We start from the raw sequence: 134,589 nt of genomic DNA on the forward strand, positions 1-134,589 counted from the left end.
CAAGAAGCGGCTGGGACTACTTGAACCTTCCTTGCTTCAGATACAATGCTTGTTCTTCTGTGCAGTTTTCGAGATGTACTCACTCCGTCCACTTCAGGGCTGGTTCTATTTCAACCAAGCCAGCGTACAATTCAAGAACTTATTCTGGCGGAGGGCCCAGAGGCGGAACTGGCAAAGGGTTTCTCAGAAGACGCGGCGCCTCGAGCAACGCCTTTACTGGTCGTGCATGAAGTCAGAATGGTAAGTCCACCAGGAATTTCTCTTTCTAGCTTGAAGGAAAACTCGGCTGACTCTCGAGACTCAGCGAGCTCAGATGTGAGATACCGTTGCCACCGAGTGGCATCACTGGTCTAGGATATCCAGACTTGTTCCCCTCACCTCCGTCTGAAGTTGCATCTCCTGCAGCGCAGCCAAGCGCGTTAGACATCTTAGAGGATGATATTCAGCCAGAGGAGGAGAAGAGTTGGTTCTACTACCTGGCTGAGATATCATCGAGGAGGATGATCAATCGTGCTATATCGATATTTGGTTATAATGGAGAGCAGGCATGGATCCGAGATATAGCCAAAGTGCTCGAGAAGAGCGAGGAATTTGACGAGCACATCAACCTCTGGTAAGAACCTCCTCATCTCCCAGCGCGGGTTCGTGTTTGGCCCGAAACGTTCGCTAATGCATGCTCAGGTGCTTGCACATACCCTCTCAGATCCATTGGCAAAACCGAGAGCCATCAAACAATGAGCTGGTACACTTTATCCAAAACCGAGCCACGAGTTGCCGCGAATGGATCCATCGGCCTTTCTTGTACTATGTCGTTCACCAACCGGCGGACGACCCTTGGATACCCCGCGTCATGCCATTAGCAGAGAAGTGCCTCGAGCTCTCACTCGAGCTACTGCTGGACGCTAATCCTCACCACCGCCATCACGGAACATGGTTCATGGCCAGAGCGGCAATGACCCGTGCTCTCTTACTTCTGGCCGCAGTCAAGAGCGGCAGGTTCTCTCGGCTACCCGAGCGATGGAAACAGGGAGTCGACGCGGCCACATGGGCTCTGCAGCGGTGGTATGGCGAAGCTCCGGATTTGCGTAAGGCTGCGTCTGTGCTTGAGGATCTTGTTGGTCAAGTTGTCGGGCCCGGAGTCTGAAAGAGTCCGTGGGGGGCTGCGAATGGAGCGGTCCGACGCCAGTACTTGTCAGGCGTCGTAATGGATTGTCAGTCAATTAAGCGTTCTTTGGGCCCTTATCAGCCCGAACTCGACTTAGCACTCGGACATGTGAAGAGAGGGTCCGCAGGTCCTTGTCGTTCTCGCCCTTGGTAGGACGAGAAGTAAAAAGCGAATAGGCGAGCAAAGAGCAGAGAAGGCCCTAAGCCCTTGTACTTACTTTTTGTTACTTCGGAGAAACACTTGAGCGCTTTGACTTTGGCATCAGTCCGTGGGGCTTCTGACTGAAGGGTAATGCGCCTTGAATCGCTTTGCTGGGCAGTCTTCCGTAGAGCTGTACCCGTAACTTAACAGCTCCTCTTGTTCGATCTGAATTACAATTGTAAGTGAAAAGCGAGGCCATGGAACGATCTTGGAGTTGTATCGATATGTTGTTGGCTCATGGCGACCACGGCTTTTGTCGGCTGATTGTTAGTGGTGTTGGAGGTCAAGGCGTCTCTCTTTGGGCCAAAGTCTGCAGAGAACACTAGACTCAAAGGCGAATGATCAAGGAACTGAACTTTCACCAAGCTGCAGCTAATGCTCAACTTCCTTTGGAGAAACGTACATCAAGTCCATGTATTGTCAAAGACCTCGGCGTGGGCTTTCTGTGGCTAATGAACACCCCAAAAGAAGTTTTCTCCTTTTATTGTTCTCTTCAGGACATTCGCCGGGACAAAAATGGCAGAATGCAGCGTTAGCTTGAGGCCCCTTGACGCCATCATCCAGTCACGTCCTGCATTTGCGCTTCCTCTTGTGTTCTCCTAGTAGTGTCTTAGTTTGCAGGGCGCATGCCACTCCCTCCCCCTTCCACCATGTGATTATCTGAGACCCTTGAGCGAGCTCTCGCCCTCCATCAGTTAGCCCCAGGGGGCCACGTGTGGCTGGTGCTTACCATCGTCATCCATGCAAGCCTTTTTCAATTTGGATCTTGGTCTCCAGGGCCTCCCTCGCACTGCTTCGGTTGCATCCCCGCTATCGCGCATCGTTTAAACTTCTTCGCTTGGCTCAGGCCGAACAGCTGTCAGCCTAGCTTCGTTTCGTCTGCGTCTTGTCCGGCGTCTGTTCCCTTGGCCAGCTCAGTGCCGTCTCTAGACTCTACCGAAGATGTGGATCTTACTAATTTACTGTCGGCCGTTGCATCGACTGTCGCATCCGTTGGTCTCCACCACTCTCAACTTCACCCCGAGCATTGAGGTGAGCGATAGCCTGGCTGGTCATTGTGGCGACAATATGGAAAGGCATAATGAGTTTCCCATAGCCGTCGGTTGAATCCGGGCTGCCTCGTCCAAAGTAGTGAATGTCGGAAGTTGCCTTACGCTGAGTCAACTTCACCTTTGCGCTGGTTTTTCCATTTACAAGTTCGGAATTTGGGGGCGGGCCAAAAACGCTATAGAGGCAGGCAACCAATAACAATACCATTCCATTCTTCAGATGACGCTTCCGCTGACGAGGATAGCAGTTTCCTATTGGCCTGTTGGTTTACTTGACTCTCACCTTCACCGAAAAGTTACAATTTCGATGAAGAGCCTGGAATTGGTAAAAAGCCGAAAAAGGTGAGAGAGCAAGGAGGGGTAGGACAACGATAAATGCAGGTCGCGTGGCCGAGCGTTTCTCTTTACCTGGGAATATCTGGATAAAGCTGAGCCACACCACCTCGCAGAAAGTTGGGATGAAGCGATTGTCACGCCTCACGGGGTCCTTGTTCCACTCGGCCTCCTTCACCCGGACATATTCTCTCACATTCACTCTGACCTCCTTTCAAACCGCCCTTTCTCTAAAAGACTTCGCGCAGCCTTCCCCCTGCAGCTCTTCCCTTTCCTCTTTCCTCTTCCACACTTTCGCTCGGTACCTGAAGCTAGAGTACCTACTTACAACTTACAACTTTCATCACCACCAGAACCAACACCAACACCAACAAAAACCCGAGGCTCGACATTTTGATCCAGATATCCGACTTAGCGACTGGTCGATCCAAAGTCGCATCAGCAGGACATCGAGTGCTTTTTGCCTCCCTAGAGTAGGACCGTGATGTCTTTCTCATCCTCGTCTTCGTCATCGAGGCACTCGTCAAGATCCTCAAGGTGCAGCTGCGACAGTTGCGCGGAGTACAGATACGAGAGAACATGCCACGTCGACGGCTGCTCCAGAAAACATGCTTTCATTCGCAACGATCCTCTGAGACCAGACATCAGAATCTACTCTGATTTCTGCGTTGATCGTACGTATAGAATCATCTTTGGCCGAGATCGCACAAGCTAATACTTTCTCCTTCAGATACATGCAAATTTTGCGTGCTTGGTTTAGAAATGTGCAATCGTCCTAAGGACCCTCAGCATCGTTTCTGTAGTGAACGTGAGCTTATTCATTTCCCTCGTGTTGCGATATTTCCTGACATTCAGAGCAGACCGGAGATGCGGAGTAGTGGGCTGCGTTCGGACCGGAGATTGCCCCTCGAACGTGCCACTCCCGTGGATGTGTCCGGACCGTGAGTTCGACCCACTAACACCACATCCGGAGCTATGACGCTGACGTGCATTCTGGATAGACAAATGCTTCGTCGAGGATTGCTACAAGACTAGGGACAAGCTGTATGGCTACTGCGCCGACCATCGATGCCGAGTTGGAAGCTGCTTCGAGAGGAGGATACTCAACTCCGAGTTCTGCGCCGACCACCACTCGCGAATTTGCCGAGAGCTGAACTGTCGAGAGGTGATATACGCAGACCATCGTTGCTTCAATCATCAACGTTGCATCGTCAAAAACTGCAAGTTCCACCGCTTCAGACGTCCAGATGGCGGTCTCTGGGACTTTTGCGAACATCGTGAGTCAACTATTGGCAGCCCCGGAAGTTCGGCAAACTGACAAACAAGCAGACTATGGCGAATTCCGCTGCACGTACAAAGACTGCGACAAGTTGACAATACCTGGCACTCGCTCCTGCGCCATCCACAAGTGCACGTTTGAGGGATGTATCAACTTCCGAGACAACGAGCTTGACAAGGAGAGAGTGTTCTGCAGAGACCACGGATGCGGTGCATCGAGATGTTATGCTGTGGCCGTCGCTATCGATGGGGGTGGCTTTCGTCCCTTTTGCCGGAGACACACTTGCACGATAGCTGGCTGCAACGAGGTGTCCGAGTTTGGTGTTCACTGTCACAAACATCGATGTCACTGGAAAAGCTGCGAAAAGCCATGCCTGGCGGGAGGAGAATACTGCGGTGATCACGAGTGCAAGAGACCTGGCTGTCGCAAGATTGCCAAATTGCAGTTTGGCTACTGTGCAGATCATTGCTGCAAGATTGATGGCTGTATCAATTACTGCGACGTTACGGCAGATAGGATATGCTACGAGCACTCGAGAGGCGACCTCTTCGATCGTATCAAACACCTCGAAAAGAGGTTGAGAGAACGACAACATGAGCACATCCACGAACATCACGATCACCACCATCCACACTTTGACGACATGCAGATTCGTTACGACAAGCTTATCAGAGACTATGACGAATGCCTCATCAGGTTGAACGAAAGCAGAGAGGAGATCCGCATTCTGCGGACCACCTTTATTTCACCAGACGACAACCGCATCTGGCGAAAGGAGCTCGAAGATCGCAACGCTCGTCTATTACTAGATTTAGACAGAGAAGTGAAGAGAAGCGAACATTGGGAGCGCAAAGCCATCGAGTTTGGCCGGAGAATCGACGATCTCGAGGTTCTGTTGGCAGAGGAACGACTGCGACATCCCAAGTCGGATGAATACGTTAGACAAATCGCAGATCTCGTACGCAAAGTCGAGATCCTTGAGGATGAGTTGCGCATCGAGCGCAATAATCATCACATTCACGAAGGGCGACAGCGCGAGATCGAGAAGCTCGTCCGCACCATTGAAGAGCTTGAACGAAAGCTCAAGGGCGATCATATCAAGGTGGATGAGCTCATCAAGAAGGTTGATCTTCTGCAGTCGATACTCGCTGGCGAGAGAGAGCAAAAGGACATTCTTCTGGCTGAGCTTGCTAAGCGGGATGAATATGAGAGATTGAGACGAGAAGAGCGCCGTCGACCTAGAAGAGGGAGCTGGGAGAGAAGATCCCGCGACTCGCGGCCTTGGGGCAGTGTCTTCTGAAACGGAGACCGAACAGTGTGTACAAGACAACGAGAAAAGAAAGGTTGTTTCATAGGATTGAGGAGTATTGGCTTACTTGCATTTGGCGTCGGTACTGGGGATCATTCGGGAAAAGGATATGCGATACCCAAAATTGCCGCCTCACAGGATCAGGCAATAAGTAGTCATAAAGGAGTAATAGAGACAACATTGAGTGGCTCATTGAAGAAGCATCGATAAGGTGAGAACATGAATTCCGCAAGGCTTGATTGTGACACGTTTTACCTTATGTTCTGTTACCTTAGGCCTTATACGAGTGCTCGCCGGCAACAAGTCCTTTGCAAATAGCTTGTAGTGTGTGTAAATCCCAATCTGGCAGTATGTATTTATGAATTTGTTTATATCGGCAGAACAACGCCTTGTTATTTCCCCTTGTTTAAGGATCCCCAGTCAAGACTCGACGGCCGGCAAATATAACTCTATCAAGCTCTGAAAGGAAACAGTGTGAGCTGACAAAGCAGCGAGTCCTCAATCAGGACATTCGAACTCGGACTATATATTGTCTTTGTCAGCATCAAGGTCACTTTAAGAGCAACGTCATACGGGCCTTTACAGCGAGGAAGAGGATGTAGAAATCACATCTATAAGACTATGATGGCAGCTCGGGATCTCTTGTGTTTATCTGAAGTTCAGAACCCCATCAAACATTTTGCAAACATCAGAAACATTAGCCTTCAGTTCCCGATATTGTTCCCCTTTTCCAGATTCCTCGAACCATATCTGGTGGTCCACAAGCCCGCAACCACCAGCCACATGTGTCAACGCCTCAAAATCATCTACTATTGCCCTTGTGGTAACACCGCTTGTATGCGTGCCAATGAGCATCCTATGACGAGAGAGTTCTTCGCCCCAGGCCAAGGAAACGTACTAAGCATCGATATCAGAGGCAACTGGTCCCGATGTTCCTTGTGGCTTCGGCATGAATCGCGCGAGACCGTGTTCAATCCTGCAGTGAGCTCAGAAGGCCGCTGCCCGCATGCCCGCTGGTTCCACCACTTTCATTGCGAGAAGGTTTGCGACGCCTGTTCGCAAGAGCCGGCCAACGTTGAAGCCGGAAATATCGGCTTTTCTTGTCAACAATGGAGTGACCATCGAGTTGCTGTTCCTCTGGAATACATGCCTGCTCATCTGAGAGGCTCACTCTCGCATGGTAGACTAGATGCTAACGGGGAGCCAGTGGGTCATCATGTCAGTGACACTTTCAGCACCGATGCTCAGGCTAGTAGCAGCAGTAGTGAGCTCAAACTGTCGGGTTTGGGAACTTCCAGCAATAGCCCAAACATGATATTGCGACTGCGTGAAAAGACTCAAGAAGTCAACAGAATGTATGAAAGCCTGAAATTCCTTCCCCCAAGCTCACCATACCCTCAAATTATTGGTCTTGAACGCAAAGACAATGACTTCACTAACCCTTTCGATGCCGTAGGATTCGGTGGCAGGATCCGGAATTCGAGCGATTTCTGGAGTCGAGTCAGCCCGTACGGCTCAGTTGGGGCTGAAATGGATATCTACCGCCAAGCCCAACTAACACTACCGCCTACACCAGAGATTCTTGGACAAATTTCGGGGAGCATTCAAGCCGCCATAAGGGCATCTGAAGCTCGCGGAGGAGGTGGTGAAATGAGAGCTCCTAGCCCCCTACCTCGTCCTTCGATGAGCCAGGAGGAACTCTATGCGAGAGGGTTGGCAGATAGCTGGGTACAGAAGCGAAATGAGGGAAATCAGTAGCGGGCATTACCGTGAAACTGTACACTGGTTTCAAGCGGAGGATTCGTTCGCAGGCTCAAATGTGAGAATCTTACCCTGAAAGTCTGAAAGTCCTGATCTCAGCAGCAGATTTTTTTTCTTCGAGAGGGTAGTACTCAATGTGGAAGAGTCTACGAGCTAGTTGTTTCTGGTAGCACTGGTGGGTCAAATTTTCTGCGGTAAGGAGTTGATTGACTTCTAAAAGCATTTGAGCTGTATTATTCTAAGTTTTACCTATCGTACAAGACACGTCCTAGTCTAACATTGACCTAAGCCCCCTGAGAGTAAGGGGAATCTTGCTCGTCTACAACTCTCTTAGCCATGCGTGATCGGTTGCGTTGGGTTGCATGCCAAGTTCACGTGAAAGAGAGTAACGCAGAAACACTCAGTAATCGTCGTCATGGAAAGCGTCATCCGACGATGCGTCCAAGGTACTGGTCAGACGTCTTGAGCCATCTTTCGAGTCCAAATCGAATGGGTTCTTTCCCAGCACCATCTCTAGAGTGATGGCAAATGTTAAAAAACCCAGGGCCATTGTCAAAAGTCCAAGCAGTTGAGTTACGAGCCAGCCGTAGTCCCCGTTAATGGCAACCCAGACCGGGAAGCAGATAAAGCCGTAGACACCACCGACCGACATCGGGGTCAGGAAGAGAACGGCGAGAACTTTCCAGCCAACGAGGTAAGACCGGTAGCGATAGGCGAGTGCCGTGGCAAGAAACACGCCAATCGAGTTGGGTGCCATCCACCACCAAGGGAACTTATTGATGACAACCAGTGGCTGGTTTCCGAAGTAGTGATAAACTCCCATCGGTAGAAGAATTTCCTCCACAATGAGGTCAGAGACCATCATCAGGCCCAGAAAGTACCACAAAGTTCTCGTCGAGGTCTTGTTGGTCAAAAGCTGGAGGTTGATCTGCATCAACGAGCCGTAGCCGAACCAAATCGGTATCCACGGCGGCATTTCACGTCCAAGAATGTGTAAGGTAGCATTCTGGTCGGTCCATGGGTAGTAGATGCATCCGAGAACATCGATAAATGTCTCTGGAAACGCAATCATTGCGCCGCTGAGTGGAAGAAATAAAGGCAAAAGAGTGCGAGAGCGAAGAGCATCTCTCGCGCCGAGAAGAACGGCCGAAAGTCCAATTGCTGTCATAGATATCATGCAGATGATATTGCTGGTCTTATTGTATGGAAGATCTGTTGGTGGTCGAGGAAGATCAAAGGCTGAGTCGATGTTGAAGTCCATGCTTCCACGCTTTGGGAGTTCATGGAAATATGAGCCGATGAGAGCTACGGCCGTGAGGCTGGCAATGACTGGTATGATCAAATTGCGCGACGACGACATTTTTGCTAGATGAGAGGATGTCATATTCGAAACGACTTGAGGAATGGTAATGTGATCTAGAATCTAGGTGATGTATAGTAGGAAGTGCAAATTAGTCTTGAGCGCAACCCGAGAATCGTGCGTCTTAAATAGTTCATCCTTGGTCACCTGGTCGTTCATTCTAACTACTTGAGACCGAACGTTTTTCTGGAATGAAGTGTGTTGCGGTGGAAGTTTTTGGTGAAATAATCTTGGGGCATAAGCTGTTGACAGTTACTCTTCAACGTCGAAACTCGTTCCCGAGCTTCCCCTTTCGGAAGTGTTCACTAACTAATCCAGCCCGTGCTAACTAATGACAGTGGATAGTAGAGTCGTCGAAATAAAGTGCACAGCCTTGATGAATTAAAGAAAGGAGAGTTCACATGTTTGAAAAACCTTGCTCGCGTCCAGACGTCAAACCTTTCACTTGGATGGGCAATTTAGTTTACTTGTACAGCTAATGCTATCCTGGGAATTAGCACCGTTCACCCTCAGAATCAGGGTCTTACCTGATGCTCGCTCGACCTGTTGCTTGAGCACACTAGGGGCGGCACGGATACCCTGACTTACCTCAGTATGTTATGGCAATGACCCTCACAAACATGATGAAGCATATTTGCATTTCAAACTTGAAGTTATTTACACCCACAGATTGAGCGCTTAGTTGGGGCCTACGTCTCAGAACCAACGATGGCAGCTTCACTTGCAAGATCCAATCCCGAATTACGGCGAAATGCATGGTCTGGCCATGCACAATGAGCCCACTAGGGACGGCTACATGCATTCGCTCCCTGTTGACCCATTCTCCACCTATGACAGTTGAAATCGGGGAAGCAATCTCCTGATGATGCCCCACTTAGCTCGGGCAGCTGATTAGAGCAGACATCGGGGTATTAGCCATGCTGGGGTCAACCAACGACTTTCAGCTTGGCAGAGGGGTCCATGAATCCTTCAAAATGAGACCTTTAAAGCTGATTGCAGCCCTCTCTCGTATGGCCTCTCTGTTTCTTCTCAGTGATCACCTATCACAGTCTCATAGAAAGCAACTTCCATCAATAATCACGTCCTGCTAGTTTTACAGTCTCTGCCGCCAGCGAGGAAGCACACACACTTACGAACTCTGTCTCACTCCGGATCTTGAGTCGAATTGTTGAAGTCCTACTACCAAGGAATGGCATCATTGCTTACTCTTCCGCTGGAGATCTTGCAACAAATCTTGGCCGAACTCGCCGACAACCCACCAGAACCACCCAGTTTGGAGTATTCTGTCCCTTCTTTCAATGCCAATCCAACGTCGGCAATACTCTGCCAGACATGTCGCAGTCTCCGTGAGATTGTCGAGCCGGTCCTTCACCGACACATTTACATGTCAAGTGCGAGTGTGAAGAAGTTTATATCGCTGTTCAAATGCTGGATAGCACGCCCTCACTGCGCTCAATACACCCGAAGACTCACAATCGAGGCAATATCACGACGCTATGAAGGGTTTTCTCGGCGTGCAACAACGCGTCTGATTGATCCTGAAGATGCCGATTTCGTTTCTGGCATCATTCGAGATATGGGTCTCAAGATACGACCCGATTGGTACGAGCATTACTGGAACATCAACGTCTTGGTGGAAGTAGCCATGCTACTGGCACAGAACGCCGAATGCGTGGAGCTGTTATTTCAACACAAACGCGGCGTCTATCGACAACCCTTTGATATGATTCCTGAGCCGAACAAGACAACTAAGCCCATCCTCTTCAACAATCTTCGACACCTTCACCTGATACAACCAGGTCTCAGTACTATGGACGAGTTTAAGTCTATTCTGGACTGCGCACCAAACCTTCAAGGACTTCGGCTTGATTTTTGTGGTAACCCCATGTCCGTGTTCACCCTCCCGCCCAATCTCACCAGTCTCATTCTACGGCGTACCAATCTCGGCGCACGACACTTCCAATCAATGACCTCAAATCTCACTATGCTACGCCATCTAGAGCTTGTTTTGAATGGCTTCTCACGAGAAGCATTCATCCTGGAGGCCATTGCAAAGCATCGCAACACTTTGACGAGTCTGGCATTGTTTTCTGACAAAAGTCTTCCCTTTGCAAAGCTGAAGAGTCTCCACAAACTCGAATCCCTTACCACAAGCTTTGAGACTGTCCAATCCGGGGACTTATTGGGCTCAATTCCATCTTCTTTGCGTGAGTTACGCATTTTGGAAGAAACGGATGGCGGGACTACGCATCAGCCTGAGGGGTGGTTCAAAGAATTCAACGCTGACTTGGATACGCGATCGGGAACTCTGCCTAAGAACATGGTCATCTATAAAAGTTTGTATTCCAGGAGGATCGGCCCCGTGCCTTCTCTCACTTGCTGCAACAGGGATTATGTACTTTGGCAGAAGATGAGCGAATGCAGACAGTGACAATACCACAATAGTCCTGGCAACTTCTGCTCGGAACAGTCCGCAGTGCTTCGCCATTGCTAAGAACATGATGTTTGACTTGGAGCCATCTCAGAGAAGAGATGTTGAGATGTGTGTAAAGTAAAGTTGTTACAAGGACCTTGAAGAAGCGTGGTAAAAATGCACAGCGGCGCGATACCAGCAAACGTGCTTAGTCATCATTCATGGGCGCGATTCCAGAAGTTGTTCCACTGAATTATCTTGGTTCCCTCATCAAACTAAATCGTCAACCACCGATATAGGGGGTCCAAGTAGACCATGCCTCCTACACCAGATCCTATGGATGCTAGCCATGTATACGAGAATCCCATCACTCTCAGGTCTTCTCGTAAACCGCGCAGGGCTGGCATTTGGGCTCTCCTCTCACTGGTGCTCCTGGTCAATCTAGCCGCCAGTCTCTACCAGCTTCCCCTCAGCAGAGTCATTGAGCGCCGCCTCTGCCGCGAGCACTATGCAGTCACAGATCCTTCAGTGATCGATAAAGATGGGAACATTGCGGAGGGTCTTTGCAAAGTGGACAATGTGCAGCAGGGTCTTGCTTGGATCCAAGGGACCATGGAAACGGCGTGGATCGTGGGTGGTAAGCGCGCAGGATCTCACTGACAAGGCATTCGCTCCTCGACTGACACCTGTCCAGACTTCATCATGACGATCCCGCTGGGTTTCCTCGCGGAGAGGTACGGTCGGCGGTCCATCCTGTGCCTCAATATTGTGCCCCGCATCATCTTGTTGACGTGGGCCGTTATCGTGGGGTACTTTGAGCAGACCTTGCCGACCAAAGCCATGATCGCATCCCCGTTCTTCTCGGTCCTAGGCGGTGATTGTGTCTTCAACTCAATCACATATGCCATCGCTTCCAATATGACAGACGACCATGTCCTGAGGTGAGTAGACCACCGACCTGACATCGCGCATTACCTCGCTGACTGAGGTGATTAGGGCCACGTATTTCGGATGGATGAGCTCTGTGTCGTATGTCGTCAACTTGCTTGGCCCAGCTCTCGCATCAGCATCTATGAGTCTCCTTCTTTGGCTTCCGTTCTGGATTGGTATTGCCCTCCTTCTTCTGGCCATTCCCGCTGTTTCCCTCCTTGAGGAATCACCCAACAGCCACCCTGACGCGGACGACCAAGCGAGACCTCTCCTCTCGTCTCCTGTCTTGAAAGCCCAAGACGCCGATTCATCGCTCCTGAGATCCATCCTCCAGCGCTTCGGCGTCTTGAAGTCTATCGTCGCAAGTCATCCTCGCAACATGACCCTGCTGCTCATCAGCTTCGTCCTCACCTCGCTCGCAAGCTCAGACACGAAGTTGCTTGTCCAATATATCTCGAAACGCTATCACTGGACGTTCGCGTCGACAGGCTATCTGCTCTCCGCCAAAGCTGTCGTCAACTTCACGCTCCTTACGGTCATCATCCCCGCCATTCTACGGTCGAGACAGAATAGGTCGCGGCATAGTCCGCCCGAGCTGGCCAGTCACCGGATGAACATCCACTTCGCCAACATCTGCTTGATTGTCTCCATCCTTGGTGCTCTAGCGATTGCCGTAGCAAGCCGGATCTGGATGATGGTGCCTTCACTGTTTCTCTATGCTCTCGGCTCGGCGCTGCCAGTGTTTACGCTATCACTGCTCAAGTCTCCCTTCATCTCATCAAAGAGACACGACCAGCCACCCAACTCCGCGGATCCAGAGTCGCACATCTTCTCGATCGTGATGATAGTCAAGACATCAGGATCGCTTTTAGGCGCACCACTGATGATGGTTCTATGGGTGAAGAGCATATCGATCGGCGGCGCAGCTCTAGGCATTCCGTACCTTGTCTCCGCCAGCTGTTATCTTGCTGCTTTGCTCGTCTTAGGTCGCATCACAACGGAGTAATGCAGTTTTCTTTCAGAAATTGGAGTCAACATAGACACGACAGCACAACTCATACAAAAATCCTGGTCATGGATACAATTGCGTGCTTACAAGAAGAATGATATCAGTAGACGACGGTGATTCCAGGAGGAGATGTAAGCCATGAGCACACCTGAAACCATCGGCCGAGAGAACACGCAAGCTCTCTACCCCCGGATGCAACCCACCATAAGTTGGCTCCTGATGATGGAATTCGGGGTTCAAGCCTCCAACCAGGAGCGGCCTCCATGAGCTCAAAGCATCTGGAGTAGCAGAGTATGCGGAAACCAGACACGTACGGCCAGGTAGCTGTCACCCAAGTATTCAATTCGCAATCGCTTCTAGTGGGTTCCGGTTCACGCCGGGCTTTGCCAAGAGCCCATCAAGTACCTCAGTATCTACAACTTCCATTGGTGGTAAGAAATTTGCTATGGTGAGCTTCTCTCTAAGCACAAGATGCTCATCCGACCGACCGGCCACCGTGGAGACCGCGGAAGCCGTGGACTCTCCGGCACATGACGGGTCTAGCTCCGGACCCTCGGCCGCAATACTGGGGTTCGTGACTCCGTCGCCCCGGAAGGTCGCGACTCTCATTTGGAAGTGCCATCACGACCTTTATTGCGCACCCGAGACATCCGAACTTGGAGGTCCAGATAGCTATATGAGCTGTGAGGTATTGTCTTGAACCAACACACACCCTGCAGGCCAAGAAAGGGAGTCCAAGCTATGTTGGTTCCACGACCCCTGTCACTAAGCGGGGGATCTCCGTTGTGCTCACTGAATGCTGCTTACCGTTCAGCTCAAATAGATCAAACAATGGCATCTGATACGTGGGTCTCGATCCTTCGCTTGCTTGCTTACTCCTCAGTTTCATCATCTCATGCTCCTCTCACTTCCACATGTTTATCCCATTGTTCTGTGATCGGGTCACCGAGATTCTCATCTTGCGAAATCCCAACATGTTGCGCTCCAATATAGTGAGAGGTAGAACTCTTACACGCCTCCGACCAAGCCCAAGACCATCATTCCACCACTGCCGCCAACCAGCCCTCCAACCAAAACGCCTCCTCTCAGAGAAAACACCCACCATAGCAGACGAACAGGTCGACATCCTCATAATCGGCTCCGGCGCAGGCGGTTTAACGGCTGCCCTCCGCGCCAGAACCCTCGGCCTTAATCCAGTCGTCATCGAAAAGGAAGCAGCACTCGGCGGCGCTTCGGTAATCTCAGGCGGAGGCCTTTGGATCCCAGCAAACCCAATATCCAAAGCCGCAGGCATATCTGACTCCAAAGAAGATGCCCTCGCGTACTTTGATCAAGCCGTAGGGGACGTTGGGCCCGTCTCGTCGTTGGCGAAGCGCAAGGCGTATCTAGAGAATGGGCCACGGATGATTAGCTTTCTGAGGGATCTTGGTTTCGAATGGAGGTTTAGTAGGGGGTATCCGGACTACTACCCCAAGATGAAGGGCGCCATGGGGAAAGGAGGCGGAAGGACTATCGAGTCCGTGGCGTTTGATACCAGGAAGCTGGGGAGATGGCAAGACGCACTGCCGCCCGCGAATATACCGGTGGCAATCCACGGCGAACAGGCACCGTGGATCACAATGATGACGGCTTCTCTGCAAGCCTTCATCAAGTCGACTCGCATCATGCTACCCATCATCAGCAAAACCATTCTCGGACAGAAACTCGTCAGCCTAGGCCGCGGGCTCGTCGCCCAGCTTTTGTATCTCAACATCAAACAATCAACCGACATCCGCCTACGCACCTCCCTCCTAGACCTCACACTCTCCCAAGCGGGAAAAGTGACCGGCGCAAAAGTCAAACTCCCCGACGGAACCACCAAAACCATCAAGGCTTCCCGGGCCGTCATCCTCGCAGCAGGCGGCTTCGCGCACAACAAACCCCTCCGCGAAAAGTACGGCCCAGCCCCAGCCAGCACGTCGTGGACCAACTCGCCCAAGAGCGACACAGGCGACGCAGTCATCGCGGGGCAGAAACTCGGCGCAGCGACGGCGTTGATGGATGATGCGTGGTGGGGGCCAACCATCTTCGACCCCGTGACGGGGAAACCTCACTTTGCGCTGATAGAGCGGTCTCGACCGCACTGTATCATTGTTGACAACGCGGGAAAGAGGTTCATGAATGAGGCGCAGTCATATACGGATGCTGGACACGACCAGTATGAAAGGAACAAGTCTATAAAGGCGATTCCAGCGTGGTTGATCATGGACACCAACCACCGGAACAGATACATGCTCGGCACCGAGCTCTTCGCGAGAATGAAGCCCAAGAAGCCGGTGGCGAATGGAACAATGTTCGCGGCAAGGACTCTCCGAGACTTGGCGAAACAGATTGGAGTCGACGCCGAAGGTCTGGAAGGTACCATCACGAGATACAACGACATGTGCAAGAGTGGCATTGACGCAGACTTTGGAAAGGGCGACAACGCATACGATAATTTCTTCGGTGATCCTGTCGCTGGCGGACCGAACCCAAACATAGGAGCATTGAGCAAAGCACCGTTCTATGCCATCGCCATCTGGCCAGGCGACTTGGGCACCAAGGGGGGACTCTTGACTGATGAGCATCAGAGGGTACTGAAGGAGGATGGCGAGGTGATTCCTGGGCTGTATGCTATTGGTAACACGGCGGCGAGCATCATGGGACGGACTTATCTGGGAGCCGGGTCGACTTTGGGTCCTGCAATGACGCATGGCTTCCTTGCCATCAATCACATCGCCGAAACCTGAACGTCTGGCTCTACTGAACTGTACTTGCTATCCGAGTGTCACTTATCATGACTGGCTTTCCATCATCCAGTGAAAATATAAGATAGCTTGGTTCGTGGTGACGAGTGTATCTCTACAGGCTTGAGGTCACGCGAGACTATGCGTAGCAGGACCATAATAGGTTGTATTTAACCATCAATATCATATATATACGTTGCTCTGTCTGAAATTTAGATCATGTAAATGAAAGCAGTCGCGTATGACTGCGTGATCTCGCTCGCAATGACAACGCCCTCCATGCTATCCATCGACCTTTGGGTCACTGGTGAATCCAAATAAACAGCACCATGAAAGCACAGCGAACCTTCAACATAAGCACATCTACTCTATGTCATCATCTCCTCTCGTGTACGTCGCCAGTCTACGCCGGTCTAACAGCCTCTAACACAACTCCTTGTGTGACTCTAATGGGGTCGCTTCTGGGGTAGCAACGACGTCTGGTGTCGAAGTTCCGGAGTGTAGCTTGTCGTAGTCGGTTGAGTCAACACTGTTTTTGTCCGATTTTTCCGACTTTGAATCTTCATTCGTCTCGTCCTTGTCGTCTTTGGGGCCCTCAGTTACTTCTTCTGTCTTCTCTTTCACGGATGAATCGACACCAGGCTTCGCAGCTTCGGCGCCGTCGGACTCAAGCTTTTCACGCTCTCCGCCCGCGTTCACCTGGGCGTTGTCGATGTCGGCCTCTCCCTTCTTGCCCATACCACCCTCGAGAAGCTCGCCACCTTCCATGACGACGCGCACTTCAAGGTCCTCATCCATGGAGTAGACACGCACTCCTACAATACAGATGGCGTTCCAGGGATCAGGCAAACCCTCCTCCTCAGATTCGTAACGCTCGTCGTGTCTTTTGGGCGGTCCGGCGGGAGTCAGGCGTGGCTTTCTGACCATGTCATCGTCACTATACAATGCTTCCCAGTCTTCGATGGGCGAGTCGGATGAATCGCCATCCGAGTCATAAGACTTCTGCGCTGGCGGTGCGGGAGCAGGGGTAGGAGCAGGAGCAGGTTTGTCTGCAGGCTTGTCGTCGGCGGCGTCCTTCTTGGCTTCGTCTTTGGACTCTTCCTTAGACTCTTGCTTGGACTCTGGCTTGCCTTCGTCCTTGGATTCTTCCTTAGACCCATCTGTGCCATCTGACTTGGAGTCAACAGCAGCTACGTCCTTGGATTCCTCTTTAGATTCCTCCTTGAACTCGCCTGCACTAACGTCCTTGGAGGCTTCCGTCTGGACGGCTTGGTCCTTGGGCTTCTCCACATCCTTCTTCTTCTTCTTTGCATCTTCCTCTTCCACAAGTTTCGCTTCTTCGGCCTTCTTGGCTTCCGCAGCAGCCTTCTGAGCGGTCTCGAGATTAGCCTTGACCTTGGCTGCTTCGGCCTTCTTGGCAATCTTGCGGTCGCGCTTCTCGTTGTTCTTCTTGGTCTGCTGCTTGGTGACTTCACGGTTGGTGTGACGTCTCTCCCAGAGCTTGCGGCGCTCCTTCTGGCGAGACTCGGAGGCCCTCTGCTGCTCCTTGATCTTTCGCAGCCTGGCGACCTCTTGAAGGTGAGCAGTGCCTTTGCTATGCGCCAAATCGTACGCGGCACCAATTTGCGCCAGCTTGTCGTTCTCGACGCGCTTCTTGCACTCACGCTTTACTACATCTTCGACAGAGGAGATATTAGTGTCCCTCTCACCAGTGACACTCATAAAGATGCTGTACTCTCCGGCTGGCATGTCGGGCAACTCGATAGAGACGGATCTGTCCATAAGATAATTGCCGTGGGAGCGTACGATGTAGTCCTCGGCGCCGGGGCGGTCTCGCTCATGTATACGGAAGTGGATGCGGAAAGAGTATTGTCCCTGGAGTCCCTTGAAGTATCTCGTGTCAAGTTGAGTCAGAACGAGGACTAGAGGCCCATCCTTGGACAACTTGACCTGGAACTTCTCGTTGAACTGGGATTTCCAAGGCACCTCGACGCCGATCCAATGTTGAGCGCATCTCCAAGCGGGGTCGCGGAACAGCCTGGTTCTATCGATGTGTTGGAATTTGCGCAGGAAGTCGTTGTAGTTGATCCAGAAGACAGAGTCATTGCCAAAGTGGTGGCCAAGCTCCTCCTGGACTTCCATGGTCCATTCTTTGGAGCCATCGGACCAAGCACCCTCCCACACGCCCTTGCGAATCTTTCCCCAAGGGTTTCGGAGCTTGATCAAACGCTCTCCAGATTTGAGAGTCCTAGCTTCCATTATAACGTATGCATGGCCTTCCGAGATGCCATTTCTCTCACCATAGCCTCCATCTAGGAGACCGGTAGAGCATCCGAAAAGGAACTCCTCGTTGACTTTAGCAAGTTCGTTTTCCCAGAAGCCCTCGAGGTCAAGAATATCCGAGGTGAGCAGCTCAGTGGTGACACCACCTGAGAGATCTTCCAATCCCTCGCCGATCCAACCACCAGCTAACGAAGCGAAGTCACCGTGGGCCTTGGCATATGCCTTTTCAATCAGCGGTACCCAAGTCTCGTTCTGGTCTTTGCACTGCGCAAAGAACAGTGCCTTGGACCCGGTCTGATAGGTCTTGCGGTAGACACGCTCAACATCCTCTCGGTCGATCTGCTGGAGGAGGTCCCGCTGCATACTAGGCGAATCCCAGCAAGGAGACTTCAAGTACAGCTTGTCGTCGATAATGGAGTAGATCCACTCGCCGTCGCGGTAGAAGACGAAGCCGTAGATGCCGATGCGGGTGTCATACTCAACGCAAATGCGCTGAATACCGCCCTCGACATTGGCGAGGGCGGTCAGCGTAGCCATCAGCCAGCAGTCCCCAAGGCTCCCCTGTTTCACATCTCCGCCATTGACGTTCTTTAAAAAGGTTGGCTTCTCGAAGATTTCGTGAACACGCTTTACTGCCTTCGGAACAGATGCGCTTGGGTTCGAGAGAGTCGTTCTGGAAAGCTGCCATTTGGTGTGGCCGAGAGTGTTGAGACAGTGGCCCTTCTCCCACTTCAAATCCCAGTCCTGTATGGCCCGTTAGCCCCTCAACGTCCAAGCAGTAAGAAATTGAGGTGGAAGTCACTCACCAAATCCCAACCAGGGTCACGATATCGCATGTTGACTCTACGACATTCTTGGATAATCTTCTTCACTTTACGGCGGCACTCCTCGACAGCTCGTTCGTATCCAGCACTCAGCAACTCGTTGGGCTTCTCTGAGCTCGCTGGGGGCAGAACCGGGTCGAATGGTAGTACAGCCAAAGCCTTGTTGAACTTTTTGTCCTGAAACTTCTTCCAAATATGGTTGATAGAAGGCTGCGGAGGCGTCTTCTTCTTCTTCGTCTTCTTCTTGTCGGTGTTGTTGGTCGATGCCGGCACAGGGCGCGGGCGACGAGGGTCGTCCGACTCCTCTGAAGAGCTGTAGCCGTGCATGGTGAGAGTGCGGTAGAACAGACACGGAAGCTCGAGAATTAAGTGGTGTTGCAAGTCTGAGGAATCACAACGGTCGAAGACGAGGCAGGTGGTAGGTGGGAGCTGAGCAGTAGTTTTCTAGAACTGCCAGCTTACAGAAAACGTCCCGAGCTTAGTGTTGTACACGGGTCAGTTACGGCAAGATTGGGCGAAAGGAGGGCGGTCTAATGCCTTGGCACAGACAGAGGACCGACTCGAGCAAGATGGAACGGCGAAGGAAGGTTATGGAGGGTATCTTTAGAGGCATAGACGAGCACGAGTCGTGGACGGAAGACGAGGCAGGTTATAAAGGAAACAAAAACGAGGAGGGAAAGGGTACAACGTAGACGAAGGAGGGCTCACCTGGCTCGTAATAGTCGCGGAACTGGGTACATCCAACAAAAGCGTGGCAGCCTCGCCGGAAGTATTGGACGATCTGACAAGCATGAGTCGAGGCCGGGGCCGTGACCGGGATGGCGGAGGTGGAGAGTGGCTCGCACCACATGGATGTAGACGATGGAAAGCCATAGCTATTTACTCCGTAGGCTATTGCGAGGCAGCCAAGGCATCGAGTCGGAAGCCGAGGAACCACATCCATTGTCGCCATCGGCACTTGGGAGGTTGGCGGCATCAAGGGCCCCGGTAAAGGGCAAGCAGGCCGGCGTGGCTGATGGTGATTGTCGTGATTGCTTCCCCCTGTTTCCCCGTATCACTCAATATGTCCACGGCGAATCCTTGGAGGTCGAGCGAGCACTGGGCTTTGAGTGGGGCCAGGGTGTCTCTTGGCGTCGAGCCGGTCGATTTCAGGGTTCCAGAAGGCAGTTCCTCGGATCGAAGGGTGTCAGGTTTCTTCCATTTTGTTGGTGCCACGGTGGAAGACGGAGAGGGAGTTGCGTGGATGTCTTGGACGGAGACAAAGAACGGCGCGCACGGCTGCGGTTGAGGAGGGAAGTTGGATGGGAGAATCGGAGAGAACGGGAATGGTGGAGAGTGGAGGTATCGATACAGCTTGTGTGGGGTGGAAAGTACATGAGCGAGGAACGTAAGGTACCTTACCTTGGACCCCCAATCGTGTCATGCACTACACTCCAGGGGACACTGCAGAGTCGTTAGCGCCGTGGGTGCGCGGTCGCACCCTGCGATAAGACTTTAGTTGGTGCCGCTTCAGGGTCTCGACGCCTATACAACAGATCTGATTGGTTGAAGTCTTCTGCTGATACCGATAAGGCCGCCCAGGCGAGGCGGATAAGGTTCCTAATCGGTTGGCGCCCTTTGATTTTCGGCATGCGCGAACCTCCTCAACCTAAGCTCCTTCGCCTTTTGTTTCCTTCCTCGCTCTTCTGTCCGATCTTTTTCCTCCGCGAGGCAATTCAGACATTCCATTGTCAGTCAATCACCAACCTAATCCATATGCCCTCCATCTTTCCCATCTGCTTGATTCCGGTTCCATCCATACGATACCTCGGTACAAGAGAACGACACAGCATCTACTGTCAATGAAAGGCTCACTTCCGATATTCGGTCACTAATCTTTTCTTCAACACCACCCGTGGACCGTGTTACACAGCTCCCCGGCAGGCAATGGTACAGAGACACAAAAGGCTCTACGGATAGACATCCCGCCATCAGCCGCGTCTGACAGACTTGGTCCCGTTTATCTTTCACGCTTTGGTGCCTGTGTTCGCGTAGCACGAGCTCGGCGAGGTTGCGGATACCAACCACCACCAACCGAGATCCACTCCCGTTGGTATCCCCCATCCGACATTGCCGTTAGAACTTGGGGCAACGTTGGAGGTACACTATTTACACGGCCGGCCTAGCATCCCTGAGCTCGGCCAGGGTGCAAGCTCGACGGTGGCAATCAGTTATTGATTCACGCTCGATCAACAATATTCGCACTTCGGCATGAAGGCATTCACAGTATCCATTTGGGGGCAAACGCCCAGGCTGACTGCCTTGCGACTGCCTGGCATTGCGTTCCATCGCCAACCCCAATTCACGGTTAACGAGATGTATTGGCCAGCGCGATATGAACCCTGATGCACGGCTTAGGCAACGACATCACTTAACCTGGTCAACAAGCAGGCCAATCTGTCAGCACAGCCAGACCATCGTTGACTTTCGTTTTTTTTTCTTTATCAGGCTGCCTCTTCATAACCCCGCGATGTACGATAATCGCTGAGGCTCAGCTTCAGCCGTACGCAAGCGACCCTACAAACCCGCGCCGAACGTCACACTCTCGTATACCACATCTGGACGACGTTGCAGCAATCGACGCCTGCCAGAACCTTAATCATCCTGCAATTGACCAAACTCATTTTGACATTTTTCCACTTCAACTCACACATAGAGATGCTCTACTCCATAGGGACCAACAAACATTTCCCTCTTATCAAGTTGCCTCGAAACATTCAAGAGCTAGACCCTGGCAATTTCTGCCCCGACTTTGGACGGATAAAGATAGATCATCGCAGCACGATAACCCAAGTGCCAAGTTACCTTGAGCCCGTCCCCGAACAACACGCCCGCCTACCACATCGGCTCTAGGCCCACATTGCCACTAGTGGGTGCTTTTACTGGGCTCCTCCACTGGCTTGCGGCGGTGCAGGGGAAGGCAACAAGTCACACATGCACGAAGCGCCAGGAGGATTGATAATGGAATCCGGGGATATCGAGGCGACGAGGAGATGTGATACCCATCTGTGCCATGGTTCGAGGCCATCTGGCCCTGCAACATTGCCAGCCTCCTGTACGAGACCCCAACAACGGCATGGCATGTTGCTGGCCTAAACACTCTGCCATTATTCAGATACAGATGCACCATGCAGGAGGTGGCAGGGGCCATGTTCCTCCACTAAATCTGCCCCGTAGCACCTCACATCACTTGTCACAAGTAGCATCCGACCAGATTCAAGCATGTCAGCAATCACAGTGTGCCGCATTACAGCACTGCGTGGTGCGTGGTGCGTGGTGCTCTCTCAACCAGGCTTCAACAAAATTCACGGCCTCAGAACCATGTCGTCCGCCTTGTTTGACATGGCTTCTTGCAATTCGTCTTGTGCGCGAACCGGGAGACACCGCATGCGTCCGAGCCGAAGTTAGCGGAAGCCCAATGCCGGCTCCGGATCCCATCTGTTCTGGCCCAAAGCAATACACTGCATGTCTACAGACGACAGATAGTATGCATTTCAGCAATATTGACAGCTCGTCTTCTATCACAGTCACCACTGGCATGGAATCGAGGGCGACCATACCCAAGACTCGACGTTGGTTAGCCAGCCAATGTTTCTCGCGACAGCATGCAACCTGACCTCTCTTGTCATGCCACTCTCCAGTAGCCTAAGGTATGGATGGGGGCCTCATTATTGCGTGAACAGCACACCGTGCCGCTGAGCCACTGGCAAGGCGATTGCCTATTTCATGTAGAGGTATTCCAGAGTCAAGACACATGAAGCGACAAAGCGGCCAACGACATCAGATGAGACTATCAAGGACCCAGACTGATTCGTGTCACTGTGGCCGGGCATGGACGGGAAAACGGAAGGCAGAAAATGCAACCAAAGACCGCAAGAGAAAAAGGGGACCAAGGAACTAATCACACCCACCCAGCCAGTGCCAGCCACTTTCGAGGACCCTGAGTCGGTGTGGATGGACCCTGATCGTCCAAAGCACCGGAAACACGCCAGTGGCGACAAGGCTCAGGCCGTGCTACGGAATAGCCGTTCCGAATACGTTGAGATACCGAGGGAAAAGGGTTGATTTAGTAATTAACGGCTTTCGCATACAGTGGCAGCGTCGTACCGAGCTTGACGCCAAAAAACAACGTCGCATTGCCTATCCGTCGAGAATTAGGGGCATGTACTTTGCACACCGACTCGCTGGCTTCGGATACTTGCCGCTTTGGGTCAAGGTCTGGACCAAATGCCCCCTTGTCGGACGACGTCCGTTGCCTCACCGACTTCACACCGTTTCCTCCGATCCCGCAGCTCCATCCTCTTCTGGCGTTCCCACGTTCCCGCCTATCATAATGCCATCCAAGCACAACTTCTGCACGATATGCTCCTGGACCTGCGTCCGCTTCTCCATCATTTACTTGATTAAGAGAGTTTGTGTAACCGTAGTTTGGTGCTTTGTCTCAAGCATGTTGGGTATTCGCATTTCACCCCCATTTACAATAATGGGGCTGAAGAGATATCGAACCGGAACGTCCAGCTTGTGCTCAGCTCCCTGGCCAAGTGGACTAAGTTATGCTAAGCGTACCCGTTCAATAAGAATTGCATGCAGTATGGAGGGACTATGATTACCAGCATTTATTGGTGCAGCTGTCTTTTTTTTTTTTCTCTTTTGGTAAGTAGATATTTGAATGAATTGAGAGTAACGTCAGTCAACGTAGCCACTGTTGCAAATAGTAAGTAACGAGATATCCAATACTTGAAGCCATCAGATCAGTTTGGTGAAGCTCTTTAGTGAAGCGTCACTCGATATAACTTTTTTGAGAAGACTTGCCATAGTCACTTTCTATCATACTGGAAGTACCTTACCGTTAGTAGACACATGGATGAGAATTACTACCAGACCTTCCCCGGACTCAATAGAGTCTCTAAAACCCCCCACAGCAGCAACTTTGTCCTCAGTCTTGTTCTAGATAGTCTTTCTCAGGTTCCCTGCCGTCTTCGATGTCAGGCTTTGTCGGCGTGGAGCCGCTCATCAAGGTATAAGGCTGAGCGTTCCGCTGAAGTATGTTCCATGTAAGTCCGACTTGGTGCGCCACAGCCGGTGTTGCTGGCAATGCTCTCCACAGTTTTGAACGATTATTTAGGATGTTTGCTCTGCTTTGATGTATATCCACCTGGACGGTCGTCTAGTAGTTGGTGGGAAATCCGTGTCGTGTTGAATCACAGCGTAGAGGGCTTCGAGGGAAGGATCTATGGTCTATAGACTCAATGCCGCTACGCTCTTGATTATTTTGTGACGTTAGCTTTGGTTGAAACTGTATATATACATATTCGGCAATCTGGTATCAAAGTTCAATTTCACGACGGCTGATTCTGATGCCTCATCTCATGGCACCCCAGAGTCTTATTGGGCCAGCGCCTGGCTCCCTGGAAATACCAAACTCCAACTTTCTGATCTCTCAAAAGCTCAATTTTGTCTATCCATGAACTAGCTCATCTCCTCCTATGGGCTGTATATAAAAAGAGTTCATGATAGTCTAGGGTGTAATTCTTCTAGCCATCGGAGACAGCTTTAAACCTACCTGGATGGCCACTGACTCCACGACAAGACGGCAGGATTGCAACGACACCATGAAGTTGAAGGTATTTCTCGTGGTTACCGGAGATGGGTTTGTTTAATAGTGATCGGAGATGCGTTTCTCACATTCTTATAACATCGCCCCTCTCACCGTCTCCAGGAACAGAAAGCACCACCCCTCTCTCAATCTTGCAACCCATTCTTCCTCGTTAAAGACTTATCAGTGTGTTGAGTACACAAACACTTCATCGCACTAGCTTTCCCGCAACCATACACCCGCACTCATATAACCATACCCTTCTCTCTATCAATTTCACGATGATGACCAACGTGGAAGCCGAAAGCAGAAGCAAGCCCAGTCGTCAAGTCTGGCGACAGGCGGTTATAGCACACATCAACCTTAGCACTGTCACCAGACAGAAGCACCATAAAGAGGAGCAAGAGAGACCTGCCACTCCTAATCAGGTGGCTTACAACGAGCAAGATGTCGTCGAGCCGGCCCCGGTCCACCTTGACGGCACTTTTGCAGCCATCTTCGTCGAAAATCTGGAGACCGTAGCTGAAGAGATGGGTATTCTGCATCCAAACGCCATGGATTCAAACGACCTCTCCACTAGCGAAGATATGTACGATTCAATTCCCATAACCCAGCCAGCGGTCCTTGGTCAGTCCAGTGTTTCTAGCGGAGCCTATCTTGTCTCGCCTTCGGCCAGCCTGTTGGTCGACCTAGACTACGGATACAACCAAGCGAACGAAATACAGCACCAGAATTCCGTGCCCCAGTTCGACGCACCCGGCAGCTCAAACGGAGAACGATCTGAGCAGACATCCGAGTCCTCTTCGCAATGGTTCGCTAGATTATTCCATACATATCAGAACCCTAGCGACCAAAACCAGTCGCCCTTCACTCGCCACACTTCAACTGCGCAACATAAGGAGTCTCATTCAAGCCGCCTTCTCGACGAGCGTTGTACATGGAACAACCTCGATGATCGATCAGAACAGGTTGAGAACTCAAGCAACGAGGGCTTGGTTCCTCCCCATAATACGCCAGTTGACTCTGGAGACGTCAGCTCCGTCAACACACCAGCTCCAGCCCCATCGTTGGATCGCGGTCCGAGTATCCGGCTTCAAAAAGCACTGGCAGAAGACCAAGAGGCCTGGGAACCCCTCAAGAAGCCGATCAACGAGCTCGTCGTGTCTAGCGAACCGCTCCCCCCATCTGGTACCCAGAACAGCCTTCTTCAAGCGGCTGAACGAGCGGGCGTCTGGCGTAACGACTTGGGTATTTTTTTTGCGGAAGAAGAGAGGAAAAAGTTGGTACAGAACAAGTATGATAGTGAGGTGAACCTGGTACGACGTCTTCGGGCAGGCCTTGAGACGAAGATCGAGAAGAGGCCCTGTTACCTGCTTTGGCTGGAAGAGAGGCACCAGCTCTCGACGGAGCGGATGTTGACGTCAGCTACGACACGTCTTGCGGATTACGCGGAGGGGTACAAGGCGATTAGTCTGAGAGAATTGTGTCGGAAGCGCGGACATCTTGGTGATTCCCATGGGCAGGTGCCCGTCTGAGAGACTCCCTCATACCTCTGATCTGCAATATTCAGCAGCAGCAACATCAGTAGTGGCAGTCACCACTCCTCGACTAGCATCCGCCTCGCGCGCAGGAAACTAGACGAAAGAGCTTCAGCGGCTTCTTGAGAAAAGCCTCGAGGTAGCTAAAGACGGGCGGCATGGGCGGCTTGAGCCAGGCGCAGCCGCAATACAGAGAGGCAACATGGATCTAATTGATAGCAGACATGAGCATCATGCACGTCTACGAGAGAGACGAGCAGGAACGAGGTAAATCCCATTCAAATGGGAATATTGGCGAGACCGGGTCGCCTGTATCAATTAGTGTGTATAGGTACCTTAGATTACAATGCCATGCAACGACCCATCCATGATACTTGGCCTTCGTAAGCTTTGACATGGTGAACCCATCTACAGTCTAAGAAGTTTTCCTCGCTATGCGGATAAACCTAGTGAAATCGGACTGTCTACGCTTGCACATCACTCTCAGTCGTCACAGCACCATTCTTCAAAACAGGCTCGCCAGGCTGAACAGCGCCATAACTTGGCCCTTCACCCGCTCCCAAACCCCTCTCCTCTTCAGGCACAAGCACAGCCCTCTCCTGATTCTTCTTGTCGATGCTCCTCCTCCAAGGCCGGTACACCACCACCGAACCGAGTCCAACAACGACAAAGAGACCGCAGATGCTGCCGCCGATGATGTCAAAGTGCTCCCCGATCGCGTCGACGCCGTCCCAGAAGCTCCCTTCGGGCTCAGCGACGTTGGCGATGAGAGACAGCACCTGAATGATTCCGATAAATGCCGAGACGAAGACGGTGATGCCGGTGAGGACAATGGAGTAGTAGAGGATAGCAACGCGGTCTCTTGAGAATGCCTTTGAGGTGTAAAGGGCCATCATGAGGGCGCCGTCGGTGGTATCGAGGAGGCACATGCCAGCTGTTGCAGGTCAGTAAATGCACTTCAGTATGTCATGCAAACTCACCTGTGAAAAGAACGGGGAAAATGAGAATAAGCCAGATGCTCGTCCCCTGCGCACCATGCACACTCGACAACCCAAGAATAGCAATCTCGGAACTCGTATCAAAGCCCAACCCAAAAAGGATCCCCAGAGGAAACATCTTCCAAGGCCGGTCGACGACACGGAAAACCTTTCTAAACACATTGGCCAGGAACCCCTCGCCCTCCAACTTGAGATCCGTTGCCGCGTCGCCCTCTTCCTCCTCGGTAGGCGTGTACCCCTCTATCCCGCGCCGCCTCTCCTCCTCCAGCACAACCCGCAACCTCCGGATGAGCTTATACAGCACCCACCCGTTCCCAGCGCACAGAAGCAGCAAGAATGCCGCGCTGACGCTCGTGCCGATGATGTTCCCCACGCGCGTGAAGCCATCGAAGCGGTCCCGTAGCGCGCCGCTCGTGGCGGCTACGACGACGCAGGTGACGATGACGATTGTGCTGTGACCCAGGGAGAAGAAGGTTCCCACTGTAACAGGCCGTTGACCGGAAGCGATGAGGCGGCGGGTCATGAGGTCGATGGCGGAGATGTGGTCTGCGTCGAGGGCGTGGCGGAGGCCGAGGACGTAGGAGAGGGCTGCGGGGGAGATGAGAGAGGGGTGAAAGTGTAGGATGATGCCGGCGACGATCCATATTATGATGTTGATTGTGACGAGGAGTGCGATGATGCGTATTGTCGGTGCCGGGAGGACGCGGAGGGCAGGCGGAATGGGGAGGTTGGCAAAGGGGACGCGGAAGCGCGCCATCGTTGTGGTGTATGAGGCCACGATAGTGACTGTGATCTATGTGGTCTTTGGTAAAGGTGGTTGTGAGTTTTCTAAGAAGCTCTATGATCTAGGAAGGCTAAATGATGAAAAACAGATGAGACGGATGTTTGTGAAGAGGTTGATTTTGAGACGGAGTGCCCAGCCGGCGGGAAACAGCTCGCGAAATGGCGGCCCTCCGGCCCCTCAGGTCTCCTCACGGCGGGGGAGCTCCCCCACCCTTTGCACCCTCACAATACATTGAACATCGATCATTGAGCTACCTATAAGAGGCAAGCACCTAGTGAGAGAGGCAGAGATAGCGTGAAAATACTTGCTCACAGCGGCATTGAGAAGGGCACATTGCGGTGGCAGATTCGTCTCATGGCTGCGCGAGTGACCGGCAGGACCCCTCACGACCCCTCCATCTTTTAGGCGCTATCTTATCGGCCATGCGGGGGCCATTGAGAATGGGGCCGCTCCGAGCCGACGGCGGCCGCCGGCCTTTGGTTCCGGGTGAGGTACTAACTGAGATGCTTAGTAAAGTGCTTTGAATTCTGTTAGTACCTGTGACATCTCCTTGAAATCTATCGCATTCTTCTCAAGACATATTTCAAGACATCAAACTGGCGTCAATATGTTTTGGCTGCTTGGCTAAAAGGTAGGATTGAGGCTTTGGGTGGGATTCGTTTAGATCTGGATGAGAAAACTGGAACCACCAAAGCTTGGCCTCTAACGTATGGGTAAGTGCCTACCTTACCTTGACTCGCACATCCCATTACGATATTTTATAGAGACTTATACCTATTCACTCGTGAGTTCCCATGCTTCTTGCTGAACGCCTTTCAATACCATTGCAAGCCTCTCACGCATGTCTACAATGCCACCAATCCCCCATTGATAAGATGAGGATGAGGATAAGATAACAAATAAGGTGTGGCGGGGTATGTGAGCCGCAAGTCAGCGATTTCCAGCGCTCAGTCAGCCGCCGCCGCCAGCTTGGTAACCCGTGCGGATACCTGTAGAAGCTTGCCTCACCTCAAATACACCCCCTGTCTTTCATCTTCTCTCTCATCTCAAATATCTGATTGATACTCACTTCATCTCAACTCTCTTGGCTCGATCAACCATCAAAAAAGAGAACAATCCATGATCCAATCTCATCCAAATTCATGAACATCGTCCTTTTACTCAGCATAATTTCAACACTCCTCACAACAACCCAAGCCTGCCCAAACCACTCATCCCTCCGCACCCTCACCCTCAAAATGCCCGAAACCTACAACAAAGCCTTCATCCCCTTGGAATCAAACCCCAAAGTCTTCAACGAACTCATCGCAGCCCTCGGCGCCTCGCCCAACCTCCACTTCCAAGATGTTTTCACACTCGACGACCCGACCTTCCTCCCGCCCAAAATCCTAGCCCTCATTCTCGTCTTCCCTACAACGCCAACCTATGAAGCGCGACTGACGGCCGAGGACGCCGGTGCAAAGGATTGGATGGTGGAGCATGATGAAGAAGACGAGGACGCGGTGTGGTTTAAGCAGACTATCAATAATGCCTGTGGGCTGTATGCTGTTTTGCATGCTTTGGCAAACGGCCGGGCCAAGGACTTTCTGAGTGAGTTGGCATGACGTTCCTCTTGATCCCTACCCAAGAGCCCCCAAAAAGACTGACGAGATTCAGCACCGGGATCATTGCTAGACAACCTCCTCTCCATCACAGCGCCCATGGACCCAGCCCAGGCCGCCATGGTGCTGGAAGGCTCAACAGAACTCGAGGACGCGTACGCTGCCATCGCGACAAAGGGCGACACGGCAGCACCGCAGAGCGCAGAGGATGAAGTCTACTTCCACTACATTTGCTTCGTCAAATCACCAGACACTGGCCACCTCTACGAGCTGGACGGAGATAGAAAGGGCCCGGTGGACAGAGGTATCCCAGACGAAGCGGAAAAGGTCGATCTCGGACCAAAGTCCGTAGACATTGTCAGAAACTTCATTCGGCAAGGAGGAGAAGATATTGGGTTCAGCCTCTTGGCCTTGACGGAGGAGGCATGAACAAGCACATCTGCGTCTATGTGGAAAATAGTCGTCGAGCATAGCCACCAGCACATTTTGGCCGAGGCGTCGTGGTGGGATTACTATTCGATCTTTTTTACTTTCTACGGCTAGGTCGTCTATGACGCCCTTTAGCTCGCCTGGATAATCTTCTCCAATTCATCAGGGTCCTTGATGGTGGGCGTCAGGTTCTCACTGCCGTCCTTGGTGATGAGGATGTTGTCCTCGATTCTGCACAAATTAGCACACCTACACAACGGACAGCATTAGGATCGGGGCTTGACTCACCTCACACCGCCAACATCCCAGTACTTGTCCAAGACGGCTTGGTCAATAAACTTGGAGTGAACGGGGTCCTTGAGGTACGGCTCAATGATGAAGCTGCAGAAATAGATGCCCGGCTCAACGGTCACGATACTGCCGGCAGGAATCTGGCCTCTGACACGCAGGTAACGGAACATGGGGTCTGTATCGGCGTAGTTGGGGTTGCCACCGACGTCGTGGGTGTCCATGCCCAGGTAATGGCCAAGGCCGTGAGGGAAGAAGGCAACGCTTGTCCGGCTCTTGAGGATCTCCTCCTTGTCTCCCTTTAGAATACCGATAGCGTGGAGGCCATCGATGGCAATCTTGTGCGCCAGCAGATGAATGTCATCCCAGACGACGCCCTCCTTCAGTGCGGCAGTTGTCTCCAGCTGCATCTTCAATACAGTGTCGTAGATTTGGCGAGACTCCTTGCTGAATTTGCCGGAAATGGGGAACGTACGGGTCTAGTCAGTGTTAGTCGCGCGTATATATATGCACTGCGATGCTAGACACTTTACTCACAATGTCAGATGCGTAGCAGTTCCATTCCGTGCCAGCATCCAGGAGAAGGTTCAGCTTTCCTTCCAGAGGCGCATCGTTGGCGACGTAGTGCAGAGTGGCAGCTGCGCGACCTCCAGCGAAGATGCCGTGGTACGCCTGGTTCTTGGCACCGTTCGCGACGCTGTGCTGCAGGAACAATGCCTCCAATTCTCTCTCGTTCTTGGCATTCTTGACAGCCTTGACCACGGCATGGTGGCCAATTGTCGAGACATCGTTGGCCTTTCTGGTAAGGGCAACCTCGTAGTCGTCCTTGACCACACGGCAGCGCTCAATGGCATCCTTGAGAACGCTAAAGTTCTTGTCATCGAACTCGAGGAAAGTGATGTTGTCGAGAACCTGGTCTTGGATCGCAAAGACGGTGGTTTTGGAGCCCTTGCCCAGTCGCGCAAGTTCGGCATTGACGTCTGTGGTGTACTTTACATCGTCGATATCGTACAGCTCCTTGGCCTCGGCGGCGCTGACGGGCAGACCAGACCAGATGACACTATCGGGGTCGATAGGGGGGATGAAGAGGGTCGACTTGTTTGTCGCAAGATCGAAAACGTAGTGGCAGTCGGCGAGGGGGCAGCCGGTCAGGTAGTAGAAGTAGCGGCGCTGTCTTTGCGATGGGTGTCAGGCATGGTTGAACAGATAGGTGACGATGGGCCAAATGATAAATGAGAGGCTAGAGATGATACCTAAAGGGCTCGGGCTCGTCATTGTCCTCGAGCATCTTGGTCATGCGGCCCTCGACATAGAGAACGCCAGAGGCATTGGGGACCTTGGACTTGACGTAGTCGGCGACACGGAGGGCATGCTCTTTGGCGGGGTACTTGCCCTTGAGCACCGTCTCGTAGTCTTGAGCCATGGTGGCGCTAGGTGTGTCGGAGAAGAGCCGCGCTGGTGACGTCTGGAAGATGGTTGCTTTGCGATGCGACGGGGAAGCTTGCCGCGATCTGCCAAGGCGTCTGGATGCCGCGGCAGTTGATAGCTGTTGGATTCGGAGTTGACCGATGAGGCTCCTTGCTGCTTGTAGTGGTGGTAGTGGTAGTGTTGGTGGTACAAACTTGGGGCAGAGAGCAAGAATGTTGCGTGCTGGCCGAGTAGATGTTCTGGTCAACATGGAAGGAGTCCGGCCGGCCGTCACACCCGACGATTCTGCCTTTGTGGAGGGGTCAGGACTCGGGACTCTAGAAATCAGACGAAGGAGGGGCACTGAGCAGTCAGCAGCACTGTAAGCCGAGTTTAGGCGCAAAAGTAAGGTGAGGTGAGGTGCTGAGAAGCGGGACAACGATGGCTGTAAGGCACCTTAGTGACGAATCAGAGCTCTTAGACGCGTCGGATGAGGAAGCTGGTTTGCACCAACGGGCCCTGAACGGGGTCGAATCTCTCGAAAGCTTGACGCCTTTCCCACCACGGCGGACGAGAGCAACAGTGCAATCTCGAGACTTGATTTACGTAATCACACGGTGCTCGATCGTCTCCATAATTTCCTCGGCACATTATGTAAGGTGAGCCGAATTGATGCGATACTGGCGACATCTGGTCAGAAGGCCGTCGACAGCTGTCAGCAAAAGTACATCGATACCTCTATGATGGATGCTCGGGAGAAGAAGGCGCGAGACGGGAGGTTCACGATACCTCACTACCTACCTTCCCACCTTCCTTCGCTACCTTACTACCTCAGGCCATTCGTTCCATTTGTTTCCCCAACTCCAACTCAACTTCTGACGTACAAACTTCGAGCTTCTCCAAGACTCCAACCCGCCCTCCACCTGTTCACATGTCACATACGCAGTATCCATGGATGTCTAGTGCCCGCATCCACAACCCGTCCACGATTGTCCTCTTTCATCCGTTTTTGGTTTCCCTCGTGGCACCGGAACCCCTTCATTGGAACCCCTTCGCCGAGGCGGCTCAACAAGAAAGCAACGACGATGCAGCTACAGCTACCATCGTGTGCAGACGCAGCGTCCCTCCGAATTTCGATGCACATGGATTGCCGTTGACGTTTCATGGGACATTGCATGGCGGATTACACATAGAGAGGCACTGGAAGCTCCCAGATCTACTTGTAGACATCCACGCCCCAAGCAACATTTGCACCGTTTTGTCTCGGGTCGAATGATTCTTACAAACATCGAATACGTTCAGATGACAGCAGTTTTGACCAAGAACTCGGGCTGGCCGATCTCTCCCCTGCTCACCACCAGCATCAGTCTGCTTTGCGCATGAGGGAGCCGTCACTGTTTCAACTGCGGCCTGCATCCTATTCGCAGCTCGGCCAATCGAGCCTAGCCGCACCCAACCAATACGGCCTTCCATCACCAAACGAAGGATCGCTTTCCCTGAACCTCACAACCTCGCTTTTTCAAACTTTCAATTCTTCCCCCTTCGACCAGGGTGGCTGCGTGACGTCTGCGCGACAAACGACTGCCTGTCTACTCCGTAGTATCTATCCGTTCTTTGCTTCAGCTAGAGGGGTGTGTCGCTTCGTGCGGGTAAATCCTCCCGAAGCCACCCAGCGCCAACATGCACAACCACACAACCAAAGAGACTTGTATGGCCGGCTAGCCTAACGGGGCAGAGACCGGCACAGCAAGGCAACGACTTCTTGTCAGTTTCCAGAACCAACATCCATCTAGCTGCTGCTGTTGCACTGCCCCCTTCAACAATACCAACAGGCCAAGACTTGCCATTCCACCGCAACAACATTCGCGACATCAGCCATCAGATGATGCCCAAGAAGCCCACAAGAGCTACGCCTAAAGTTTCGTTCCACATTAGCTGGTCTGGTGGTGATGGAGGCCGCGGACAGTGTCCGACAATCCAACGCTTTCGCGGCCTGCCTCCACTGTCTTCACCAACATCGAGGGGCATCGATGGATGCCATCCTGCAGAGGACGGGCATCCACCTGGATGGGCTAAGTTCAACATCCCGGCATGCGACTGATTACTGATTTGCTCAGAGCCTCACACGACGTTACAGCAACTCCACCACTGGTCCTTTCTGCTTCTCCAACGTCAGTGCTTTCTTCCCCGACCTTGGCCGTCAACCCACAAAATCCCCAGGGGGAATTACTGGACCTGTGTTTGTCCAGTGGCACTCGAACAATGGGCCCGGAATCCCCCAGTCGAACCACTAAACAATCAACCCGAGTCAAGTCTGAACGTCCGTCTTAGTCAATGGATCCTGGCATACCTAGGTTCTGCCACCGACCTTTCAGATGCCACCATGGAACCGTTGCCCCAGCCGGCAGCCGTGCAGATACTTTTCGCGCCTGAGATGCTGCGAGGCTCGAGAGATAGAAGAGGCAAGAATATTTGACAGCAAATTAACTACATGTCGCCCGGCATAAGAACTCGAAGCCGACGTACGTACGAGTTACTGCGTACACCGTGAACGAGCAACAGACCCTTGCGAAATCCAGATGCTACGAAGCAACCTGGCGCCAGGGTTGGTTACTCCATAAACCTACAGATAAGAAGTTGCATTCTGTGACCCGTCACCCAGGGATTCTCGTCTTCTGGGGACCCTATCCGAGCCCACCGGCTTGCCCAGGCTCTGTCGTCAAAATTCTCTGCTTCTACGGGTACCTAAGCCCAAGACACAGAGCACACTACCTAATTCAACTTCACACTCCGGTAATATGAGAAACCGAGAATTCGCTGCGCAGTGGAAGTGGCCTTTCGATGCTGATCCGCTTTCCCGAAACATGCATAGGTAGTTCAAACGGAGGCAAAGTCAAACAAGCGCCTTGGTACGTCCGTAATACGCCAACACTACCAATGAGGTTGGTAGGTGGCGGGCTGCGGGCAAGCAGCTAGAAATCTCTGAATACGGGCATTATTCGTCAGTATTCGAATCGTTTGGTCTTAGGTACCTACAAAGATCTCGGGCCAAACACCGATGCCCAGCGTTCGACGCTGCCGTATGCCGGCCAACATTCTTGGGGTCGTGGATGGCGCTTACGAACCGAATCAGGCATTCCGATCCCGTACCGCTCGAGATCCATCACTCAAGTACGAATTACCATGCCCCCGACTTTTATTCGTTCGCGGGCCCAGCAATAGTCCATGTTTCGCCAGTTCGGTCAACCGTTTGATACAGTCTCGAAATTAGCGCTTTTATGGCCCACCTACTATGGCCCCGTTCTTATTTCATGACTGCTTCCGTCCAATACGATACGTGACCGAAGAGGGTACCGAATCCTTCATATCGCCATTATACGGTCTTTCGATCTTCCAACATTCTACCCCGCAAGGAGCCCCGACCGCCACCCCCTGTCTCCCGGCCACCCTCCGCTCCCTGTTTTTCACGCTCGCCCGCACATCTGCAGCTTATTTAGGCGTCTTGGGGCTCGGCAGTCCGCCTGGTGTCGGCCCGATAAGGCCATCTCTCTTTACGGTTCTCTCTTAATGGGAGGGAGGCGGTCTCGAAGCCTGGTCACCAGCCCAATCACGACTTTCCATCAACGTGGGTCTGTTTTCACACTGCTTGCAGGCTGCCCTCCCTCTTTTCTCCCGACATGACGTAGGACAAGCCTTGCTGGGAAAACTCCCACGGCGACCAGGATACGGAGGTACGATGCCGGACATGGATCAGAGGTAGCCCGCCTCTTTGCGCGAAAAAGGCCTGTTTTGCCTTCTTTAATTTGACGGTACGGTGTTGATGTCGCTTACCGCTCAAATCAACGTTGCGCAGCGCAGCTCAAGGTTAGCTCAGAGAAGATATGCGTAGTCCCAAATCCCAAGACATGTCAAGATGCTTGAAGCTCACTCAAGCCTTTTGGCCTATGGTCTATGTCCTTCTCGGCGGTGGGCTATGTGGACAATAAGCAACGCAAAGCCTTGACGATCGAGCTTGGGTTCTTTTTGTCCTTCACCTCTTGTCTCTGCTTCCCCGCGCTTGGCCGGCTGGGATGATTGCGTGGCGCTCCACGGCGGCCAAAAAGCCAATGAATGCGCCAAGCGCTTGGCTCTCACGATCACTTCTCAGTAATGCGGGACGGGTGTGACTGGACGAACGACTCAGATGCCTCAAATCTTTCTGCACGTTACATTGCGAGGCACTAATACGCGATACTGACAAGGGACCTGCGCATGTGTCACCTGGACAGTAACTATTCCCTTCCTTCGTCTCCCTTGGATGTGTTATCCCGGAGAGAGCCCACTTGTACTCCGTACAAACCCGTCAATTCGTCAGCGCTCTCACCCCTGGCGGAAAACAAACCATCGCCGGCGCAAGCTGTAGGCAGAGTGAAAAGCAACATCTACAAACCGCCAAGCTCTCCCACGACAGGGTTTTAGCACAAGAGAGCCCATGCTCAGACCAACAATGCGAGTCCAAAGTCTAGACTCGAGCGGATTCTCCGTCCTCGCGTGGGGCAAGGCAGTCTAAGAACTTGATTACCATGCCGATCTCGACCAGTCGCTTCACGTTCCTGTAGAATCAAAACTCCAGAGAACTGAAGCCTATGGGGTGTGTGCGGAGACGCCAAGAAGACAGCTGCTCGAGTTTCTGGTACAGGATCATCGGCTGTTTTCGTCTGGTACCATGGGGTTGGGCTTGCCTCTCACGCTTCTATAAAGATCCATGACTGCCCATGCGACGGTCCCATGTTGGCTCTTGTCTCTGGTTATCCTGCATGCGCGCCGAGCTTCCATTAACTTGTGAAGCCATCTCAGACGTTGTCACACGTCAAAAGCTCATCGCGTCCAAGACAGTCAACAGATTCATTCAACAGTCAGAGCTCGATACGATACAGTGTACTAGCCCATCACCAGTATGGCTGATAAAATTCACCCAGAGGGGTAAGCTGTTGCCAGTATTGCAGCCTTCAGAGTCTCCTACTAACCCAGGTAACTATCTAGCGAAAAGGTCGCCGATGTCTCTGGACATCATGAAGAGCGTGGCACGCACCAGCCCGATCCAGTTGAGCTCAGCCGCAACATCGAAGCAAAGTAAGTTGCCTCACAGTCGTACGCGCCGAATCAAGACGTATCTGACCATACATACAGGATCAAGAATCCTCTCGAGGGAATCCCATACAACCAGCTCATGCGCGATGTCGAGGCCTTTTGCACAGAGCATGGGCTACAGGAAGAGATCGCCGTGTTCCGCAAGGGCGCACTGGTAGCCCAGGACCCTGAAGGCTATGAGACTTTGACCGGCAGTGAAGCTCTCGATGAGGCTGAAATTACAGCTTTGCGAGAGGAAGTCACCCACAAATGGCGTTTGCCCAAGAAGCTTTACCTGACCATCATCACTTGCTCTATTGGCGCTGCCGTTCAAGGATGGGATCAGACTGGTACCAACGGCGCCAACATTTTCTTCCCCGAGGAATATGGCATTGCGAGCAGCAGCACTAGAGACCGTCTCATTTTAGGCCTGGTCAACGCTGGTCCCTACATTGGGAGCGCTCTCTGCGGTTGCTGGCTGTCTGACCCTCTCAACCACTACTTTGGCCGTCGCGGTGTCATCTTCTTCTCAGCTCACTTCTGTATCTGGCCTCTCATCGGTTCGGCCTTCAGCCACAACTGGCAACAACAACTCGCTAACCGTCTTCTCATGGGAATTGGCATGGGTGCCAAGGCCTCGACCGTACCCATCTACGCTGCCGAAAACTCTCCGCCGTCGATTCGTGGTGCCCTGGTCATGTCATGGCAAATGTGGACAGCTTTCGGCATTGCTCTGGGAACTGCCTTTAACTTGGCCGTCTACTACGCCAAGTACAACTGGCGACTGATGCTCGGTAAGCATACATCACTTCAAGACTTCATTTTAAAGCCAAGATCACTAATTATTTGACTCGCAGGTGCTCCTTTCCTCCCCGCCGTTCCATTGCTCTGCTTGATCTACCTCTGTCCCGAGTCTCCCCGTTGGCTCATGAAGAAAGGTCGTTACCACGATGCTTGGAAGTCCATGATCCAGCTCCGACACAACAACATCCAATGCGCTCGCGACATGTACGCTATTCACGCCCAGCTGCAGCTCGAGAGCCAGGTCTTGGGCAAGAGCAACTACGCTAGCCGCTTCATGGAACTGTTTACCATTCCCCGCGTGCGCCGCGCCAATTTGGCTGCTTTCACAGTCATGATTGCTCAGCAGATGTGTGGTAAGCAAAAAATAATGCATCGTAAACCTCTTATAGACGGAGCGGTATCTGACAATCTTTCGCAATGCAGGTATCAACATTATTGCCTTCTACTCGACCACCATTTTCAAGGATGCCAACATGGGTGATTTCCAGGCCCTGCTCGGTTCATTCGGTTTCGGAATGGTCAACTGGCTCTTTGCCTTCCCCGCGTTCTGGACCATCGATACCTTTGGTCGAAGATCTTTGCTCTTGTTCACCTTCCCTCAGATGACATGGACTTTATTGGCGGCTGGTCTTTGCACGTTGATTGCGCCTGGTGTGACCCGCACTGCGCTGGTGTCTCTCTTCGTCTACCTTTTCGGCGCCTTTTACTCCCCTGGCGAGGGTCCTGTACCCTTCACTTACTCCGCCGAGGTCTACCCTCTTTCTCATCGTGAGATGGGTATGGGTTTCGCGGTTGCTACTTGCCTGTTCTGGGCCGCCATTCTGGGAATGACATTCCCGTTCATTCTTGACAGACTCCACGTTGTTGGTGCCTTTGGTCTCTACGCTGGTTTCAACGTCGTTGCCTTCTTTATGATCTTGTTCTGGGTTCCCGAGACCAAGCAACGTACGCTGGAAGAGCTCGACTGGGTCTTTGCTCTGCCCACCGCCCGCTTTGCGCACTACCAGGTTACCAAGGCGATTCCCTACTTCTTCAAGCGCTGGGTCTTCTTCGACCGCAACGCTAAGCTGGAGCCTCTCTACACCTTCCAGCAGCACCAGCGTGAGCAACGCGCGGAGCGTGTCCCCAGCTCCGACGAGGAGAAGAAGAGCTACTAGGCTTGCATTTTACGGAGACAAGGTCACGCACACTACGTGCTGCCTGGTTGCATAACAATAATTGCTAGTAAAGAAAAGAGGTTGCTTTGAGATATACCCATGTGGTGGATGAGACAACGAACTTGATTTTCTTGAATGTGGACAAGATATTCTACCGCATGATCCTAGGTCGCATGGCCTACTATGAGTTTGAATTGATACCAACTTGAATATATTACCATTTCGTCGAGTCTTACTTAGCCTGTCCCGATCAGTTTCCACTAACCTACCATGACTTATTTATTCTTAGAATCAGAAATAATGAAATTTGACCCCTCTCGGCAGAACGTGGTACTTTCCATCACCAGAATACATCGTATCCACGTCTCTGGCTCTCTTCGCGTTCATGGCTCGTCTCAGGATGCCCGCGTCCTCAAAGCGAAAACGATGAGTCGCGGAATGCCAAGACACGGCGCTTGCAATTGCCGCTCTTCTTTGTGCCATATGATATATATCCCCGCCCCCGCATGGCCCGATGGCCCCGATACCGTTTTAAAGCCGTTGGGGCGCGATATAAACCTTTGACGCGGGTTCTTATTTCCGCCTTGGACTACTTAGTCTGATGAAAACCCATCTTGGCATTTACGTCTTGGCGTGGAGTCAATTTGAGAGGGTCTGAAGGGGAACAATGGGGTCAGTACTAAGTATTCTGGGGCATACTGAGATGGCCGATTGCTTCGGCTTCCATGACTCAGTTCCAGCTCCGAAGTACTGGTATATTGGGTCGATACCGTCTACGACTGGGATATGACAGGCATCAGGTCATGATGAATGGACGTGTATACGGTACATCATCACGGCCCTGAAAAGTTGAGATGGGTCCCAAAGACCATGTAGATGACCCATCTCAAAGTCAAGCCAACTAGCAAGCAAGGCTATCGCCCCCATCGCTCCAAAATCTCCCTCTTCCTCTCGCTCCTCAACCTCGCCTTGCCAGCATCAACCTTTTCAATCCTCTCCTTGACCTTCTCAACCTCTTGTCCCAACACAGCAATAGACGCCTCAATCCCCTCATCCACAAGCCGCACATCCCCAAACGGACTCTCAGCCAGCAGACTATCCCGCAACAACTGTATTGCAAGCTTCGAATCCGCAAGCTGCGTCGCGGCGGTGCCCTCCAGCGTCTCCTGCGCATTCCTCGCCACGTCGCGGGCCTTCGTCTGCCGCTCGGCCAAGGTGGCGGATAGCACGGCCGTTTGGCCCGCGCCGTCAGTGACGTCTTCGGGGAAGGCGATGGCGAGGGAGCGGAGGAGGGCTTCGAGGGCTGGTTCATCGTAGGCCGAGGAGCGGCGGCGGCGGTTGGTGGTGGCGTCGCGGGTGGGTGATCTCCCGGGGTTCGTGTTGTTGCGGCGGCGGACGGGGGAGACGAAGTCCTGCGTCGGCGTCTTTTTCTTTGGCGTTGCGACTGGGGTGGCGAGTTCTGCGCGGGCTGTGGTGAGGAGGCTTGATGTTGCTGTTTGGTGGGATTGATAGGCTTCTATGCGAGAGGAGAGACGGTCCATGTGGTCGAGGAGGTAATCTAGGCACTCGTCGATCTGGATGTGTCAGTGACTGCATGCTCGTCATGGGCTTGGGCGTGAGACTTACGTAGATGACCGCAGCGGCCGAGCGGCGCAAAGATTGCCCGTTCTTGCTTGATAGCGACTTTAAAGCCGGTTCGAGGTGCTGCTGCTCGACCGACATTTGAGCCACGGGGAGTATCTCTGCGTAGAGAGACTCGAGTTCCTCCTGAGAGGTTTTGACGTCGTCTGAAGGGTGTGATGTCACGCCGTTCTGGTGGGCGGAGCTTAACGCTTCGAGGTAGAGTCTATCCAGCTTTGTGCGTACCGTTTCGACGGTGTATTTGATCAAACTACGACAGGTGTGTAAGTCATGATATCTTTAGGAGCTGTGGGTGAGGCGAGCGCGTACCGCATGCAAATCTCACGAAGCTTTTCTACGTTTTCACGGTCTTCGGGGTCCTCGGTCTCGAGCTCGAGCCCCAGCTTGCGGAGACTCGAAAGAAGCTTGTCGTCAGAGTGGAGCAGGCTATCCAAAGTCTGCTGGAGGCCGTTGCCAGAAACCTTGGATTGTTGCTCGAGATCTGACGCCTTGTACTCCAGACTTTGAGACAGTTCCTCGACCTTGAGTCCCATGTTAGTAAAGCTATCTCCAGGAACGACTACAGCACAACTCACCGTGGTCATCATCTTCTTGCGCTCAGTATCGTGCTTCTGGTTCCGTTGGAAGACGAGGTCGGAGCGAGCCTCCTCAACCCTGGAATGGGTCTTGACCAGCTTCGAAAGGGCATCCTGCTGCTGTTTCAAGGTCTCGGTCTGCTTCACAATGGCGGCAGTCGACCGGTTGAGCTCCTCAATGGCAGTCTGCATCTCGCGTTCGCTTACAGCTTGAACAGCAGCCAGATCCTGCGACCCAACCAGCTTGTCGATCTGACCTGATCTGTCCAAGGCTGTGTACCTATGGACCCCATATTGATAAGCCATACGCACGTATCTGAGCGCTTGGCACACTCATGATGGTACTCACAAGGCTAGTTCGTCTCTGGACAGCAGATTCTCTGGGCCAAGATGAAGGCGGGCCCATTCGGTAAAGGCAGTTCCGTGCTCTGGGTCATTGAGGGCTGCCTGAAGGGTGTGCCGGTCAATGGCGATACCGTAGCTTCGTACAACGTTTTCCAGGTTTGAGACATCCATAGCGGCGAGCAGATGCCTTGATTGGATGCTATCTAGACTTGAAGGATTTCTTTGAGGTTGTGAGGGTGGCTGAACAGAGGGGGCCAGAAACGGGATGCCCCTCTTTGCGTAGGACTTGGTGTTCAACTACCAACAGTTTCTGGCTTAAGGTGCTGCACGTGGACAGAGTTCCGAATTTACCAAGGACGGGACGAGCCTTGGTGTCTGACCGGTGAGTGCTGTCGCCCCCAACCTTGACGTGGATTCGGAGAATAGAGAGGAATGAAGGCGTGGAGGTTTCAAGGTGTGAAGAAACGGGGTTGGAAGTTCGTTTCCTAAAAGGGAACGGCTGTAGCAAGTACACACGGGATGCGGTTGTCCAATGACGGAAGACGGCTGAGGTTTGTGGTTTGGTCCACAGATGGCATGGTATCAGAGGCCAGCGGAGGGGAGACAAAAACGTCTATAGGTTCCGGGGTATTTTGGCTTCCGTTGGGTGTAGCCAAGTCACGACGTCTTGAAGCAACACACGCTGCCGTTGTTGGTTGCAATCGTGCGGTAAAGTCGGAAAGGTTGTGTTGGTATTGTACGCAGCAGTATTGATGGTGAAGCCGCGTCGTCTCGGCTCGGGATGCTATTTTCCTTTTTCCTCCAGGTGTGGACTCGATTAAAGGGGATGATGCGTTGGTCTGTTCGTATACTTTGATATGGGAGCCAAGGGCAAATGAAGGACAACGCAAACCGAACAGATGAGATGATTTGATCAAGGCCAAGAGGGGAACATATGTGAGAGGCTCATTAGAGTGACGAATGAGTTGAGTTGAGTAAGTGAGTTGTCCAATGCAATGAATGAGTTGAGGTGAGGTGAGGTGAGGTGCAAACAGAAACAAAAGGAAGCCCACCGCGAAAGACGGTCGACTAGTCCGAAAACAGATAGATCCCCACTAGAAGGTCCATTTGGCCAACCAGATACCGTAAACCAGCAGCCTCCCGTTTGCACGGGCCCTATGGCGGTCCGTCGACGTCTGCAACGGCCCCATCCAATATCATCCTGGGTACGTACCTTGCAGCATCGGTGATACGGCCGATAGACTTACACGACGTCCCCTTCCCACCATTTCCCTTCAGCAACCAACGACCAACAACAAGCTGCGCTGTTCAATGATCCGTCACTCAATCGAAAGAAGACCGGAAGCAGGACTGGAGACGCGCACCTTGCGGAACAACGACCACAACCACAACCCCGGCAGCTTTTCGTCACAGCTCTGTTAAGACATCCCCACACAGTTCCGGTAGTGGCAAGGAAGACCAGCTCGATCTCCATCATCTTCAACCTTACGCAGCAAGCAACCTTTGTTTTCTGCAAGAAGCCATCCATATTTGCAGGGTAAAATATTGACGTGGGTACACAATCAGCCTCTTCAAAGCAGGTCTGATCTATTCTGGATATCGTTTACAGCACGCGCCGGTCTGCCGTCAGTCCGCCCCTCCCCGTCAGGCAGGGTGCAGCTTGCATCTCTCAGGACAGACATCGACAAGGACGGGAGATGGCTTGAGCGTCCCGTTGCATCTTGTCACTTTTGACGTCTGTCACACACACACATGCTCACATTATTGGCCTGGGGGCTATTTTTCAGCGGATGAACAGCGAGCCGACCATCGGGCTGCTAAGTATGAACGTCCAGACGTCCGGCGCGGTCCGGACGGAGGGGCCATTAGGGGGTCTTCTTCGAAGATAAGCAGTTGAAACTGCTCAGATATCTCGGAAAGTCAGTTCAAACAGACTTGATCGCTTTCCGGCCAAGCCTTGCCGCAAAATGTGATGCGTCGACTCTGCATCTCCATCACCAACAGAACGAGATCGATGGCCCAACCGCATATCTTTGGTCACTCGTGCCTCGGACTCTTGGATCCGTTCCACACGAGCAACAAAACCATCTTTGGGATGATTCTGCCTTCTCTCATTCGTTCAGAGTTGCTGGGTTTGCCACTAGGACCCGTCGACAAGGAAGCTCCTGGGCCTATCGTGTGTTCATCCAGCGTTTGTGAAGCCATCCACAACCATGGAATACCGGATGGGCCCCACACACTTTACCTTCCGCCGGACCCCATCCGTCTTCATGTTCACCTTCAACTTCACCTTCTAGCTTCTCCTCTTGGACCCCACTCGCTCTTCATTCACTAGAATGGGAATGGGGGCCGGCTTCGTATTCTAGTACCCGTTCCGTGGCGAACCCAAAGACTGTCTTTCGTCGAGTTTCCCATACTGTTTTCTTCCCTTCTTCGTGGATATATACTGCTCGCGTACGACACTGGGTGACGGGAACTGGGAAGCAAGAGCCTCTTTGTGTTTCCCTGTATCTTTACCAACTGCGGCCTTGTTTTCCACCTCGTTTCACGTGTGGATCTGATTGCCTTTGCTACTTGGGACTTCACCCTGGGGTAAAGTCAGTACCAAATCACTCTTGGACATATTGTCACACAACACCCTCCTGTTCACCCTGGGACCCGTCTCGTCTCGTCCTCCTCCCTCTACCACGACATGTTTACAAGAACCTCTGCTCGCTTCGAGCTTCTCTCCAGGATCCTCCAATGTCTCAGACTCAAACTCAGACATTTGACAGGCAATGTTCCCAGAGTCCGTTTGCCATTGCGAATGTTCAGGAGAGATACCGAAGAAAACAGCACCGACAGATGGGAACATTGCACCCGCCTCATACGCCAGCGGATGCGTGACATCTTCTGGGTCGGGGTGATTTACCTCGCTAGCGAATTGCTCATATGGAGTCTCTTCCTGGGCCTGTACGAAGTCCGACTTGACTACCTGTCACCCATCATTGGCATGGCGGTGGTGTTCTGTTTCATGTTCGCGATTTCATACCCTTGTCCGGGGTCAGAAAGCTTCTACCACCGCCACATCAAGTACAAGGTTTGTCCTTCGCCTTTGTTCTCACTTAATCACTGTTCGCAAGTTCTGATCTGGCCAGGTCGACTTCATCAATAGCAACTTGGGTATCGGCTTTCCAGTGCCCATCGTCATGATTACTAAGGATAGACTGCTTGGCGGTAAGGGCATTGGAAGAGTAATTGGCAACTTTGGTGAGTTCACCTTGACACCAAAAAACAATCTTCAACATTTCAAGACTGACAAACAAAGTGAACACCAACGTCGTCTTTTGGATACTCATATTCCTGCTGTCTTGGGGCATTTTGGCCGGGATCCTCAGAATCCCAACCTTTTCTCTACGTCAATCTGAAAGGAATAGCGATGTTGACAACGATGTCGACCAGCCATGGCACTCCAGCGGGCAAAATACCCCTATCCCACGGATTGCGATGCCCCCTCCAACACTCAAGCGGAGGCCATCCGTGTCAACAACTCTGAACGAAACCACAATCAACGGATACCATACCGATAAGGAAGCGGGATTGGGTCCAGATTCGAGGGCCGTCTCGGCTTACTTTACTGACAGCGACTGCCCGACCCCTGTCCCACTTCCGAGCCCACTGGGCCACTACCAAGACCGGACATCGCTTTCAAGCTCGCAGCAGCCCCAGGTCTCGAGCGGAGAGGGCATCCAAAGGTTCAGCTGGTTCAAGGAGTGCTACCCAATCATTCTATCAATCTTGTTCCTACTCACCGTAGGTATCCCTGTCTCGTATGCCCTAGGCGATGACCGCATCCTCGATGGGTGCATGCTGTGGTTCACCTGGATCAGCAGCACGAGACTGCAACGCAATTTTGGACGCAGCGACATCCTTTCCAATGTACCAGGGCTCAAGACGACAATCACGACACTCCTCAACCCAGTCCTTCTGATGACCCTTGGCATGATAGCCTACACTCGCGCCAAAGCCGCCGCCACGGACACACCCATCAAAAGAACGTTGGCCCAGTTCTCGCGCGGTAGGACTCTCTCCCTCATCTGGACCTCAAAGGTGTCGGAACATTATTACACCCCGAACGATTGGTTCGGTGCCGGCGACGCAGCGATCTCGATCCTTGAGGTCGGCATCGTTGTCTGGGGATTCAAGCTCTACGAGTGCCGGCATCAAATCTGGTCTCGCGCCGGCGCCGCCGTGGTAGTTCTTTCGGCTGTCTTTGCGGCACTCAACGTCTTTGTGTCCGTATTGCTCGGCAGAGCGGTTGGTCTCGGGCCTCGTGAGGCGCTCTCCTTTGCAGCGCGCTGCACAACGCTGGCGCTGGCGCGACCTGCGATAGAGGCAGTCTATGGGAACGATGTCGTCACCGCGGCACTGGTGGTGAGCAACGGCATATTGGGACAGCTAATGTACCCGTTCATGTTGCGGAAGCTGGGGTTTGACGCGACTAAAGAGTCGCACATTGACGTTGATGTAGACGAAGAAGAAGAAGAGAGGCCGAGAGACGACGCGCTTACCATCGGAGTAGGGACGGCGATTGGCATCAACGGCGCGGCCATGGGCGTCTCATATCTCTATGAGAGGAAGAGCCGGGCTGCGCCTTATGCCGCCCTGTCGATGACCGTGTTCGGGATCTTTACAGTCGTCTTCAGTGCGGTCGAACCATTTACAGCTACCTTGACGAAGCTTGCTGGCATGGGACCGAACAGGCTCCCGTATGGTGAGGTATCTTGAGGTTCCTCAATGTAGGTAGTTTGGCGCGTGAAATCGGTAATTCGGAGCATGAAAGGCGGCGCTCTGGTTAATGTACGCAGCCTAGCATATCATGATTGATCGATCCATAGACAAAGTGCGGGAGAGGCAAATTGTACTTGCGAGCTCGTGGGCTCTCTTCAGAAGCGCATTTGGTATTTTTTGATATACAGTTATGCCAGTGGCAAGCGCGTGATGAAAACAATTTTGCAAAAAATGTCATAAAACGTCCGGCTGGCTCAGTTGGGCCAGCCGTATCATGTCCACCGGCACTGGGCACTGGTTGAACTTTTTTCTTTCTGTGAACCCCCCCTGCCTGCTTACACGCGCATGATGCTGTTCGTCTCTACTCTATCCCGTTTACTCCAGTCTGTGTAGTTTGATGGTTAGTGGAACTGTATATGGGAGAGGAGGAATTGCAAGAAGAAACAAGACTCGAATTGCTCACCTCTCAATCAGGTGCAGGCCGCTTGCCGTCTCCACGACGCTGCTAATCTCACCAGGGTTCAGACCAAAGGCAGCTTCTTCAAACTCCCGTTGCATGTCACCCTTGCCGAAGTAGCCCAGGTCACCCCTCTTACGGGCACTGCTGCAGTCGGATTCGGTCAGAGCCAGCTCGCCGAGCGTGGTCGAACCGGACTTAATCTTGGCCTCGTGAGCCTTGATGATCTCGAGCGCGTCCTCCTTGGTGCGGGAAATCTCGGCCTATGTTTGATAGGTGTTGTTAGCTGTCTTGTACTCTATCTAGTCTAGGAATATGTATCTTGGTATTCAGATTTGCGCGTACCTCTCTCCAGCTAGAAGGGCGCCGGCTGTCCTTGTGCTTGACCAGCAGGTGGGCAGCGCGGATCTTTCCCTCTGGCACGGGAACAGCCTGGGATCTTGCGCCGGCGCCAGCGCTGTGGTGGGTGGCCATGTAGTGCTTCAGCTTCTCGGTGTCGGTTCCCGCGGGCGGCTCCCAGCGTGAGACCTTTTCGGCGGCATTGAAGTAGTAGGGCAGGTTCTTGGAGTTGGAGTGTCGCACTTCCCAGCCGGGGGGGGAGACCGGTGTCAGCCTGGTGAGGATTTATGTTAGTCGTCTGCTAACACTGACATTGTCTTGGTTGGTAAGCGGGACGGCTCCGCGAGAGACGCAGAGAAAGGTCCATAGCAGCATGCTGCGACGGCCCGAAGGCGAGGCTGCGCGATGGGAGGTGAATCTGGGCACAAAGGAATCGAGCGGGGTTAGGTGTAGAGGGTGCAGAGAGGGAAAAGGCTCTGCTCTGGATACGAGGTGCAGCAATGCTTACTCACCATTGTTGCGCGTGAGGTTGTTTACAGGAGAGACGAGGAGAAGCTGTTGCGATAGTTGCGCGGAACCAAACTTCAAGGGCGGGGGAAGTTGGTAGAAGGAACGAAGCTGTCGTGGAGTACCGAAGTGTAAGAAACGTGGAGTTGGTAGAATAAGGAAGAAGAAGAATGGCACGACGATGGAGGCGAGAAGGGTGGGCGTCGAGGTACAAATGTACTCGGGAAGGTATACCTACCGGTAACCTAAGGTACGGCAGCCGGACGGAGGAGACAATGCTAAGGTACTTTATAAGGGTAAGGTAGGTAATGGAAGGTAAAGGTATCCGTAAGGTGCAGCTGGGGAAGAGCTGGGGTTTGGCGATGCACCTAGCCAACGGCAACTGGACGGGGAGGTTCTTCAGCTTGGCTCGAATGGATTGGATGAGAGAGAGGATGACGTGCGGCTGCTGGGGTAACCACCAACGAGGCCTTGCTTGCTGGGAACCTACCGCACCGCAGTAATGGGGGGCTACCTACGGGAGGGAGGGGGGAACAAAAAAGCGCAAAAAAAGCCAAGGTCCGGGCCACAATGATAGGTTACCTAAGCCACCAGAAGTATCTTTCATGCCACTTGAACAATGGATGTCCGCTGTCGACGAGCGTTAGTGGGGGAGTGGGGGGGAGGGCTACGGGGGACCTGGTGACCTCTGACAGGGAATTAGACCGGAAAGGAACCTAGGTAGAGCTGGACTCGTGCCCGGACGGGAGCCATCAAAAAGTTGTGTCCCTGAAAGGCGGGGAAAAAGACGCTGGAGAGGGGAGTTGATCATTCCCCCCAGCGCATCGAAACTTGTGCCCTTATTGGTTCCATCCTGTTCCAGTTCCTGTCGAATCACGTGTGGTACCTAAGGTACGGTCCCGTGCTCATCTTGGTAAGCTTACAAAGTTTCACCCACCAGACCTTCCTTGCAATGGAAGCTCGTCGTCACACGTCTTATTCGACGCAGGGTTTCCCGTCCCAGACCTGTCGATCCCTCTTATCAAGGCACAGTCTATCAGGTTCTCCTTGAGGAATAGGAGAAAAGGAGAAAAGGAGAAAAGGAGAATGGAAAGAGATGTCATTCGTAGGATTTGGAAGTCTCAGACTAGGCTAAGCGACAGTTGGGTTTTAATTTTCGACCAACAACAAGTGCCCCTCGTCCGCCCCTCGTAGAGCTTCTCAATGAGACCCCCCATTACCTGGAATAACTTTGGCCTCATGGAAAAGTCCAGTGGGAAATGTGACCAGCTACCTATCCAAATCTGTGTTCAGTTGCTCTATGGTATGCCAACGTTGGCTCATCCGCCACGCTGCCTGCTACCAGTGGTCTCACGGTACCTCATGCGGACTGCTTCTCTCATTTATCATGGAGATTTGGTAATCTCAAGATTGCTTTACTTAAGAACCTACTCCTACTTGAAAGGTATATGCCTCGAATAGAAACAGTCATGAATAGCGTTCTGGAATCCAAAACGATAGGTGGGGGATAAACTGTTTAGACATTGATACGATCACCTCAGATAGGGTAGCATATGACCAGATTTTGGCTCCTCTATTCGTAAGAGGTTCAGTATATCCATAAGAAAACCCTAGTCGCTAAACGATCACCTCTTGAAGAGATGAAAAGTACAAAGTAGACTTAAATGACGGTATGAATCACAAGAGACGGCGGCCTCACGAATATTACAATCAGGTTGGCATCTCGGATGAACGAGTGACTCACCGAAAGACGTCTCGGTGAGCTGGTGACCATAGCTCGAAGAAATTCCATTCCGCCCTGATTCACCGAGGCAGTCCCACTTTTCGCCTCCCGCACTGCAAAAAGGAACGTGCGCCTTTCTCCATCAGGTTCCTTTCGATTATTTGCGCCGCACTTCGCTCTTCCACCTTCTGCCTGAATCTCAACATTACACATCGCTGCCCGACTTTCAACACCGCGCTCTATACCTCGATTTTGGTTTATAGACTTACGCGACGATACTGCGAAAACACTACACCCCGTTCGATTAATCAACCCTTGCCCCGACGCACAAGAATCGCTTCGCGACCGACATCACGATGGCGACCCCCATGAGCACCAACTCCCAAGACGACGCCGCGAACAAGAAGCTTGAGCAGATTACCTTTCGCTTTTGCTCCGAATGCTCCAACATGCTCTACCCCAAGGAGGACGAAGAGACTCACCGCCTCCAGTTCACCTGCCGAACCTGCCAGTTTACCGAGGAGGCTCAGTCTACCTGCGTCTTCCGCAACGTCATGAACAACGCCGCCGGTGAGACCGCCGGTGTCACACAGGATGTCGGTTCGGATCCTACTGTAGGTGATCCCCAGTCTGTTCTTGCCCCTGTTGTATGCATCGGCTGCGGCCACGCCATCCTTTGCAGCGGCTGCGGTAACCCGTCCGACGACTTCAATGTCTCGGTGGCCCCTACCCACCAGCACGACGGTCCCCAGAGCAAGAAGACGGAGATCACATGGGACGACTTGATGGACATGGCCGAAGACGAGGCTCTCGACGAATACGACGAAGAAAGGGAATCAGTCACCTCCGACGAGATCAACCACGGATTCGCGGGCATCGCGCTTAACAACGAGCCTGACTCCGCCAACCGGAAAGTCTCGTGGCCTACTTTCAGCTGGCTGTCAGCCAGTGAAGAAGGTTCCTTCGCCACGCGTTACCACGCGTTACCACACGACCTATTTTTTGGATGACACCCCCTGGACCTGGCTTTTGCAATGGGATTTTGGCTTTCACCTTGAATACGAGACCTCCCTTGTGATCAGCTGGCTGACGCTGCATCTTTCCCGGATCTAGCTTCCACGATCAAACAAGGAATGCCCCGTCTGTAAGGGCGGCGAAGCCGTCTTCTTCCAGTCTCAGCAGCGAAGCGCCGAGACGGGCATGGTTAGTACATCTCTCATCTTTCTCTCTTTCAACCTCCCTTAGGGATGTCCCAAAGGCTAACGCGTTCTCGTGCAGAAACTGTTCTATGTCTGCTGCGATTGCGGTCACATCTTCCAGTAAAAGAGACGACCTGATGAAGATACCCCGAGATTGTTCTAGAGGAGGTTACCATGCATTGTAAGGAGTATTCTGGCGTTCGAGCTCTCGATTGGGGAAAAAAAGGCCATGGGGCGGCCACGGTTTTTGTCTTTAGCTATCATACAGACCATTGAACTATATCTCCCTTAAAGAGAGTAACCAGTCTTCGCCATCGCGCTTTATTTGCAAGCGACCTATGACCTGTGTGTGTGACTCGACTCGAGTTTCTGAATGTTTTTGTATTTGATGGAGATTGGTATCAACTGCCAACCCTGGAAACGCCGGCTCATGCATTCGTATAATACATTTCCCCCAATCTGATGACTTTTTTCTCCTATACTTTTACAAAGATCCTACACGTCTTTCTTGTCGTATCTCCTACCCCTACGTCCCATCGCCGTTCCCTTTATGCGTGCATAGGCGCCATGGAAAGGATCTTGCTCCACTTCTTCCTTCTCAGCTCAGCACCAACGACGCCGTTGATGCGGGAGCCGACGGGGTCGCCGGCCTTGTTGATGAGAACGCAGGCGTTGTCGTCGAATCGAATGACGCTGCCGTCGGGACGGAGAGTCTTTTGCTTGGTGCGGACAACGACGGCGTGGCGCATGTCACCACGCTTGACCTTGTTGGCGGCAGATGAGCCGGCCATGCCACCCTCGCTGGCACCACGGTGCTTCTGAACCACGACGACAATTCTGTCACCTGCAAACATCATATGTATTAGTCTCGTAATCGATTCGCGCAAGGTGAGAGGCTTCGTGTGTGGGCGATGGGTTCGTACCGATCCGGGCGAGCTTCTTCTGGCCGACAACCATGGCGCATTCGACCATGGCAGCACCTGAGTTGTCGATGCATTGCAGCACCGTCTGAGATCGCGTTAGCTTGCCGATTGAAGAACAACATGTCAAAAAGATGACGGACCTTCAGTTGAATCATTTTGGCGGCGGGACCTCGTGGTGGGCTGTGGTATATCGAATCTCCCCTGGCTGGTCACTGTCTCTCTGAAACTATCTCGAAAAGGTGGGACTGCAAAGTTGAATTCCACGTCGGAATAACGGATGGACTTAGATCCGATGGCCCCAGGACGATGGACCAGTAGAGTGGAGTCATAGACCCACTTGGAGGGTTGCATGTTGTCCCGTTGCTGCGGACAGGCCTCTGGCACCCAAAAGAGGTTAGCCGCGTGAGCATGATGGTACCTCATTGGCTGACGTAGCCAGTCAAAACTTGGTCTGTGCGACTATTTTGACGTCTCAGTGCTCACTTGGGGCCACTTCAACGATAATCGCCTAGGTAGCCACTTAGTTTTGCAACTTATGATTGGCCATCAAACCCCCCGGCAAGGCGCAATCCCAATGTTTCCCTTCCTTTCTTGCTTCCCTCCCTCTCTCCCGTGCTGCGTCTCTGTCTGGCTGGTTTGTCTGCTCGCTCCCCTGGAAAGCTGGAAAGGAAGAAATGAATCTGTAATCTGTTCCATTGGGACTTGCTGTCAATACCTGTAGGTACAGAGTGCCTTGAGTCGGATCCGAACAGATTAAGAGTAAGTTTGCGCAAAAGAGTAAGAGGGAAGGAACCACCCGAAGCAATCAACTTTCCACCCGGCAAGGGCAAGAGCGAATTAAAACTGGGACAAGACGGCGACTTCCATTGCTGTTTCCTGCTCATCTTGAGTTCAGGTCTCTTGACGTCCAGCCTCACACATACCTCACCTCACCACATCCCACCTCCCACCTCAACCTAACCACATCCACTTTTTTTTTTGTCTCATTTCCCTCCTCATTCTCATCTCTTTATCCGCTCCATCGCCCGTTGTCCTCCCTTCCGGTACTTGTGGATGAAGCTATTTTGATTCCTACATTCATTCCTTCAGCATTCATCCCAGCGCAACAACAAGGAGACAGGAGGGTCCAGGTCTTGTTTGTTCCTCCCTCATATCCTATCCTACCGTACCGAGTATGATCCACGACGGCCCTGCGCATTAATCTCCACAACCACCCGCCTACCCTGACCAGCCTGTCCTCGTTGGCTTGTTTATGCCCCCTTTGGACTTTGGACCGGAAGACATGACGACACCCAGCCTGAGCTGACCCTTCCCTCATCTTTTTGCGCCTTTTTGAAGACAACAACCTTCTTCCCGGTCTCACCCACATCTGTTTCTGGTCCCATCCTTAGCGGCCGACTTGCGACAATCGTGGCCCAGCTGTCGCTCCCCCACATCATTTGCTGCGCTTGACCTCGGGCTGTCGAAGGGAGCCCAACCTCACATTTGGTCCTTCGTCCACTCCTTGCTCTGTGCGCTGACGCTGGTCCCTCGACCCTCGTTTAGCCTTTCCCTACGTCGCCTCGGGTTCGCTCATTCCAACTTGCGCCGAAGACGACGATTGCGACGCCGCCCACGCTCACCCATATCTCACGATGCCGCCCTCTGCTGCTGCGGCAAAGAAGCAGAAGAATAAACAGACGCTGACGTTGGCGCAACTGGCATCGTACGACGACTTCCTGACTGATGCTCTAGTCGATCATGTATGGGTCTCGGTTCTGCCGGGCAGCCATGCCACGGACATTTGGGGGCTGGAGAAGCTGACACTTTGCAGGTTTTCTACTGGACTACAATTCCCAAGAACCGCAATTCCTATCACCCTTCGCGAGGCGTACGGGAGGAGGATATTACCCAAATCATCCGCGACGAGCTCGCTGTCAGTAAAGACCTCGAATCCGCCGAGCGCAAGTTGCTAGCCACCGATGGCTTCCGCAAGTTCTTCGCCGCCCTCAAGACGGACAAAGCCAAGGATGACTTCAAGCGTCATATGCGCCGCTACGTCCAGATTTACCTCCCCGATTGCCCCTTTGAGGTGAACTCGACGAACCGTTACACAATTGTGTCGCACGAAGCCGCCATCACTGCCCGACGCTTTATACGGCGAAACGAGACGATCAAGTACTTGGCCGGAACGCAGGTCAACATTTCACCCGAGGAGGAGCGAGAAATGACGGCCCGGAAGAAGGACTTCAGCATTATTATTTCCGCCAGGAACAAATGCGCCAGCCTGTTCATGGGCCCTGCTCGATTTGCGAACCACGACTGCAGAGCTAATGCGAAGCTCATGACTACATCTTCGGCCACGATTGAGATCATTGCAACGAGGAACATTGATGTTGGCGAAGAAATTACCGTTACGTATGCCGAGAACTACTTCGGGGAGGACAATTGCGAATGCCTGTGCAGAACATGCGAAGACAGATGTGCAAACGGTTGGGCGCCGGCAGAAGGAGAAGTCGTGGTCAAGAAGAGCATCGAGGAGTCCGCTTTGGACGGATACTCTTTGCGCCGGAGGAGAAGGGACGATAGCACCGGCCCTTCATCTCGAACTCCTTCCGTCACGCCAGACATCCGGCCACGGGTGTCTAAATCAAGGCTCAGGAGTGGGAAATCTGGTCGAGACTCTCTAGCAGTCGACTCGCCAATGTCAGACGCGGTTTCACCAGAAAAGAAGCAATCCTTCGATTCACTCGTCACACCGCCCATAACCCCATCCAACAGACGAAAGATCTCGGCCACGCAAGCAGTCACAGCCCGTCAGGAAGCTATCGCCACGTCAACAGAGAGCTCGGCCTCCGAGTCTGTGCGCAGCATGTCACTGACCAGTAGCGGAAACGAGGACGGGTCGGTGACGGACATTACTGAGCCGGAGAAAGACTCCCCGGAACCGGACCAAAGTCGGAAGCATTCGGAGCTTGTCAAGAAAGAAGAGTACGAGGAGACCACGGAGCAAGCACTGGCGAAGGCTGCGCCGTTCTCATCGCAAAGAAGGGGCCAGAAGGAAATGTTAGCCACAAGTCGGGCTGCATCTGTTGTGGTCTCCCGATCAATCCCCATCTCGTCCTTATGCAATCCTCCGTCACCGCCTTCTAAAACTTCGGGATCAAACCCTCCGGTATGGCAATACCCGGCGAGCATCCCTCCGTACAAGATACAGGATCGTATGAGTATCGCAGCTGCCATGTGCAGTAGTGTGAGCACAAAGCCAGTGGCAATGTCATCATCGGGCGCATCGAAAAGCTCTAGCACAAGCAGTTCGAAGCTGACACAAAACGTTGATAAATCCCTCCCAACAAAAGAGTCGCTCGGAAGCTCTCGTCGCGAGGCCGTGGTGAAAACGTCCAAGGTTGAGGCTCTGGCGTCAATAGAGCAAGATGGGTTGGGCCACCGCAGCTCCGACACCGTGCTGACTGCAAAGGTCGAAGCACCGGTATCGACAGAAAATCCTGCGCCGATCACTGACAGTATCAAAGTCTGTGCAAAGGTTGCTGAGACGGTGGAGAGCGGTGGTGAGCAGCCACCTCTGAAGAAGCGCAAGTATCAACGACGCACCTTTATCAAGGAGACCACACCACCCGCAAAGACCCGAACGCCCGGCGATTATACTCTAACGCCGCTGTTGCTATCAGAGCCGCAGACAGCATGGGTTCGCTGCATGAATTGCGAGACGGCATTTGTGCAGCAAAATGCGTACTACACCAAGAGTTCGTGCCCGCGCTGCGAACGCCACTCTAAGCTATACGGTTACATTTGGCCGAAGACTGAGAGGGCTGGGCCTCAGGATAAGGAGCAGCGCATCTTGGACCACCGCCTCATCCACCGGTTCCTAGGGCGCGACGAAGAGGCGCGTATCCGGGGACGAAAACGGCCCGCAGCGAGTACATCGGAGACACTCGAAGATTACGCGGGGAGTAGACTTGGAAACAAGCGCCTCAGAACCGCTGGTGAAGAGTCCGGAAAAGGCGAAGATACGAGCGGGTTAAGACGGAGTGGTCGAATGCGCAAGGCTAGCATCAAGGTGGCAGAGCCGTAGGAGAGGCGATGCGCGAAACAGCCAACCGGAGCGGTCCGGGACCCAGCCGGAGAGAAACTCTCCCCAGTCCGGGGCTCCAAAGGCTTCCAACGTGGCTTTTCCTTGAACGCAGAAACGAACGACGGGGATTTATAATTGGAACATGGGGAAACATGAGGTGGAAAAGGCGTATGTCTTGTGTTTCATTGCAACAGCACAATTCTGGCTTGGGATTTTGGTTTGGTCTTTTTCTTGCCCCAGATTTTATTTTCCTGCTGTGCATGCATAATGGCATGCACGCATATGCGGTACATAGTAGATACCATAGCTCCTCGCCTTGCATACTACTGTCCGTCTGCAGGGTGGCAGAGGATGCACAGGGGACTTTTTAGTCCTCCCCCCCCCTTTTTGATTCTGGCGTGGCGTGGTGTTGAGAGACAACATTCCAGCTGGCTGTCTTGGCTGGTAAGCTACTTTAGATAAGGAGGAATTGGATGCACACACACACAGACACAGAGCTACATACAAGGGACCAAAGGGGAATGTCCATTGAGCCGGAGAGGCGAAAGAAAGAATTGATGAGAGAGAGGGTAATCTACTTCTTCAAGACGAGGACATATTTCCCTACGTGCCGCCGCTTGCTGCTTTCTCAACTTTCCTTAATCTTCTTTACTGTGTAAGGAGGAAAGGTATTGTTTGTTTTTATTCTTCCCCTTGCCTTTTTCCCCAACCGTTGTCGGATTCGGACATTCAGCTTATCAAGCAGCCCTCAGCGCGTACCTCATGCGAGTTTGCTTACTTGCGTTACTGCGCATCTTTTGCTGATGGTTTCGGTCGGCGACCGAAAGCGACTTCTCTCACCAAAAGCAAAGACGTGGGAACTTGACCTTGGATGTTGTTGGTGGCATAGATACACATTCATTCATACATACATACCTTCAAGCTACCTTGGGCACACCACCATCTTGTCCATTTATCTTTCTCTTCCTCGACAGGTAAACGACGACTTACACCGACCGCTGCGACCATCACCTCAACCACATCTCAATCTCACCTCTCAGAGCTCTTCCCACCCCGCCGCCTTGGAACAATCTGCATAAAAACGGTGTCGTCGTGAACGGTGCGTCGCTAGCAACCTGCGCTAAGGCAAGCAAACACTATCCTAGGACCTAGGAAGCTTTGCCTTTTCCTTTCCCTGCTCTTTCTGCCCTGCTTGTCATAAAGCTCGAGCACACCTCACTACCTATCCTTAGCTCGGGTCCTGTTGCTTGCTCGCAGCTCACCACCACTCACCACCCATCACTCACCGACTTATATCTTGGGCCCCTCACCTGCCTGCTACCGGTATTGAGTTTCCACTCGGGATTGTTTCCCAAGAAACCGAGCCAAGGTTCTCCTATTCTCTTTTGGATCTATATCCTTTCATCTTGGTACCCCTCGTCCCATCCAACCCTTCTTCGCACTTCATCACGAAGTGCATGTTAAAGGGGAGGGACATCCGCCATTCATCATGTCAACGGAGACCTTTACACAAAAGACCATGATGAGTGCCGGCCTCTCGGGGCCGCACAACTATCTCGACTACCAACACCAACACCAGCATCACCTGTACAACCCGGCACCAAGGCTGTCCGCCCTTGCCTCTCCGCACCTTTCCTCCCGGAGCCAGACTAAGCAAGCCAAAAGGCGGTCGCTGACGGCGGCCCGGCAACAACCACGAAAACCACAACCGCAGGCGTTACATCCTCTGACAACGCTGCTGGCCGTCATATTCGATTTCTTCCTGAGGGGCATTTTGGACCTCACAAGACCACCGAGGGAGCTCGTCAAGTTCACCGTCATGGGCATTTTCGACACGCTGTGCTGGGCGTATCATGCACTGCCAATGCCGCTAGCGCTCGGTCTTCTCTACTATGGGTTCCAGAGCGTCCCGGACGCGCTGCACGGCGTCGAGGAGCTGCGGATGATTTACAGCACGAGGCTGGGCGGCGATACATTCCCTGGGAGTGCATCCGGCATCGAGGGTCTCTACGGGCTGGGCGAGATAGCTTTGGTGCGATGGGGTGATTTGGGAGTATGGTCGGTAAGTTTGCATCTCTCACTCTTTTCATTTTTGACATCATTTCTCCTCTCTCCCTCACTGTGGGGTTTATACAAAACATGAAGAGTATTGAGACTGATGTTTTTTTGGTTCAGGCGTTTTACTGTCTCGCTTTGATGACAGCAGCGTATGCGGTCATGGTCCTCTTGGAGATGCGCGACTACATCCGCGACACCTGGGCTCTCATAATGGACGAGGCTCTCGAGGTCCAGGCGTTGCGGGCGGACGAGTGCTAGTCGACGCCTCCGGAATTTCGGAAGGGGTGGTTTAGTCCTCTTTTCGCCTCGCTTTTTTCACGCTTCTTCCCCCTATTTTGGACCTTTCTGGACCTTTTTAGAGGCAATCAGAATCCCATCCTGCCCTACGGTCGCGGGGTCGGCATTCGGCGTTGGTTGCTAGTTGTTATTTCTATCTTTTTATTTTCGTTGGGGGGCGAGAGGTGAGAATGTGGTTCAGAGAGAGAGAGAGCATCGGCGGTCGGACATTTGGAGATCTTCATTCCCCGAATCCTGGCTATCACTCTCACTTTCACACACACACCCTCTCTCTCTCTCACTTTCATCTCATTCAATGGGATCAGCAGGCGTCGACCGGTACAAAAGTTTAAACGGCCAAAAATGGGTATATATGCACAGGCGCTTTGGGCAAGAGTTTCGCATCTCTTGGCGTGGATTTCAATTCTCCGTATCTTCGGATGACGAGCAAATATGAGGAGTTTTGCTTTGGGTTTGGACCTGGGAAAGGAAGAAACGCAAAAAAGATTGCGGAGGAAACATTGGGATACAGCGAGACTGAACTTAGAAAGCACCCGATGCAGAAACTGTCACAGTCGCAGTCACAGTCGCATTCGCGGTCGGCTGGCATCGGTGGGACGCTTCATGATGATGATATTACAATACCTAATAATGAACAAGACTGTTGACTGTCCTGCACTCTCACTCCCCTTCCCATCCAGTGAGATGGCTGGAAGTAGGTGTGGGCAGGCAACATATTTCGAGATGAACTCGATCTCAGCTCATCCATCCTTTCTCGTCCTTTCAGTGCGCTCCTCTGATCGATGCAAACCAACCACTCAGCTCCGAGTCTCGTTATCATGATTCCAGATCCCCCCCGACTGGGCAATATAATTCGAGGTGCACTTTTGCTTTGTCTTTGGAGCACTCATTGGACACTGCTCTTTGCCCTGCTGCAGCCAACAGGCCATCCACACGCCCAATCATTGGGCGCCACAACCATTCCCTGCCTTGCTCGCTGCATCTATTCTCCTTGTCTCTCGCTTCCTCTTCATCAGTTCACCAGTCTCGGTGTCTCGGTCGCCCTCTCACATTGAGGCTCCGATCCCTCGTCTCCTTGCTGACGAGTTGCTTTTTTTTCCCATTCCCCGCATTCTTCGACTAATCAAAGATACCAACAGCAAACACAGACATGGGTGGGCCGCAGTCAGCTCAGCCTTTTGCGGCAGAGACAGAATGGGGGTTACATGTTCGTTTCCTCTCTCTCTCCAGAACTCCGGCCGACTGATTCGGACCTCCACTTCATGGTCTGGGTTCCGCCCTACCACAAGCCACCCACCCTCTTTCCCCCCCGTGGCCCCGTTCCAGCCGTCTCGAAACGGAGGACCATCTTTGGAGAATTTAATCGACACCCCAACTTTCTAGCACACACTTTCTCGAATCTTAACCAATCAGAGGCCGCCCCGGCACAGAAGATCAGGCTGGCTGGACTGCTGCTGGACCTTGGATGCCCGATTCTCCTGTTACTACCACGTGTCGAGCTGGGCAGCTGAGGCAGAAGTGCACGAATAGAGCAGACATGAACCCTCTTTCCCAGCCCTTCGTTGGTTGAAGAAGGGGTAGCTACTTCGGAGAGTTCTTTCTCGGCCGTAAAAAGATCTACGTCCCATCGTCCTCGCCACACGTTCGGAGTTGCTGGGATGACCGTAGGGCCGGCCGCGACCGTTGGAGATTCTTGTTATAAGGTCGCATGTCAGACCCAACTCTACCTACCTACCTATCTACCAACTCCGGAGTTCGCGAGCCTTATTCTTCTGTGCTGACGATGAGATTCCTTCTGGGACATGCCTGACCTTGCTTGAACCCCGCGATTCATGTTTGCATTCGGAACTTTTTATTCCTTACGCTGCCTTCCGGAAAGTCTCTGGACACTCTTCCTCTTTTGAACTCTTTCCTTTCCACTTTACACACAAAGTCTTACCCCGACATTCTTCATCCCGCTGATTGCCGCGCGTGGGATGATTGAACACCAAGGGAACGTGAAACAACAACAGCGCTTACCGTCTACGCCCGCCATCCGATCGACGACTAGTTCCCAAGGGGTTGATATCTTATCAGGAACAGCAAACAGGAGAGAAACTCTGGCTTGGACCTAGTCAAAATGTTGAGAATGTTTTCCAACATGAATGGGCTTGGGGGTTCGCTTTTGGTTGTCATCGTGCTTATGGCTCTGGTCTTTGCCGCATCCAGATTCGACTTTGTAAGTGTTTCACTCTCGGGTGGTGGTGCAGCACCACCACCACTACCACTACCGCACCTTCGGATAGCGACGGTACTAATCGGCTTATACAGATCTTGACGTCAGGCAAGTCCAAAGATGGTGATTTGGAAGGGGAGGATGATTCGACTTATGCTTTCTACGCTTCCAAGAGGAGGAGGGCTTCCAGTAAGTTGGTGCCCACATGACCGACGTGCTAGTTATTGACGAGATTCAAAGGTGTAAAGAGGGTCACATTTGACATCTAGCAACGAACGTACGCGTTGGGCCGGCATCCATCGAGCACCTAAGGAAGCAAGTTGGAATGTTTTTTTTTCGGCATGAAGGAATAGGCGCACTGGAACGGCACTGGAGGAGTTTTTGTTCCACGGCAGCTCATCGCTCGTTGTCAGCCTTTACACGACACCATAGTTTTTGATTCAAATTGAGTGTACAAATTTGTTTGTAAGATGCATTACCTACCTTACAAGATGTGTAAGGAGCAAGAGGTAATTAGGCCTAGCTGGTGCACAGCATTATATGAGGCTGCGTGTTAAATTACTTTCATTGACATTTACCAAAGCGTAGTAACTCTCCTTCGATTTGTTTTGCTGGGCATGTCTTGGTGTTTCCGCTTCTCGGATGCCCAAAGTTATCGGGACTTCGACATACCATATGATAAATGAAGTTTGCATGTGGAAACCTTCACAAGCATATCTGTTGGCCTAGAACAAGGTGGGCCAACTCACTTGTAAACTGTTTTGAGAATGATGATCGAGCTGGGACAATGGGGCACTACATAGGGACTAAATCCGTGAGAAGAACCCGATTGAGGCAACATTTCTAAGGACTAGAAAACTCAATTCAAAACTTTTACTGCCTTTCAGGCTGTTGAAGCCTCCAAGCCTTCATGGGCGAGAAGGTCTGGCTCTAGTCCTCAGTGTTTGGTGAATCAAACCACTGCTTGGGTTTTGCCAAGCCGAGTCTGAGTCTCAACGACTTGATATAGGGCTCCTGCCCGAATACCTCACTGTGCTGTCAAAATTTCGGCCTGGATCTTGTTGCCTTCAATAGTGTCGACCCCTTCAGGGTTGTCTCTAGTATGTACCAGCGCATAGAAATCCATGTCCAGCGCATCATCGTCCGAAAATCCGTACAGCTTCCGGTGCGATTTGATGTCGAGATAGTCTTGGCAATTATCGCAGCTTCCGACATCCCACCGACTGAGAACCGATTTCGTATCCAAAAGCATATCTGGCAGGCCATTCTTGCCCTTGGCCCAGGTCGAAACCACGAAGGAACCGCGTATTCGAGCGCGATTGATGCCAGTCGCCGTGATTTTGGGTCCTTCTCTGAGGTCTGGTCCAGGGAGTTGGAAATGACCCCTCGGTCTGGGATAATCGTACCCAAGAGTAGCTGTGTTGGTGACATCCTGGACTCATTAGACACAGTCAATCACGGACTTGGGCGGAGTCTTACATTGGATGTCATCGGTCGCGTATCCCCGGGCGTAATATCCTCTCTGGTGAATGGATCCAGAGGGGTGTCTAGACTCAGTCCCTCTGTGCCTTTGAGGCCAGGTATGATGTCCAGTTGTTTGGACTTGTTGTGAGTATCCTGCCACTTCCAGAACATGTAGTCTATATAGCAGTGGTGGAAGAAAAAGACCGGGTCAAATGCTGCCGTATCGTTCTCGCCCATGTCACCGTTCGCGAATGGATAAACGTCGACATTGTCATTGGGCTTGTGGGGAACGTCGAAACCCCCAATGGCCAGATGCATGGCGTTGTGAGGCTGCTCGAGGGAGACCACCACAGACCCAAATCCTCCCTTCACCTTCTTTGTGTTTCAGTCTGACGCTGATTGCGAGTTCAAAAAAACAGTGTAATTGGGTGCATCGAGGCATTCTTTGTAGTTGTCTGCTATTCCCGCCTTGATCTCATCGCCTTTGTGATTATTGAAGCCCTTCAGGTTGAGCCAGCGTGTGACGTTGCCGTTCAACAGTTCAGTCGGTTGCCCGGCTGGCAGCTCGTTCACTTCGACATTGTGGTCCAAAGTCTGGGTATTGAAATCGGAGCTGACGAGTCCAGAATAGGGATATCGCACAGTGTCATACCCCTTGGGCTTCGTGTGGCCATTGGGCTTGTCTTTTCCCTCAACATCTAGATCGTGTACGTCTTGCTGTAATTTGTAGGAGAAGAGAGGGTTCGGGATGGATTGCCCATCTTTGAACTTGTAGTCCTTCTGGGTGAAGAGATCAGGGAGTCCTTTCTCCAACGACGCATTTGACCGCTCGTTCCAGTAAGGGAGAGCAGCATCGTCGCATCCTGGGGCACTTCGAAGAGCATTCTCGAGTCGCAAGAGGTAGGCACGGTGCCACGTGGGGAACAACACCGATCCATGCCTACAGTAGACTGGTGCGGGAAGGCCATGATAGCCAGCGATAGTGTAGTAGGAATTCTCGTGGTCTGGCTTTAGGCTGATAATATACTGAAACGCCTTGACGATCATGTCACGCTCATCCTGACTGAGAGTATCGAGATCTTTCCTGATGCGAAGTTTGGACATGGTGGGTAGTCTGTTTTTGTTGATGCGAGAATGGCAGCAGTATTCATGCAGACGAGACAATATCTCAAGGCAAGACCGGGTGTTGGTCTCTCTCAACGCCGAAATAAGGTATGCCAATCTACGGACAATCAAGAGGAGGATCGTTGGCAATATTTATAGACCTTTGTCAAGCAAAGACTCTATCAGTTTTTCTCCCCTCTCAACAATGATCTACAAGTTCCATTGACTTTGGTGTGATCTCTCGCATATCTATTACGCAAGATCCAGTTTACACACTCAAACAGGTGGTCATTTATGATATGATGGTCGGCACTTGGCATTTCCCTACTCTTTTGGCGTAAAGATCCTTTGTAACTACCGAAAACGAAGCCGAAACCAATCATCTGGGTGGTTTTCGGTTTTTCCACTATAGAGGCCAGCCCAACTGCATGTCTTGAATGTACGTGGGAATAGTGCAATGCGGGCCGTGCCACGGTGCGGGGGATGAGGGATGAGGCTGGCTGAATGGTGACCAACGTTTCGTGGGAGCTGAAACCCCGAAAGAAGACATAGAGCATCAACACAGCGCAGTGAGAATCAGCGGTGAGCACCGAGGTTGTCTTAGTCAACGTCAGTCCATTCGCACGATTGGTCGTCCACGCAATCAGTCGGGAACTGCATGACTGATGGAATCATTTGCATCCATTACGTCGGCGATGGAAATATGAATCCAGAAGAAATTCACGTTTAATGGCACTTGTAGTCGGTGAAGGCCATGTGCGTCTGAGTGAGACAAGAAGCGTCAACTGGTTAGACGGAGGTTCGATCGGCTGAAGCTAACAATCACCAATAAGGATGGAACTAGAGCTGATCATTGCCTAAAGTGATGTCAAAAGCAGTCGAGAGAGTTAAGAATCGAAAATCTAGGTGCATGTAATTCTCATGTCAGACTTCAGAGAATTGCCAATCTGGAGTTGGCAAGCACAAGCTTCACTTTGACCACATCGTTCTAGCCCTCATCAGTTGTCGGAACACTCTAATACCGACTTAGCACGCAATGGAAAATACGTGGACTGACTTTATAATCTGTACTCGTCGTCAACGGGGCGTATTCATATTCATTTTGCTGTTTCGGTGGTTGGATATCAGGCTCCATCGGGACCAGGGCCAAGAGCACTGGCTTCTATCGATGAAATAGTTCCAGTTGGAAACTACATCCTACATGATAGTAGGAGATCACTGACAACCAATACTTGATCTCATACACCTCTAGGTTTTAAGCAGACGACTGAGGAGCAAGATTACCGCTATGAACAATGCTCTTTCAGTGAGTTTACTTGACTTCAATCGTGGAGAATGAAGTGATTGAAGGCAAATCACTGTAGCCCCAATATTAACTAAACGACTGAGTTGAGGTAAGATTTACGAGTCCGTCGATAAGCGGCCGATGAAAAACAGGCTGATGGATAATCATTATCTGCAGGTCAATTATGTTTGAGAACGGGCTGCTATCACTGTTTGTTCAAGAAGTAAAAGCCTTGGTATGAGGTCGTCAAGATGGATTCAGCAGAAAACCATTCAACTTCGGGGTAGCCGACAATACCTTGGTGGATGATTTGGATCGTCAAAAGCCTCTGAATCATGCTGACACTGTGCCGGTCCCTGCGGCTGTGGCTGTGGTGGTGCAGATCACTTTCGCCGGGCAAAGCTGTCACGCTGTGCCACTGGATTACTGTCACGCGTGTGGCTGTGAAATAGGATCACTAGGCAGACACAATATGGAGCAAAGTCTTAAAGAAGCAGAAGTTTCTGATCGTAAGAAGACTGCAACTGAACCATCACGAACGCGAGAACGCGAATACCACAGGTGCATCATACTCAACCGTGCGTCACAAGAAAATGTCGTCCGCTTCCCAATACTCCAACATGAAGCCACTTCCCATTGCCCCTGCAGACGAAGCTCCGCCGCCGTACGAAGAAAAACCCCGCACGAGTCCGGTACCACCACCGTCCCGAGGGAGTCCAGGGCCAGGGCCACGCCCAGCAGGACCGTCGTCGGGTCCGCAGGTGGTAGCCCGCCAGTTCCCGCCATCATTCAATGTCTACTCGCAGAGTTTCAGCAGGACCATGCTTCTCGGCGAGCATCAGAGCCAGCCGTTTTATGGCATGTCGATACACAGCGGGCTGAGCAGCTCGCCGCCCATTGTGCTGCACTCTGGGCCGTCGGACAAGTTCCCGCCGCTGGCGTCAGTAGAGTACCATAGTTTCAGCAGCAGAATGAGCATAACGCTGCCACCTGCGTTGATACGTACACCAGGCGGCGGGCCCATTGTCGAACTGGAATCAAAAAGCGACTTCCCTTCGTGGAGCTACCTTTTCGCCATAGGCGTTGGACCAAACTGCGAAAGATTAGAGCACTTTGAGTGGAGGACAAGCTCTGGCGAAGCGATCGCTGCGCTGGATGGCCGAAGCAGGGGCTGGAAGCTCATCAGGCTTGCTCAATCAGTGCCCCAGAATGCCGGACCAGGCGCCTTCAGGGGAGGTGATGGAAAGGAAGTGGTTGCTGTCTGGACGGATGCTGGCATGAGTATGACCAAGCTGGCCAAGTTTGCGTTCATGGGCAGTGGGTTGACGGGTGAGCTGGGCGAACGGTGGGCAATTATGGCCGTCATATCTGGCTTGGCCATCTTTGAGCGACAGAGACAGCGAAGGCGTAACAATCACTAATGTCTACACCTGCCAAGGTTGAGGAGACGGAGTTAGAAGATTGATGGATGAGCTCACGATTTGTAAGATGCCCAGGCACGCCAGGGAACTGTTTCGTTTAGTTTAGTTCGATACCCGTAGGCTTTGACAGGCGATTGAACCTGTTTAGTAAAGATAAGATCGCTTGCAATGATTCACTGACTCAAGGATTTGAGCGTAGCTGTGGCACGCCTACCGGGCGGCGTGTGATGAAAGGATGAACTGCCGCGTTTGAAATGATGCCACCTGGCTGAGCAGCGAGCGCTTCTTTTGGCTGCGCCGCCAGGGGCTTTTCTGCGCGTGCATCATGTTGAGTGAAGCGACAACCTTGACTGTGAACTTGGACAGGCCGAGTCAGGTGGTCGCTATTAGGAGAAACCGTCGCCAGAACATCTCAGTCTGAATCAACTCCATAGGGCAGTGATCAACTCGGCCGAGAAAGAAGACCACGATGGACCAACATAGCCAAGCTTGGTGTTCGTAGATTCGATCGACTCTCCACGAAGGCATCCTGGCGTCGCATCGATCATGAGATTTTGTGCAGAGTGGACTCGGTGACTGGGTCATTCACTGCTGGCGAGAACAGTGAAAGAAGGGATTTCCATAAGATCGGCGATGTTTGTGTGTGGTACGCAGGTACGCGCTCGTCGATCGGCTGAAAAGGGGGTGGGAAATCCTTGCTGGGTCTCTGTGTGGAACATTGGGCCTTGAACGTCGAGTTACAACGGGGCTCCCAGCGGCCTGGCTGGCCCCCTGTGGAGTAAGAAAGAAAGGGAAAAAAAAAGATGTGCGTGATGGTTGATGTGCGGTGAAGCGCTGGCGCGCTGACCGGGGTTAGAATAGATTGAAATGGGGAACATGATAGGGATGGGATGACAAGGCCGTAGCCGTGAGACCCGGGCGGTTGGCAGACGGATCACGGCACGGGGCTCCGAGCAGATCTTCTCACTCTCGCAGCGTCAATCAGCAAAAAGAGAGTTATCCGTGGAAGTGGTCAAGCGGTGGATGACGGAGACTGGAGTCCAAGGGGGGCAGCGCCAATGCTCATGTTCTGCATTGATGGATACAGTGGCCTGCTCATCGACGTCGTCATTAGCCTCGGGCCAAAGTCGTCAAAAGCATATTGAGGTGGGCAGTGGGCACGGGAAGTCTATTAGCAAAAGCATATCACGCATACTGCTTATACTGTGTGAGGGGGCGGCGGGCATCTCCCTACTTTAAATCAATCTCGCATTGACGGAATCCTTCGTTGGACTCGTGGAGTTCTACAACAATGCCGCTGTCCGCTGGACGACTGGGCCAGGAAGAGATCAAGCGTAATTTCAACTTGGACTTGAATTGGGCATGGATTACCTAGCAGAGATGCTCAGAACGGTGGTTGCTCCCGAGTTCGGGCGCGCGCCGCCACATGGCCCCTCCTGGTCCATCGTTTGTTGGGTCTTCTTCCCGTGCTCATGTCCGAAAATTGACGGGAAAAAAGAAGAAAAGAGAAGAGACGCAGGGCGGACCAGGTCAGACTACAAAGTTATCAGTTGGCTCCTTGGTTCTTGAGAGCCGCTGAAGCCCCGTTCAATCTCTTGATCAAGCCTGCCGCCTGCCAGTGTCCCGCAGGAAGAGCCCAGAAGGGAGGCCATTCAAGGAATAGAAGCCAACAGCCTGGCCGGTTTAGCCTACCGAGCGGCCTAGAAAGGTGGCCAGGCCTGTAATCATAATGTTTGTGTGCCCGTTGCCCAGCCTGCAAGCTGCAAGCTGCAAGAACAGAGATAATGAGGAGTCAAAATACCCAGCCTGGAAGCGCTCAGGTCAGCAGCTGGCGGCGGCAAAGTCGTTGGCAGTGACAGGGCAGGATTCTCTTCTGGGATGAAGCAGAGAGGATTGGTGGAAAGGGGAGGGAACTGCAACTCAAGGAAGTCCACTAGGCCAGGGAAACGTCTGTGCCATGCGTTGCGCAGGGGGGGGGGGGCAAAAGTGGTTTTTTCCAGAGAACGATTTCTATCCATGATGCGTGGGCTCGAAGGCTCGAAGCGTGGTAACCCCTGAGGTCCCGCCACGACGGCCAGGACGTTGAGCCTCTTTCGGGAAGTAGCGCGTAGAGTGTTAATTGAGGCCGCGGAGGCTGCAGGGCGAATCTGGTGATAATTAAGAAAAAGGGGATGGGTCTCAGGACTTGGCTGTTTCAGGGTGGCCGCCGGGATCTGACGGGGGTCTGACCGGGGGCTCCCGGTGGTAGACGCCGGGATGGCCAATCGGTTCGGCCAGCGAAGTTCGGGAGTGGATCTACAAGCACCGGTTGACATGGGATGAATCCTTGCTCGCGTTGTTCAAGTTGAGCTCCAGCCCTTGTCTAGTCTCCTTGTCGAGGCCATCGAGGGGGACTTGCATTGTCTCACCTTTTGGCGCATGTCAACTGAACTGACATTTGCTTCTTCCCCAACTGACAACGACATGGCAGTTGGCCGAGCCATCTGCAAGTTGTGAACGCATCATGGTCCATGGGTACTATCAGCATCGTGGCATGGATAGACCTATCTACGCTTATGCTAGCGCCCGGAACAGTCCACCAACTTGAGCCTGTCCAATATGTTTGCATCACGCACACCAGCGTAAGCGCAGTCGGCACTCGCCTGTTGCTCTCAGAAAGTCTTGGATATCTTGGCCCCCTTGACTCCTTCAACCTTGAGCCATGAGGCTTGAGCTCCTCGTGCCCCTCGTTATCCCAGACATCTGTGCCAGGCTTCCCAGACTCCCAGCAGCGTGGAAGATGTTGCTCAGAGTCTATTGGCTTCTTCCCCTGAGCCACATCTTCTAGATTCCGAAGCCCACCACTCACAGTACATCAAATCCAAAGAGGACCAAGACCCCCAAAGACCACCACCCACATCCCAATGATCCCAGCTGTGCCTGTCTCCCGCATACGCGAGATCCCCCTCCCCATGTTTATCCCCACCACCTGGCCGGATATGATTGTTCTGCGTATAATTGAAACTTTGGCGGAGCGGCGGAAGTGGTCCTCTTAATCTTGACCCGATGGAGTTGAGAAAGGACGCCAACGGCGCAAGTGCCCGCGTTGGGAAAACAACCTACGATGCCTTCCCGTATATATCATCGCCTCTGCCCGGCCGTACTCTGCCTTGAACTCTCTTTCCTACGATCCATAGTGTTCAGCTTCACTTGACTTGTGTGTCTATCTCATTCCTTCGTTCAACTTTTGTCATTCTTTTCACTTGACCAGGTAGTCATTCATTCTTTTCGGTCCTTGACCTCCAACAACACTCATTCCTCCCAACCGACCTCGATATTCTCACAGTCAAGCCAAACCCCTTTTTTGAACAACTCCCGAAAAAAACAACCTCAAATCGCAAAAATGAAGTCCGCTATCGCCTCCCTTCTTGGATCCGCAGCCCTGGTGGCTGCCCACGGTTACGTCTCTGATGGTCTCATCAGCGGCACGAACTACACCTTCTACCAGCCCTACCAGGACCCGTACACGAGCCCGGCCCCCGAGCGTATCTCCCGTCCCATCCAGGGCAACGGCCCCGTCGAGGACCTGACCAGCATCGACCTCCAGTGCGGTGGCTACACCGCCGGTGGTGTCAAGGGTTCCTCCCCCGCCAAGCTCGTCGCTGAGGCCAAGGCTGGTGACGAGGTCACCCTCAACTGGACTCTCTGGCCCGAGTCTCACATTGGCCCTACCATCACCTACATGGCCAAGTGCGCCGGTGATGACTGCACCACCTTCACCCCCAACACCGACAAGGTCTGGTTCAAGGTTCAGGAGAGTGGCCGTGAGGGCACCTCCAACACCTGGGGTGCCACCCCCCTCATGACCGCCGGCAACTCTGGCGTCAAGTACACCATCCCCGAGTGCCTTGCCCCCGGCCAGTACCTCGTCCGCCACGAGATCATCGCCCTCCACGCCTCCTACTCCTACCCCGGCGCCCAGTTCTACCCGGGATGCCACCAGATCAAGGTTACCGGTTCCGGCAGCACCAGCCCCTCTGACCTGGTTGCCTTCCCCGGTGCCTACGCCGCCACTGATGCCGGTATCACCTACGATGCCTACAAGGCCCAGGAGTACACCGTCCCTGGCCCTGCCGTCTTCTCCTGCTCTGGCTCTGGTTCCGGCTCTGGCTCCGGCTCCGGCGCTGCTTCCTCCGCTGCCCCCGTTGCCACCTCCGCTGCCGCTACCTCTGCCGCTGCTGCTACCTCCGTCCCGGCCGCCACCTCTGCCCCCGCCACCTCTGTTGCCTCTGCTGCTACCCCCAGCCAGACTGCCACCGATGATGAGGAGGACTGCCCCGTTGAGTCTGCCTCCGCCACCGTCAGCGCCGCTGCCACCGTCCCTACTCTTGCCGCCGATGAGGAGGAGGACTGCCCCTGCCGAGTCCGAGGTCCCTACCGCCACTGCCACCGCTGCCCCCTGTTGCCACCCCTACTCAGGCCGCTGACGACGAGGAGGACTGCCCCGCTGAGTCTGAGGCTCCCGTCGCTACCTCTACCGCCGCCGCCCCCGTCGCTACTCCCTACCCAGGCTGCCTCCGACGATGAGGAGGACTGCCCTGCCGAGTCCTCTGCCCCCGTTGCCACTCCCACTCCCACCCAGGCTGCTGACGACGAGGAGGACTGCCCCGTCGAGACCCCCTCCGCGACCGCTGTCGCCAAGCGCATGAGCATCCACGACCGCCGCATCCAGGCATAAGCGATTTCCACGATTTCACTGTTTATCATGGGATCTGGTCTCGAGGGTTGAGACGACCTAGATGGCTCAGGGGATGAGATAGCTATCCGGCTCGTAGTGGGTGTTCACACTTGTGGCGCCCACGAATCTGATTCGGTCCAGGACCAATCTGTTTCATGTACAAAGTCTTTCCTGTATACCGCTTTACATAAAGTATATATCTTTAACGATATAGATCGTACCATTTGTCACGTTCATAATCTGTTCAAACTACTCTCAATTTGCATCGTGACTGTGGAGGAAACCCTCCTGTGTAAAAGCGGGTTAGGGAAAAAAACATCCCGTCGGATATTCCGTTCAAAGATCAGATGAACTCGGGTTCCTGAAGACTGCTGACGAACGGCTTGCTCAAGTGGTTTCAACTACATTGAAATAAGGCCCAGTTTATGAACCCTGTCGGGGTAGCCTTAGCGCCGTCGTTTTCAATAAAGATCACTATGATCGCTGTTATCATAAAGCTTGACAGGCATGATCCTTTCAATCCACTTCAAAGGTACGAAGGCCTCGGCAAGTCTCGGACGATCAGGCTTTTGCAGACCCTTGGTTCGCGAACAACAAGTTACATGGGAAAGGGAAAACCTGCATTACTCTCGCTGCATTCATACTCATCGCCTCGATCCAAAATTTGTTGGTTCAGACGTTCAAACGCTACCGCCACTGCGCAGACTGGATTTCTCAGCCGTATTAGACCCTTGGACTTGAGAAGCAGGAGCTGCGCGTCGCTTCTTCATCATGAAGAATGCAATGGCACCAATGATAGCAATAACGCCGAGAGTTACCATGGCACCAATAACACCGGCAACAGCATTCGACATGCCCCCGTCCCTCCCTGACCTGGAGCTCACGGCCTCCTCATCTTGGTAAGCCGCACAGAAGGACACAAGACTGGAACAGGCAGTGCACCACTCCTCCACAGTGCTGATGGCTCTCTTCTGCATCTCTTCGACGAAACGCGGCCATGATAGAGTCTCTTCTCCAGTGCCGAAAAGGGGAAACGACGTCAGCTCGCCAAAAGTGCCGTTGCGGAATAAGAAGCGCACGCGAAGGTCGGCATCGACATTAGCGGGGAACACAGTCGTGTTATCGCTAACGAGCTCAAATGCCATCGTCGAGGCATAGTCTGGGAGACCGTAGAAATCGTCCGAAATGGTGATGAGATCAGTCAGGCCAAAGAAGGACATGAAAGTGTCGTAGCTGCCTGCGAGGAGGGAGAACTTGAGTTTCCCCTTGGAAGCAACCGTTTGGTTGAGTTGGGCAAGGATGCCAGCCGCAAGAGTCTTTGCATGAATGGTGCTGTCGGGCTTGGACGCATTGAAATTGTAACCGAACTCGGCGCTGTCTGCCAACGTCCGCAGCTGGAAGAGCTCCTCATCCGTCACGTTCCGAGCCAAAGATGTGCTATTGTGGATGCGGGCCACATTGACCAGGTCAAAGATGTCGTACGCATTCTTGTACGTCATGTTCTCGGGCTTGTAGTCGTACACACTCTCAAGCACATCGTATAGGCCGCCGTAAAAGTCCTTGGTCTCCGTGACACGGGTCTGGAACTCTTCACTTGCTTCGAAGGCCTTGTACGCCTTGGCGTTTGTGGGACACCCATCGTCCCCCTTGATCCAGATAGTGTCTGGCGAATTAGAGTTCTCTCCATGAAGGAGAACATACTGGTAGCCGTTCAGGGGGCTTGTACTTGTGCTGCCGTTGTTGAGGGTCGACGAAGCAACCTGAGCATTGAGGCCTACTAACGGAGGATAGAGACCTTGAAGGAATGCCGTAGCCGTATTCAATAGAATGCCTTGGTCCGGTGCACTGGCGTAGATTTGCGAGGAAACATATTTGTCCTCGGAGATGTTGAGAATCCGACCAGAAGAGTCCGCCTCCAGATAGCGGCTTCGATAGGCACTGCCAACCTCGAAACACTGCTGGGCACCGACGCTGGTCAATGACTGAGCTCCATAATGCTTCGTTGTTCCTTTGATTCGAGTGTCAGCTTGTATTCGAGGTTCAATTCAGCAGGCACTGAACATACGATCCCCATGACGACTAAAGACAACAACGCCGTGGACAGTCTCGGCGGCTGCGGAGCCGACCAGTGAGATCACAATAGAGGCAGCGGTAGGACGCATCTTGCTGAGCCCTTCTTGAAATTGTTTATAGTACCAAGCCTTGGCAAAGTGCAGAGAAGCCAGGTCCAGGAGGACAATGGCCGGCCTCGCGAGGATTTTATGCCCCTCGCCGAGCGGCCCAGCTACCTCAACTCACCCGCCATCCGTCGCTAAGCAGAAAATCTCGCTGTTCTCCTCGAGTGATATCTCTGCTGGAGCGGGGAAGTCTGCATCTCCTTCCAGTCCCGAAGGGCGGAGATGCTGAAAAGTCTCTTGGGCTACCACTGCCAAGCACTTGGCATGCATCGCGACAAATCAACCTTTGCGATAACAGCGGCTGTCGGCGGCAATTACACATTCAACCGGTCAGAGCCGCCAAGGTGGCGCGAAATCAGCTGGCTTAGCTAGAAGTTAAGCTGAATTCCATGAGTTTGCACGTTTGGGAGAGTGCAGTATCTTGACTAGCGCAAGGTACCCTTCGACAACTGTTTGCGACAATTATGGCTGCAAGCGCTTACAGTCTAAGAGTCATTAGAGAAATGCTTTGATTCTGAACACCCTCGTTCACTTATGGATCGCCCCCAAGATATTTTCAAAGAAACAAGGAGAGTCGTTACAACGCTTTAATTAGTGAGAGACTTGTTTAATTAGAGGAGCTTCAGAAGCAATAGATAGAGTTGAAACCGATATTGTTATAAACGCAAACTCTCGTCGAAGCCTGGAGGGAGACCTCCCCAATTTGACCCATGGTGCTGGGCCTCGTGGCATGTATGGCGTATGAGAGCGAGCTCCCTTCGCTTTAACTGAGAGAATTTTGAACCTATTATCGAAGGGAACTCCTATCGTTCTAGGGGAAGAGCATGTTCAAGAAGAGTGTAAATGAATGGTGAACCAATATAATTATTGAGTGCCATTTCAAAGACTCGACTTCAAGAATTTGCTGTTCGCTATCAAATAGTTGAGTTGTTGAGAAGGACCAGAGGCTACTGAGGTGTAGTGAAGACCGCGCCTTTGAGATTATGGGTATGGTAAGGCGTAGTCGTGTCAACTTCGTCTGGTGGAAGGGAGATATTCGCATCATCGTAAACTGGTATGACCTTAATCTGTTAAATATCATCATCAGACACTACCATCAATTAATATCTTGATCATAGGCGAATGCAATGGTTCAGCTCCTGGTATGTCGCGCTAATTGATCTTAAGGCCCCCAGACTTTGCAGACAATCAGCTTGAATGAATAGAATGCCAATGGAAGCTGAGTGCCCAAATATGAGTAGTATTATGATTCTCTTTTGACCCTTTGATCGAGCACCTTATTTGACCTATGTCGAGTTTTCTTCCCCTTGAAGCAAGTCGCAAAATACGAATGAGCATTCTTCTAAAATATTTCTCCAAGTCCACAAATAACAACCGTCACATGCGATAGTACATGTTAAATGTATTTCGTCCAGATAGTACTGATGAAGCCAAAAGAAAAGAAGCGATTCGGCGATATTCCAAAGGGCAAAGGAGTCACACCTGATTATCAAGACATGAGGGTACTTTCTGTACGAGGTTGAGGCTATTGATTAATTACCGGGCCACCTTTGCGACGATCACGTAGAGTTTTCACATAGAGGATTCATATATCGTCTTGAAATCAAGCTGTCTCAAGTTGGTATCAAAATGGCTCACATGTAGTATGACGATGGGATTGCTTTCATCAATCGTTTGAAAATGCGAAAGCTGTAACGCATTTGGGCACATTTTTGTTTCAATCAAGCGCCAACAGAGAAGAAACAATTTCTCAATACATCAAGCCGTGTACCGTTTTCGAAGAGGCATTGCACTTGTGGCATCGGCTCCAAGCTAGGGCAGGTCATGGCACACCCCCATATCTTTCTTCCGAGTATCAGATCATCAATCATGTTACCATGTTGAACCAAAGAGGGTCCTATCAACTTAGACTTCCATTTCGTAAAATGAGGAACGTGGTGCTTATCTGGTAGTGCTCATTGGGAGGGTGAACATTGTTCGGCCTACATGATTGATCAGATTCGTTTCATTCAAGAACGAGATTCAGGCAGGATCCAACCGAACTTATGCAGGCACATATTGGTATGCACGCTTTTGGGTAAATCATATTCAAGTACACTCAAGGCTGATGCATTATTACCAGGTGCTTTAGTAGCTTACAAGTCTTTAGCACGAGTGACATCTAGTACCGACTCCCCGGTGTAACACAGTATGCTGATAACATATTGATGAGTAGCGGCCTCTAGATGTGGATTTGGGGAACAAGATCATCTTCGACCATTGAAGATGACAAGGATATGCCTGAGGTGCTGCGTCCTGAAATCAGTACTTGTATTTGCTGTAATCAACAGACCTCTCAACGTAGAGTATGTTGCATCAAAATTTGACTGAACTACATGGAGAGGACAGAACAGTAGAAGGCCGCAGGGTTCACGAAAAGAAATACGTTTACCTTACATGAAAGAGTATGGAGATCACCCGATATGCAAAGTATGTCGGAATCTACATCACAGGGGACTGAGTGACATATTTCAGAGCAATAAGAGAAAATGAAACTAGATAGATCAGGATGTTTCTGTCAGACAGCCGCTACGAAGTCTCATTCCTGGGCTCATGAGTGTACTTTCAGGAGTTGCATAGCAGATTGAGCTGCAAAAAAAAGAAAGCAGGATTGTAGGACCTGTGTGTCCGTGAACGCCCATACCAAAAACTAGGCTTGAACTTGCTTGCAGCAGGATTCGCGCGCCCAGCCTGAACGCCGTAGCTGCAGATCACTTGGCCGACTACTACTTAGCCATGTCTCTGGCAGGTTCGCAGCTGTTACTGCAGGCGTTGGGTTGTTGGATAAAGTACGATGACAACCAGGCTATGGCGGAGGGGCGATGAGTGGCGCTTCTGCATTCAGCCAGAAAGAATAAGACGTGTAGCAGCGCAACTGGATAAGAGTATCACACCTGGATAGGAGCGGGTGCACGATGAAGGTTGTGTAAAGTTGCACAGCCTGAGCGGCTGCAGTCCTTTGGGCGTTGTATCGGCTCGTCCCGACCCTCATTGACTTTATGTCTGACCTCTGCCATCCCAACAGTTGAGTTGGGGTGCAGACATTCAATCTTTCAGAAAGTTGATGGACACAGTAGACTCCGAGTATAACACTCTTTAGCTGCACTAGAGATGGGTCAGTTTGCCGTCACCTGATGTACTTCGTACAATTCAAATTAGAATCAATTGCGTGATTGCTAAGTCTTATCATGGTCGCAGCATGTCCGACGGGCACTCGACCGAGAGGATTGGCATTGATACGGAAAGCGAGGTTGTCGCTCGGTGAAAGATTGGGAAGCATGGGTTGTGGTGTCTGGCCGGGGTCGGACCAGCCCCGTTGCGGCTATCGGTAAGGCTTTTGATTGGCAAATGATTTCATCAGACCTTTTGATCGGAGAAGATTTCGGAGTCGGTGGATTGACCAATGGCATGTTGCGCTGTTGAGCGAGAGAGTATTGGACGGTGGGATTGAGAAAGAATTGGCAATTGACAGGGAATGTGGGAGGAGCTGAGTCGCTGACTGAATATTCGAATTCGGTCCAGGCCTGGTCAGTTCATCCGCTCTCATTCATGATTCACGACCGTATCCATGGATGCTGCTGGAAGTTGAAAAGGGCTTACATGATCCACGACGGGAACTATGGATAGTCATATTGAGAATTTGAGAGTTGGTGACAGAATTACGGAGACTGAGAGGCGAACGGCGTTAAGTTGACAAAACATGGGGAAAGGCGTTAGGTTTTAACCCAAGTGCCGAAGGAGGGAGGATCCTCTCCAGTGTTCACCCATGATGATGCAGCAGCAGGTCCCGTATTGAAGGCGTAATATGGGCACGAATGGGACAGAATTGGGAACAAAGGGGGCGTTCAAGGCGTTCTCGAAGGCCTCGAGAGATGAGGTGCTTGGGGAACCCGTGGGCTGAGAAAATGACGCCATCGCAGGCTCGCGTTAGCTCATCCCGATTAGGGAGATTGGCAGCCAGGATGGCGACATTCCAGCCGGCCTTAACCTCATCGTCGGTACTCGGGCGTCGGGGCGGCCCAGGAGCTGTTGTCTGGGGATGCCCTTCTCAACCAGAGTTCTCTTGATGCTGTCTCCTCTAATTTCTAGATGCTCGTCTTTGGGTTTGCTCCATCATACCCGTGCCTGAGACCCGCAGAAAAATGACGAGCTTGAATTTCAAAGTGTCGTAAGTTTTATGCCTGGCATTGGGCAACAAAATTCAAGAATTTTACAGAGAGCGGATACGACGGAGACTATCCGGTCGGTTTCTAAGCACCTCAGCTCAGAATTTCAGACACAGCCTGGCCCCGGAGCCCTGGACTGTAGACGTCTTTGTTGTTTACTTGTTGCTAAGAGAAAATGAAAATTCTTCGGTTGGATCCAGATGGACTGATTCAAGGAGACCCAGCAGATGACGAGAGAGAAACTGCAAAAGACGTGGCCGAGTGAGGGCGATGAGCTAATCTGGGTCCAATTGGAACGGGACTGGGCAGAATTGGCAGAATAGAGGGAAAAAATGAAGAGCAGGTGACTCTTTCGTGGACCTTTTTAGTGCTTGGTTGCGTATCTTGTTAGGTAAGCCCGACGTTAGGCGAGTTGTGCACCTCGAGATTTCTTCACCCACATGACAGATACTCCGTACACAAAGAGGCTGAACGGAGTCTTGAGCGATGCAACCACCACAGTGAGCCTCAATCGGTAGCGATGAAGATGAAACTGGGGAAATCGTGACAGATGACAGATGGGAGAAGAATAAGGTAGTTCGATCTGTGCTTCACACCAAAAGTCTTTACCTACAAGTAGTTGTGTTACCTTAGTGTAAGGTATTGTACCTAAGGTACTTGGGAGTAGGTACTTGTGTAAGGTACCTTACTTGTGGATAGTTGCTAGCACACTTGAGGGAGGTGCATCGCGGGGTGCCAGGCTTACCTACCAGGTCTAAGATTCGTAGATGCCCTTTTTGGCTTGTTCGCTTGTCGGCGTGCCTTAGGTAAGGTAGCCTCCTGCCCTCCTCACCCGGGCAGGTGCCTTCCCCCCGCAATCTAATCAGTCGGCTATCGGAGGCAAGTGCAGCGAGACCCGTCCGCTGCCGCCTTCCCACCACCAGCGACAACCGTCTACCAAAGAAGGCGGCCAATAAAAACACCCCTCTAAAGTAGCGAGCACGTCTTAGTGGGTCTGGACCCCTGGGAACCGCTGTCGACAAGTGGAACCTCCGGGGGGGCCACACACTCGCCCAGGCTCAAGTTGCTCAACCACCGCTGGTAATCCTAGCGATAACGCCATTTTCGCCCCAAAGCACTCAAACCCGCCTCTTTGGTGCTGGCTCCGTCTACGGCTTTGCCAACCAACTGCCTCTGCCTCTGCCCGCCCTCAGCTCAACCAGCACCAGCAACGAATACCCAAGGCATATCGCAATAGATACCAGAGAGGAAGAGAGAAAGACAAGACAATCAAACCTTTTATCCCACCGACGCCGCTTTCGAATCAGCCGCCATTAAGTACACACCGATCCCTTCCTACTACGAACAAACATTCGCACCTATCTGTATCTCTCGATCCAGCCTCGGACGAACCCAGACCGCACTCTCCCACAACCTCGCACACTACTCAAATCACGACACCGACACCCTCAAAGGCGACGACGGCGCACTGCGACCACGATACTTTCCTCCCTCTCTCAACTGAGAACTCCCTCCACCTCGTCTGAACCTTGTCGCACCCCTCCCCTTACTATTCCTAGCTATCGGGCAACAAGACCTTACCCTCTCCTCTCTTCTCCGCCGCCAAACAAATCCGTCGCAATCAACAGGCCAAGGACGAGAACGGGAGAAGAAGAAGAAAGCATCTAGACGACTTCCACCGCCGTCCACAGACCACAACACCCCTCCCTCCCCGGCCGACGAATCACCAGGGGCTCAACCTCCTGCCAAACCTGCCTCGAGTCTCAACACAAACGCCCGCGCGCGACTTCGACAAACTGCACTCGAATTGCGTGCCCTCTGTGCCAATTCCATCCACAACGACACCCCTCAGAACCAGTCGGAATCCGTTCCTGTAGATCGTCCGGGGCATCCATCGTGGGCAGCTGCTCAGAAAAATATACCCAGACACCCCAGACTATAGGGACTCTTCTTCCACCAAAAAAGATACACGCCAATCCTCTTCCAGTACCTGTGACGCCAGGTCTCTCTCCCCAAAGTTCCTGCCCGAAATCGACTTTCCCCTGGCTCGCACGCCATCGCCAGGTCCTCTCGCCTCACCAACACCCAAAACGCCCATCGGCCACGACTGTCACTCTGCCACTCCCTCCCCGTGTCACTCACCCACTCACTGTACGGATACACGGTCCCGCCCATCGTCCTCTCTGACTCTTCGCTCGTCGTTTGCTTTGTAGGCTGTGTTCCTCATTGTACACCTTCCCCTACCGCCGCCCGCGACGCCAACAAACCCAACCGAACGGCTTCCGTCTCGCCCCGGATGATTTGACACCATTCACCCCAACTGTTCTGTGCTCTGCTTCCATTGCTTGCTGAAACATATTGCGGCCATGGACCTCGCAAGCACGTCAACTGTCCCGGATCCCCGGAGCCTGAACCTAAACTTGAACATGGGCCTCGACCACAACCTCGACACCAATACCTCGTCGCCCAGTCACCGCCATGACGAGCTCGCCTCGACCTCTCCTTCCTCTGATTACTTCAAGAACACACCGACTTTCACCGCTACCGCCGACGTAGACTCCACACCACTCTCCTCCTCCCATCACTACCACAACCACACACCTGCTCCCAACGCTGCTGCCGCTGCCAACGATGTGACTACTGCGAACCATCCATCCAGAGACAACTGCGACAGACGGAGACCTGACGAAAGAGAAGTCTCAAAGTTCCCCGCGAACATGCCTACCCAGCTCGTCGGCCAGACAGTTACCCCTTTCCTCCGAGAACACATCCCCGGCATCTACGCTCCCATCGGTAAACCCGATGTCCAAAACGAAAACAACAACTCCCTCATCCAGAAGCGAGACCCTACCAATAGCAAGTTTTGTTATCGTCACCGCCCCGACGCAAAGTGTCGTCGCGCGGCTGATGAGTCCAAGATGGTCTTGATCCAAAGCGTAAGCCCGTCTTGTGTTGATGCCCACAGGGCCTATCGACTCCGTGCTGACACGTCTGGCGCACAGGAACTCGATAAGCTGCCTTCTGCCGATCAGCAAGCCATCACACACGTGTGGTCCCTCTTCTCCGCCGCCCCCGCCAAGCACCGAGACCTGATGCTTCAGGGTATCATCACCCAATGCTGCTTCCCTCAACTATCCACCGTCTCCCGAGAAGTACACGAACAGCTCAAGATCGACTTCATGGCTGCGCTACCGACCGAGATCTCATACAAGGTTCTCGGCTACCTCGACACCGTCTCCCTCTGCAAGGCCGCTCAGGTTAGCCGAAGGTGGCGGGACCTCGCCGACGACGACGTTGTCTGGCACCGCATGTGCGAGCAACACATTGACCGCAAGTGTACCAAGTGCGGCTTCGGCCTTCCCCTCCTTGAGCGTAAGAGGCTACGAGACTGGAACAAGCAAAAGGAGCTCGCCGAGGCTAGGAGCCTACAACAGGATGCTGCCGTACAAGAAGTCGAAGAGGTTGAAGAGACCCCGACAGCCTCGTCGCCCAATGCCAACAAAAAGCGAGAACTGGTTGTCCTCGACGACAGCCGAAAGCGTACTTGCCTGAGCGACCCGGGCGAGCCCATGGCACCCAAGGCCGGAGCAGAGAAGGAGCGAGAACGTCTCATTCGGCCGTGGAAGAGTGTCTACCGTGACCGTTTCAGGGTTGGCTTTAACTGGAAGTACGGACGATGCCACATCAAAACCTTCAAAGGACACGACAACGGCGTGACGTGCTTGCAATTCGACGACGAGATCCTTGCCACGGGATCCTACGACGCCAAGATCAAGATTTGGAATATTGAGACAGGAGAGGAGATCCGCACCCTGACCGGGCACACAATGGGTATCCGTACTCTCAAGTTTGTCGGCAACAAGCTCTTCAGCGGCAGCTTAGATCACACAGTCAAGGTGTGGAACTGGCAGACGGGCGACTGCATTAGCACACTACGTGGCCACAGCGAAGGTGTCATCACGGTCGATTTTGATGGAAAGTATCTCGCTTCGGGTTCCATCGACAAGTCGATTAAGATCTTCAACTTTGACAGCAAGGAAACATTCTGCCTCCGTGGCCACGAGGACTGGGTCAACCATGTTCGCCTAGACCCTGGATCACAGACACTCTTCTCCGCCTCGGATGATTGCACTGTTCGACTGTGGGATCTGCGGAACAAGACATGCATCAAGACCTTTGAGGGCCACATGGGTCAGGTGCAGCAGATTCTGTTGATGCCGGAGGACTTTGAGCCCGATGAAGAGGTGCTCGCTACTGATGGCGCCGATAATGTGTCAGTCCACAGCGGCAGCGGCCGGAGCACGACCCCGACGGCGTTTGCCAACGTGGCGTCGATTCTCGGCTCTTCTTTTGGCGGAGGAGATTCGGGTTCCCCACCGGAGGATGACCGGACGTCGTTTGGATGCGCCTTCAACTCGGACCCCACCCGGCAGCTGCCGCCCCGCTATATGCTCACTGCCGGTCTCGACAACACGGTCAAGGTGTGGAACATCCACACTGGCAAATGCCTCCGCACCATGTTCGGTCACGTCGAAGGTATCTGGGGCCTCGTCGGAGACACTCTGCGTATCGTCACCGGCGCCAACGACTCCATGGTCAAGGTCTGGGAGCCCAAGAGCGGCAAGTGTGAGCGCACCTTCACCGGCCATTCTGGCCCCGTCACCTGCGTGGGCTTAACCGACAGTCGCATGGCCAGCGGAAGTGAAGACGGCGAAGTGCGTCTGTACAGCTTCGAGGCAGAAGCACCTCTCCTCGAAGAATGTGGTACTCCAGCATAGTAGGACAGCGATGGGAAGTTTTGTGTTTTTTTTTCTTGTCCCTTTCGGGCTTCCCTTCCTCCTTGTAAAAAGGATTACATTGTTTTAGGCGGGAGTTTTGCAAAGACGATTCCCCAACGGCGATTTATGAGAGACGGACAGTGTTGGTGCACAACGAAGAAGCGATCTCGTTGCAGCCCATCTCATTCTTGTTCAGATTACTTAGATGTCCTCGTGGACCACAGGGACCGGGACCGGTACCAGGACGGGTGAAGAAGCTCGACCATATGGGATGGCGTTTGAGGAGTAATTTGTTTTTTCAAACAAACCCGATAGGAAAACCGAAAAAGGGAATTGGGTTGGGCGGCACAGGAGGAGGGAAAATCTAGCGGCGTGCTTATCCCAAGTATGGGATATATCATGAGCCCTCATTTTAATCTACTACAAAATTTACGAGTCGTACCATTGATTTTCACATGCTTTTGTTACACAGGCGTGCACGTTGTGTTGTGTGGTAGCTCATCAGCCTCACCCGCTTGCGACTTTCATCTGATACTGGCGCCGCAAATCAACACCAGCCAGCACCAGTGCCAGTGCCAGACCTTGCCAGGTTCAAGCTAGTTTCTCGTCCCTCTACCACTAGCCTTCATCAGGTGACGGCCATGTGGCGGTGCCTGGCCTGACTAAGCTTGAAGGCCTGGTGGTTCACCCATGTCTATTTGAGAGACGAGTGAGGATGAGTGAGGTAAGTTCAAGAGATGGGAGCTTGCTTCACTACACTGCCATGATATGATAATGAGGCTGACCAAAGTACAGACGAAAAGTGTTAGTTACAGAGAAGAGCGAACTCGAGTAAAGGACAAAAGGGAGTGAGCAAGTGAGTGAGTGGCCTGGATTGTGAGTGAGAGTGAGAGGAAGGCCAGGACCAGCGTCCGAACCTCGGCAACTTCTGGCGAATGAGTCTGGCCAGTCGGAAGGGCGGAAGTAGCCGGGCACCCCCAACTCACCACTGCCTGGGCTCCCCACATTCTGACTCCCAGTTACCGCACTTCCTTGCAGCAGCCGCCGTCGCGTCTTTGCCATTTGGATGTTCCCCCGCAAAATCACAAGCTCGGCTTGGGGTCGGCAAAGCTGCGAGTTGGCTGTCCCCCCCAATGGCCCAATGGCCCCGTTTGTTCTCCCTTTTCGGTGTGTGTGTATGTCTATTCTCTGCCGCAGCATGCCGCACGCTGGAACTGCCGCTACGTCACTTTTAGGTGAAGTGTGGACTGTGGAGTGATATGTCACAGGCCGAGGAGACTTGAAGAAAGGAAGAATGAAAAGACATGATGAATCGAGTGATGGACAAACAACACATGATCACACTCACTCCAGGCTTGAGGTAGGTATGCAACTCAGCTCCCTTGGTCCAGCCAGTGTCTGTTCAACGCTCAACCGGAAGTCCAATTGGAGACTGGAGCTGATCCAACTGCAAGGAATACCAAGAACCTGAGATGAAGATGAGGCCCAAGGTACGCTTGCGGTCTCCAATATGCCAATCACACCCCGCCTGGCCTCCGTTCCGCCGAATCGGGATGGTCTGTCGCAGCGCAACCCGCTACAGAGTCACAGACGTCTGAAGAGTTCAATGGTTTGAGCCACTCAGACATTTGGTCCCGTGCTGCCTCTCTCTCTCTCTTCATCTCTCTCTTCTCTAGAATGTTGATCCTTCAGCATAACAAGGCATAGAAGTCTCTCCGTACACGCCCCCCCTTCCCCCTCACGCGCCCGGTTTACCGAAACCCCTGGCGCTGGTGTGTGCTGCCGTCCTAGGCTCAAGCGCTGATGTCTGTCTGGCTGGCCTCGTTGTGCCGCGGGTGAAAGGGGAGATGGAGAAGACCTTCTCCTCATATGCTTTTCTTGTTTAGCTCCTCAAACTTACAGTCCCCGTTACCGGTGTGTATGACACCAGGCACACACACACACTCTCTCTTCCTCTTCCTCTCCGCAAGACAAGACCAAGACCGCCTTACACGCCTGTGCTCGGGACGAAACCTCGAGTCATCTGCTTCTTCCTGTCCTGATTCTATTCTGGCTTGTGCGGCGTGCCTTTGACATTGGCCACCCCTCCCTCCCTCCCATGCCATGCTATGCCATGCCCCCCCTCCATCTAGTCAGTACCGTATGCGCCACCTTTTATATACATGATTGCCCGCTCTGCCGTGGCTTCTGTCATCGGCGCCGAGGATGTTTGGCTTTGGCTTTGTAGGTCCCTGGCAGCGACTTGTTCCGAATCTTCTTCTTAATCTATTCCGACTTCTTCCCATGCCAGCTTTCTCCCTTGTGATTCTCATGATACCCTCCTTCTTCTCTTATTTACTGTGACGCATCTCGCCTCCCATCTATACTCCAGATCAACAACACCAGTGCTCGCTTTCTCCTTTGTTGGTTTCGGCGCAAGACTTGCTGTCCAGCTCTCCTCTCCTCCCTTCTCTTCCTTATTAGTGCTATCGTCTACTCTTTACATCTTGCATCATGGCGTCCAAGGTAAAACAAGACGGCAAGGCGCCGACCTCGGCGGCCGTGAACCTCATTGGTATGTACACTTCCTCTCGCAAGACCGGCGCGGCAAAAGACATCGTCACTAACACGACCAAACAGCCGGAGGTGGTGCAGGCATGATGGAGGCATTGGCATGTCATCCCCTCGGTAAGACTCCCTACCTTTTGCTGCGGCACTAAAGCTTCCCTCCCGCTACGCGCATATGCATGCGCAAGCACACACGCCTACCCAAACGATGGGAACAAAAAGTCAATTGACATGGAACCAAACCCACAGACACGATCAAGGTCCGAATGCAGCTGTCGCGGCGCGCGAGGCAGCCCGGCGCACCCAAGCGCGGCTTCATCAAGACGGGTGTCGAGATTGTCAAGAAGGAGACGCCGCTGGGTCTGTACAAGGGTCTCGGTGCCGTCTTGACGGGCATCGTGCCCAAGATGGCCATCCGCTTCACGAGTTTCGAGGGGTACAAGAATGCTCTGGCGGATAAGAGCACAGGGGTTGTCAGTGGACAGGCAACATTCTTGGGTGAGTCATTCTATAAGAGTTATGCCCTTTCTTTTGGCATACCGGACAAAACTGACCTTTGATCTCGTGTCATAGCCGGTCTCGCTGCAGGCGTCACGGAAGCCGTCGCCGTCGTAACGCCAATGGAGGTTATCAAGATTCGCCTCCAGGCGCAGCACCACAGCATGGCCGACCCCCTCGACATCCCAAAGTACCGCAACGCCGCGCACGCGCTCTACACGGTCGTCAAAGAGGAAGGCTTCGGCGCGCTGTACCGCGGCGTGTCGCTGACGGCTCTGCGACAAGGCAGCAACCAGGCCGTCAACTTCACGGCCTACTCGTACTTCAAGGAGGCGCTCAAGAAGTACCAGCCCGAGTTTGAGAAGACGACGCTGCCGGGTTACCAGACGACTCTGATCGGTCTCGTCAGTGGCGCCATGGGCCCGTTGAGTAATGCGCCGATTGATACCATCAAGACGAGACTGCAAAAGACGCCGGCAGAGTACGGTGTCAGCGCGTGGAGTCGTATCACCAAGATCTCGGCTGACATGTTCAAGTATGTGGCTGCCTCTCTTTTTTGTTTGTTTTTTGTCCCTCGTCCAAGTCCCTCGTCCAAGTGAAAATCGTGCTGACTGTGTCAATAGACAAGAAGGATTCCACGCCTTCTACAAGGGCATCACGCCGCGTATCATGCGAGTTGCCCCTGGCCAGGCTGTGACGTTCACGGTCTACGAATTCCTCAAGGAGAAGCTGGAGAAGAGCAACCTCGCCTTCTCTGGAGCTGGCTACGAAGAGTAAATCGTGCTTACGACACGGTACTGACGTAGTAGAGAAGTGTTTGTTTTCCACGTAAAAGAGAAAGGGAATGTCTGTCGATGCAAGATACCAGCGTCTTATCTACGTACTGTAAAGGGGCGGCTCTGTGATTCTGAAAAGACAAGAATGCGCAACATGGTAGATGGGAAGTCGTGCAAGTTGTAGATATGCACCGGAGCACAATGTTCATAGAAGGTACTGCATTGCGAATGAAGTCTTGTCTATCATTAGCCCGATCTACGGGCCTTGGTTATAATTTGCCTTGCACGCGCTCAATTCCACCGTTTTCCCCCCTTTTTCACCACAAAGCTGCCACGGCCGGGCTCCCTTTGTCTACCGACCAGGTCTCTTGGGTCTGCTAAAGTTTTGTCGAACCGTCACCTTGGGGTGTAGCTCCGAGAGAACCGTATCCTCGGTGATTTCGCTGGGGTCCTCGACCTCGAGCTTCTTATCGAGCGTCAACCCTGCCTCGCTAGACGCCACGTCGAGTACGGCGCGCTTCATAAGAGGGTACAGCATGCGGTTCTTGATGGACCTGTTGCCGGCGTTGACAGGACAAGTATAGATGAAGAGCAGGGGGCTCGACTCGGCTCCGTTGTGGGTGTGCGTGAATCGGTAAAAGGTGAAGCGCGGCTCGGTGGAGGAAATGGTCTGCGTGAGCTCGGCGATAGAGGAGGGGCTTTCGCTAGAGGGGACGAGCTCGACAGACTCCTTTTCGGGGTTGATTTTCTGTACATATTCAGTCAGTCACTCGGCCAGCGAGGCTACAGTAGAGAGACGCGGCACAGGGGTATCAAACATACCAGCATCACCAATGTCTTGCCACTGTCCGGTGACAACTCCTTGAGTGCGGCGAGGGCATCCTCGGCAATGGGCATGGCCAGGGTCTTGCTAAGGTGGATCTCCCTGGTTCCCGTACCGGTGCTGGCCTCCTGCTCGGCCTGCTTAACGGCGCCGAGGCTGCGCTCCTCCTCCGTCAACGGAGCTTCGAGCTCGGTGTGAGCATCATGTTTCGCGAAGCCTTTGGCAGACAGCTCCTCTGCCATGGTGGCAAAGATGGACTCGCGGAAATGCTCGGAGCCCAACTTTCGGACCAGGGCCAGTCGAGTGGATGCGAAGAGCATCTTCTGGCGAACCTTGGCCGAGTCGGGGACATAAGTCACTGCTGTAAGGTGCGGGGCCGTGTCATAGCGGCGAAGGAGGGCGTAAAGGGCTTCGTTGGGCTTGAGGTGAGGCTGGAGGGGAAGCGAGGTTGTCGTCGAACGAGGCAGAGGGGGATGCCTTCTCGAGGAATTGAACGGGCTTTAAGGTCTCGGCTTCAATGGTGATCAGAAGTCCAAAGTGACTATCGGTGGACAGGAGAGTGTTGAACTGGGAGATGAGCTCCTCGGAGGCTGCCGGGCATTAGCTCTTGGGATTACGAGTACTCTATCGAGAAGGGCGGACAGTGGCTACACACCGGAGATGCCTGACTGCATCCTGGCGGTTGAGGACCGAGGTGCGTCTGGAAGCGTGCGTGTGCAATTGGATTTGTAGGTTGCAGCGAAGAAGAATTGCAAGTACAGTAGTGTATATATACTCCTATGTAGGAGAGTTGTATGCCGAGGTGGACGCGTTAAGAAGCGGAGTGTGTGGTGGTGAGGTGGTGTTTGAAGCTCGAGATGCGGCGCTGCTACGTCAGCTGGCGGGTGGATCCAGTGAACGGAGACGGCGGTTATGGAGGGGTAGGAGCAGTTGCTGGATGCTGGGACATTGGAAGCTGCCACTCTGGCGGGCCTCCGCCGTTCCAGTGTCTGCCTTATGTCAGCACACCACGATTAGATAGATCTATCGCTATCTTATCTCATCTTATCGCTTACCTTAGCCCAAAGTACCTTACCTTAGGTACCTAAGGTAGGTACTCTCCCAATGGCCAGGAAGCATCAAGACAACAAAAGGAAGCATCACATACAATCTGGGTTTCAATAAAGACAACATCTTGAAATCATCTTCATGCCTCATTCCGTACTACACTGAATTCAACACTCAGCTATGGCTAGATTCAGGCGATGCGACTCCCAATAAACACGTCCCAAGTACGCAGCCGTGATGGCAACGGCATACGGCGCAATCGCCCACGCAGCCTGGATCCAAGCTGCTCGGCGTATGACTCTGTCCGACTCAGTATGGGAAGCTTTGTCATTGACTCTCGGGAATGCTTTGTCTTTGGGCACATCTTTCTCAAGGAACTTGCAAAGAGGCTCCCATCCATCTTCGCCCACGCGATACACCAAGAGCCTCTCAGGCGCCACGTGAGCCTTGACGCGCTCTGAATGCTCTCGGAAGACGTCCGGCGCACGACGATGTAGCTCCTCGATTGTGCGAGCACCACCGAAGAACCCGCTGATAGTCTTTTGCATGGCGAAGCCAGCCCTGTTGCCAATCACCAGGCCCACCCCCTTGAGAAGCACGTCGACCCACGGCCCGAATAGTGGTTGGATAACCTGGCTATCGAAGCTTGGAAACCATTTATCAAAGTCGCGTTCCGTGAGAATGATCTTGGCGTTGGGGTAGGCATCGACCAGCTGCAGTGCCCAGAAACACGAAAGGTCGGTCACCGCGTCGTAAGGCCCAAAGAGCTCATCCCAGTCTTTTCGAGTGAACGGCGTAGGAGTAGGCGTCTGACCCTTTGCGTTCACTTCAGGCCAAGTCGCGATGGCGGCTCGCTCGAAGAATGCCCAGTGCGTTGGCTTCGTCCGCGAATCCAGACCGTGAAAGACATGCTTGAAGCCCAGTTCAGAAAGGGCGGCCGCAAGAGAGTTCGTGCCTGTGCGAAGCATGCCGACGGCCAAGACCATGGGAGGTCCAGCATCTCGAGCTTTTTCCTCGGAGGTGGCCATGGAAATGCTTGATTGATTTGACAGGAGCGAGCGGGGTCAACAACCTCGCACTCAACGTCAAGAATCCAAGATCGTCTTGATTGCAGCTGACTTTCTCGAGCTGCAGTTAAGATAGGTTAGACCCTCGAGCTTATAAGTTGCCGCCAAGCTGTCCTCCCTCGTCAGCACTAAGGGCGCCACAGAGCCTTCATAAGGTCCCACCACCACCCACCACTTCAAAATCCGAGGCAGCATTTCAGCTGATTCGGCATCCCTATGGTGCTTCAGGGTCTGTAGTCCTATTCGCGATGGCCCGCTCTATCGTCTTCCTGGTGTTTCTACATCGAATCTCTTCGACAAGTATGCCTTTTCCAACATCAAGTGGCTAGCTGCTTTCTGCTGCGCATGAGCAACTCTCGGTACTTCTCCAAGCTCTTTCCGATGATGTTGATGAAAGGCCATTGCGTGTTGCTTTTGAAAAAGTGTGCCCATATTCTCAGAACCGCCAGGCTCAGTGAAGCGGGATCTCGATCTGTTGATGTTTCGGGCTCATCGTCTTCGAAATCGACAACATCGTACGCCTCTTCCACAATGCATCGAACCCAGTGCAAGATCCGATCTTCGCTATCTATTGCTCTTCTATCAGTAGTGAACTTGGAGAGACAATCATGAACAAGTAAGGGTCAGCTTACCGCTAAGAGGCGTCGTCGCGACAGATTCAGTAAGTGATGACAGCCATTTACTGAGCAGAACGGCACACTCCAACCCCGAAAGCGAGTGACGAACGCTCCAGAAGAATGCCTGGCTGCGCGCGACACGATCAACGCCAAGTCGCACAGGGATGCTGAGCATATGAGCAGTGTACAGCAGCGCGGTGATGACGCCGCCACTCCGCTCCACGGCAGGAGACCGGTTGATAGCCTTGGCAATACGCATGGGGTCTCGAGAGTCAAGAAGCCGGTATGGACCAAGGTGAAGGTAGATGCGCACATAGGCGAGGCCGAGCAAAGAGCTGGATGTGAAGGGGATGGGTCCATTCTCGTTGTTGGGGTCAAGACTGGATTCGGGAGCTTGCTGCCACCCCGCAGTCCAGGAACGCAGGCCTCGTCTTCATCGAGAAGTTAGCATCACATCACGAGCTGGGAGACAACACGGGTAAATGGACTTACTCAAGCTTGTCAACCTCTTCGCTGGGAAGAGACGCTGACTGATCCATGACTGGTAGAGACAAATCGCGGACAATAAAGATCCTCTGGAGGAGCCCATGCAAAAGGATGTAGTTACCCAATGGTGTTGGAATGGGGTCAACGGGAGCGGTTCCGTCAGTGTTCCTCAGTAACAAGGACAAAGCGTCTTGGAAGTACAGTTGTTGCTTCTCAGTTTCCTGGCGAGCAGTCTGCCACTGACACGCCGACTGCGCTTTCCACTCTCCAGTTGAGCAAGGGAGTCGAAGACCAACCTCGTTGCTGCGTAGCACAGGATACACATTATATGCGATGCTGTGAGTGTGCATGAAGGAAAAGGCAATGAGCTTGGCTCGGCGCGTAGACTCCTGTCGCACCCATGCTTGCCAGGCGGCTTGCGGGGTGGCCTGATCGGCAGGAAGTTGAGGGACATCCTCTTCATAAAGACCAACTTGTCGAAGGATCTGTGCCAGAAGTGCCTGTAGAGCAAACGCTTCCTGCACAAGTGACACTTTAGGCTCCCAAGTGGCGTAACCCATGAGGGCAATCAAGGCTCGAACTGTCTCTATTGGTTCCCAAGGACCCCAGTCCCTCTCCCTAAAACCTTGCGAGGCGCGGCGTTGTGGTGTCAGGTTGTGAAGATTGAGGGATGAAGCGGTGTTCGCACCAAACGTTTCGGACTCGTGCATCAACCTCTCCATGAGAATGGCCTTGCCCGCTTGGAAGAGTCTCTCGGACATGCGATGCTCGAAGCAATACTGGGCGCCGACTGCAGCGAGGCCGAGAATGAGTTCAATGGAGTGTTCAGGGACTCGCCATGTTGGCGTATGGATGAATGGCATGTGCGAGTGGAATCCTTCGAAGAACGAGGTCAGATAGCGCGATAAGGCGTGGCGTGATGGGAACTTGAAGTCTGGATCGAGAATGTCCCGAAATGTTTCAATGGAGCTGTTGAGACGATATCGCTGCTCGTCTGATATACGGTACGGTTGCGAATCAATGTCAACAGACCGCGGGTCTTACTTACTATGTCAGCTAAGATGACTTTGGACAATGCGCGAGCCTCTGATAAAGACTCACTTGTATCTGGCAAGGTTTCAGATATCCGATTGCCAGTAGGCGCTGATGGCAGCCATGAACTGAAAGGCGTTCCCGGACGAGTTCTACTATTACGTGCCCCCGGCGTAGCAGTCCCTTCTCTGGACATTCTCACCGTTGTGTCAGTGACTTCGTGATCTCTGTCGGGGCCGTGGAAGTAGGGACTCCATTCCGCTGGCAGCCCAACACCATCGAGGAAGTTGGCAAACTCTCTGAAGTGGGCGTCAAATCCCACAGCATCTTGATTGCCTGATACTTTTGCATCAGCCTCCAAAAGTCAGAAAAGCGGACTCGGATCATGAACCAACCATTTTCATAAAATTGATCTCCAAGCAGAGCCTGTTGATATGAGGCATCTACGAGAGCGCCGTTGCGTGGGACGGCCATGGGATACAGTTCTGACGGTGGTGCAGGTGGTTGTTGCTGTGCCCAATGGTCCACGCTCATTCCCGAGAGGGAGACGGCAGCAGCCAGATCAGCCTCAACAGGCCCATGGGTTTCCCCCGAGTCCGGCTCCGAGGGGAACCCCGGAGATTCAGATCCATCCTCGTGGAAAGCGATCCGCTGATGGCGGGTCAGCAAGTCACGCCGGGCAAAGGCAGCTCCACATCGACAGATGAATGGCTTCTCCTTGGTGTCTGGAAGAATATGACGGTTAGCATTGTAGCACGTGGCACTATCCCGAGCATCTGGTCATGGAATGGGCTAGTAAGTGTAGCGCCAGCAGGAGGGGTAGTTGATCGTTGACTCCAGACAAATATCACCCCAACACTTGGAGGAAGCTGAGGGAGGGGACACATGAGAACAGATGGGACGACTGACGCGTTCGCACATGGCGCTCCAAGTGCTCGGTGCGCTTGAACGTACGTCCACAGTGAGGACAGGACCGCGCATCAGGGCCGTGACCGGTTCGCCTCCTTCGCTTGACTGGAGTCGAGTGCGGTCGCGGAAGCTGCTGCTGCGGCTGCTGCTGGTGAAGCGTCTGCGATTGCGGCTGCGGGTGCGTTTGTGGATGCGAGCTCGTGCCGTTGTGGGACAACATCCTTTCCGCCTTCGCCTCGCGAGACTCTTTGGGCTTCTTGCGTGTTGGAGTTGAGGAAGACCGGGTAAGTTGGAAAGTAGAGGCCTTGGGGCATCCGTCAGGCTTATGTTGGAGAAGACTTCAGCTTCTTGTGGGTCTTGCTCGACAGAGATAACTCCAACTGCCGTGGATTGGATCGCCCGCTATCTTTGGAGACTGACTCGTAATCAGACACCCCCTTGGCTCCCTACGACCCTGCGACCCTGCAACCCAACGCCCTTATCTCACGGAATTAGCCTTTGGAGTCTATTGTCGAGGGTGTTAATGATCATCATTCGCGCCTGAGACAGATAGGTCGGCCTTCTCTGCTTTTCTCCGAGGTCGTAACCGTAATATTGAGTTATTCGGAAGTTGTTTGCTCTCCCCGCGGTATCCACCAAATACGTGTTTATGGACCAAGAGACATTGATTTGGTCCGGATGCCGATTCAACAATTGAGACCGCTTTCAAGTCTACCTCTATAATCAGAGCAATTCTGGATTCGGAATTAAATCAGACCTGTTCGTCTCGAGACACAGCTACCAAACTCTCAACATGTTCAAATTTCCCGGGGTTGCTTTCATTACTGGCGCAGGAGGGACTGGTGAGTTACGGCTTACATGGCGCCATGAAGCTCAAGGTCGCATCCTTCAAGCTCTGACTCGATTATTTAGGCATCGGCGCCGCAGTCGCAAAAGGGTTCGCGCGATCAGGATGTTCAAGAATTGCCATCACAGACCTCAATAAAAAGTCGCTCGCAGATACGAGAGATGCCATTTTACAAATAAATCCAGAGGCACAGGTGTTTAGTCAAGAAGGCGACATCTCGAACGAAGGTTTCGTCAATTCCTTCGTTGGCGATACTGCCAAGAAGTTCTTGCGCATCGACTACTCAGTAAGCTGTGCTGGTATACTAGGCCAGTCACTGCGGTCACACGAAACATCAACAGCCGATTTCGATCTCATTACCAATGTCAACTACAAGGGTAGTTGGTTGGCATCTCGGGCAGTCTTGAGCCAAATGCTCAGGCAGCAACCCCATGAAGAGCATCCAGAACAACGCGGCGCCATCGTCAATATCGCGAGCCAACTCGGCATTGTGGCGCGACCGGCTGCGGGTACGTTTAACCACCTCTCTAAGTAATAGGTTGTGCCGCATGATTACTCACATAATGCTCTCGCATCAGCACCGTACTGTGCGTCCAAAGCCGCAATCATCAATATGACGAGGTCAGATGCCATTGACTATTCGCAAGACAAGATCAGAGTCAACTGCATCTGCCCGGGTGTCATCGCCACGCCAATGACAACAGCGTCAGAAGAGTTGGTTCAACGACTGAGGCCCGCAATCGATATTGCACCGATGAAGCGTATGGGTACACCGGAGGAGGTAGCTAACGCAGTGTTGTTCCTGTGCTCGAGCCAAGCCAGCTTCATCCAAGGCCATGCTCTAGTCGTCGACGGAGGCTACACAATCAACTGAGAATTGATAATGGCAACTCAAATCCCATCGAATACGGTCAACACCCATACTACTTCGTGGTAACACTTTCCACAATCGGATCTGTGAAGTGCTGACAAGACCTTTTCCCGTTTAAACAGCCAAGGCTCTAACCCGGACACAGGGGAAGCCGCTTAGCCGGCAAAGCCGGCATATGTTAGATTTCATACCAAAGTGTTGACTTTTGTTGCGATCTGAGTTCCATTATCAACACGCTACCCAGTCATCCTACCATTCACGACAAGATCCTCGGACTGTAGGTAGGTCTGGCCCTTGGAGTCTCGCCTCACAACCTGTATCGTTCGATGAGATACACCTTGATCGTCCATTTGCAAACTGTCAGGTCTCATTTGAGATTCCGTCCACAAGTCCGTAACCCTCATCTCCCCTGGAGGCTGCACAAACGATGGTGAAGACATAGGCCGCCCATTTGTGTCCAATTTGATGTCGTGCTCTAGCTCAATGATTTTCCTTGCAGCCGCGACTAGGACGTCTGCTTCCCATAGGTTCTCCCGCGGGAGACCCAACACTGGCATCAGCCGTAAGAATTCCAGTCGCGTTTCTAGTTCACGACAAACTGAGACGAGAAAGAAAAGCATGGCGCCAAAGCCAGCTTCGAAGATGAAGTGTGGATGTTTTGAAGTGTTGAAACGTAAAGGATCTGGGACCTCGGCTTCCAGCCAGAGGAGCCGCTTTAGGATCCTCCGAAAGTTGGTGATGTATCGATCATAGCCGGCTTCACTTGTATCGAATGCCATGTTGAGCCATATGCAACAGCACTCATAACGAGTCAAGAGAAAGCATTGCAGCATCTTAGGCCGATCTGAGTCCGACCTGCTGATTTGATTGCTTTGTGTAGGTGCTTCCTTGGGTTTGATGGCCATGAAGTCATTGTAAAGCTTGAACCACTGGTCTAAAAGACCGTTGATGGCAGCATGCTCAGAGAGAAGACTCGGGGGCGGTGTCCCGATATCATCGGGTCCAGGTGATTTTGAAGCAGCTCGTTGTGAATTGCGCTGTGAGCGCATGAACTCTGCTGTTCGATTGAAGAGGACGTCAAGCATCAGCTGTGCGTCTGAGAACGTGAGGAAGAATTGCGGCATGGGCCCCTCTAGGGCCCTTATGTCAGGGAAATCCGACTCTTCTTCACCGAAGAAAAGAGCAAACTCGCTAAGCCGCCGAAATATCGGCAGGAGGTGCTCCATGGTCCACGAGAACATATAGTCGGGAGAGATGCTCTTCAATATCTCGACACCATGCCTGCTGTGCTGCAGTGCTGCTTTTCTGTTGGCGCGCATGATCTCCACGCAGATGAAGAGAACGCAAACAAGCAAGATTATGGGCTGCTTTTCTTGAGAGTCCATGACTCTCAACTCGTGAATGGCGGCATTGTAGTGGTGTAGGGCCAAATTTTGATTGCTGTGCCGTACAGTGGCAGTAGTCTCGAAATTGCCCTGAGCCTCTTCATAGAGACTGCTGATGGAAATGACGGCGTGTCTGACGGCCGGCTCGAAGTTACTGAACTGCATGACGACGTGTGTCCAGAAATAGGGATCCACGGCTCCTGACATAACTGGTCCCGCTATCTCACAAAAGTACTGTAAAGCTCGACCTTCGCTGACCTTTGTGACTCCCGGGAAGACTTGATTTGGCTGGTGTAGGGATACGGTTCCTTGACGAGCGGGTCTGTAGCCATCGCAGCGTCTGCCTGTACTGGTGCAGCGATTGCATATCGGCTTAGCCTCGTCGCACTTGACTTTGCGGGCTCTAAAGACCGTCAATTAGGTGCTGATCAGATGGAGATATATGGACCCCGTAAGTGCGGCACAGCCTGGATAGCTGACAGCCTGATACGCCTAGCAGACTTACTTGCAGGTGATGCATCCAGTCCGAACTTTGGGGCTTCCTTTGCGGACCATGTTTCTGTCTCGGATGTGTGCTCAAGTTGGCAGGCCTTAACCCTCTGTTTCCTGACGCAGTAAGCCTCCAGGAGCAGCTTCGGGAAGGGTGTTGGGCTGTGCTTGTCCACTCGTCAGCTGGGAGAATTTGGCGACTGTACGGCGGTGGAGATGGAATGAAGTGAATCATTCCGGAAGCGCTCACTCAAACGATGGCTGGGCGGAGAGCTATCTGTGTGACCAAACATATCCCGTTTGCTGGGGTCCTGGTGGGGAGACAGGGATAGAAGCGAGCCGACCAATGTCAGTCTTGCGTTTGATCAGTACTTGTATTTCTAACATTAGCGAGGCACAGCATGAGCCCTCTCGCCGCGGTGGCCGAGCGGCGAGGGTGCCTTTTGGTTACTACCGAACGGGTAGTGCCGTTGGTGGTGCGGGGAAGTGAAATTGAGGTGTTCTGGTGGGCATGCCAAGTCGGTCTCCTCTTTGTTGGGAAGAATTGAGCCGCAAGCGTTCATTGTCAGATGTGCTTGGCCAAGCTCTGTGTATCAAATGCGGAGTTGCTGGAGAACTAGGCGACACGTGGCGGACCAAGCACACAACTAGAGCCAAGAGCGAGTGAGTGTGTGTATGTGTATCACGCTTTGTGTGAGTGAGTGTGTGTGTGAGTGAGTGTGTGTGTGTGGCATACTAGGCAATGAGGTCCTTGAGGTCAAGGTATGGGGCGAGATGGTGTGAGAAATTCCGACGACGTACTTCTACTTTATGCTGGATACCTTGAAGCTATAAACATTAAACCCCTTGCGACGTAGGCTCCCAACCCAGATGGCTTGCTTCAAATGCGGCCCTTTTGACCTGACCTCGAAGTACTCTCAAACGGCCAACTTCACACGCTTAAGACTTGGTGAAGTTGTGCCATTAACCTCAGGCATCGTCCTGCCATTGACTTTGACACTTGAGCCCGTTGTCAGAGTCTCCGGAAGAGATTCAGGAGCTTCGGGCGTGCTCGTGACGCTCTTCCAGTCAAAATTGGTCTCCCATGCATGAGCGATGGTGAGGATCTTCTTCTCTTGCCATAGCCCTCCGACAATTTGCATGCCTACAGGTAGTAAGACCTGCGCGTCATCCTTGGCGGCGACAAATCCTACGGGTATTGACATTGCTGGATGTCCAGTAACGTTGAATACGGCGGTGTTGGTGGTCAATCCTATGGTGGGTTCAAATGAACCCAACACAGAGTCTCGAGGCCCATGTCGTGGTGCTACAAAAGGGGTCGTTGGCATGATAATCGCATCGTACGTTTGAAACTTGCTCTGGTAGGCGTCGCTGATCTGCCGACCGATGTTGACTGTTTTGCTGTAGAGACCCGGAAACTTGTCCGAAAGATACAAGCCGTTGATGAAGGTGTTCTTTGTGGAGGGGAAGAGCTTTTGAAAGCTCGAATCAACCCAGGGCAGCCGTGCCTTTTCAAACTCGGTCAGGCCAAGACCTCTGTGTCCCGAAGCTCTCCCCAGCATACCCGATGAGCCCGCAATACGTTGTTGGATTGTCCATATTGAAGGGCCTTCTAGGTGAAGAGGGACGGATACATGCTCGACGATTGCCCCTAGAGACTCCAGTTTCCGGGCGGCGGAAAGGACGTGTTCTTTGACTCTGGCGTCGACAATCTCTTGATCAAAGCCCTCCCTCAGAAGACCAATCTTAATTCCGTCCAAACGACCGGAGCTCCCTGACAGAGCAGCAGAGAAGTTGTAGGAGCCATGAGCCGCAGCGCCTAAAGATTTATCGTCGATGCCGTCGTATCCGGAGATCGCATCAAGGCACTCAGCAGCTTCTGTGACCGAGCGGCAAATGGGCCCGGCATGGTCATCAATGGCATCGCCACTTGTGATACCCGTGAAAGGCACCAGGCCGTGAGTCGGTTTCACACCGACGCAGCCGCAAAATGAAGCTGGAACCCGGATGCTGCCGCCTTGATCTGTGCCTAGCGCGATATCGATCTTTCCGGAACAAACAAGGGCAGCACCCCCAGAGGTGCTGCCCCCAGTGGAGTAGCCTTCCTTATAGGGATTTTCGATTGTGCCCTGCGCGCTGGTGAAGGATGCCGTGGAGTTACAAAAGTGCTCACATGTAGCAGTCCCTAGAATGTCGGCTCCGGCATCCAGTACTCGCGTCACCACTGTGGCATCCGTCGATGGCGTCCAAGGAGGAAAAGCGTCGCTGCCGAAGAACTGTGGAACGCCTGCTACGGCAATGCAATCCTTCAAGCATACAGTCTTTCCTTTCAGGCATACCTGAGACGGGCCAGAAGCTAACTTGTCTCCCCTAATCAAGAAACGATGTGCCCACGCGTGCCCAAACTCTTGCTCTTCTGCCGTGGGTATACGTACATTCTCGCGGGGGTATCGTTTCGTGTCGGGGGCCGGCTGGTAGTCTGGAAGACTGTCGATACGGGTAGCGCAATCGTGCACCGCAGCAAGCAGTCTCTGATAATCGGCCGATTCCTCAGCCTTGATTTTCAAACCGAGTGGCTCGAGCAGCTTCTCGACGTCGCCTTTCTGCACGGGGTTGTCCCTATGGCGTACCTGTCAGCATTCAGACCGCATAAGGTAGGGATTGGTCCTTACGTGGAGATGTCCTTGAAGAAAACAGACATGATGGGAGGTGGCAATCGTCGACGGTGTTCTGTTTGATTGCTGGTCACCGATGCGTTCCAATTGATTGAAGTGACGGCCGATTAGCCAGCATGCTGTTCATAAAGGCTCGAAAGTGACATCCATGTTGAACCCACGAGAAATTGTCGGGGGCTCTTCCGCGGGCCATTGGGTCAATCTGTGGCGAAGGCGGGTTTCCGATGACAAACAGAATGAAGTCGACATTAACGAACGCGATGGCAATATCCGTAGAATGTCCCCGCTACTCTATGCCTCCAAGCCCCAATAACCCGAACCTACTGTGGTACGAGAGATTGTGGAGGGAGGGCCCGGAGGGGCACAAGGGCATTGGGGTAATATGACGATTGAGTGAAGAGAATTTGGAGATAATGTCCAACGACCCCAACTCCACCACCACTGGATGCGGATGACCGTAACGAGCGCTAGCACAGCTCAATGTCCGCAAAGCGGCTACAAGAAAGATAGAGTTGGGGTCAGATAGGAATCAAATTTGAAACTCTATCACGATAGATTGAGTCAATCGACCAGCCGCAAAGGCAGTAGATAGATTGCGTTCCCTCGCGTTGGTGTAAGTCTTACGCTGAACCAAACCACACTGTGGTGGGGCGTATGCTATCTGTTCGGAAAAGTAGGAAACTACTAATTGTAACACAAAACCTTGAATAACCGTTCGATATTGACTACAGACTTACTTAGTTGATAAGGTATGCTTCATCTGCTATGCGCACCACAAGCCTACCTTTAAGTCCACCATCCTGATAAGCCGCGACAATACCCGGGATCTCGTCGAACGACATCAAGGTGATATGAGACCTAATGCTGGCTCTCTCCACAGCCTCCATCATCCTTTCGGTAGATTCTCTACTTGCAACATAGCTCCCCCGAATCGTGAGCTCTCTGAAAACGATGACACTAGAGTCAAACCTCCAATTCTCAGCAGGCAAGCCCAGAACTCCCATGACGCCTCCAATTCGTAGAAGCGTCAATGCCCAACTATTAGCTGACAGGGAGTCTGTGCAAACCACAACTGCGGCTACTCCCTCCCCGTTTGTAAAGTCCATGATTTGAGAAGTTGCATGCTCCGAGCCAGAATCCACCACCAGCGCCGGCCTGAGACTTTCATTGAACATCTCAGTAGCGAGCTGCCTCCCTGCTGGTCGGCTGTCGACCGCTATGGTGCGGAAACCCATGGCGCTGGCAAATTGTAAACCCAGATGACCCAAACCTCCGATGCCGACAATAGCCACAGTATCTCCTGCTTCCAGCTCACTTGTTGCCTTTTCGAGTGAGCCCCAAACTGTAGCACCTGCACACATCAATGGCGCCGCTTGCTCGAAAGATAGGGTCGGTGGTAAGCTGACAGTAGTCTCTGGATCTATGGCAAGATACTCGGCGAATGCCCCATCATGATGAAAACCGGCGGTTTCTCGCTTTTCGCAGAATCTTGGGTCCAGACTATGCTTTCTGCCAGTGCGAAGTGAAAGACCGCAGCCACTGCATTTGCCGCATGAGTTCTTGTAGTTGAGAGCGCCAACTCTGTCGCCGACCTTCCAATTCTGATTACAGTCTTTACCGACCTGAACCACGATGCCGGCAGGTTCATGAGATGCGATCATGCCCAACGGTGACTCAAATTGTCCCTGTAGAACTTGTAGATCCGAGTGGCAGAATCCTGCGGCATGAACTCTGATAAGTAGCTCATTGTCGCGAATAGCCGGAGTTTCTCTCTCCACTAGCTCATATGGTTTGTTGTACTAAGGGCTTGATTAGCATTTCCGGAACTATCTCCTGGAGCATAATGCATTATGAGAACCGACTTCCGTTATCTGGGCTGCTCGCATCAGCGGAGGAATTATGGGATTTGCCATGATTTCCCAAAAAGAGAAATTGAGGTTTGTCAAGAGCCTAGAACATAGATTGAGACACAAAGAAGATATACTGTTCTTGATGTTTACTCTGTGCGCCAGATGAGGCCGTTGAGGCTCGAATCTAAAGTTGGGAGAACTTCAGACAATAAAGGACTCGTTCAGATGCTATTCTGGATGTGCTTATCTTACGGATGGCCAAGCTTCTGAAGCATTCAAGCTGAAGAGTTGTCGATGGTTGTTGGCCGTTATCATCCGACTCAAAGAGGGGCCAAGTCGAGTCGTTGGAGCAACTCGTGCGCCCCCAGTTTGCCTCCAAATCTATCGACCACACCCCCAATCTACAGGAATAAGTTATATCTCTCCAACAAGACCGTAGGTCCAGAAACCCGCGACCGGATGGAGTCCTCCACCCCTCTTGGACAATACCCCTCCTTTTCAATACCACGGCTACGGACTGAATGCAAGTGATCGGTGAAATAATGTGGATGAGTGATCAAATGCCCGATGGTAGCCGCCCAATCAAAAGTATCACAATAAACAGCTACCCAGCCCAAGATCCCTGCTTTTGCGCCAGACCTTCAGATGAGGTGAATCCACACAAGCTACCCCGCGATAAGCGAGCCAAGGCATGTGAAGGCATTGCAGAATTGATAGCATAATGAATCCCGATAAGATGATGAATACCCCTCAGTGACATGACCGACTGAGCCGCTGCTAGATTTCACCGTTTAAGAGGAATCAACTCGCAGCGCAGCAACATTTTCCTGTTTTCTGCCTTTCCCCGAACCCCGCACGAGTCTTCAGCAACCGATTTCAGATCATTCCACCTTTAGGAGCGCTACCCCTCTCTACCGAAGTACTGGGCAGAAATTCAACCGTAAATCACAATGGGAAAGAAGCGTGTTCTCGTCAGCTATGGCGTCGATGTCGATGCGGTCGCAGGCTGGCTAGGATCCTACGGGGGAGAAGACTCGTCCAACGATATCAGCAGAGGTAAGTATTGGAAGCTAGGGTAGTTGGGTATTCGCGGTCTACTTGAAGCTTACGATTGAACTTTTCAGGTTATTTTGCTGGAACGATAGGTGTTCAACGGGTGCTGAAATTTCTCGCCAAATACGACATCAAGGCTACATGGTTCATTCCAGGACACAGCCTCGAGACCTTCCCCGAGGACATGGCCGCTGTGCGAGACGCTGGGCACGAAATCGGGCTACATGGCTATTCGCATGAGAACCCGACAGATATGACCATCGATCAACAAAGAGAAATCCTCGATAAGACATATCGCATGCTCACAGAATTCGCGGGCAAGCCTCCAAGAGGTAGCGTCGCACCATGGTGGGAAACAAGCAAGGAGGGAGCCCAGCTTTTGCTCGACTATGGTATTGAATACGATCACAGTATGAGCCATCACGATTGCCAACCGTATTATCTACGAACTGGCGATGAATGGACCAAGATCGACTACAAGAAGAAGCCTAGCGAGTGGATGAAGCCCCTTGTGAGGGGACAAGAGACAGGGCTCGTGGAGATCCCGGCCAACTGGTACCTTGACGATTTGCCGCCAATGATGTTCATCAAAGATGCGCCCAACAGCCATGGATTCGTCAACGCCAGGGATGTAGAGGATATTTGGCGAGATCACTTTGACTACTTCTACCGCGAGTACGATGAGTTTATCTTTCCGCTCACAGTCCACCCGGACGTGTCTGGTCGTCCTCACGCATTGCTCATGCACGAGAGACTCATTGAACACATGAAGAAGCACGAGGGAGTAGAGTTCGTCACCATGGAGCAGATTTGCGACGAGTTCAAGGCGAAGACATCGCCGGCGCAGGGAGCCGTGATGCCTGCGGAGCCAGGCGCCATGCTCAAGAAAGAAGCTACAGGGGCATAGATAGTTCATTAAGGTAGTTTAATGAAAATTGATATTCAAATTCTCGAATCATCAGAACTTCCATGCCTGTTCTGTCCTATTCTTCTCCATATTAACATATTTGCTTGGCGCTTTATCTCCACTTCAAAGAGCCTGCGTTAGTCAACGAGGAACTTTTGAGGTGAGTTGCTCTTATTACTCCACGATTCATCTTTGCGCAGCGACCATCTCTACAGACCTGGCTCTGTGTCTTGCTGCAAGACCGTTGGAGTAACTCCTCGTTGATTGGATTCATTGATATACATGCCTCCAAAGTTCGTTCACTTACCCCGCGCTTATCACTTGTGATGCTCTAGTCAAATCAGTGAGTGTGGGCCTTTGGCTTTGGGGTATATCTGCTTCCAAGCCCGGAGCTTTCTAGACTCCAACTTCGGCACATGGGTTCGACAACGGCCCCAAGTCGTCCCGTATACCCCAACCTTATCGCAGCAACCTTGTTTTGACCCACTGACACTCCACAAACGCACATTGAACCCCTGAACGCGCTTTTGACTTTGGTTGTCGCCATGGGTCGGCGACCCACGATCTTGGAGCGGCATCTGAAGCTCGTCGCGGGGTTGGACAGTCTTTCCTCTCGACAGCTATCTTGCGTCGGAACATCTTTGCCGCTAGGAGATAAGCCACGCCAGGCTCTCATGTTCATCTCACTCGTCATAATCGATATCACCAGATGCTCCAACTTGAACTTACAGGGACGATCTTATATTGAGGTGATGACCGCGGCTCGTTCGTCACACGGTACTCCACGGAATCGGTAGAAAGCGACCACTCTAGCTGGCATCGGAATCAGCAGCAACAATCGAAATAACCGTCAAAATGTCTCAGACAAACTCCGAAAAGAGCGATGCCATTACACCGGCGCCGGCCCGGAGCAGCGGTAGCATTGACGCGGGAAAGCTCGAGAATGCCGAAGATGCTTTTGAAGTCTTCAAGCGCGGCGAAGGGACGGTCGACTTCCGTACCGTGGGATGGATCCACGCCTCAGTAATCTTCTTGAAGGGTAAGAAAGCCTTATCCATCTGGCAAGCAGAGGTGTAGCTAACAAATTCAAGTTATTTTCGCAACCGGTGTTCTCACAATTCCTTCAGCCATGTTCGTGCTGGGTGCGCTGCCCGGTGCTATCAATGTTCTCGGCTGGCAGTTCCTCAATACGTATTGCGCCATTATCCAGGGTAATTTCCGCAACGCCCATGCTGGATGTCATTCCATCGCGGATATGGCCAACGTTGTTGGTGGTGTTTGGCTGAAGGAAGTTGTCGGAGTCCTGTTCCTCGTCACTTATGCTATCGTCGGCGCATCGGGCATTTTTGGCACATCAGTTGCCTTCAATGCGCTCTCGAACCACGCCATCTGCACCAACTATTTCATGCTGGTGGCCACTGCCTGTGTCTTTATTCTTGCAAGTGCTCGAAAATTCGAAAAGATTGCATGGTTGACATGGGCTGGCTTTTTGTCAGTGTATATCGCTGTTTTCATTGTGGTGTAAGTTCACTTCCTCTTAACCCAGACTATATCTCTCTATATAAGTGTATTAGTCCTGCCGTCTGCGCTCCAAAGCCTTCGCAAATTCCACTAACATTTGTCACAGTGTTGCCGTTACGCAAGTCGACAGGCCTGCCGCTGCCCCAAAGACCGGCGATTTCGACCTCGGTTACCATGTCATCGGAAATCCTAATTTCGTGACCGCAATCACGAGTGTTGCAACTATCTTCTGCTCTGGTGCAGGAACATCGGCTTTCCTCCCCGTCATCTCGGAAATGAAGAAGCCGAAGGACTATAATAAAGCTGTGTACCTTTGCATGGGTATTGTCACAGCGTCCTACTTGACCTTCTCACTTGTAGTCTATCGTTGGTGCGGCCAGTGGGTTGCCTCTCCTTCATTGGGCAGTGCCGGAGAGACCGTCAAGAAAGTCTCGTATGGCATCGGCTTGATCGGCTTGATGGTCAGCGCCTGTCTGTACATCCATGTCGCCGCCAAGTACTTGTTTGTCAGAATCCTGCGAAATTCTGTTCATTTGCAGAAGAACTCCGTCATTCACTGGTCTGTTTGGCTTGCGTGTACCCTCGGAATGTCCGTGGTCTCGTTCCTTTTGGCATCTGGAATTCCCATCTTCAACTATCTGTTGGCGCTAGCAGGAAGTTTGACTTTCGCACCTCTGGCACTCGGTCTTCCTGGTTACTTATGGATCTTCGACCACCAGCATTACAGACAGGGTAACTGGTGGCAAGCCATGGTCTACTGGCTGAACTGGCTTATGATTCTGCTGGCCGTTTTCCTGACTATCGGTGGTACTTATGGTGTCGTTCAAAACATCATTGATGCCTATGCCAACGGCCTGATCGGGGGTGCCTTCTCATGTGTAGACAACAGCGGCTCATCATGAACGGTCGGTGGAAATGTGAAAAGCCATAAATACTTGATAGAGATTGGAGGGGATTGGTCTTCTTATGGATATCTATCAACTCGGTTAGCCCTAACAGAATTATAATATTGTTCGTTGTCATCTGGCGTCAAAGTGATCGTCCATTTTGATTCACTTCAACAAGGCTAGCATTGAATGACCAGTTTAGGCAGACATCGTAACAGAGACAGCGCAACAGATTTGAGTCATATGAATAGTACTAAAACCTTCCTAGATGACGATACCGTTCAAAATGCAATAAAAACGTGACAGGATGACTACTGAATACAAGATAACATAATATTTACTGCATAATCGCCATTCCTTGGGCATTTTTACCAACGCCGAGTTGTCCAAGTGCAAAATGCTGGACTTGTTTCTTCGCGACGGTGTCAACCACAGTGATTACAGATTGTGTTGTTCCGTTGCCTGGACTCAGCGCATACACAAAGTGTCCAGCAGCCCTCAGGTCAGTTAAACCTGAATCACCATTGGCGCTGAGATCGAGGATACTTTGGATGCTTGCATCGCTCAGTGACATTTCGACCAACCTGTTAGTCCCAACATCAGTGACGAATGCGCTGCCAGTGGCCAAAGAAACTGCGACCCAACATGTTGCTTTCTGTCCGCCGACGACGCCCATACCCTTTACAGAAGCAACACTTGTCTTCGAGTCAATGGACAAAACCGCCCCACCAAAAGAAGCATCAGTGACAAAGAGGTTGTTGCTCTTGGGAATCGTCGACGAACCAAACAAAACTGCAGTACCGTTCGGCGACGATTGCACTCCATCATGCTCAACGAAACCCTGACTGTTGATCTTGTACGCACCAAGAAACCCTTTTTTGTCCTGAGATAGATCACCTTTGACTGTAGTGAATAGGGTGCTCTGGTCGTTGGAAAAGAAGACTTGAGATATGGTGTTGGTCGGTCCAACAGGGGGAGTAGTCTGGCTTAGTCCAACGGGTCGAAGACTATCCATGGATTCCAGTCCATCTTTGGAAAATCTAGCGCAAGAGACTCCAGACTGTTCCCCGGAACAACCAACGCAGACAACATTGTGTTTCATTGACGCCGCTATCGTGTTGGGGAATTGACCAGGAACCGCAACAGGGCGGCCCATCATGGTGAGCTTCGTGGGATGTGACGGGTCGATTGAGAACATTGTAACCGTATTCGAGCCAGCATTGACGGCAAATAAGCTCTGTAAGACTGACATCAGCATCAGAGTTAACATTCAAGAATGCGAATCGGCTTTATTACGTTGCCTGCAATAGTAAGTGCCGACTGAGATGCTAAGGCATCAGGAGCAGCGGGCTCGTTTGATGTGCCATCAAGAAAATTCGAGCCGAATCCACCAGTTGGGAATGTTGCTCCCCTCGAAAGCATGCCATTGCTGGATATTGGAATGGCAATCACAGAGTTGGTCTGATCGTTGGTGATGGTGTAGATAGCTTTTCCGGGCTTAAATTCAGCCTTGCACCCCACTGTTCTTCCCGAAACAGTTGATATAGATGAAACAAAGCAAAAGGAGAGAACCAGGTGTTGACGCATGTTGGGGATGGAGTAAATAGTGACTAATGATTGAGGCAAAAGATGTAGGTCGTGAGTGTTGATAATCACCAAAACATAGGAATGAAGTATTTTTTTTTTTGTAGAAATGGACGAGTTGAGTAGATTCTTGACGGTGTCGACGGAAGACTAAGAGAACACAAAGGATATATAATGCGAGGTTTCTAAGGGCAAACAAGTCACACTCGTGACTACTGTGGAGTCGCTCCCGCTTCCAATCTTTGAGTGAAGTTATTGCGCATTTCGCAAGGGCGACATGATGCGGTAATCCCCATTTCCTATTTAGGAAGAGTCGATGAAAGTATTTGTTATTACTATGTGCATCCAAACATCGATTGACGTCTCGAAACTCGCATCGCGGAAGCGCTTCAAGGAGCAAATACCCGGTGGGCCCGGCAGCCATGTCTTCCCATTTACTTCGCTCTCCCAGCATACTTGCTTCAGTCATTGTCTGTGGATTCCACACCATCGAAGGGGAAGCCACAAGATCGTGCGGTTGATTCCACATCGCCTGCGCCCACTAAATAAGGTTATCGAAACGCTACAGCCTCCACGAAGCGCTCCTTTCGTCTGACATGCGGTAAGACCTAACCAGAAGAGGCAATTTCGATATCCTCATCGCGTCAAATGAAACAAGTGGACCATTTGATCGTCAGCCGAACATCCGAGACCATCCCAGGATGTGAAACTGCCATCTGAGGTGAGGAGTTATGGTGTGCAGGCGCAGCTGACAATCAGTCAATAAAATTACATCTCGGGACTGTCGAGAACTTGCAATCATTGCTGCACAACAACAAACCTCAACCATGAAGAACAAGACCTTCAATTTGAATTGTACAACTCAGCCTTACCTGTCCGTCAATCTTTCGAAATCATTCCAGTCTTTGCGTTGTCTCTTTGCATCAGTATGAGTAGCAAGATATTCCGTATCTTCAACCCTGGAGGTTCGTCCATGGAATTGAGGCAGTACAAATATGCGCACGCATGCCGTACAGCTTTTTGTGTACAACTACATCGTTGTCCGGGATCTAAATTCATCATAGAGGCCAAGCAAGACCCAGTGGAAAAGCGGCGAGCACAACTTCGAAGTGCTCAACGGTATGAAAATATATATCTGTCAATAGTGAGGCGATTTTCTAATCCTGTATTTAGGTCATACCGTGATCGCAAGGATAAGTACACCAAGTCGCTCGAACAAGAGGTCGAAAGAGCCCGAAACAGAGAAGCTGAACTTATGATCCGATGTGAGCAGATGTATGCTGCTCTCGAATCGTTGTCATTAATACTTTCGCGCCATGGAATCGGCGTTCCCGCTGCTTGTGGGGATAACACAAACAGCGAAAACGATGGTGAAATGCACAACGCGTTTCATTTTAGAACGGACGAATCCTTGACTGAAATGGGAGCTATCGAGTATTTGAAAGCTCCAGAGATAGAATCGGAAGACTGTCGAATAGTTGCTAAAGATCCAGTCCAGGCGGAACTTCATACGACGGCTGACATTGTTGCCGATGACCTCCAAACGGCAACAGACGCCCTGTTGAGTCATCGATACACCGAAAAGGAAGACATAAGAATGCCGTGGTTGAAGACCAACAGAGCAGTCGCCATGAATGATTGTGACGACAACCGAATGTGCGAGGTTGACTTGATCGCAGCAGGTATGGAGTTTGTTCTAAGGTGAGACCACAGCCATGCTATGATACGTCGATATCCTTCAACAATCTCGTCTTTATAAGTTACACACTCGCTGACTCCATTTGAAGGCTCGAAAGTCCTTGCCTTGAACATATTCATGGTGACCCCAAGAAGCCTGATGACTCAACGGGTCACGTTTTGACAGTCTCTGCAAGAACTCTCTCTCTACATGCAGACTCATCCCGACCGAACGAGAAAGGTCGTACTGATGCTCCGTCGTACCAAGGCGCACCCCGAGATATCTTAGAACGGATCCTGGCTCTCTCTCCACACGTTTGTTTTGACGGGGAGATGACGCCAGCTCAAGCGTGGGAGTACATACGGAGCCAACCTCACTTTGGTGGTATCGAGCTGCGAAGATTATGGGAGCTTGCTGATAGATTGAGGGAGGGCATTAAATGTCATGGGTGAGTGAAGCTCTTCACGATTGGCCACTTTTCCGGGCTGACAATGAAATCAGTTTTGGCGCTGTGATTGAGACCCGGAATTTTCAGACATTGGTATACGATGCTTTACTACTCGGGACGCTATTTTAAAAGGAGTTGTCCTTAGTTCAGCAACAGCTAGCTCCAGAGTTTCGCAATATGGTTGTCGAGGTTCAAGGGTTATGTTGAACGGCAACAGGCTGCGAATCAGAAAACGACAAGAAGGAGGTTTTTCTTAATATATAGCGAGTTCTATCAGTACCTAATGCTATAATGGTGAAACTTCTAGATCATCATTGACGTCTGTTTGAAGAAAATCCCAAGTTGCCAAATCTCGAAAAAGACTGGGCATACCGTAATCAAAGAAATCGTAAAAGGCCCTGTCAAAATGAGAGTAGGATAGCCCATCAACGAACCATGTATCAGCCTGATGACCCGATTGACCTTCATTGTCTGTGGGATCTTCCGGCGGAAAAACCTCACTAGGCTGCACCAAGCTCGAAACAGGTAACAGCGAGCTTCCAGTCACACCCTGAGTTGGTCGCTGTAGAGTGTTCAAGTTGCTGATAGGGTTTTTAAGTACGTTTGCGTGTTGATGTGTGTTGTCGCAAGTGCATGGAGCGCCCTCCGTGATTCGAAAGGGAGGAGCGCTGGGCCTGGTGAATTGTTGCAAACGCCTCACTAACCTGGCTACTCCCTTCGCACTAGTCCAAAGTTGACTGAGGATGATGAGGTTGTCGTAACAAGCTCCAAGATCTTTGTACGCTTCTTCTGGTGCTCGCTCGCCATCCCTGAGAGCCCGATAGATCACCGTGGTAGACATTGACATCGCATAAGGTACAAGAGGAAGAGGCGGGAGATTCGCCGGCCCTTCAAGACAGACGATGCGTAGTACACTATCAGCAGAGGATAGGCGTCGCTGATATTGGACGCTTTTCGGCCCGCTATAGCGACATGAGAGCATCGCAGCGACATGGTACCAAATCTGCAAGTACACTAAGGGACTACAATTAGAGAAAGCCACAACGTATTACCTCTAGCTCCAGAATGACTTACATCTGTGTGATCTCTGGAACTCATCCAGGAAAACATCAGTGGTAAGCTCAGAGAATGTCGGAAATGCATCACAGTCATCATCCGTTGCGGTAGAGCTAGCTTTGTAGATCCTAGTTGCCGTTTTCATCAAATCTCCAAGGGAGAGAGATATGGCCATCAACTGAGACCGGTAGTGATCCTTTCGGGGAGCGATGCGTTCAACCCCGATGTCTGTATCATCGATCATGAACGGAGCCGCGCCCATGACGGGTTTGTTCAGCCGATCCAAATTTCGTAGTGTCCACCACAAAAAGTCGCAACGCTCTTGGTCGAAATTAACGGGGACTTTTACGTGCAGTGATATTGCCCACGCTTCGGATATAGCCTGAGAAAGATACCCCGATGAGCGATCTAATCCACTCAGGCCGTCGTTGTGTAGATGCATCAAGGCTAAAATTTGAACTTTGGTGATTCGGTCGGGCTCGAGATCCGCCTTGATAGAGGCATCAAGACCTTTGAGCAATTTAGAAGCAAAATGTCTCGGATCCATGATGGCGCCATCCTCACGGATTCTCAGAAATGGAGCTGCCTGTCTAAATTTACAAGCAATGAGGGAGACTGCTCTGAGGAGGAAAATTGATGCTTGCCCGTTACTGTAGTCCCGAAATATTGCAGTTCCATCTACCACTGGAATGAGATCATCCAAGAGCATGTTGTAAATTGGCAGGAGAATGTCAGTCGTCGACTTTGGCAATTCGAGAAAAGCACCCTCTTCCTCAAGATATCGTCGTTGATTATCTGGTATTTCAAGCCGCCTGGACCTGAGACGGTGACGATCGTACCAATTGCGCTGGCGGAGAGATCGTTTTTCTAGGGAAATGCCTTCTTCAGATGTATTTGAGTCTTTCTCCTGGCGACGTGGATGTACTCGACAAGTGCCAGCCTTGTCTGCAAGTCTTGTTCCTGTCGAATCCATGGAAAGGTCTGCCAAGACAGATTCTGGGTTGTACAGACTGACACGGCTCGGACTAGGACTTGAGTCCCGAGTATTCGATGCCTGGCCAACTGGCTCTGTGATTAGCCTGTCGCCGCGTCTGGCAGCATATGGTCTTTCTGTGACACCGACATGATAACACCGTTTCTTTCGTGCACGACAGCCTTGACAGGGTAGATGGCTTGAGTTAGTTGGGAGTGGTTTTACCGAGAGGACCTGGACATGAGAGGAATTATATAGACTTATCTTGGGAAGAGCGTTTAGCGTTCTGCTTCGCTGAGGCCTGCCAAACAATTTCCATATTGGTACTTGCTACCAATGCGCGGTGGTTGGGTGATGTTGCGGAGAAGAGTTAAAGCCCAGTGGAGTCTGGTCGATGTCCCCAGCTGAACTCAACCCTGAAGACAGATCGTCTCCACATGGTGGTACTCTGGACCAATCAGCGAAGTGTTGAAGTGGCAATGACCACATCGTTTGGAGTTGCGAAAACGTGGGGAAATGCCCCTCACATCGAGCTGCAGATCCTGGATCACAACGTAGCCGACGCTCGTGGCCTGACGTTACAGTGGAATGGCTTTTACCCTGGCTACTTCAGACTCGTAGGCAGTTTCGCCCGTGGATGGGCGAGAGATTGAATCGCCCGGGTGAGACGTGAGTACGGCAGACGGCCCAATGCCGTTCACTGTGTGGAGGTAGAGAGGGCGTTGAAGGAGATCGAGGACGACATTTCCAACTGGGAGCATCCAGCAGAGTATTGTAGTGCAGTCTATGAAACCTTCTGGATACTTTTTCATGTATCTGGATATTTGGAGTATCATTTTCCATTCACCCAAGCGGGATCTCAAGTGACGAAATTGAAATGGCTTGGTGACAGCAGAGCGGCATTTCGTAAACGCTCAGGAAGTGATCATTGCCTGTTCGCATTTCTGATAGATAGGATTCCGAATTGACAGTGTGCTGTGTCTCACTAAAAGTGTCCATTGAAAAATGCTTCGCGTGTAGTCGCAAGGAGTATGCATCTGAATATGCTGTCCGGCCTGGGCCGCGGACTGCCCCACAGGCGAAAAACCCTCCGGTCTGGAGCCGGCCGGAAGGAAATTAAGCCAAGATGTCCAATGTCACTGTCACGGTTTGCCGAGAAGTTTAGCGCCCGCCCGGAGCGGGATGGTTGGATCAGATCACATACTGTGTACAGATGTTCCCCCCGTGCTTGCGTGATGAAACCTCTACCCCTAGGTCCACGGGAGTTTACCTCCTCTTTCCAATTACATTGCAAGTCTTCTTAGTGAACTTCTCCCCTGCCTTTTGATGAAGGATGAAGAATGCTTTTGCCAACGTCCTTCTACTGCGGCATTCAGTACTGCCCAAGCCTCGCCTCTCGCAACTCTTTCAACCTTCGCTATAGCCACATCCCATTGTCGCATCATCTCATTCCGCCTCGACTCTCACCAAGACCGCGGCAGTGTCGACTCGTCATCTTTACAAGTGTACTCTCCAAACAACTGTCCTCTATGTCTACGCCAACGCAGATGAACTCGCTTTCAGATTCGGAGCCATCAGAAAACGACGAAGAGTACCCCGAGCCATCTCCCGAATCAAACATCAAAGACTGCTGCTACAAGAAATGGGGGTTTGTTGTTTATCGCACAACTTACAATAACTCTTCGGACCAACCTTGGGCGAAGTTCAAGGAACACGTGGTGAACAACCTGAGCAAGTCTGTTCTCGAGTCCGATGCTCCGGAAATCATCGATAACATGGACATTATCTTTGTGGATGACCCCACCCTCGAAGGAGTTTCTGTCAGTGACCTGCAGCGTCGCTTCAGAGCTTGGGTCCAAAAAGAGGACATGGGGCCTTTTGAGACGGACGAGAGTGGCGGCAGTGAAAGGCACTACGTGCCACGAGGCGCGAGGCATGAGTTCTTTATCCTAGTTGACGACGTTGGTCTCCACTCCTCATTTGTTAGTCTTGTTCGCGGCTTCCCACATGATCCTACTGAGGAAGGTCGCGAACATCTCAAGATCTGGCATCACGCTATTGGGACCGAACTATACGATGAGTTGGGCGACCCAAATGCTGCTTGGACTGGGCGCTACTACAGGTACCTACCGAGACACCTAGTTGCTCAAGGTTATTAGAGGCAAAGTGCTGCACGGAATCTCAATCACATCGACTGATTGCAACACGTAGTCAGCGTTAGAATAGGCGTCCCGACTTTTCTTGGATTCCACACCTCTCAGGACGATTCATGGGCTGAATACGACGAGTGTTAGCCTTGGGTGGATGTATGTCATCTAGATTCCTAGGATCCGGGTTTGTTGAGTTGAAATCAAGGTGTTCCCAAGAAATCTGTGTGTCATCAATTTATCTACATTTGTTAGGGGCGCGCGTAGTACGTAGGCATGATTACATACTGGAATGACTGATAGGCCGATAGGTAGACGCCTGCTACGGAAAAAGAATTCGCCTATCTGTGGAGTCTTACTAGTGCTGATACATGTCAGGTCCCGTGGGGAGGGTGATCGGTCCATGTTTTGCTTCCCCCCTGGTCCGATAACTTACAAATTGGGTCCGTCGATCTGATCAATTAAGGAAGCGGCAAGTGAAATGGCCCAGAGTCTTTAATCGAGCATTAACTGAGGTAGAGCGTCTAATGCATAAAGACGTATGTCCAGCCTCCCGTTCAAGCATGCATCATGAACCCAAACTTCGCACACAGGCAGACTACACCCAACGCCTTGCAACGCCGGCCATATCGTTCAAAGAGGAATCGGCCGTGCATGCTTTGTCGTGCACGTAAGACTTCATGCCGCCGTGAGGGAAAAGATATATCGTGCATAACGTGCCGCAAACGAGGCGAACGCTGCAGCTTTCTCGATGATCTCACTCATGAGTCGGCAACCGCCTCTCTGTCTGGGGGTAGTCCTAATGATGGCGACGGATTGGATGACCTGGCACAAGCTGGAGTCGGCTTCGACACTTCAACAATCCTGCCAGAAGCTTTAGTCAGTGACGTTGTTCCGGGCTCCCTCGAGGACCATGCGAATGAGCGTTTCAGCCAATACTCCGCGGACGTGGAAGCGATGTACGGAGACTTCACCAATGAAAGGATCTGGAATAGCCCTCCGCCAGACGAAACACAATCTGCGAACAATACTATTGGCGTTGGTCTGATGCAGTTTGATGGAATCTCGTTTGCGAATTCTCAAGTCCGTCATCACCATGATTTTGAGATACGCGAGCAAGCAGCCACACTGCCAACAATAGAAGCCCTGTCGAATGGCGCAAATTCCGCACATGACATCGGGGTTGAATTCTCGACAAACCCACATGTCGGTTGTGCACAGTCGTCTAATCCGACCGATGCTTCTTTTACCATCGACCAAAGGCCCGAGTTCCAAAGCGCTTACTTTGGTCTCTCGGGAGAGTCGGACCCTTATCTTCTCCGACAGTACTTGTATAACGACGCAGATGAATTCCCGTTTCTTCGAGTGATATATCGAAGGACGCAGCGCGGGACCCCCTTCCGTCGCGACCATTCTTCAACTACAGGACACCACAGCTCAGCTCATGATGAAAACAATGTACCGGTACAATTTCTTCTGACTTCAAATGAGCTAAGTGATGAGCTTAGACGCCTCGGGCCTACCAATCATACATATAATTATGAGTCAGTGAGGAAAGAACTGAACGACTTGGTGAGTGAAGATGTTGGACGAAGACTTGTTTTGTTGTGAGCATGTCCCGTTTCCGACCGAATATCATGACCCTAACCATCTAGGTTCGTACAATACGTCTACCCAGCATTTCCCGTTATTTCTCGGTCACAAATAGTAACAGCCTTCGGTGGACAGTTTAAGTACGCATTTTCGGGACATGCTTCATTACCAACTTATCTGCTGGCCGCTATATACGCTTCTGCGCTCCCTTTCACTGCATACGATGACATACTATGCGTCTCCAGTGTCTACAAGAAACCTCCCGCCGAAAGACTATGGCAAATGGTCTATGACGGGGTCCAGACTACGCTACATACCCCGCAACTAGCTACCATCTCAGGCGCATTACTGTACCTTCACAAGCCCCGAGTAGGAGCGCAGCATGTTTCCGCGGACACGTCTTTCGCATGGTCTATGATCACCTCCGTTGTTGGCTTAGCCACGAGCCTAGCGCTGCACTTGGATTGCAGATCATGATCAATACCTTCGTGGGAAAAACGGTTACGACGTCGCTTGTGGTGGATGACATTCTCGGAGGCGACGTGGAGAAGTCTTTTGTTGGGAAGGCCTGCTGTAATCGCACCAGATCAGTGGAACGTTTCGGAGCTTACCTTTCTGGATTTTGAGGTTGAGGAACTGCTTCTTCAGTTCGACGATGACACGGAAGCAAACGATTTCGCGGATAAGCTGCGACATGCAATAAATGAGTCCGATGGAGGTATGGTATCCCAGCGACTCGCAGCCTTGACTATTATTGCCGATAATATTTACCGCTACCTTTAGTAAGTCCTCTGATGCCCATTGTTTGCTGCTCTCAGGCGCTGAGAAAAACCGTACAGCACGATACGGGCCACTGAGAAGCTTGCCGATGACCTTGCTGGCTCTATCAGGGCTATCAAACCTCTTCGTGAAGAGCTCAAGCTGTGGTATGCCAGTCTTCCTATCTATATGAAGACACCAAAGATAGATGCAGAGAGGGTGGCTCCCGCTGCACCAAGCTCAGCAGCCTGCCTCAAATTCGCGTACCTTACTCTCGAAATTCTACTTTACAGGGCTCTGCTTCGGCCACTGGGAAACATCGATCTCATGGATGTCTCGAAGGCCGTTCCACAGACAGAACACCCTCGTAATGACTCGCAGGAGAGCATGACTGGACAAGAACTTGGCGAGAGCCTGCGAAACGAGATAGAGCTGATCATATGTGCCGCCGAAAACTGTGCAAGGATTGTCAGCACCTTCACCGTCGAGCTGATGTCTTGGGACTTTGCTGGCTTCTGGTATGCTTGTAAGTGACGCTCATATTGGTGCAAGGAAGTGCACAGTTATGGGCAAATATCTGATTTGTGAATCAACCTAGGGTCTCGCATTGGTTGGGCGATAACCTCAAGCTTCCTTGCCTTACTCTTTGTCCAGTCACCAAGCGTAGACCACGCAAAAAGGTGTAAGACTCTGATTGACAAGTTGCGGCAAATACTAAGACACCAATCTCGCAGTTTCGAGGACATGAGCCTTGGAATTCTTCGGTTGGATGCGATGTACTGGTCAAACATGAATAAGATCTTCAAGATCAACAGACATGTGGCACAAGTAATTAAAGACTCGATATGAGATCGAGATTGTAGTGCTATATGCTCGCTATACATTGGTTCTCTAAATGTCTGGATATCATTCCTATGGACGGAAGTAATCTAACGAGCTCTGATCAGTATTCACAATCCGCGCCTATCGAGGCTGGCAACCACCGTACAGAAGCTGCTATATATTGCCATCTTACCTCGGCATGGTTGGCGAAAGGTTCCTACACTACGCCTCCGTGGACGACCTCCACTCCAAATTTCAGCGGTTACTATGGGCCAACAAGAACACGAGCGAGTCCTGAACGCTCATGACAAGATACTTTTAACTTGCTACGTATGTTACAGTTTGTGTCGGGGATCTACAGCTGTTCATCTGTGAAACCGCAATACCAGTGGATGAGAACTGATCATATTTACATCGCGAGCCGGAGATCTCCAGATGCATTTCCAATCTGCTTTGCGTTTCTCCTACGGACCAAGAAGTAGATGAGTCCGACCGCAATCAGAGCAATGGCCTCCATGGCGAGTGAGGCAGCGTTGCCCATGATGTAGCGCGGCGAGTCCTTCTTAGGATAAATCTGGGACGAGGGAATTCCCGAGGCGTTGGCGATGGAGATGAGCAGAGGGATACCGATTGAGCGCACGTGGTCATTTGGCAGGTTATTTGTCACCCAGGTGACGACAAGGGTGTTGTAAGGGTAGACACCTGTGACGTTTTAGGGGCTAGATACCTTGAGTAGAGTGCGAATTAGACTCACCAGCAGCGACGAGGAACATGGCGAAAAGGTCTGCGCCGTGATTACTAGTGCCGACGGTGATCGCGTAACCAATAAGGACAGGAATTGGGACAATCATGGCGATAACGCCGCGCTTATTGAGTTTGTCCGAGAGCCAAGCGACGAGGCACAGGAACAGGCAGGCAAAGACGTAAACCGGGATGGAGAGATAGTTCGCCTGGAGGGAAGTAAAACTAGTACGTGTGAGCTACATGCTTTCACTAGAAGAAGAAATAGAACAGAGACCTACCCAAAACCAACGATGAGAGTAGGCAGAAAGGTGGTGAAGCCGAATAGCGGAACGGACGAGCAGAACATGCCAATGGCGGCAATGTAAATAATGGGCTCCGTGAAAGCCATTTTGGCATACTTCCACTCAAATTTTCTCTCACCCTTGTAGGCCACATCACGCTTGACACGCAGGCTCATGACGTAGCGTTCCTCTTCGTTGAGAAACCATGCCTTCTCAGAGTCAAACGGCAGCGTGACCCAGAGGGCCAGGCCGATCACGATGGAGATGCAACCCTCGATGATGAACAGCCAGCGCCAGGCCTCAAGTCCGGCCTTAGAACCCATTGTCTGGATGCCGTAGGCAATGAGGCCACCAACAGCACCTGAGAGGGCAATGGCACCGTAGAGAACGGCAATGCGCTTGGCTTGTTGGGCTCGGGACTAGACGGTCGAAATCAGGAAAGCAAGGCAAGGGAAGAGGCCGGACTCGAAAACCCCCAGGAGAAGGCGGACCGCGATACCTTGGTAATAGTTGTGGATAAAGCCAGTTCCGATAGTGACGATACTCCAACCGATCATAGCGACAGCAAGGACTGCGTTAGCTCCCCATTTCTTGACCGCCATGACCCAAGGGATCTCGAATAGGACGTAGGTTGGATAAAACAAGGTTAACAGATCGTTGAACTGCGTTCCAACGAGCCCCAGATCTTGCTCAAAACCAAAGACTCGAGCGTTTCCTGTCAAGAGCCCGTATTAATGCCAGCGGCCATAAGGCTGAACACGACCAGATTTTCACACACCAATATTAGTTCGGTCAAGATATGCAATGAGCATGAGCAAAGCCATTTGAGGCATCATGTACTTGTCGAATTTCGAGATGGCGCGTTTCTCAAGGACCGGATCGATCAAGATCGAGCTTTCACCCACGGTCGAATGCGGTGAATCGGTGTTGTGGCTCGGAATAAAGTCCGAGCCAATTTTGGCTTCTTTGGTGTACTCCATGGCCATTTTGTCTGGGATGGGAGGTGAGAGTGAGTGGATTTGATGATGATATTCGACTTGAGACTCCGCCGTCCTTTTTGAAGACAGCATACTTGAAGGTCTGACGATAACATCGAACGAGCTCATCGAGATTACCCGTATCTGTTCCTAAGTCTCGCCGGGTCATCTCAACAATAGGTCTTGATAACTAATCTAGGTTATTATCCTAGCCATTGATAAGTGATTGTTTGAAGCCGGCGTAGAAGCAATTGACCAGTAAGGTTCCGTGTTCGCCGAAACTATGGAACTGAAATCCGCCGAACATATCTATAGATCGTGGTGGAGACGAATTCGCCGAATAATTTGTGGGTATGGTACCGCGATAGAGGACGTCAAGAAGTCGACTATTAATGCCCATACTCGCTAGTTCATCGAGCCGTGTATCTGTTTGAGAAAATTAATATCAAGACACAAATTAGCATCATTCTGTCCATGTTTCGTTCACACAGCCATTCGACTGATATCTTTTTTTTAAGTCGTGTAAGCGGAATCTAAGAAAAAGCGACCTCCCAGTTCGCACCGCAAATAATGTCTATGACGGCAACCATGACGACGTCTGCCCAGGTCCTGTCGCAGACTAGCCATGTACTCACGGTGGCTATAGATAGACAACGGCTGATGGATGACATACATTTCACGGCTCAATGGGGCGAAGGACAGAGATGGGGAGAGTATGCCTGCGCCAAGTCCTGTCGCTGTTAAGTAGATCACAAAAGCTGACGATGACAAAGCGCCTCGACCGAGACTGGGATGGCCCGGCTAGCGTTGAGTGATGCAGATAAAATGGTACGAGATTGGTTTATCCAAGAGGTCATGAAGTATGGTTGCAAAGTGCAAATGGATGCTATGGGCAATATCTTTGCTATCCGGCCCGGTAGGAGAGAAGGTCGCCCTACGTTCATGGGCTCCCACCTGGACACGCAACCTGCTGGCGGCAGATACGACGGTATCCTTGGTGTTCTTGCAGGAGTTGCAGCCCTGAGAGCTCTACATGAGTCTGGAACCGAAACCGAGTACCCTGTTGGTGTTGTTGACTGGACCAAGTAAGTGCTGCTTGTAGTCGCATGATATTGATATGACTGCTTACAGCAAGCAGTGAGGAGGGTGCAAGATTTCCACAGTGCATGATGGCTTCTGCCGTGTGGGCTGGTGTTACAGATGTCAACAGCACACATCGGATCGCTGACATCGAAGATGCCAACGCTACAGTCAGGTCTGAGCTGGAGAGGATAGGCTACCTGGGCGCGATATCTGCGCACTACACCGCAACGCCTATGGCGGCTCATTTTGAGCTTCATATCGGTATGAAATCTGGTGTCTTGCCGAATTGTGACCACATGCTGACAGAATTGTTCAGAGCAAGGGCCCATTCTGGAGGCATCCAACCAACGCATCGGTGCTGTCCAGGGAGTCCAGGCCAGCAAATGGTTCACCATCACCGTTGGGGGCCGAGACAGCCATACCGGAGCCACTAACTTTGAGAACCGATCCGATGCTCTATTGGCCAGTGCGCAAATGATCCTGCGGTCACATCAAGTCGCTACCGAGTTCAAGTCGTTGGCATCCACTGGCCTCCTCTCCCTGGAGCCCGGAAGCACTAATACCGTTCCCGGGGTCGTTACCTTCTCACTGGACCTGCGATCCAGTGAGGATGAGAATATTAACGAAATGGAAGAGATTCTTCGAAGGGATTTTGAGAGCATTGCCAAGGGCGAGAGCGTTGGAACAGTCACTGCGGGATGCACTCGTGGTCGTGGTTGCACCGTCTCTTGGAAGGTCGACTCAGATGCAAAGGTTGCCAACTTTGACAAGGACTGTATCGAATGCATCGAGAAGGGGAGCGAGTCCTTGTTTGGAGAACAGGCGGTATCACTGACGAGGAGGATGTATAGTGGCGCTGGACACGACAGTGTGCACACCTCCACGAGGGTGCCCACGGCGATGATATTTGTTCCATGCAGAGAGGGCATAACTCATAACCCAACTGAGTATTGCTCGCCGGCGGACTGCGGTAATGGAGCGCAGGTTCTTCTTAATGCTGTACTCAGATACGACCATTTTCGGTCCACAGAAACATGATTATGAGGGAATTTACGTACAGTGATACGGCGTTGGGAAGCAGTAATGGTTGAAATTATCAAGACCAACAAAAGAAACGTATCTTACATGCACCACACACTAATCACTTCATGTCTTGCCGTGTGCCAGTATGGCTTGCCATGACTACCACGAGGTCAGGCTGCTTGAGAAATGTCTACCAAAAGTCTGGATCATTCTGGACTATCTCGACTTATTCGTGGGGCACTGTTTCCACTCGGCGGAGACTTAAACCCTCATTGAATATCTAAGGACTTGGAATAGATCATCGTCATACATGCAACGTCGAACTCGATAGGTAGGTAACGTCGAGTGCATGACATAAAAACTGGATATTCAATCCCTCGCGGAATGCGTTTGATCCACTTGCGTGAGCCGCCATGTGGCGTTGCTATCCGATCACTAATATCTTCCAACAAAGTGCGAATCTGCCTTGTCTCACGATGACTGACGCCGAATCAATCCACACAATTTCGGCGAGCCACCAAGAGGCACCTTCGGCCTCAACCATCAAACTCGTATTCATTATTTGGTTTTCTGTTTCTTGAAGCCAAGCTCGGCCAGGAACGAGATCCTCGCCACCGTCACTCCAATCGTGATGATCATCCCAACCCAGTCCCCGACTTGCCACGTCATAGGCGAGAGACGGCCTTGATTCCCAAACACCTCGTAGGTGCCCGCAAGAAGGGAAAGATCGATCGCTAGAATAGAGGCCTGCGCGATCTTCCATACTCCAATGTCTTGCGTGTATCGTAGGAGAACGCCATTGAGGATGGCACAGCCAACCAAAGCTCCGCCACCCTGGTAAAGGAGCATGTCGTGGGCTGCATCGCGCGTTCCGGTATGAGACTCGAGGAAGAACTGGTCAAGCATCCAGTCGCGCGTGAAGAAAGACATCAATGCGCCCCAGAGTGCGCACGGTGGGTCCCAGTAGAGGAAGACGGCTTTGTAGATGGAGGGGATCTGAGTGGTCATTGTAAAGCACTGACAACTGAAAGATCCGGAAAGAACTTGAAGAGCTTTTGCTCAACATGGGAAAAATTGGGGGGGCGGGATAGCTCATTATAATCTTGGAGACGAAACGTCTGGCCTTGAGACTTGATAAGGGGCGGAAAATGCTGTAAACTGCCTAGTGCTGACGGCTGAATGACAAAGTTCTTCCTTCCTTATGGGATGATGCTCCGCTTCCCAACTGTCAGATTTGGACCATTTGTGCTGCAGTATCGACGTGCTTACTGCTCTGCTAGCCGTGTGGGGAGCACAAGAGACTGTCGATCATGCGAATTACCTTGTTAATAAATCTTCCAGTACCTTAGGTGATCGCCTTCAGAGATAAGTCTAGTTGAGAGATCTCTCGTTCATACGCATCGAAAACAAAGGATGCCCGGGAGACTTCAGGTTGCCACAGAAATATAATAAGGTCAAGCATGCAGAACAAGAAGCAACCGAGAGCATCTGAATTGATGTTCCTCCTAGATATGGCTTCATAATGTGTTCACACGTAGCGCAGCACAGCAATACTGTACAACGTTGTGGTCTAGACGCCATAACCCAGCCTGGGTTAGGGTTCCATGTGCTTGGCATGATCCATAGCCCGTGTGGAAGTCAAGCTCGTGAACCCAACGTGCCCACAAAATGGCTCAAACACACGCCGATGATGTCACATCACTACAATCTTGTGTGAGGTTGATAAACATGACCCGTCACAGGAATCTAGCCCGAAAGGAATTGAGGTACAGGTGGGACAATCACCATGTTGCTTTTCGCAACCTCATGGTAAAGGTTCCAGGCGACCACCAAGGCAGGTATCACAAGTATAGGAAGGAACTGAAAAAGCACCCATTATGGTTGTTTACTGATTGGCACTATGGAACGGAGGAGATGCGGTATATCTGATAATAAAGCAAGGAGATCATCCGTATGAAGGCTTCGTGTGATGGACGTGGTTCCAATGAACAGTCAGAACACTCTGGGGCTGGGACCAAGATCTTACCCCGCAACACCAATACAGTACCAATAAGTCCCCCAGAAGCTGGTACCACAGTTTGCACCGTCGGTTCCAAGTACCGTATTCCAACTGTAAAAGTCTGCAGCCGCGAGACCGTACCTCTCTATGAAGGCCGAGCACCAGTCGCCCGACGGAGCCTGGGCGTACTTATTACACGTTGCGATCGCGTTACCCGCTTGGTTCGGCGACGGGGCTGCGACGGGGCCGGTGGTGGGGGTCGGAGTTGATACCGATGCCGAGGTGGTGGTCGCGCTGCCGCTAGTACCGACGCAGTACGCGTAACCACCCCAGAAGTTTGTGAGGCAGTCCTCGGATACAGCAGGGTTCAGAGCCAGAAACTGGGCATGCGTAAGACCGTACTCCGCCTCAACCGTGGAGCAATCGCCGCCTGTTCAGATTGAGTAAGAGTTGATTCACTTCGTCAGGAGTAATTAACTTACCAGTGACCACGTGCCACTTGTTGCAATTAGCTGGCTGGCCTTCGTGCGTTGCTGCGGGAGCTGTTGGGCCTGCGGTCGACGAAGCCACAGCTGATGTTGAAGTCGCAATGGTTGTTGTCGCTGACGGTTCCACGAAATCTGAGGTTCTGATGCAGTAGTAGTACCCTGTATGAGATTTAGTTCCCCCACTTCTTGATATGCCACTGTTTCTGGGCTTCAAAGCTTGTTAGATCTCTTACCTGCCCACATACCACCGCACTCTGGACCTACACTTGGGTTCCACGCGTAAAATTGAGCGATGGTTAGAGACCATTCACTCAATATCTCCGAGCATGATGGGCTACCGTTAGTGTCTACCTCAATAATTTGAGTGCAGTTCTCTGTCATTCCATCCTGAGTAAGAATTCAGTAATTTGCACACAGGTTCATAGGCAATGAAGAACATTAACTCACCCTAGCCGGCAAGTTTGAGTCCAGCGGATCCGGGTCTGTGAACTTCTTTGAGCCAGTGTACCATTTTGCACAATAGCGAAAGCCGCTCTCGAAGGAGCATCCGGCATCGGATGCGTTTCCGAGAACTACCGAGGAATTTGATTAGTGACGACTGGGCTTGAACAATGTTCAAGTGTTGACGAGACTTACTCGGGTTCCAGACCTCGAGATCTTCTAGGGTAACGTCAAAGACCTCGGCGGCAAGAGCACAATTAGATGCCAAATACATGCCGGTCATGTCTTTTTGCCAGTCGTCTCCCGTTAGATAGTGGTAGCAATCCTTTCTTGTCCCGGTAGCAACGGGAAGAAGCGTCGTCGTAGGAGTTGGAGCCGTCCAGATATTGTCAGGCAGCGTTGTTGCAGAGTCCTCGACGGTTCCCGTCATTGTGATCGCAAAGGTGATGTGTCCGGGCTTTCCGGTGTAAGTGTTTACTATCAACCACAGATTAGGACGTGCTCAGAGTACGAAAGCTTGTGAATCTGGTTAAACTCACAGTCTCCGACAGGCTGCACGCAATATGACTCCTCAGCGTACAAGTTGGTACAGTTCTCATTAATTGCGGGGTTGAGGAATAAGAAATCGTCCATGGAAATCCCGAACTTCATAACAATCAAGTTACAATAGTCTCCGAGAATAGCAGTGTAGTATCTACCGCAATATGTGTTCGTCTCGGCCGCAACATTAGTGGGAACCGGCGCGGCAGTCAGAGGAATTGAGGGCTGCAGAGTTGTTTGCGAGGGCTCCACGTAAGGAGTTCCCGGAACTGATACGCAGATTTGATGGCCAATGGTTTGATTGAGATTGTAGCATCCAGAGTTGATTGACTTACGCAAGTTAGTCTCTTTCAAAGACCCGTGCTTATAATAAAACAGGACCTACAGGATTCCAAGATAGTAGCTGAGTCACAGTCATGCCGTGAGCTTTTGCAATCTTGTCACAGGTGTCCGACTCAACCACGGTGTAGACATCACAAGTATTAACCAGGCAAAGCTCTCCTTCGGTAGGGAACTTGTGACAGAATGCCAGCAACTCGTTGTCCCAGAGGAGCCACTCCGTTCCAATGCTCTGTGATACGGAGATGGAGTTACAATCGTCCTCTGGCTGAATAGAGTAAGTCTTCCCCGTGCAAGTTGGTGTGGACGTCGGAACCGCCGTTGTTTGTCTACAAATGGTGTGTCAGATACTGTTATCTTGTATTCAAATTCGGTAATATGTTGAACACTTCGCGTTGTGGCAATTCAGTTCGACAAGGGACTGATACTTACGTGAACAGGCTAATCGTGGTAGTGATGAGAGGTGCTCCCGTGATACCACAATCAGCCGTGCGAGACTCGTAAACTGACTGAGCCTGCAGCCTTGGCCCGTCAAAGTAAGGAGATCCGGCTTGGAACCGAAGGTTCTTCACTAAGCAGCCGTCGCACGTATCGGACGGCACGTAGTCACCAAAGTCGCCGCCGGCAGGCAGAGCACCTTGTACGTTCGCTGCCTCCGGATCCCGCGAGGTGGCGAAAGCTGCGGCGACATTGTTGCAAAAGCGGCCGCTGTCTGTCAGGCATGTTAAGTTGTAGTTATATCTCAGCAGCTCAGTGATCATAATGAGCGGCATGTCGACCTCCATCTCTTCGGGCCAATTATCGGCAGCACAACTGGAAACCACATGGCCGTGGTAGGTTTCGAGTGCAGAGGCGCAGGAGTCCACGCAAAGCGCTTTGAGGTCTGTGAGGGGATAGTACTCCCCCCTGGTGAAAAGGGTGATGCCGCTGCCGCAAGCAATATCGGCCATGAGAGCATTAGAACACCCTGCACTTAGCCCCTCTGGCACAGTGTTGGTGGTGAACAGCTGGCTTCCAAGGGTCAAGGAAGTGAAAAGAGTGAATATCAGGGTGCTGGACCGCAGAAACCGGGTCTGAAAGAGCGTGGACGCCATACTGGCGAGGATGACTTAAACGAGAGGCACTGTCAAGAAGACAGGAGTAAGGATTGTGGGAGTTCGAGATTCACGAGACTCAAAGAACAAACGGAAGACCAAATAGGCTCTGGCGAGAGACCGAGGAGAAAGCAATCGTGCATGGATAGACCACAGTCATAATATGAACTCGGAGTTCGTCGCGGCGACGGATACCGGCCACGATCTTGGCAACGCCAACGCCAATGACCGAAATGGATCGCTTTCATGTGAACGATGCTGCCTGACACCATCAACTTCAGCCTTCCTGCATTATTAATTATTGCTGCGCTGACCAGGTGAGCATCACGCCCACATTCCGTCTTACTGGTTGCACTCTAGACACTGACTGAAGTGTGATTTCGCCGAATTCTTCGCCAAAGATGGTGAGCCCGGCTTGGCGAAGGATTCAGGGCCGGTCATAAGCATGCGTTAATTAGAATTGTGCAAGTTGCAAATACCCATTCTCCTGTTTTCTGCATCCGATGCTGGTCGCAACGAAGATGGGGTTTCCTCCCCAACGAAAGATTGCGGCAAATACAAAGTGTAAGCGCTAATTCCTCCCGATGCTTAAGAAAGAGAAGCTTACTCCGTGAGCTAAGTTAATTTAGGTTGTGCCAAGTACCGAGACCGACTTTATCGCTACTTTTACTCCACTATCGTACCCAGAGGCCGCACCCAGCGGCCGCGTGATCCTTGTCGACTTCCCCTGCAGAATCCGCGTGGTGCCTGACTGTCATCAACATCAACGCGAACCTGCAGCCTGCAAATGGAGACCCCTGTCGTCGGGAGCGTCCGAAAATCTCCGTGCTCGAGGCGAAGAGTCTCCTCGAACGACCCTTCTCAGGGTCGTGGGGCAGACGAGTCCGAGGGGTTGTCAGAATACATGTACTCGAGGATATTCTCCTCAGGGCAAGATGTTGGCGTTTCTTTCTCAAGACAAATGGGCTTCATGTTGCCTTGAGTAACTGTCATTCATTCATTCAGACGACACTCGTAGCCGCCACAATGGCAGGCCTCAACACCTTCTTTCAACAGTTTTCTTCCTCTACATTCATTATAATTTTCCTTTCCCTTTTCTCAGTATTCTCCGCTGGTTTTCCTACAGGTAGCCGAGATGGCCCATCCAAAGCTGAACTGGCAATCACAACATGTCGTAACGAAGCTTACCAGTGAGTTTGGAGGCATTCTATCTATGAGGTAGTGCAGGTTTTTCTAATGTCTTTCATGGCAGCCCTTTCGACTACTCCGTCAAACCAGCTCAAGATCGAAACCTTCCTCTTTGCCCCACCAGTGTCGAACTGGCCGCGATTCAGACCCGTGATCTGCTATTGGGTCGCCAGGTGACTCAAGAACAGGACTACAGCTGCAACGAATTCAGACCTTGCGGCAACGGTTGGTACCAGTCTTTGCTTCAACGTAAATTGGCTTTATCTAACGTTGATTGATTGACAGGTGCTTGCTGTGCCAAGACCGGGTGGTGCAACTATGGCCCGGAGGCTTGTGGTACAAATGGACAATCTCCCAATGACAAATGCTGGAGCAACTGCGACGCAAAGGCAGAGTGTGGCCGATATGCCGAAACGGAGGGTAAGGAGTGCCCTCTAAACGTGTAAGTTTCGGAATTTCCTATTCATCTAACGAGATAGAAGCTGATTCTGTTGTGTGGATATGCAGTTGCTGCTCGCCATTCGGCTTTTGCGGCATGACTGAAGACTTCTGCAAGAAGACCGATGATGAAGAAACCAGCTGTCAAAGCAATTGCGACCAGCCAGGCTCAGGGTCATCCAACGGAAATGTCCGTCAGAGAGTCGTCGGTACGTTTTCTCTGTTTACAACTGTATTGGCGAATAGGCTGGATCACTGACTTGACAAGGCTACTACGAGGCATGGGTACACTCGCGAGCATGCAATGGCATGTCGATTGACCAGATGCCCGTGGGAGCGTTAACTCATCTAATGTTTTCCTTCGCCTACGTCTCGCCCAGCGACTTCCAGATTGTTCCAATGGACGACCTCGAGCCGAACCTCTTCTCCAAGATGACCGCGATGAAGAAACAGAACCGAGCTCTCAAGGTCATGGTAGCGCTTGGAGGGTGGACCTTTAATGACCCTGGTGCAACCCAGCTGGTCTTCCATGATGTTGCAAGTAGTAAAGCAAACCGATCCAAGTTCATTGGCAATCTCATGAGCTTTATGCGCCAGGTAATCAAGATTTTCTGACCCTTGATCTGGGTTGTTCTAGCTGACGTTGAATTCTAGTATGGTTTCGATGGTGTTGACTTCGACTGGGTATGTTTGAGGTCTGCTTCAACCTCCATTCTACCACTCGCTAATAATCTTCTCGCAGGAATACCCAGGAGCTGATGATCGCGGCGGCGCCGAAGAAGATGGGAAGAACTTCACACTCCTGCTCAAGGAGCTTAAGGAAGCCATCAAGAACCAACCCCTTGATTATGTTGTCTCATTCACTACGCCAACTAGCTTCTGGTACCTGCGACACTTCGACCTTAAGGCAAGTACCGACGCTGTCGACTTCGTGAACATTATGAGTAAGTATTACATCTTCGTGATGCCATGACGTTTCAAAGACCAATTTCTAATTCGATTTCGTAGGTTACGAGTAAGTCCCAGCTTCCAAGATATGCCTTGCCTTACCAGCTTTGGACAACCATCTATTCATGAGAGTGCTCATCATTTGACAGTCCTTGGCTAACTTGAGATAGTCTTCACGGCGTTTGGGATGCCTGGAATCCCATCGGTTCCAATGTGCTCGCACACTCAAATCTCACCGAGATCAAGCTCGCACTTGACCTGTACTGGCGCAATGACATTCCTCCCGAGAAGCTCAACCTTGGCATTGGCTTCTACGGTCGCTCTTTCGAGCTAACGGACCCAGCTTGCAACAAGCCTGGATGCCAGTTCCGCGGAGGTGCAGCTCCTGGCCCGGTATGTTGATGTTTTTGCACATGAGCATGGATAAGTTCATTGTTGGCTTACTGACAGTTTGAAATTAGTGTACTGCAAATTCTGGAACGTTGGCGTACCGTGAGATTGAGGACATCATAAAGAAACACAACCTTAAGCCGTACTACGACAAGGAGCACCAGATCAAATACATTGTTTGGAACCAAAACCAATGGGTCAGCTACGTATGTGCACAGCTCTCTCGCATCAAACTGATGTCAGCACTCGTGAAGGACGGTATATGCTGACTTTTTCTAGGATGACCCTGAAACCATCGAAGCCAAGATCGAGTTTGCGAACAAGCAGGGTCTTGGTGGCCTGCTAATCTGGTCGGTAAGTTGGCACACCCATCATACATCGCATATCCATGCCACCTGGCGTCCCGAAGAACAGGGATGCACATCGGAAACATGCTTGGGTATTGACTGGTTTCCAGATTGACCAAGATACGGACAACCTAGACGCCCTCGGTGCTGTCGTTGGCCCAACCACCAAGGCGTTGGCTTTGCGACAAACTCTTTCTGAAGATGGAGCGGCCACATGGGAGCAGTTAGGAGCTCAGAATTGCTACGTCACTGGTTGTGGAGGCAAGTGCGACAAGGCTGGCTTCAAGGCCGTCACGACTCAACCGTGTGGTGATGCTACGTTCTTCACCCGACACTCCTCTGAGGAAGACAGCACGCTCTGCTGTCCCGTCAATTCTGCACCGGATCCGAAGGATTGTAAATGGTAAGACCACCACTTTTGTTTATTTCTCAAGGCATGTCACTGATAGCCATACAGGAGAAGCCAAGGCGACGCGCCAACCTGCAATGGCCGCTGCGAATTCGGCGAGGTCGGCCTCCAAATGAACAAATGGGGCGACGGCAAGTACTGTGAAGACGGCCATAAGATGTACTGCTGCAAAACCAAGGCCGAGAACAGCGACGGCGACAAGTGCAGATTCCACGATAATGGCAAGAAGTGCCCGAGCGGACAAAAGGCACTCACCTTCTCCGGCGGGTTCGGGAACGGCAACATTGGCGAAAAGTCTCCGGATGTCGATCTCAAACATCTCCAGAGACTCACGGGCACGGCGCTAGAAGATGCGTTAGACGAGTACACGTGGAAGAAGATCAGTCTCTGGTGCTGCGACGACGAAGAGTTTAAGAAGTGGAAGAACTGCGAGTGGAAGGGCAAGCCCGGAAGCTGCTTCGACGCTCACTGCGACCTCAACACGGAGGTCATGCTCACCTGGGCCGGAGCCGGTGGTGGCGAGATGTGCTTCCCGCATCCCGACCCTCATCGCGCGCGTATCTTCTGCTGCGATCCGCCTAGTGGCTCCAATCTCTTCCTCCCGGCGGCCTTGAAGGACCTGTTTCCCGATCCCCCCACTGGTAACGATGTTAAGACCAAGGGCAACACAAAGACAGACGACACTTGGGGCGGCTCGCAAACCGGCGGCAGCAACGACGACCCGAACAAGTCTGCGATCCAGTTCTACGTCATGGCTAGTCCTACAGAAATCCAAGTAACCCTCGACAAGCGCGACGGCTCCCACTGGGAGCTCTTTAACTGTAATGATGCTCACTCTCTTAGCGCTCAGACTGTTCAGATGGTGTGCATGAACGATTCCGAGGACAGCAACTGCAAAGAGCTTTTCCTCGGAAATGGCGCACCAGGAACCATCATAGAGATGCCGCAAGATCAGGGCTGCGGACCGGGAAAGTATGCCGTCGTTGAGAGCCTGGAGGTTTCCCATAACCAGACGTTGCCGGGACACCTCACTCGACGAGCGGCTAGCCCGCCCGTTATCTATGACCTCAAGTTCGGTTACAACTTCAAGCTTGTTCCCAGAGAGTACGGTGACACACAGCTCCGTATCGATTACTCGTGAGTGCCCCTATTCTTCGCACTTAGTGGTTTATCCTAACCTCCGTCGTCCACAACAGAAACCAGGAGGGCTACTGGGACCACATCGTCACCCGCCCCGTATCGAAGAAGCGCAAAAGATCCCTCGAAGAATTCGGTGGTAACCACAAGAGATGGCTCGAAGAGGAGTGGCGCGACGATAACCACTTTGGCGGTCTGTCGAAGAAGGACCTGCATAAACGATGGTTCGGTGACGACGTCCTCGAGTGGCTGGAGAGTCTCGTCGAAGTCGAGATCGTCAAAACGGAGAAGCGCCATCTCTACGAGGAAGACCTCTCCGCAATCTTGTTGCGAGACGAGTGGGACTGCGGTGAGTTCAAGGGCAAGATCGACGCCGTTGCAACCGCCGGCATCAAGATGGCGACGTCTTTCGGGTTTGCCCTCATCACGACGCTCAACTCTGGGGCTGGCCTGGATCTCAGCAAGTCTTATTTGCACTTTGCCAATAAGGTATGTCTCCATTTTGCCACTGTTCTCGGGTCTTTTCATGCATCATTTGTCATTACTTGTGGGATCCATGAGACTTTGAGCACGTACTAAAGACCTTTTTACAGGGAAGCGTGAATGCCGTCTTCACCCTCGACGCTAGGATGTCATTACACTGGGACTCTGAAGCGTTCAACATTGCTCCCATCTACTTCCAAGGCGCTAGTTTTGTTATTCCTGGGTTCGGTTCGCGTAAGTAACTTCATACATCCTAGAGACGATGCAGATTGAAGTAGCTCACGGACAAAATACTTAGTTGGTCCCCGCCTCGATCTTCGAGGAGAGATCAAGGCCGACATTACAGTCGAGGGCCGTGTCGAAGCCAGAGTCAACATTGTTGACTGGGACATCCAGCAGACCTACCCCCAACACGATGAGAAGTTCAATCCGAAGGAGCTTTCAGAGGCCAAGCGAGGCATTGACAGGAGAGATCTTGCCGAGCCCACCTTTGATGCCGAGATGAAAGGAAACGGAGATGTTGAATTCCATTTAATGCCCACCATGGTCTTCGGTCTTGAGTTCGACGATGTTTGGAGCATCGCTACCACCGATGTCGAGCTCGTGGCTGACACCTGGGTCCGCATGAGGGTTGATTCCGATCTCGACTGCGGCTTCGGCTATGGTGTGGATGCTGGCATGTCTCTTGTCGCTCAGGCCAAAATCCCCGAGATATTCAAGTGGACTCCTCAGACACACACATTCAAGCAGGTAATTAGGCCCTGAGATGGCTGTCCAAGTGAGCGGGTTCCATGGTGCTAACTCATGTCACTCAGATTGAGAAAAATCTCATTCCCGGAAACGGCAAGCAATGGCAGTGCGCATCTGGCGCAACTGAGCGACGCCTGATTGACTCTGGCTTCAACTCAACCGAGATCACCGACATCGAGCTATTTTCCATCTCGCCCCCCAGTCTGCAAAAGCGAATCATACCTTACGAGTCAGACTTGAAGCCCAACAGCAAAGAGAAGACATGTCCTCCCAAGGGCGGCGCCGAAGAGCAAAAGGCCTGCAATGAGATAACCGCCGTGGATGGGTTCTACGAGGGAGAGGACGACGGTTCGTGGGGCGTAGTCACCAAGCGCTCCGTCGCCATCGACGATGGCTTCAGCGGCAACTCGAGCAAGAACCCTGCGTACCAGTCGGGCCTCTTTAACCGCGACTTGGAGAAGCGTGCCGGCAAAACTCTTACCGTTTGTACCGGTGCTGCATCCTATCCCGTTAATTGGTTGGACTGGTCCTCGTTGGATCGTGGAAACATGTTCATCTACGACAGTGACGACTGGTCCGATTGTTCAAATAGTAAGTCATAGTTGTCACCGGCGCTGATGCTATCCCTTCCTCCGGTTTGCCAACAACGTTAACTAACATCACCCTTTACAGTGGCTAGTAGTATCCAGAAAAGGGGAGAGCAGATTCTCAAAAACAAGAAGGGCAATAATGAACAATATGTCATCGAGCACGTGCTGGAAGCCCAGACCTTTTCACGCTGGCTGAGTATCGAAGGCGCAGATGGTCGTGGTGTGACGGACCTCTGTCGCGCAATGAAAGCAGGCGGATGGATGAGTTTTACCCCGGACCCTCTGAATGTGAATGGGGCCAGGGTCAACCCGATCACTTGGGTCGTCCAGCAGGCCTATCCTTCAGCCACGTACTTTCCTACAGAATTCATCTCCGTCATCGAGCCGGTCAACTGGCAGAAGCAAAAGTCCTTTGGCTCTGGCGCGAGACTCCAAGAAGAGGCCAGCTTGGAGAAAGAAGCCCAGTGGAAGGAGGGCACACCCCTGGACCAAGCGCTACGGACGCTGAAGATCACCGTCGTCACCTTCAAGTATCTTATCGAGCCCGAGCTCTCGACGCTGTACCGCGACCAAGCCAACCGCGTGGGCATAGCCTTGAACGTCATGGAGGATCACCTGGTCAGCCAGGGTACCTGGACGAAGCGCAACCTTCAGCAGAGTTGGCTCAGCTTTGTCAAGACTAGCGCTGAGGTCGCAGGAAGCAAGCTCGTTAAGTTGCTGGACACGTACATCCCGACGGCAGAGAAGGTCCTTCAGGGCACCGACGCATCAAAGGATGACGATGACAGGAGGAAGAGGAGAGCCACTATCCAAGCGCTACGGACTGTCTACGATAACGAGATCAAGGGCAAATGGGTGAACCCAATGCCGTAGACAGCTTCATGGATAGCTAAATTTATGGAGGTAACACGATGTTCGTGTCCTGTACACTCTCTCAGGAGTCTAACCTTGTAATGAAGGTAATTAAACATGTTAATTCCAAGCGAAAACACTCTCGAGGCTTTGGTGCTCACGCTGGTATGTGATGTGAAACGTCAAATGCCAACCATCCTTTCCCGAACCATGACTAGGTCAGCAGATATTGTGAACATTTCATTTGAACTAGCAAAGAGACGAGACAACGAGTCAAGGTCTTAATTTATTCGCATGAGGCTAATGAAGAGAATTAGGTCCATCCCAGAAAAGGCATCCCCCAGTCTCCTCGATTGCGCTGGTTACATCAGGAGGCACTGTCCAGGACGGGTCAAAGCCTTGCACGACCGTGAGAAACCATCTTGAACGGCTGGTGTTGTCCCGTTCGAAAGCTCCGCGGTGATTTGACTCCCTTTTTGCCGAGACATTCTCGACTCCCGGTGCATAATATTCGACAAAGAATGGCGACGGCTGCGTTTGAATCTCGTACTTTAAAGTCCGGAGCGGTGACATCTTGAGTGTCATTCTGACGAGAGGTAGTATATGAGGCACAAATACCTCGGTATCGATTGAAGTTCGCCACAAGTTCGTCGGAAAGTTCCCGGCTTCCCGTTCCCATTCATGCTCCGGAACAAAGTCGGATGTCTCCGAGTCTGCAGAGTCAAAAGCAGCCTCAGAAGCGTCCGAGTCTGAGTCTGGCTCATCCTGTTCCACATCGTCCTCTTCTTCCCCGATGCTAAGCCATTTACCGTCGGGGGTTGTTCCGCTGCCCTCAATATTAACCGACTCTAACAAGGGCCCAAAGTCCGTTGCCGCCTCCAAAGCTGTAGGCGCGATAGTCCAGAGACCCGTGAGCTGCACTTTGACAATTGCAGGTAGCTGTAAAATTCTGCTAATGGCCAACGAAAGGGCGTCTTCCCCGGAGCTCTGGCAAAATGCCCCGGGATCAAAGCTTTCGTTCAGCGGGTCTGGATCTTCGAGATAGATCTCGAGGCTTTTGAGGTTAGTGAAAGCGCCATGCTTCAAGGTCTCTGCGAGAGCGAGACGAATTTCTTTTCTTGAGGAATCGAGGCGGCGTGAAGGCATGATGCAGTTCCACGTTAAAGCCTTGACGTTGGGGAGTGCCTGGGATATGATAGAGATGCAGGCGGGGTGAAGTCGTCTTTTGACATTGCTGAAGTCTTCCCGGAAATCCACGCTGGATATAGCCCTAACTTTTGCGAGGCCCGATGTAGTATCCAATGACTGGTCGAAGCTGATATACTTGAAGTCGTTACGCGTATCCCAAATTGGTCTGCCAGAGTGGCTGCTATCCAAGGAATCAAACAAATCCTCGTCTGTATCCGAAGGAGAGGCAACCCTTACGACGAGAGCGATGTCGCCTGTCTCCCAATCACCTAGGCCTTGGAAAAGGTCCGCGATGGCTTGGGTAAAGGCAGCATTGTTGGCGACAGCTTCGCGGGTACTTTGGAGCTTCTTCATACGCTTCTCGCTAACGGGTGGTAGGCTGATGGTATAGTGAAGTCTCTTGACGACTTCGCGGCGACTGGTGTGAGATCCCGAGAAGTCATCTTGAAATTGATGCAAAGACTCTTGGGTGCTGGTGATGCTGACATTGTTGAACGTGTCGTCTTCCGATTGAGTAGGCCCAGCCATTTGGACTGCTCTGACCTATCACTTTCTCAGTGAACGTCTTTTCCTAGCATTTACGACGAATTACTTACAATGTTTTGGTGAGTTGTGTGAAGGAGCGAAGTGGCTGCCTGACTGGGATGGCTTGCAGAAATCCCTCGGAGAGGGGGTTGCACTGCTGACTAAGAAATCACAACCCCTGATTGCCAAGAGCGTCCATCTATCGATACTTATTTAATGAGAGGCAATCTTTCTTCTTTCAACGCCTGCTTCCATTTAACAACAAGCCCATTGCATATGTTAAATCGCCTATAGACCTAAGTACGCCAGGAAGCTATTGGGATGGGGAGTAACGTTATTTAGGTCCCTAAGCCGTAAGGATTTCATTAGTATACATAACTTATAGCATTATGGATTAAGTATGTTATTTTTCTTAGCTAAGTAGCGGCTTATATACTCCTTAAATAATATTAAGGCGTATACGTAAGGCCGGGAGATAAAAACCGGCTTAGGCTTATTTAGGTATAGTTATAGGGCCTCTAGGTATTAGTAATACTTATCTATTATGTCGTACGGTATTAAAGGGCCGGGTGGTAGTAGTATATTACAACCTAACAAACATAATAAAGCCAGGGGCCGCCCCACAAAACCTATAGCGGCTACTATACTATATATATAAAAATACGAACTTAAAATAACTCCTTTTAAAATAAAAAAAACTATAAATAAATTATACAACTATAATTATATAATAAAATAAAAAAACGGATACCTATAAAAAAATAAAACGGATAATCGTATATAAATAAAATAAATAATTATTTAATAAATAATTAAGTAATTATAAATAATAATATTATAAAAAATATATTTATAAATAAAACTTATATATAATATAAACTTAAGCCGGGCTCTAAAATAAACTTCTTATAGCTTTTTTAATAATTAACTTAGTATTAAATCTTATGATCGCTTTTAGCTATTTTTATTAAGAATATTATAACTTAATAAATATAATAAGGCTAGGGGCCGCCCTATAAGACCTGCAGTAGTTATTATACTATATATATAAAAAGAACGAACCTAAAATAACTCCTCTTAAGATAAAAAAACTATAAATAAGTTACGTAATTATAATTATATAATAAAATAAAAAAAATAAACGTTTATAAAAAAGTAGGATAAACGATTATATATAAATAGGACAGTAACTATTTAATAAATAATTAAGTAATCGTAAATAATAATATTATAAAAAATATATTTATAAATAAAACTTATATATAATATAGACTTAAGCTAGGTTTAAGAATAGACTTTTTATAGCTTCTTTAATAATTAACTTAGTATTAAATTTTATAATTATTTTTAACTATTTTTATTAAAAAACTTTTTTAATAAAACTATAATTAATTACTAAAGCCCTATTTATTTTATAACTTATAAATATAGTTTTAGAAAAGCTATTTACGATTATAATACTATTTATTTAGTATTCATAGTTTTAATTTTTATTAATATACTTATCATAATTAGCTATTTATTTTTTTTAAATAACCTATTTAAAGCCTAGCCAAAAAAAATAAAAATAGCTCTTATAAATATTAATTTTAATAACGAGGTTATTTTTTAAAAAAGAAACCTATAAATAATTCTAAAAAAAAGTTAAGAAAAGAAACGTAAATATTACTAAAGTATAAATTATATATAATAAAACTACGAACGAGCTCTAAAACTTTAAAATTATATTTTAATAATTTAAGAATAGCCCTTAGTATATTTAAGCCCTAAAAATAAAGTTATTTAACTTAGAGAATAAAAAAATAAGTATTAATATTTAGGCTTTTTTAAAAGAAAATTAATACCCTCCGAGCTATTATTAATATTATTAGTACCCTTTTTTAAAGAGGACAATAAAAACTTAAATTTAGCGTATATATTATTTATAATAATACCCTAAGTATTCTTAAAGGATTTTTAATTTAAGTTAAGAATTATTAAAATTTTTATTATAAAGATTTTATTAATAAAATTAAGAAAGTTATATATACTATTAACTTTTTTTTAAAAAACGAGCCTTTAAATAATTTAAACTTATTTAAAAAAAATATTTTTAATAAGGAGACTTTTAATAAGTGCTTTATTAAAGTACGCAATATTTATTATAGCTTTAATAGATTTAAAAAAGTTTTTAAGTCCTTATTTTAAAAATTTTAATAAAAAACGATAACCCTAGGGTTAGGGTTAGGGTTAGGAGTTAGGAGTTAGGGTTAGGGTTAGGAGTTAGGGTTAGGGTTAGGGTTAGG

At 51.5% G+C, this 134,589-nt stretch overlaps 29 protein-coding genes across 29 annotated transcripts; 17 read left to right on the plus strand and 12 right to left on the minus strand.

The window, feature by feature from the left end:
- Positions 1-4,670: 4,670 nt before the first annotated feature.
- On the plus strand, positions 4,671-5,327 carry N0V96_011912 (uncharacterized protein; the record flags this gene model as incomplete). The annotated part of the gene is made up of 1 exon (XM_053192534.1): positions 4,671-5,327. One exon carries the CDS (start codon positions 4,671-4,673, stop codon positions 5,325-5,327), a length of 657 nt encoding a protein of 218 aa, XP_053049891.1.
- Positions 5,328-13,550: 8,223 nt separating this feature from the next.
- Positions 13,551-15,577, plus strand: N0V96_011913 (uncharacterized protein; the record flags this gene model as incomplete). Its single annotated transcript, XM_065759435.1, has 2 exons — positions 13,551-13,556; positions 13,928-15,577. 2 exons carry the CDS (start codon positions 13,551-13,553, stop codon positions 15,575-15,577), a joined length of 1,656 nt encoding a protein of 551 aa, XP_065611999.1.
- Positions 15,578-15,997: 420 nt separating this feature from the next.
- Positions 15,998-18,709, minus strand: N0V96_011914 (uncharacterized protein; the record flags this gene model as incomplete). Its single annotated transcript, XM_065759436.1, has 2 exons — positions 15,998-18,530; positions 18,705-18,709. 2 exons carry the CDS (start codon positions 18,707-18,709, stop codon positions 15,998-16,000), a joined length of 2,538 nt encoding a protein of 845 aa, XP_065612000.1.
- A 5,958-nt stretch (positions 18,710-24,667) lies between these two features.
- N0V96_011915 (uncharacterized protein) lies at positions 24,668-25,851 on the plus strand (the record flags this gene model as incomplete). The annotated part of the gene is made up of 1 exon (XM_053192529.2): positions 24,668-25,851. A coding segment is annotated over one exon (1,184 nt), but the record flags the coding sequence as incomplete, so codon positions are not given.
- A 467-nt stretch (positions 25,852-26,318) lies between these two features.
- N0V96_011916 (uncharacterized protein) lies at positions 26,319-27,609 on the minus strand (the record flags this gene model as incomplete). Its single annotated transcript, XM_053192528.2, has 2 exons — positions 26,319-26,788; positions 26,835-27,609. 2 exons carry the CDS (start codon positions 27,607-27,609, stop codon positions 26,319-26,321), a joined length of 1,245 nt encoding a protein of 414 aa, XP_053049885.1.
- Positions 27,610-28,874: 1,265 nt separating this feature from the next.
- On the plus strand, positions 28,875-29,666 carry YUH1_2 (ubiquitinyl hydrolase 1; the record flags this gene model as incomplete). The annotated part of the gene is made up of 2 exons (XM_065759437.1): positions 28,875-29,226; positions 29,311-29,666. 2 exons carry the CDS (start codon positions 28,875-28,877, stop codon positions 29,664-29,666), a joined length of 708 nt encoding a protein of 235 aa, XP_065612001.1.
- Positions 29,667-29,797: 131 nt separating this feature from the next.
- On the minus strand, positions 29,798-31,377 carry N0V96_011918 (uncharacterized protein; the record flags this gene model as incomplete). Its single annotated transcript, XM_053192526.2, has 4 exons — positions 29,798-29,897; positions 29,955-30,433; positions 30,492-31,128; positions 31,208-31,377. The coding sequence occupies 4 exons, from the start codon at positions 31,375-31,377 to the stop codon at positions 29,798-29,800; spliced, it is 1,386 nt and encodes a 461-aa protein (XP_053049883.2).
- A 5,193-nt stretch (positions 31,378-36,570) lies between these two features.
- On the plus strand, positions 36,571-38,431 carry N0V96_011919 (uncharacterized protein; the record flags this gene model as incomplete). Its single annotated transcript, XM_053192525.2, has 3 exons — positions 36,571-37,264; positions 37,328-37,627; positions 37,698-38,431. 3 exons carry the CDS (start codon positions 36,571-36,573, stop codon positions 38,429-38,431), a joined length of 1,728 nt encoding a protein of 575 aa, XP_053049882.2.
- Positions 38,432-39,345: 914 nt separating this feature from the next.
- Positions 39,346-41,163, minus strand: N0V96_011920 (uncharacterized protein; the record flags this gene model as incomplete). The annotated part of the gene is made up of 5 exons (XM_053192524.2): positions 39,346-40,005; positions 40,058-40,322; positions 40,382-40,593; positions 40,648-40,927; positions 40,997-41,163. The coding sequence occupies 5 exons, from the start codon at positions 41,161-41,163 to the stop codon at positions 39,346-39,348; spliced, it is 1,584 nt and encodes a 527-aa protein (XP_053049881.1).
- A 3,667-nt stretch (positions 41,164-44,830) lies between these two features.
- On the plus strand, positions 44,831-45,759 carry N0V96_011921 (uncharacterized protein; the record flags this gene model as incomplete). Its single annotated transcript, XM_065759438.1, has 2 exons — positions 44,831-44,834; positions 44,918-45,759. 2 exons carry the CDS (start codon positions 44,831-44,833, stop codon positions 45,757-45,759), a joined length of 846 nt encoding a protein of 281 aa, XP_065612002.1.
- A 462-nt stretch (positions 45,760-46,221) lies between these two features.
- pin1 (peptidyl-prolyl cis-trans isomerase Pin1) lies at positions 46,222-46,872 on the minus strand (the record flags this gene model as incomplete). Its single annotated transcript, XM_065759439.1, has 3 exons — positions 46,222-46,482; positions 46,565-46,832; positions 46,865-46,872. 3 exons carry the CDS (start codon positions 46,870-46,872, stop codon positions 46,222-46,224), a joined length of 537 nt encoding a protein of 178 aa, XP_065612003.1.
- Positions 46,873-49,144: 2,272 nt separating this feature from the next.
- Positions 49,145-50,111, plus strand: N0V96_011923 (uncharacterized protein; the record flags this gene model as incomplete). Its single annotated transcript, XM_053192521.2, has 3 exons — positions 49,145-49,702; positions 49,902-49,991; positions 50,067-50,111. 3 exons carry the CDS (start codon positions 49,145-49,147, stop codon positions 50,109-50,111), a joined length of 693 nt encoding a protein of 230 aa, XP_053049878.2.
- A 424-nt stretch (positions 50,112-50,535) lies between these two features.
- mrpl38 (mitochondrial 54S ribosomal protein uL14m) lies at positions 50,536-51,065 on the minus strand (the record flags this gene model as incomplete). Its single annotated transcript, XM_053192520.1, has 3 exons — positions 50,536-50,831; positions 50,911-50,995; positions 51,051-51,065. 3 exons carry the CDS (start codon positions 51,063-51,065, stop codon positions 50,536-50,538), a joined length of 396 nt encoding a protein of 131 aa, XP_053049877.1.
- Positions 51,066-52,544: 1,479 nt separating this feature from the next.
- set9 (histone lysine methyltransferase Set9) lies at positions 52,545-54,982 on the plus strand (the record flags this gene model as incomplete). The annotated part of the gene is made up of 2 exons (XM_053192519.1): positions 52,545-52,652; positions 52,724-54,982. The coding sequence occupies 2 exons, from the start codon at positions 52,545-52,547 to the stop codon at positions 54,980-54,982; spliced, it is 2,367 nt and encodes a 788-aa protein (XP_053049876.1).
- A 6,418-nt stretch (positions 54,983-61,400) lies between these two features.
- N0V96_011926 (uncharacterized protein) lies at positions 61,401-62,074 on the minus strand (the record flags this gene model as incomplete). The annotated part of the gene is made up of 2 exons (XM_065759440.1): positions 61,401-62,042; positions 62,069-62,074. 2 exons carry the CDS (start codon positions 62,072-62,074, stop codon positions 61,401-61,403), a joined length of 648 nt encoding a protein of 215 aa, XP_065612004.1.
- A 1,924-nt stretch (positions 62,075-63,998) lies between these two features.
- N0V96_011927 (uncharacterized protein) lies at positions 63,999-64,826 on the plus strand (the record flags this gene model as incomplete). Its single annotated transcript, XM_065759441.1, has 2 exons — positions 63,999-64,003; positions 64,223-64,826. 2 exons carry the CDS (start codon positions 63,999-64,001, stop codon positions 64,824-64,826), a joined length of 609 nt encoding a protein of 202 aa, XP_065612005.1.
- A 3,382-nt stretch (positions 64,827-68,208) lies between these two features.
- Positions 68,209-69,543, plus strand: N0V96_011928 (uncharacterized protein; the record flags this gene model as incomplete). Its single annotated transcript, XM_065759442.1, has 2 exons — positions 68,209-68,213; positions 68,289-69,543. 2 exons carry the CDS (start codon positions 68,209-68,211, stop codon positions 69,541-69,543), a joined length of 1,260 nt encoding a protein of 419 aa, XP_065612006.1.
- A 680-nt stretch (positions 69,544-70,223) lies between these two features.
- On the minus strand, positions 70,224-71,617 carry N0V96_011929 (uncharacterized protein; the record flags this gene model as incomplete). Its single annotated transcript, XM_065759443.1, has 2 exons — positions 70,224-71,525; positions 71,609-71,617. The coding sequence occupies 2 exons, from the start codon at positions 71,615-71,617 to the stop codon at positions 70,224-70,226; spliced, it is 1,311 nt and encodes a 436-aa protein (XP_065612007.1).
- A 7,215-nt stretch (positions 71,618-78,832) lies between these two features.
- Positions 78,833-80,703, plus strand: N0V96_011930 (uncharacterized protein; the record flags this gene model as incomplete). Its single annotated transcript, XM_065759444.1, has 2 exons — positions 78,833-78,836; positions 78,962-80,703. The coding sequence occupies 2 exons, from the start codon at positions 78,833-78,835 to the stop codon at positions 80,701-80,703; spliced, it is 1,746 nt and encodes a 581-aa protein (XP_065612008.1).
- Positions 80,704-83,196: 2,493 nt separating this feature from the next.
- Positions 83,197-84,525, plus strand: SFC1 (Mitochondrial succinate-fumarate transporter; the record flags this gene model as incomplete). Its single annotated transcript, XM_065759445.1, has 5 exons — positions 83,197-83,257; positions 83,323-83,370; positions 83,500-83,748; positions 83,824-84,283; positions 84,372-84,525. The coding sequence occupies 5 exons, from the start codon at positions 83,197-83,199 to the stop codon at positions 84,523-84,525; spliced, it is 972 nt and encodes a 323-aa protein (XP_065612009.1).
- A 351-nt stretch (positions 84,526-84,876) lies between these two features.
- On the minus strand, positions 84,877-85,352 carry TWF1 (Twinfilin-1; the record flags this gene model as incomplete). Its single annotated transcript, XM_053192510.2, has 2 exons — positions 84,877-85,272; positions 85,347-85,352. The coding sequence occupies 2 exons, from the start codon at positions 85,350-85,352 to the stop codon at positions 84,877-84,879; spliced, it is 402 nt and encodes a 133-aa protein (XP_053049867.2).
- A 2,426-nt stretch (positions 85,353-87,778) lies between these two features.
- Positions 87,779-89,325, minus strand: N0V96_011933 (uncharacterized protein; the record flags this gene model as incomplete). The annotated part of the gene is made up of 3 exons (XM_053192508.2): positions 87,779-88,029; positions 88,094-88,509; positions 88,571-89,325. 3 exons carry the CDS (start codon positions 89,323-89,325, stop codon positions 87,779-87,781), a joined length of 1,422 nt encoding a protein of 473 aa, XP_053049865.2.
- Positions 89,326-91,783: 2,458 nt separating this feature from the next.
- On the plus strand, positions 91,784-92,226 carry N0V96_011934 (uncharacterized protein; the record flags this gene model as incomplete). Its single annotated transcript, XM_065759446.1, has 2 exons — positions 91,784-91,861; positions 91,891-92,226. The coding sequence occupies 2 exons, from the start codon at positions 91,784-91,786 to the stop codon at positions 92,224-92,226; spliced, it is 414 nt and encodes a 137-aa protein (XP_065612010.1).
- A 2,788-nt stretch (positions 92,227-95,014) lies between these two features.
- On the minus strand, positions 95,015-96,798 carry N0V96_011935 (uncharacterized protein; the record flags this gene model as incomplete). The annotated part of the gene is made up of 2 exons (XM_065759447.1): positions 95,015-96,716; positions 96,770-96,798. 2 exons carry the CDS (start codon positions 96,796-96,798, stop codon positions 95,015-95,017), a joined length of 1,731 nt encoding a protein of 576 aa, XP_065612011.1.
- A 2,774-nt stretch (positions 96,799-99,572) lies between these two features.
- Positions 99,573-100,582, plus strand: N0V96_011936 (uncharacterized protein; the record flags this gene model as incomplete). The annotated part of the gene is made up of 2 exons (XM_053192504.2): positions 99,573-99,678; positions 99,768-100,582. 2 exons carry the CDS (start codon positions 99,573-99,575, stop codon positions 100,580-100,582), a joined length of 921 nt encoding a protein of 306 aa, XP_053049861.2.
- An 855-nt stretch (positions 100,583-101,437) lies between these two features.
- N0V96_011937 (uncharacterized protein) lies at positions 101,438-103,005 on the plus strand (the record flags this gene model as incomplete). The annotated part of the gene is made up of 3 exons (XM_053192503.1): positions 101,438-101,621; positions 101,674-102,103; positions 102,210-103,005. The coding sequence occupies 3 exons, from the start codon at positions 101,438-101,440 to the stop codon at positions 103,003-103,005; spliced, it is 1,410 nt and encodes a 469-aa protein (XP_053049860.1).
- Positions 103,006-109,855: 6,850 nt separating this feature from the next.
- Positions 109,856-110,888, plus strand: N0V96_011938 (uncharacterized protein; the record flags this gene model as incomplete). The annotated part of the gene is made up of 2 exons (XM_053192502.2): positions 109,856-109,864; positions 110,277-110,888. The coding sequence occupies 2 exons, from the start codon at positions 109,856-109,858 to the stop codon at positions 110,886-110,888; spliced, it is 621 nt and encodes a 206-aa protein (XP_053049859.2).
- Positions 110,889-115,068: 4,180 nt separating this feature from the next.
- N0V96_011939 (uncharacterized protein) lies at positions 115,069-115,677 on the minus strand (the record flags this gene model as incomplete). Its single annotated transcript, XM_065759448.1, has 2 exons — positions 115,069-115,494; positions 115,672-115,677. The coding sequence occupies 2 exons, from the start codon at positions 115,675-115,677 to the stop codon at positions 115,069-115,071; spliced, it is 432 nt and encodes a 143-aa protein (XP_065612012.1).
- A 9,407-nt stretch (positions 115,678-125,084) lies between these two features.
- N0V96_011940 (uncharacterized protein) lies at positions 125,085-130,612 on the plus strand (the record flags this gene model as incomplete). Its single annotated transcript, XM_065759449.1, has 14 exons — positions 125,085-125,282; positions 125,340-125,369; positions 125,428-125,629; positions 125,694-125,700; positions 125,804-126,026; positions 126,095-126,229; positions 126,303-126,377; positions 126,481-126,773; positions 126,834-127,916; positions 127,976-128,405; positions 128,510-128,633; positions 128,698-129,149; positions 129,215-129,740; positions 129,822-130,612. 14 exons carry the CDS (start codon positions 125,085-125,087, stop codon positions 130,610-130,612), a joined length of 4,569 nt encoding a protein of 1,522 aa, XP_065612013.1.
- Positions 130,613-134,589: the final 3,977 nt, after the last annotated feature.

This window comes from Colletotrichum fioriniae (genome assembly GCF_027942845.1).
Source record: "Colletotrichum fioriniae strain IMI 355084 chromosome Unknown scaffold_19, whole genome shotgun sequence".
NCBI classification, from domain to species: Eukaryota; Fungi; Ascomycota; class Sordariomycetes; order Glomerellales; family Glomerellaceae; genus Colletotrichum; species Colletotrichum fioriniae.